The 119,389-nt window shown below is 44.3% G+C and overlaps 7 protein-coding genes across 16 annotated transcripts; 1 reads left to right on the forward strand and 6 right to left on the reverse strand.

Moving 5' to 3' along the window:
* Positions 1-2,925: 2,925 nt before the first annotated feature.
* On the reverse strand, positions 2,926-23,279 carry LOC115150552 (eukaryotic elongation factor, selenocysteine-tRNA-specific). The gene is made up of 7 exons (XM_029693972.1): positions 22,533-23,279; positions 21,055-21,262; positions 19,387-19,483; positions 18,420-18,584; positions 15,634-16,305; positions 12,321-12,477; positions 2,926-3,206 (listed from the first exon to the last, which is right to left on the reverse strand). Exons 1-7 carry the CDS (start codon positions 22,834-22,836, stop codon positions 3,025-3,027), a joined length of 1,785 nt encoding a protein of 594 aa, XP_029549832.1. The 5' UTR covers positions 22,837-23,279; the 3' UTR covers positions 2,926-3,024.
* A 389-nt stretch (positions 23,280-23,668) lies between these two features.
* On the forward strand, positions 23,669-37,230 carry ruvbl1 (RuvB-like AAA ATPase 1). Its single transcript, XM_029693973.1, has 11 exons — positions 23,669-23,809; positions 23,951-24,037; positions 24,195-24,327; positions 28,167-28,318; positions 28,404-28,493; positions 30,899-31,048; positions 31,203-31,266; positions 31,479-31,677; positions 31,875-31,977; positions 32,115-32,206; positions 36,741-37,230. The coding sequence occupies exons 1-11, from the start codon at positions 23,669-23,671 to the stop codon at positions 36,898-36,900; spliced, it is 1,371 nt and encodes a 456-aa protein (XP_029549833.1). The 3' UTR covers positions 36,901-37,230.
* Positions 37,231-37,815: 585 nt separating this feature from the next.
* Positions 37,816-39,584, reverse strand: mustn1a (musculoskeletal, embryonic nuclear protein 1a). The gene is made up of 3 exons (XM_029693974.1): positions 39,337-39,584; positions 39,045-39,174; positions 37,816-38,034 (listed from the first exon to the last, which is right to left on the reverse strand). Exons 1-3 carry the CDS (start codon positions 39,343-39,345, stop codon positions 37,937-37,939), a joined length of 237 nt encoding a protein of 78 aa, XP_029549834.1. The 5' UTR covers positions 39,346-39,584; the 3' UTR covers positions 37,816-37,936.
* A 5,247-nt stretch (positions 39,585-44,831) lies between these two features.
* On the reverse strand, positions 44,832-67,736 carry LOC115150555 (scm-like with four MBT domains protein 1). 9 transcript variants are annotated; one of them, XM_029693982.1, is made up of 22 exons: positions 67,079-67,154; positions 66,172-66,311; positions 65,895-65,990; positions 65,720-65,811; positions 65,349-65,592; positions 65,094-65,182; positions 64,694-64,937; positions 64,377-64,471; positions 64,194-64,295; positions 63,879-64,038; positions 63,705-63,787; positions 63,301-63,442; positions 60,032-60,145; positions 59,875-59,917; positions 59,666-59,730; positions 59,436-59,578; positions 59,143-59,252; positions 47,595-47,770; positions 46,023-46,198; positions 45,551-45,784; positions 45,310-45,438; positions 44,832-45,213 (listed from the first exon to the last, which is right to left on the reverse strand). In XM_029693982.1, exons 3-22 carry the CDS (start codon positions 65,917-65,919, stop codon positions 45,073-45,075), a joined length of 2,607 nt encoding a protein of 868 aa, XP_029549842.1. In that variant the 5' UTR covers positions 65,920-65,990; positions 66,172-66,311; positions 67,079-67,154; the 3' UTR covers positions 44,832-45,072. The 9 variants fall into 9 exon arrangements, with proteins under 9 accessions (XP_029549842.1, XP_029549837.1, XP_029549843.1 ...); XM_029693977.1 differs by lacking the exons at positions 65,895-65,990; positions 66,172-66,311 and adding an exon at positions 67,473-67,736 and having other exon boundaries at positions 67,079-67,231; XM_029693983.1 differs by lacking the exon at positions 66,172-66,311 and having other exon boundaries at positions 65,720-65,808; positions 67,079-67,155.
* Positions 67,737-67,877: 141 nt separating this feature from the next.
* On the reverse strand, positions 67,878-76,836 carry rft1 (RFT1 homolog). Of its 2 annotated transcripts, none has more exons than XM_029693986.1 (10): positions 76,547-76,836; positions 72,584-72,669; positions 72,025-72,141; positions 71,611-71,902; positions 71,111-71,245; positions 70,652-70,912; positions 70,368-70,512; positions 70,082-70,187; positions 69,752-70,001; positions 67,878-68,359 (listed from the first exon to the last, which is right to left on the reverse strand). In XM_029693986.1, exons 1-10 carry the CDS (start codon positions 76,607-76,609, stop codon positions 68,300-68,302), a joined length of 1,515 nt encoding a protein of 504 aa, XP_029549846.1. In that variant the 5' UTR covers positions 76,610-76,836; the 3' UTR covers positions 67,878-68,299. The 2 variants fall into 2 exon arrangements, with proteins under 2 accessions (XP_029549846.1, XP_029549845.1); XM_029693985.1 differs by having other exon boundaries at positions 67,878-69,288.
* Positions 72,680-75,319, reverse strand: LOC115150558 (uncharacterized). Its single transcript, XM_029693987.1, has 2 exons — positions 74,086-75,319; positions 72,680-73,215 (listed from the first exon to the last, which is right to left on the reverse strand). Exons 1-2 carry the CDS (start codon positions 74,406-74,408, stop codon positions 72,837-72,839), a joined length of 702 nt encoding a protein of 233 aa, XP_029549847.1. The 5' UTR covers positions 74,409-75,319; the 3' UTR covers positions 72,680-72,836.
* A 350-nt stretch (positions 76,837-77,186) lies between the features above and the next one.
* Positions 77,187-104,903, reverse strand: LOC115150559 (protein kinase C delta type). The gene is made up of 18 exons (XM_029693988.1): positions 104,416-104,903; positions 92,307-92,442; positions 89,597-89,796; positions 89,451-89,520; positions 88,173-88,332; positions 87,596-87,627; positions 87,309-87,394; positions 86,469-86,598; positions 86,282-86,382; positions 85,424-85,523; positions 85,111-85,241; positions 84,705-84,878; positions 84,383-84,474; positions 81,302-81,364; positions 80,879-81,017; positions 79,816-80,004; positions 79,575-79,703; positions 77,187-79,315 (listed from the first exon to the last, which is right to left on the reverse strand). The coding sequence occupies exons 2-18, from the start codon at positions 92,419-92,421 to the stop codon at positions 79,157-79,159; spliced, it is 2,070 nt and encodes a 689-aa protein (XP_029549848.1). The 5' UTR covers positions 92,422-92,442; positions 104,416-104,903; the 3' UTR covers positions 77,187-79,156.
* Positions 104,904-119,389: the final 14,486 nt, after the last annotated feature.

The raw sequence follows: 119,389 nt of genomic DNA on the forward strand, positions 1-119,389 counted from the left end.
GAGAAAAAAAGCGAAATAGATATGGAAGAAAGAGCGCAAGAGCGAGAGACAGCCAGGATATTCAATTCAATTGAGTTTAAGGCTTAACTGAAATAACAACAGACACAAAATGCAATATGAAAGGTTATTAAAATAGTTTGGAGAGTGGCCTCGTCTCAGAGGGAAGACTCCCGGAGCTAAATGCTTTGATAGCACGTAGCCCTATTCGGAGCAGATGGCATCGAAACCCCCCCACTGGGAGAAAGGATTTCCAATGACGGGCCTCAGCTGGTAGGGGTGGGGAGGTGCAGCGTTGTCTGTAACTTTTGCTGTAACACAGCAAGTAAGAGAACATGGGTAAGTTTGACATAAATACATCCCGAGATGTACGCCCATTGGTTGAGAGAAAGGTGAAAATTGCAAGAGCCATAAAGTTGAAGTCGGAAGTTTACAAACACTTATGTTGGGTCATTAAAACTCGTTTTTCAACCACTCCACAAATTTCTTGTTAAACAAACTATAGTTTTGGCAAGTCGGTTAGGACATCTACTTTGTGGATGATACAAGTCATTTTTCCAACAATTGTTTACAGACAGATTATTTCACGTATCACAGTGGGTCAGAAGTTTACATACACTAAGTTGACTGTGCCTTTAAACAACTTGGAAAATGTCAGAAAATTATGTAATGGCTTTAGAAGCTTCTGATAGGCTAATTGACATCATTTGAGTCCATTGGAGATGTACGTGTGGATGTATTTCAAGGCCTACCTTCAAACTCAGTGCATCTTTGCTTGACATCATGGGAAAATCAAAATAAATCAGCCAAGACCTCAGAAAAAAAATTGTACATCTCCACAAGTCTGGTTCATCCTTGGGAGCAATTCCCAAGTGCCTAAAGGTACCACGTTCATCTGTACAAACAATAGTACGCAAGTATAAACATCATGGGACCACACAGCCGTCATACCGCTCAGGAAGGAGACATGTTCTGTCTCCTAGAGATGAACGTACTTTGGTGCGAAAAGTGCAAATCAATCCCAGAACAAGAGCAAAGGACATTGTGAAGATGCTGGAGGAAACAGGTACAAAAGTATCTATATCCACAGTAAAACGAGTCCTATATCGACATAACCTGAAAGGCCGCTCAGCAAGGAAGAAGAGACTGCTCCAAAACCGCCATAAAAAAGCTGGATTATGGTTTGCAACTGCACATGGGGACACAGATCATACTATTTGGAGAAATGTCCTCTGGTCTGATGAAACAATAATAGAACTGTTTGGCCATAATGACCATCGTTATGTTTGGAGGAAAAAGGGGGAGGCTTGCAAGCCGAAGAACACCATCCCAACCGTGAAGCACGGGGGTGGCAGCATCATTTTGTGGGGGTGTTTTGCTGCAGGAGGGACTGATGCACTTCACAAAATAGATAGCATCACGAGGGAGGAAAATTATGTGGATATATTTTAGCAACATCTCAAGACATCAGTCAGGAAGTTAAAGCTTGGTCGCAAGTGGGTCTTCCAAATGGACAATGACCCCAAGCATACTTCCAAAGTTGTGGCAAAATGGCTTAAGGACAACAAAGTCAAGGTATTGGAGTGGCCATCACCTCAATCCCATAGAACATGTGTGGGCAGAACTGAAAAAGTGTGTGCGAACAAGGAGGCCTACAGCAGCTCTGTCAGGAGGAATGGGCCAAAATTCACCCAACTTATTGTGGGAAGCTTGTGGAAGGCTACCCAAAACTTTGATTCAAGTTAAACAATTTAAAGGCAACGCTACCAAATACTAATTGAGTGTATGTAAACTTCTGACCAACTGGAAATGTGATGAAAGAAATAAAAGCTGAAATAAATAATTCTCTCTACTATTATTCTGACATTTCACATTCTTAAAATAAAGTGGTGATCCTAACTGACCTAAGACAGGGAATTGTTACTAGGATTAAATGTCAGGAATTGTGAAAAACTGAGTTTAAATGTATTTGGCTAAGGTGTATGTAAACTTCCGACTTCAACTGTAGGTAAAACAGTAAGTGTGATGAAGGGGCATTATTGTGCTTATAGGCTATAAGATAAATAGGTGAATGAGATTCTGCACGTGGCTAATAGAAAAGAGGAGAGACATGACGCTATACTGATAAAGATACTCTTTTATACATTCCCACCACGCCGTAGAATAGGAAACGATGTGAATTATATTATGCTTATTTTATAAAGTTAAAGAGAGCTAACTATTAAGACCAGCTTTACTGACTGAACCATTGTAAACTACATGACATTTGCCACATCATACATGAGCAACTTTCAGGTCAGCCAACAAAACAACGAGGGGGTGGCGTCTGCGATAACTGGGGAGTAACATGAGACAAAAAAGATAGGCTGTCACTACTGTCACTGGGAAAATGTGGTTGAAACAAAGAAGCACAAATATTTCCTGCTTTTCACTCAGGCTTCTCAGCAGACCACAATGATGGGAATTCAGGTGAGATCTTTAGGTCCTCAGTCTGTGTGTAAGAGAAGATGGAAGCATCTGTTCCCAAGATATAGAGGCCAGGCTCTACATGGTCTCTGAACCACTGTGCTCTCTCTCCTCTATCCATCATCACTGTAACATGGTCTTATCCAGTGGTATAGCGAAGGGAAAAACGCACACAAACGACGCTCACGCAACTTTTTTGTTTACATTTTTATTTTTTTAAATTGAACCTTTATTTAACTAGGCAAGTCAGTTAAGAACAAATTCTTATTTACAATGACAGCCTACCCCGGCCAAATTCTGACGACACTGGGTCAATTGTGAGCCGCCCTATGGTACTCCCAATCACGTCCGGATGTGATACAGCCTGTAATCGAACCTTGGGACTGTAGTGACGCTTCTTGCACTGAGATGCAGTGCCTTACACCGCTGCGACGATCTCAGAAAAATGCATTGAAAATATAGTGAGCAATACTTTCCCCGTGAACGGAGATCAGCTTTTACGCACCATTTATTTTTTTACACTACATCAAAGGTCTCATCCTATAGCTGCTGCTGCAGAGGTCAGATCTGAACCATCTTCTTGTGGGGGTCAAAGACGTATCTCTTGAATCTGAGGTTGATGCAGATTGGCTGAGAGTCTGTCTTGGCATCATCCTCTTTGGCTGGTTCCCCCTTAGCCCCACCCTTAACTCGCTTCTTGACAGAGGAGGAGAGGAGCTGCTTAGTCTCTAGACTGAGACCCTCTGAAGAGAAGAGAGAGGGAATAGGGAAGAGAGAGAGGGAGAGATATAGAGAGAGATAATTCATATTAGCATTAGAATTGCTGTTAGTTTATACAAGTCATATTTCCCCCCTTGAAAAAAAAGTCTTCCAATATCGTTTGTTTATTGGATAGGACAGAGGAATTAAATATGTATACATTACCAGTCAAATGTTTGAACACCTAATTCAAGGGTTTTAATTTATTTTTACTATTTTCTGCATTGTAGGATAATAGTGAAGACATCAAAACTATGAAATAACACATATGGAATCATGTAGTAACCAAAAACGTGTTAAACAAATAAAAATATGTTCGATTTTAGATTCTTCAAAGAGGCCACCCTTTGCCTTGATGACATCTTTACACACACTTGGAATTCTCTCAACCAGCTTCACCTGGAATGCTTTTCCAACAGTCTCGAAGGAGTTCCCACACATGCTGAGCAATTGTTGGCTGCTTTTCCACTCTAAGGTCCAATTTATCCCAAACCATATCAATTGGGTTGAGGTCAGGTCATTTGATGCAGCACTCCATCACTCTCCTTATTGGTCAAATAGCCCTTACACAGCCTGGAGGTGTGTTGGGTCATTGTCCTGTTGAAAAACAAATGATAGTTCTACTAGCCGCAAACCAGATGGGATGGTGTATTACTACAGAATGCTTTGGTAGACATGCTGGTTAAGTGTGCCTTGAATTCTAAATAAAATCACAGACAGCGTCACTAGCAAAGCACCCCCACATCATCACACCTCCTCCTCCATGCCTCACGGTGGGTACCACACATGCGGAGATCATCCGTTCACCTACTCTGCGTCTCATAAAGACACGGCGGTTAGAACCAAAAATCACAAAGTTGGAATCATCAGACCAAAGGACAGATTTCCACCGGTCTAATGTCCATTGCTTTTGTTTCTTGGCCCAAGCAAGTCTCTTCTTCTTATTGGTGTCCTTTAGTAGTGGTTTCTTTGCAGCAGTTTGAACATGAAGGCCTGATTCACACAGTCTCCTGTGAACAGTTGATGTTGATGTGTCTGTTACTTGAACTCTTTGAAGCATTTATTTGGGCTGCAATTTCTGAGGCTGGTAACTAATGAACTTATGCTCTGCAGCAGAGGTAACTCTGGGTCTTCCTTTCCTGTGGTGGTCCTCATGAGAGCGAGTTTCATCATAGCGCTTAATGGTTTTTGCAACTGCACTTGAAGAAACTTTCAAAGTTCTTGACATTTTCCGTATTGAATGACCTTCATGTCTTAAAGTAATGGTGGTCTGTCATTTCTCTTTGCTTATTTGAGCTATTCTTGCCATAATATAGACTTGGTCTTTGACCAAATAGGGATATCTTCTGTATATTCCCCCACCTTGTCACAACACAACTGATTGTCTCAAACGCATTAAGGAAAGAAATTCCACAAATTGACTTTTAAGAAGGCACACCCGTTAAATTGAAATGCATTCCAGGGGACTACCTCATGAAGCTGGTTGTGAGAATGCCAAGAGTGGGCAAAGCTGTCATGAAGGCAAAGGGTGGCTACTTTGAAGAATCTGAAATATGTTGTTTTGTTTAACACCTTTTTGGTTACTACATGATTCCATGTGTTATTTCATAGTTTCATAGTCTTCAATATTATTCTACAATGAAGAAAATAGTAAAAATAAAGAAAAATCCTGGAATGAGGTAGTATGTACGTGAATGTATAGTTAAAGTAACTATGCATATATATTTTATTCACTGCTTAAGCACACTCCGCCAACCCTGATGTTCTAGCCGTATCTGAAACCTGGCTTCGGAAGGCCACCAAAAATTCAGAAATTGCCATCCCCAACTACAACATTTTCCGTCAAGATAGAACTGTCAAAGGGGGCGGAGTTGCAATCTACTGCAGAGATAGCCTGCAGAGTTCTGTCATACTATCCAGGTCTGTGCCCAAACAATTCGAGCTTCTACTTTTAAAAATCCACCTTTCCAGAAATAAGTCTCTCACTGTTGCCGCTTGTTATAGACCCCCCTCAGCCCCCAGCTGTGCCCTGGACACCATATGTGAATTGATTGCTCCCCAGCCATCTTCAGAGTTCGTACTGTTAGGTGACCTAAACTGGGATATGTTTAGCACCTCGGACGTCCTACAATCTAAGCTAAATGCCCTCAATCTCACACAAATGATCATGGAACCTACCAGGTACAACCCTAAATCAGTAAACATGGGCACCCTCATAGATATCATCCTGACCAACTTGCCCTCTAAACGCACCTCTGCTGTCTTCAACCAGGATCTCTGCGATCACTGCCTCATTGCCTGCATCCGTCAAGACCACCCCTCATCACTGTCAAAAGCTCCCTAAAACACTTCAGAGAGCAGGCCTTTCTAATCGACCTGGCCCGGGTATCCTGGAAGGATATTGACCTCATCCCGTCAGTAGAGAATGCCTGGTTGTTCTTTAAAAGTGCTTTCCTCACCATCTTAAATAAGCATGCCCCATTCAAAAAATGTAGAACTAAGAACAGATATAGCCCTTGGTTCACTCCAAACTTGACTGCCCTTGACGAGCAGAAAACATCCTGTGGCGTACTGCATTAGCATCGAATAGCCCCCGCGATATGCAACTTTTCAGGGAAGTCAGGAACCAATATACACAGTCAGTTAGCTTTCCTAAGGCCAGCTTTTTCCAAACACAAATGTGCATCCTGTAGCACTAATTCCAAAACGTTTTGGGACACCGTAAAGTCCATGGAGAATAAGACCACATCCTCTCAGCTGCCCACAGGCTAGGAAATACTGTCACCACCGATAAATCTACAATAATTTCAATAACAATTTTTCCCCTACCAACAGCTCTGCACCCCCTGCAGCAACTTGCCAAAGTCCCACCCCCCCTTCTCCTTCACCCAAATCCAGATACCTGATGTTCTGAAAGAGCTGCAAAATCTGGATCCCTACAAATCAGCTGGGCTAGATAATCTGGACCCTCTCTTCTAAAATGATCCGCCAAAATTGTTGCAACCCCTATTACTAGCCTGTTCAACCTTTCTTTCGTATCGTCTGAGATCCCCAAAGATTGGAAAGCTGCCGCGGTCATCCCCCTCTTCAAAGGGGGAGACACTCTAGACCCAAACTGTTACAGACCTATATCCATCCTGCCCTGCCTTTCTAAAGTCTTCGAAAGCCAAGTTAACAAACAGATCACCGACCATTTAGAATGCCACCATACCTTCTCTACTATAAAATCTGGTTTCAGAGCTGGTCATGGGTGCACCTTAGCCACTCTCAAGGTTCTAAACGATACCATAACCGCAATAGATAAAACAAAGTACTGTGCAGCCGTTTTCGTCGACCTGGCCAAGGCTTTCGACTCTGTCAATCACCACATTCTTATCGGCAGACTCAACAGCCTTGGTTTCTCAAATGACTGCTTCACCTGATTCACCAACTACTTCTCAGATAGAGTTCAGTGTGTCTAATCAGAGGGCCTGTTGTCCGGACCTCTGGCAGTCTCTATGGGGGTGCCACAGGGTTCAATTCTTGGGCCTACTCTTTTCTCTGTATATATCAATGATATCGCTCTTGCTGCTGGTGATTCTCTGATCCACCTCTACGCAGACGACACCATTCTGTATACATCTGGCCCTTCCTTGGACACTGTGTTAACAAACCTCCAAACGAGTTTCAATGCCATACAACACTCTTTCCCTGGACTCCAACTGCTCTTAAATGCTAGTAAAACTAAATGCATGCTCTTCAACCGATTGCTGCCCGCACCTGCCCGCCCGCCTAGCATCACTACTCTGGACGGTTCTGACTTGTGGACAACTACAAATGCCTAGATGTCTGGTTAGACTGTAAACTCTCCTTCCAGACTCACATTAAGCATCTCCAATCCAAAATTAAATCTAGAATCGGCTTCCTATTTCGCAACAAAGCCTCCTTCACTCATGCTGCCAAACATACCCTCGTAAAACTGACTATCCTAATGATCCTTGACTTCGGCGATGTAATTTACAAAATAGCCTTCAACTCTCTGCCATCCGTTTTGTCACCAAAGCCCCATAAACTACACACCACTGTGACCTGTATGCTCTCGTTGGCTGGCCCTCGCTACATATTCGGCGCCAAACCCACTGGCTCCAGGTCATCTATCAGTCTTTGTTACTTAAAGCTCGGCCTTATCTCAGCTCATTGGTCTCCATAGCAACACCCACCCGTAGCACGCGCTCCAGCAGGTATATTTCACTGGTCATCCTCAAAACCAACACGTCCTTTTGCCGCCTTTCCTTCCAGTTCTCTGCCGCCAGTGACTGGAACGAATTGCAAAAATTACTGAAGCTGGAGACTTATATCTCCCTCACTAACTTTAAGCATCAGCTGTCAGAGCAGTTTACTGATCACTGTACACAGCCCATCTGTAAATAGCACACCCAACTACCTCATCCCCATATTGTTATTTATTTTTGCTCTTTTGCACCCCAGTATCTCTACTTGCACATCATCATCTGCACGTCCATCACTCCAGTGTTAATGCTAAATTGTAATTATTTTGCCACTATGGCCTATTTATTGCCTTACCTCCCTAACCTTACTATATTTGCACACACTGTACATATATTTTTCTATTTTGTTTTTGACTGTACATTTGTTTATCCTATGTGTAACTCTGTTGTTAGTGTCACACTGCTTTGCTTTATCTTGGTCAGGTCTCAGTTGTAAATGAGAACTTTTTCTCAACTGGCCTACCTGGTTAAATAAAAGGTAAAATAAAAATTATATATATAAAAAAAAACATCTGTGGCATTGTGTTGTGTGAGAAGTGCACATTTTAGGGTGGCCTTATGGTCCCCAGCACAAGGTGCACCTGTGTAATGATTATGCTGTTTAATCAGTTTCTTGATAATCCATCCACCTGACAGGTGTGGCATATCTTGGCTAAGGAGAAATTCTCACCAACAGGGATGTAAACAAATTTGTGCACAAAAATGACAGAAATAAGCATTCTATGTGTATGGAATATTTCTGGAACCTTTTATTTCAGCTCATGACACATGGGACTAACACTTTACATGTTGCGTTTATATTTTTGTTCAGTGTAGGAAGGTGTTCCTAATATTTGGTATACTCGGTGTATGTGATCTGGAGGCAGCAGCTTAGACCGCTAGATCACTCTAGGGCACACAAGTCACTTTTAAAAACCTCCACACCACTAGTCCCATTCTTACTGCTCTATAGTGGTGACTCAGGGTCAACAGTACACCTGCCCTTTACACTGACGATGACAAAGATAGGAGATGAGAGAGAGAACAGATAGTTATACTCTCTCTGCTCTACTTAAAGAGTGACAATGCTGGAGCCACTGTGGTCTGCTGAACCTGAACAGGATGGCCAACCTCAGCCTCCTGATCCTGCTGCTGATAGAGCGGAGACAAGGGTCATAGTCCTGCCTCACGGTCCTATTCCATGGTCATGTTTCATATGACATTTACACTCCATATTGGGCATCCAATCACACATGCAACCATGTCCCACCAGTCATTGTCTCCTTAACTAATTAAGCAGTTGTGGTCTTGTCTCACGGTTCCCGTTTCACACTCAAGGTCGTGAAAGAACCTTGACTCTGTCTCTCTGTCAGGGTTCTGTGTGGCGGTTCTGTTCTGGCTGACATTTATGCTGATGTCTGACAGTCCTCAGGCGACTGGGCACGTGCTGTGGATTCCTCTGGGGCATCTCTTCCTGTGTGTGTGTGTGTGTGTGTGTGTGCGTTTGACATGTTTGTTTGCTTGTTGTTCCACTCACGTAGAGGTGAGAAATGTTCCCTGAGCAAACCGTCGCACTGGCTGACCTCATCTACCCGCATCACATGGCGCCACCGAGGAGGTTGTTATGGTTACAGGCCAGGCAGAATGAATCTCTGATCTACAGAACTCACTTGGCCTTAGCTCACACCTCTCACACACACAAATTAATCAGTGTGATGTAATTTCAAATAAAATCCTTTATTTTTTGTTGTAAATGGAGTCAGCACACACACACACCCACACACACCCTTATTCAGCATAATTACAACAGACACTGAATTATCCTCCTAAAGCTGTCACCACAAACATAGAACAAGTTGTTTTTTGCATTAAACAAGATAATGAACATGTATTTTATCGTCTTAATTACAGGCTGACATATCACATAGACAAAGTAGAGGTCCGATGTATATATGAACTCACTACTGTAAGTCGCTCTGAATAAGACCGTCTGCTAAATGACTCAAATGTAAAATGTGACCTGAATACCCGAGAGGGTCTGGATTCATAAATCAAACTTTTCCCTCGGGTCCAGGTTGGGTCCTGTTTGATTGTCCTTGGGTCTATGCAACTACAGCTGATAGAGTCGAGAGGACCCATAGCCAACATATACTGCTCAAAAAAATAAAGGGAACACTTAAACAACACATCCTAGATCTGAATGAAAGAAATAATCTTATTAAATACTTTTTTCTTTACATAGTTGAATGTGCTGACAACAAAATCACACAAAAATAATCAATGGAAATCCAATTTATCAACCCATGGAGGTCTGGATTTGGAGTCACACTCAAAATTAAAGTGGAAAACCACACTACAGGCTGATCCAACTTTGATGTAATGTCCTTAAAACAAGTCAAAATGAGGCTCAGTAGTGTGTGTGGCCTCCACGTGCCTGTATGACCTCCCTACAACGCCTGGGCATGCTCCTGATGAGGTGGCGGATGGTCTCCTGAGGGATCTCCTCCCAGACCTGGACTAAAGCATCCGCCAACTCCTGGACAGTCTGTGGTGCAACGTGGCGTTGGTGGATGGAGCGAGACATGATGTCCCAGATGTGCTCAATTGGATTCAGGTCTGGGGAACGGGCAGGCCAGTCCATAGCATCAATGCCTTCCTCTTGCAGGAACTGCTGACACACTCCAGCCACATGAGGTCTAGCATTGTCTTGCATTAGGATGAACCCAGGGCCAACAACACCAGCATATGGTCTCACAAGGGGTCTGAGGATCTCATCTCTGTACCTAATGGCAGTCAGGCTACCTCTGGCGAGCACATGGACGGCTGTGCGGCCCCCCAAAGAAATGCCACCCCACACCATGACTGACCCACCGCCAAACCGGTCATGCTGGAGGATGTTGCAGGCAGCAGAACGTTCTCCACGGCGTCTCCAGACTCTGTCACGTCTGTCACGTGCTCAGTGTGAACCTGCTTTCATCTGTGAAGAGCACAGGGCGCCAGTGGCGAATTTGCCAATCTTGGTGTTCTCTGGCAAATGCCAAACGTCCTGCATGGGGTTGGGCTGTAAGCACAACCCCCACCTGTGGACGTCGGGCCCTCATACCACCCTCATGGAGTCTGTTTCTGACCGTTTGAGCAGACACATGCACATTTGTGGCTTGCTGGAGGTCATTTTGCAGGGCTCTGGCAGTGCTCCTTCTGCTCCTCCTTGCACAAAGGCGGAGGTAGCGGTCCTGCTGCTGGGTTGTTGCCCTCCTACGGCCCCCTCCACGTCTCCTGATGTACTGGCCTGTCTCCTGGTAGTGCCTCCATGCTCTGGACACTACGCTGACAGACACAGCAAACCTTCTTGCCACAGCTCGCATTGATGTGCCATCCTGGATGAGCTGCACTACCTGAGCCACTTGTGTGGGTTGTAGACGCCGTCTCATGCTACCACTAGAGTGAAAGCACCGCCAGCATTCAAAAGTGACCAAAACATCAGCCAGGAAGCATAGGAGAAGTGGTCTGTGGTCCCCACCTGCAGAACCACTCCTTTATTGGGGGTGTCTTGCTAATTGCCTATAATTTCGACCTGTTGTCTATTCCATTTGCACAACAGCATGTGAAATGTATTGTCAATCAGTGTTGCTTCCTAAGTGGACAGTTTGATTTCACAGAAGTGTGATTGACTTGGAGTTACATTGTGTTGTTTAAGTGTTCCCTTTATTTTTTTGAGCAGTGTATAAAGACCTATTTGTTAACCAGAAGATCAACTTGGTTGATAAACATATTTTTATCATCACTCGGTCCAATCGGGTACAGGCCGGATCTAGGTCTGGATGTCATCAGACCTGAACCCGAAAGGACCCGATGGTCCGTTCAGGTACCTCCTTTCTTTTTAAATCGGGTCCGATGGTCCTCGGGTCCAACTTTTTAGACCGGAGAAGACCTATACTTCAAAGCCTAAATGACAGCTGTCCCCCTCCTCTGCTCCATTCCCTCAATCTCTCCTCCTCTATAATAGCCATCTAGTGCCAGGCTGGTGGCCCTAAGGGGCTTGCAGGGGATAAGTTTGGGGTCAGGGCAGGTTGCGGTGGGGAATTGGACAGTAGTGTGTGTGAAGGGGGAGGTTGTGAGGGGTCTGGAGGGCCTTCAAAGACTCACTCAAATCTAACTAGCCCTCTTTTCCTTTCTCTCCCTCACTTTCTCCATTTTGAATCATGTGCCCTGAAGGGGCGAAAAACAATGAGAGAAAGGGAGCACACAGAAGCACACCCAGAGTAGCGAGAGGTCAGAAGAACACACAGAGGGCAAACTATGAGAGTGAATGATCAATGAGCATGCTGAATGTCTTAAGTGACTAGCCAGGTATGTCAGTGTATATATATAAGAGCATGTTTGTGAGTGTGTACGCCCGTGTGAGTGAGTTGAGAGGAAGTAGGTATGGTTCTCTTTCTAAATGTTTTTGTTTTCTCTTCCCACCAGGCCCAGTGTGGAGCCTATCTGTGGGTCGGAGGTGAGTGGAGCGACAGAAGGTAAAATAAACAGGGTGCAGACTACCCCGGAACCAGAGCTACCCCCAGAGGAATCCTGGAGAGGGATTCCCAGCACACCACATCCTGATCCTGACAACGAACGGACCACGGACAACCCCGGGAAGGAAAGACAGAGCATAATGAACGGAGGCCATGTGCAGTACTGCTGAGTGTCAACGAAGGGTGGTGGTGTTTCAACATGTACAAACAGCAGGAGATTCATAGAAAATGGCTGATATCGGTTGGTCAGATGTGATCATACGCTGCTTTAAACCGATCAGCGGCGAGGTCTGTTTAATCATTAACACATTCATACAGGCCCATCCCTACGTACCTGGCACCCGAATCTTAAACTTCCCGCTCTGTCCGAAGCCGCCCTCGATGACCCCCGCCTCGCCGGTCGACAGCGTGACCTTTAACCCCACAAACAACTGCAGGTTGGTCTCCTTCTTGAACAGGTTTCGGCCAATCACAGTGTAGTCGTCTGTCACCTGACCAGAAGAAGGAGGAGACTTGAGAGGCACCAATGACAGATACAACAAAATATAATTGTAATATTATCATTAAATGAGCAGCTTCCTGTAACAAATACAAGCAAATACCCTACAAATAATACCATTATTAACTAACGTTCCAGCATATCCCTTAATGATTTGAGGCAGACAGTATAAGAGAGGTCAGTGTGTTTGTTTTTCATGTTCCGCTCTGATCTAACACACACACACACACACTGCTGCATGATCTCGTGTGTTGCCATGCTGCCACTCTGTCGCCATAGTGACTGGTGGGGGGGTGGCTGACCCCACCATGACACTGTTTTGTCCCGTCCCAACCCAACGCTGGCATGAGCCACATTCCCCTAGGACTGCCGTCTGTCTGTCCTCTCATTCCTCTTCGCATTTTTCTTCTGTTTTGTATCTGTCCATCACGGAGACTCTCTCACCCGTCACTGATCCGATAAAGGGAGGGCACCGCTCCTTCCCTCGCTCACTCTGACGTTCGGTTCTGACTGTTGCGTCACCGCTGATAAGCTACAGATTTTTAAAATTATACTCTTATTTTAAATGCATGTTCTGTTCTTGAGCTGTTCTGTTTATTTTTGTTCTGTATTAGGTCATGTTTTGTGTGGACCCAGGAAGAGTAGCTGCTGCATTTACAACTGCTAACGGGGATCCTAATAAAATAACTCTAACTCAGTGACTAAGGGATGACAAAGTCATATCTCAAACGCAGATATTTGTCCTCTTAGAAAACATTCTAACAATTAGGACTTCCTCATTCTGGGAGGGGAACCCACGTCACAAGACCTGAGTCTGACCTCACAGGGAGAGGATCAACGACCTATGTGTAACAGCCTAACAGCAGTAAAACTTGTCCACACACTTGACCTCTGAACTGTGAGTGATCCTGAGAGAGGGTGTACACACAGACACGCTGCTGGCTGCAGACAACACTGAAACAGACAGACAGGCAGGAGCAACGAGGCAGATAAGACTCTTATGAGTCAAAAGGGGAAGACAAACTGAGGAACAACAGAAGAGCCAGAGAAAATGTGATGAATTAAATGACAAAATAAGTAATTGAAGATATTACAAGAGCGAGATGGAGCCAGGGAGAAAGACAGTAAAGGTGAGAGATGGAAAAGCATAATGGATTGAGGACTCAGAGAGAAAGAGAGATGAGAGCGAGAGAGCAGGGGCCAGAGTGAGGGCTGGGGGGAATGCAGAGAGCCATGTGGATGTAGGTATATTCCTGTGCCACTCAGGTACAAACAGCACCAGTCTGGCTGTTGCCGCTGGCGTCAGGGGGACACACGCCTGTGTCACAGCCCAGCACACGCAAAGTCCCTGCATTCTTCTCCACGTCACATCGCCGGGACTCTGTGTGTGTGTGTGTGTGTGTGTGTGTCTCCACAATGAGAAACAGCCAAACAAGGACCAGAAGACAGGAAGGAGAGGGGGTTAGAGGAACAAGGACCAGAAGACAGGAAGGAGAGGGGGTTAGAGGAACAAGGACCAGAAGACAGGAAGGAGAGGGGGTTAGAGGAACAAGGACCAGAAGACAGGAAGGAGAGGGGGTTAGAGGAACAAGGACCAGAAGACAGGAAGGAGAGGGGGAGGGGGGGGGGCAGAGGAACAAGGACAGAGAGCCAATAGGGCTGGGCGATATATCGATATAAAAAATATATCGATATATATTTTAAATGTGATATGAAATTAGACCATTTCGCATATATCGATATAGTTCAAATTTGCGCTTTGATCCTCGCTCCAAGCAAGCTGCAGACCCGGAGCTCTCTGCGCTGCTCCCCGCGCCTCCTCTTTCATGCACAGAGGGCGGAGGGGCAGGAACAGACACTTCAACAAACATGGAGGAAGCAACAGCGTCTGCGGAGCGTTTTGAGGAGGAATTGGTTAGTAAAAGAAAAAGCATTGGCTCAGTAATTTGGAGATGGTTCGGATTCAAAGTATCAGATGAGCAACAAAATCACGTTATATGTAGGCAGTGCCATAAAAAAGTTCCAGCCAGGGGTGGAAGCACTACAAATCTTTTTCACCACCTAAAACAGTGGCACAAACTGCAATACGAAGAGTGTGTGAAACTGCGCGTTGCAGAAGCCCCAGCCGCAAGCCGTCGACAACCCGACAAAGCTCCAGTCCCGAAACAAAGCTCACTGCAAACTTCATTTTCCCGCAGTGTGCCTAATGTCTACCTCAAGACAGCATTACTGTTTATCAAAGTAAAAAAAGAGGGGGAAATGTTTATTGAGTTGATAGTCTTCTTGTGCAACTGGTTGAGGCTGTTCAGATAAGAAATGTAGTTAACAAAAAGCAAATGGTAATCTAAGGCTGATCTTTAAAAAACATTTTCTCAAACTGAGCACTTTATTTTGTTCTTTATTTATATATAATTGCTGCCCTTACTAGGGTTTGTCATATTTTATTATTTTGTAATGTTCGTTATTTGCATCTGTGGATTTGTTAGAAAGGAGAAGAAATCTGTAATTTGATTTTAATAAGCCATTTAAAGTTGTCAAACTAAAAAAAAGTTTACTTTTCTCATAAATATATAATATTTATTTCAGAAAAAGATAGGCCTATTTTATTTTATAGGCTATTTTTGTTTAAGATATTTTTTATTTATTTAAATGTGCACCTTATGGAGCTGATTTCAGAAAAGGTACTCCTGTTGTTATACAGTGTTTATGTTTACATGTTTAAATGTGCACCTTATGGAGCTTTGATTTCAGAAAAGGTACTCCTGTTGTTATACAGTGTTTATGTTTACATGTTATTGTTATGTGAACAGCTGAGCATTTAATCTGAACCAGGTGAAGAGCCCTGTTTATTATTTATTCATTTGATTTTTCAACTGTTCACTGAAATAGCCGGTTTCAATAAAACTACTTGAGACATGTCATATCTGGCTTTGACTGAACATTTGCTCTCACTTTGCGGAAAAAATACCGGGATATATATCTTATATCGATATTAAGCCTAAATATATCGGGATATGACTTTTGGTCCATATCGCCCAGCCCTAAGAGCCAAGCAGGAAGACTGATGGGAGTCGGGTGTGTGTGTTCAGACTATTAGAGGAGTGAGGGGGTGGAAGATGTGTCTGTGTGTGGCAGTGGGTCCACTCACCCTCTCCACCTGTCCCTCCTTGTGTTTGGTCTTGTAGATACGTAGTCTGGGTAGTGTAGTCTCAGAGTAGCTCTTCTCTTCAAAACCCTCCAGCAGACGCCCCTGGAACGCCAGTCGGCAAGCGTTGGCGTGAATGTCTGTGTCCAGCTTGGAGCCAATCACCAGGCAGAGAGTGGGACATGTGACTGGACGCTCAAACTCCAGCAGCGCCCACTGCTCCGGGTCTTGCCCCGCCCCTCCGGCCTGCCGTTGGCCAATCACATACTCATCCTGGTGGAAGTACTCCCGGTCAAAGGAGAAGGGTGTGTCCAGGGGTCTACAGTCTGGCTCAGAGGCGTGGGGGTCTAAGGTGGGTAGCTGGGGGTCCGTGGTGGAGGTCTGGTGGATCTCTCCAGGCGGCAGACCGAAGAAGGTGACCCTGGCCATGACAGTCTCATGTCCCACGGTGATGTGGAACTTGGCGCGGGTGGCCAGGGAACCCTTGAAGTAGCCAATCTTTCTGACAGAGATGAGGGCTGCGTGGAGGGTGTGTAGGGAACCAGGGGTACACACCACCCCCCTTTCTAGCAGTTTAGGGTCAAATTGGGTCACACACACGCCCACCCGGTCACCCTGCATGGCCCCGGCCACCGGCCGCCGGAACATCTGAACTGACTTCACTTTCTTGGTCACCTAGGGGTTAAAAGACAAACAAAGAGAGACTATCAAACTAACTCATCAGCTCTATTGATTGTTTGTGCAAGGTTAGGTATGCAATTGACAGATTATGAAGTATGAACATGTACAATATTACACTGAACAAAAATATAAAATGCAACAATTTCAATGATTTTACTGAGTTACAGATCATATAAGGAGTTCAGTCAATTGAAATACATTTATTAGGCCCTAATCTATGGATTTCACATGACTGGGAATACAGATATACATCTGTTGGTCAAAGATACCTAAAAAAGGTAGGGGGGTGGATCAGAAAACCAGTCAGTATCTGGTGTCACCACCATTTACCTCACGCAGTGTGACATCTCCTAAGCATATAGTCTTCAATGGCTGTGCGAAGTTGATGGATATTGGCGGGAACTGGGACACATACACGTTGATCCAGAGCATCCCAAACATTTTACATTTACATTTTAGTCATTTAGCAGACGCTCTTATCCAGAGCGACTTACAGTAGTGAATGCATACATTTCATACAATTTCATACATTTTTTTTTTTTTTTCCTGTGCTGGCCCCCCGTGGGAATCGAACCCACAACCCTGGTGTTGCAAACACCATGCTCTACCAACTGAGCTACAGGGAAGGCTCAATGGGTGACATGTCTGGTGAGTATGCAGGCCATGGAAGAACGAGAACATTTTCAGCTTCCTGGAATTGTGTACAGATCCTTACGACATGGGGTCGTGCATTGTCATGCTGAAACATGAGGTGATGGCAGTGGATGAATGTCACAACAATGGGCCTCAGGATCTCGTCACGGTATCTCTGTGAATTCAAATGGCCATCGATAAAATGCAATTAGATTTGTTGCCCATACCCCCACCATGGTGCTCTCTGTACACAAAGCTGACATCAGCAAAACGCTCGCCCACACAAGCCTACACGCTGTCTGCCATCTGCCCAGTAAAGTGGAGCTTCCCTGAGATGGATTCTGACAGTTTGTGTAGAAATGATTTGGTTGTGCAAACCCACAGTTTCACCAGCTGTCCGGGTGGCTGATCTCAGATCTTCCCACAGGTGAAGAAGCCGGATGTGGAGGTCCTGGGCTGGCGTGGTTACACATGGTAGGCTTATGGTAGAGAAATTAACATTACATTTTCTGGCAACAGCTCTGGTGGCCATTCCTGCAGTCAGCATGCCAATTGCACGCTCCCTCAAAACTTGAGACATCTGTTGCATTGTGTGACAAAACTGCACATTTTAGAGTGGCCTTTTATTGTCCCAACACAAGGTGCACCTGTGTAATGACCGTGCTGTTTAATCAGCTTATTGATATGCCACACCTATTTTGGCAACAGAGAATGACAGAAATAAGCTTCCTGTGCGTATGGAATATTTCTGGGATCTTTTATTTCAGCTCATGACACATGGGACTAACACTTTACATGTTGCGTTTATATTTTTTGTTCAGTGTAGAACAGAATCATCTTTGAGTGTCGTTTTTATGTTGTGAGTGGGTGAGTATGGTCGGTGTGGCCTAACCACCATTTTTCTCTGACACTGAACGCTGAGACTACCTGCTGGTTTATCCAGGGTTCTGCCGCCACCCGGTGGAGGAGGTTATGATGACACCAGTTGATAGCAAGGTTTAATAAACTGGGCTGGTCTACAAGTGTGAGTGACTGCATCTGGTCTAAATTAGCCAGCTCCTGTACTGCCAATACCCCACCCCTCCTCCCCAGTCTACCCAAAAACACACAGACACATCCTCAGCCCCCATCCCTCCCTCTCTCCCCTTGCAGTCAACTTCTGAACTTCCCAAAAAATCTCTGTAGCTTTTATCTTCTACTCCAGCCATCCAGGTCATCTGAATCAGGGCTCTTCTACTACATCAATGATTCTCAATCTTTCTGGAAGCAGGGACTACCATCATGCTATAGTCTCTTTATAGGACCACATCAACTAAAATTACAACTAATTAAATTGGCTAATGCACTCTAATGTTCTGCAATGTCACAAAGAATGGTTTCTGGCCTATAGACATGGGGGATTGAGGTTGAGAACCACTGATCAAGACTTCTTTTAGTGGTCATGTACATCAGTGTTCTGTGGTAAGTGACCATACCTTGAGCGCAGGGATCTCCACAGTGTCGTTGACAGCCAGCGCCCCCTGTAGGATGGTTCCGGTCATGACAGTGCCCTGACCACGGATGGAGAAGCAGTGGTCCACAGCCATCAGCAGAGCTCCCCCCGGATCTCTGTGAGGGAGGTACGTCTGGCTCTTCAACAACTAGGACACACACACACATACACCAAAGTCAAAACTGCTCTCAACACATTGTAACGTCCTTGTAGGCATGAGTGTGATTCAGAGTCATACACACAGAGAGCCATATAGTAGTGTTGAGTGTGTATCCTGTGGTTTAATCAACACTTCCTGACAGTGTCTCTTGTGATTTAATTATAGGGCAGAACCCCTGACCTGACAGGGTCTGTCATACGTCTTTGTTCTGTAAGAGTGACCTTTTACTGAATCATACTGTATGTACCATTGAAGGCTTCTACACATCAGTCAGAATATTAAGCCAAACTGCTAAAAGCGCAGGCACGTCCTGGGGCACCAGTGTCTTTACCTCTAATAACTCAGGCACGTCCTGGGGCACCAGTGTGTCCAGGGTCTTTACCTCTAATAACTCAGGCACTTCCTGGGGCACCAGTGTGTCCAGGGTCTTTACCTCTAATAACTCAGGCACTTCCTGGGGCACCAGTGTGTCCAGGGTCTTTACCTCTATTAACTCAGGCACGTCCTGGGGCACCAGTGTGTCCAGGGTCTTTACCTCTATTAACTCAGGCACGTCCTGGGGCACCAGTGTGTCCAGGGTCTTTACCTCTATTAACTCAGGCACGTCCTGGGACACCAGTGTGTCCAGGGTCTTTACCTCTATTAACTCAGGCACTTCCTGGGACACCAGTGTGTCCAGGGTCTTTACCTCTATTAACTCAGGCACTTCCTGGGACACCAGTGTGTCCAGGGTCTTTACCTCTATTAACTCAGGCACTTCCTGGGGCACCAGTGTGTCCAGGGTCTTTACCTCTATTAACTCAGGCACTCCATGGGGCTCCTCTGTTTCAGGGGCCTCAGGACCCCCAGGCTTTGCTGACAAGGCAATCACAGGACAGTCTTTAAATCTATCCAACAGGAGATGAAACGAGGGTTAGAATTATTGTGTGTGTGTGTGTGTGTGTGTGTCATAGACATTAAAACCAAAAGACAGTGATAGCATTGATGTCATCCATGTATTCCTTTGGAAAACTCGCAATGGCGCATGAAGTTGGTAGTATTTGAATTTGAAGCACACCATTATTGCTGAATGGGGCTGAATGGCACCCCAGAAAATAGCTAAGGATCATAGTGAAAGTGGCAATAAGTAGCCATTTTCATCCTGCCTTAATGTCTATGGAACCTCCTAATAGCCTGCAGGCCATGATTGGTCTGTGTCAGCACCTGATCCTGTGTGACGACAAATGTAGTAGTCAGAATGGATCACTATTTAATTCAATTCACATTTTAGAGCATAACCAGCTGCCTAAACAAAATGTGTTTGGCAATACTGCCGATCGTAATTTACAGGCTTTCTAGGTCAGACCTGGGCCCATATCCACAAAGCATCCCAGAAACATTCTTAGAATCCTGTTAAAACCTGTTTAAAGACCCCAACTCAGAGTAGGTTTTAGGATAAGACAGTGCCCAGACAAAATCAACTCATAAAAGTTTCTTAGCTGGTAATCACAACAGTTGAGGTACCACAAAGGAAAGATGGTGATGACGCCCATTGACATGTTACAAATTGGGGAATAACCAATCCTGATGAGGCGTCGCCAGCTGTGAACTCTATAGCACGTGTTTCTTCAGACAACCACAGTGAATGTTCAAACGTTTCAATGGTAAAATGTTTTATATAAATGTTTTATACCATCACTTTGCCTACTCTTAATGATTGCTTAATATGTTGGCATGCATAAACTTTTTTAACCAATTCTGATGGTTGTTAAAAGCGGAATTTTGACAATTACCATTATATCAACACACTCGTCACTCCTGTTTAACATATCTAAATCGATTTGGCACAGTAGGCTTCAATGTCACTTGCTGATAATGTTGCATACAATGTTTGAAAGGTCTATCATTTTCATCAAACAATCAAAGTTAACATAAGCCCTAGATTCCTTCAATTTCCCAACTTATAGACATGCCCAATTAGACATATTTATTAGCCTAGTGGTTCTAATTATTTAGGCATATCATGTGTAATAGGCCTCATGTGAAATCATTGTGAAAGACGAGCATGAAGGTCTACATTATTTATAGATTTATCATATAGAAATATCAAAACATTCTTTCAACAACTCCAAAGCAGTTGCATGTGGTGCAGGAACCACTGACTCGCTGCACTTTTCTATTATCAAGACATCTGCTGGTAACTATTAACCGGTTAGGACAGCTTATGAGGTGTCCTAATCTGTCGACTTGGTATCTCTGTTGACTAAAGCCTTTCCTGCATAGCTTTTATTTTTACCCATAAGAGTAGGAGTAAAATGTCTCTATTCTCAGCACTTAGGACAAATGTTGTCCTCTGAAATGCATTGTGGATACAGGCCCAGAGCTTTTGGCACCGCTAGGTTGCTACATAGTAGCCGACCAGCAGAACTGGTGACTTCACGCTCCAGAAAGGACACTGGGGGCCTGGTGTGTGTGTTACCTGGTGTTCTCCAGTGTCTTGTGCAGTCTCTTGGTCATCTTGTCGATGGCGGTCTGTCTCTTGTTGGGTGGCAGCAGGTCAGTCTTGTTGAGAATGACCACCATGCAGGGGCAGGTCAGCTCTCCTATCAGCAGACACTCTGCTGTCTGGGTCTGGATCCCCTTCACCACATCTACCACCAGCATCATCAAGTCTATGATCTGAGCCCCTGAAACACACACACACACACACACACACACACACACACACACACACACACACATATGCTACATGGCTTGTCTATAATAAACACCCCAGTCCAAAACTACTTCAGTGAAATGATTGTGACCACTCAGCACTGCATGGTTACAGCTTATCTACACAGGGCCCATATGACCTGTCATAAGTTGAGCAACCAATGGAGAAACAGCAACAGACAACCAAGAATAATAACGAAGAGGGTGAGAGATGACGGAGGGTACAAAGGGTAAAGATGTAGATAAGGGAGAAGGGCTAGAGGGCTGAAATTAGAGCCCCAGCTCACTTGGTTGTCTTTCCTCTCCCTCTTTTCTTTCCTTCACTTTGGCAGTCTTTCTTTCCTGTGCTCCCCTATTTTCTCTGCCTCTCTTTGGCTTTCCTTCTATCCTGTGCTCTCCCCATTGGGGACAGGAGAGGAAGTTGATTACATACCCTGATCCCCACACCTTCCTTCCGCCCTAATCCACAGCATGTGCCATCCACAGGGACACACTGGATTTATATAGCCAACTACCAGCCATATACACTGACTCAGGCCACACTCCCACTGTGTGTGTGCTCTCCTTATCCTGCTTTCCTTCAGCTCCAATCTTCTTCTCCCACCAATGCACCTTCGCCTCTCAGCCCTGTCAAAGCAGTCTCCACTTACGGCATACATAGTAAATTCCTTACCTAGAAATAATAAAACAAAAATAATAAAAATGTGGATAAAGCCTACAAACACTCCTCAGGAGTGGAGAGAGAGAGAGGTCGTAGCAAGAAAGAGAGGGGGAATGACTAAGCAGGATTTAGCTGGGGCGTAAGGAAGTCACTTGTCCTCCTGGAGACTTCTACCCATTCCTCCTCTCTCTCTTCCTTGCCAAGCCACAGGCTAGTGGAGGGGCCAGTCAATCAGTGTGGGTTAACCATGTAATGGCTGCATTAAATGGTTGAGTCAAGAAATAATGTATATTTGTATCAGGTGTATGTGTACTCTTTATTCTGCAGTCCCAGTATGTTCCCATTTGCCATTATTGAAGCTGGCTGTCAAACTCATGGCTAGAGTACCAGGAGCTGTCAGACAGCTGACTGGACAGTTGAAATATGTCACTACATGTCATGTACAGTCATTTAGTGTGAGTGATGGGATCTCCACCGTTACACAGGTGTCAACACCTGAGCATTTGCTGTCTTGCTACTATGGTTAGGGTATCGATTTCTCTCTGCAGTAATATGATATTCTCCTCATTCACTTCTCTCACCCCCAATGATGGTGCGAATGAGGGACGCGTGTCCAGGACAGTCCACCAGCGTGAACTGCAGTTTGTCGTAGCCGTGGCCCCCGGGGTCCTCCCGCAGCTGCTCGGGGAGGTCCACGGTGAAGGAGGAGAAGCCGAGATCCAGGGTGATGCCTCTCTCTCGGGACTGGGGGTTCTTGTCAAAGGCAGCCGTCGACGCTGTGCTGCTGAGCACCCTGGCAAGCGACGTCTTTCCGCTGTCGACATGCCCAAGTACCCCCACATTAAAATTGAGAGTCTTCGGGTGGTTGTTGCTCGAGTCTGCCATGACTGGTAGCTAGTTATCTGCTCCTGTCGCAACCTCAGCAGCTAGCGTTACTGGCTGGGCCTTGAACTCTAGTTACGTTCAGTAAGTTAATGACACAACACAATTGACAACATTTACGATAAACTAATATTCAATAACCTCATTCATTAAACTCCTTGCGTTACAATTAATTAATATGTTTGATGAAATATAGGTAGCTAAACACAAATGTTAGCTGTCGAGCTACACAAAACTTTTCTTTCAACTTTTCTTCCTGCGTATCAGTAAAAACAGTCCTCTGGAAATAATGCCAGTGAGTAACGTTTTATTCCCTCTTGCAAGTAGAGGCTACAAAATCATGAGGTGGGAAGAAAATATCCGTCTAGAACTCAAAACTAATTACATTTATTAAGCAAACTTTTTGATAAGAGAGTGTTGGCGATGGAATGCGATCACAAAGGCAGGAATCAATCTCAAATGATGTACCAGTTTCCGTAAAGTCAAAGTGACGTGAACACAAGCGGAAATAAAAGCCAAAAAGAGGCGTGGTGGTTTTTGTATGAGTGAGATTGACAGTGCTTCTATCCAATCGCTTTATAACAGAAGAGCATAATTGTCCAATAGTGTATCTCTTAGAGCTAAAAAAAAAAAAAGAACTTTCGGGTGGTATTTCCTTCAACTTCCTTGGTAACCCACATGGAAACAGTTCTTATCATACCTCACTGAAAAAGATCGCATCTGTTTGTTTTGTTTTACCGCGCCAATTCTAAAGGTGAATAAATAACTATCACGAAGGGGGCATTTTTGTTTGCGTTTGTTGCTTTCTTATAAGACGTTCATAAAATACACAAACATGAAGATCGAGGAAGTCAAAAGCACCACGAAAACCCAGCGCATCGCGTCTCACAGCCATGTAAAAGGACTCGGGCTAGACGATGCCGGGAATGCAAAGCAAAATGCGTCAGGTCTTGTTGGACAGGAGACCGCAAGAGAGGTAGGTAAATTTGTATTGCATTTTTCTTAGATGTATTACTTATTATTCTATTCCTCATTTTTAATTAAACTACCAACAGGGCTTGGCAAAGCCAAGTGTATTTTTTTATGGATGTTCTTTACCGTTGTTTTCTGTCAACAGGCTTGTGGTATCATTGTGGAACTGATCCGCTCAAAGAAGATGTCGGGAAGGGCTGTTTTACTTGCTGGACCTCCTGGTACAGGAAAGGTAGACAAGATGTTACTGCATTACTTCAATGATACCCCAAAGTCGTAATTCTGAAATGTCTGATATGCTTACTGTGTCTCCTGGCCTCCACAGTAATAGAAAGAATACAACTTTAGAGACTTTGACCAACCCTACTTTGCGCCATCTCATTCTGCAGACCGCCCTGGCGTTGGCAATGGCACAGGAGCTCGGCAACAAAGTGCCCTTCTGCCCCATGGTGGGCAGTGAGGTCTACTCTTCTGAGATCAAGAAAACAGAGGTGCTGATGGAGAACTTCAGGAGGGCCATAGGTGAGGGGCCACACACAAACACAGGGCCACTGGGAATGGATCACACAGGCTAGTGCTGAGCGAGTTGTGCTTTTTGAGGTAGTTTCAGTTAGATTACGTAAAAAATTATCCCGGTTTTTGATTTCAGTTTCAAATTTTTTGGGGGACTTTAAAGCTCCAGTATGTAACTTTTTGGGCGACCTGATTAAATTCACATAGAAATGTGAGTTATAGTCCTATCTTTCTCATTGAAAGCAAGTCTAAGAAGCGGTAGATCAGTTCAATATGCGCTATTTCTATGCTTCACGTTCTTAATTTGTGTCTTTTACTTTCGGTTTTGTACACCAGCTTCAAACAGCTGAAAATACAACATTTTTGGTTAGTGAAAATATAAACTCAGCAGAAAAAAAACGTCCTCTCACTGTCAACTGCGTTTATTTTCAGCAAACTTAACATGTGTAAATATTTGTATGAACATAACAAGATTCAACAACTGAGACATAAACTGAGCAAGTTCCACAGACATGTGACTAACAGAAATGGAATAATGTGTCCCTGAACAAAGGGGGGGTCAAAATCAAAAGTAGCTGTCAGTATCTGGTGTGGCCACCAGCTGCATTAAGTACTGCAGTGCATCTCCTCCTCATTGACTGCACCTGATTTGCCAGTTCTTGCTGTGAGATGTTACCCCACTCTTCCACCAAGGCACCAGCAAGTTCCCGGATATTTCTGGTGGGAATGGCCCTCACCCTCACTCTCCGATCCAACAGGTCCCAGACGTGCTCAATGGGATTGAGATCCGGGCTGTTCGCTGGCCATGGCAGAACACTGACATTCCTGTCTTGCAGGAAATCACGCACAGAACGAGCAGTATGGATGGAGACATTGTCATGCTGGAGTGTCATGTCAGGATGAGCCTGCAGGAAGGGTACCACATGAGGGAGGAGGATGTGTTCCCTGTAACGCACAGCGTTGAGATTGCCTGCAATGACAACAAGCTCAGTCTGATGAGGCTGTTACACACCGCCCCAGACCATGAAGGACACTCCACCTCCAAATCGATCTCGCTCCATCCACCAGTACAGGCCTCGGTGTAACGCTCATTCCTTCGATGATAAACACGAATCCAACTATCACCCCGGTGAGACAAAACCGCGACTTGTCAGTGAAGAGCACTTTTTGCCAGTCCTGTCTGGTCCAGCGACGGTGGGTTTGTGCCCATAGGCGACGTTGTTGCCGGTGATGTCTGGTGAGGACCTGCCTTACAACAGGCCCACAAGCCCTCAGTCCAGCCTCTCTCAGCCTATTGTGGACAGTCTGAGCACTGATGGAGGGATTGTGCTTTCCTGGTGTAATTTGGGCAGTTGTTGTTGCCATCCTGTACCTGTCCTGCAGGTGTGATGTTCGGATTTACCGGTCCTGTGCAGGTGTTGTTACATGTGGTCTGCCACTGCGAGGATGATCAGATGTCCGTCCTGTCTCCCTGTAGCGCTGTCTTAGGCGTCTCACAGTACGGACATTGCAATTCATTGCCCTGGCCACATCTGCAGTCCTCATGCGTCCTCGCAGCATGCCTAAGGCACGTTCACGCAGATGAGCAGGGACCCTGGGCATCTTTCTTTTGGTGTTTTTCAGAGTCAGTAGAAAGGCCTCTTTAGTATCCTAAGTTTTCATAACTGTGACCTTAAATGCCTACCGTCTGTAAGCTGTTAGTGTCTTAACGACCTTTCCACAGGTGCATGTTCATTAATTGTTTATGGAACATTGAACAAGCATGGGAACAGTGTTTAAACCCTTTACAATGAAGATCTGTGAAGTTAACCCGTAAAAATTCAAATATCTTTGAAAAAGGGACGTTTCTTTTTTTGCTGAGTTTATTTCACAGCGGTTTAGATGGTACAATGATTCTGTAAACATTGCTTGTTTTCTCACATAAAGGCGGACTATTATAATTTTAGCAACCAGGAAATGGCAGAGCGATTTCTGCATATTGCACCTTTAAATGCATTATGTGGGTTGAATGCTGTAACAACACAGAATAAAACAATGAATAAAAGTACCATGATGGTAGTGACTGTTCATTACTGCTTATCACTTATTAACCATCATTTATTCACATTACCTCACTTTAATAAAATATTTCAGTTGTGATTACATTTGTTTTGTTTGACTTTATTATTTAATTTCAAGTAATCTTATCTCTATAGAACTGCTGTCTGACAAAATCACTATTTTAGTAGTTCTTCAAAGTAAATAAGGCATACTTTTGATTGCTGAATACCAACTAACAATGACTTTGATAATGTATTTTGAGGCAGAGATACCTTGAAGCAACTGCTCTCTATCCCTCTCCATTATGCATTCTTCTCTCCTTTACGTAGCAGGCGTAAAAGAAACACAGACCGGACAAGTACACGCGCAATGGATTATGGTGATTGTAGTTAATTACCACGTTTTAATGTGTGAAACTATACTGAACAAAATATAAACTCAACATACAACAATTTCAAGATTTTAGTTACAGTTCATATAAGGAAATCAGTGAATTGGAATAAATTAATTAGGCCCAAATCTATGGATTTCACATGACTGGGCAGGGGCGCAGCAGTGGGTGGGCCTGGGCAGGCATAGGCCCACCCACTTGTGTGCCAGGCCCACCCACTGGGCCTGAGTGAGTGTTTCCCGACAAAGGGCTTCATTACAGACAGAAATGCTCTTCAGTTTCGTCAGCTGTCCGGATGAAATCTCGCAGGTGAAGAAGCCGGATGTGAAGGTCCTGGCTGGCGTGGTTACACGTAATTTGGCAGTACGTCCAACCAGACTCTCTAAAATGACGTTGGAGGTGGATTATGATAGAGAAATGAACATTCAATTCTCTGGCAACAGCTCTGGTGGACATTTCTGCAGAGAGTATGTCAATTGCACTCTCCCTCAACGTGAGACGTCTGTGGCGTTGTGTGACAAAACTGCACATTTTAGTGTGGCTTTTTATTGTCCCGAGCACAACGTGCACCTGTGTAATGATCATGCTGTTTAATCAACTTCTTGATATGCCACATCTGTCAGGTGGATGGATTATCTTGGCAAAGGTGAAATGCTCACTAACAGGCATGTAAACTAATTTGTGCACAAAATTTGAGAAAAAATAAGCTTTCTGTGCGTATGGAACATTTCTGGGATCTTTAATTTCAGCTCATGACACATGGGACCAACACTTTACATGTTGCTTATATTTTTGTTCAGTATATGTAGAATATTGGCCTGTTGAAAATTACAACTGCCTACTAAATTGCACAGTTTGGATAAAGCTGCACCCTTCATTCACCTGCTGCACCACCATCAGAATAGACTCCAGAGCCAGGCGTTCTCCTGCTGGACAGAAGCAGGACTAGGGGAGGGTATCAGTGTGGCTGACACTGGGGAGGATGGCCTTGGAGAGGGATTGTTGGAGTGTTGACATTACCTGTCACAGAGAAGGAAATGGAGCGTGGGTTGAGAGCGGAGTGGTGGTCAGCACCCAAACCCCACAGAACACACAAGTTTTACGATGGAGGAAAATGGCGGGGTACATTCTGAGCCTGTCGACACCCCCCTGATAAGAGCCCTCTGACAGATGGTCTCTCCCTCAGAAGTGTCTCCCCTCCTGCCACTCACACCGGGAGGCTGTATGCAGGAGGAACAAGGGCTACAGTGTGATCACATTACGAAGAGAGAGGACCATGCACTGTGCACACACTGTCTCACATTCTCCAATAAATTATCCACCAAGTAGACCAAAGGATGTGGCGTTTTTATTGATTCAGAGAGAGTAAGGCTTTAGAGTCTTCATTCACTGTGTGACCCTGTCCTCCCTCCTCCAGGGCTGCGTATTAAGGAGACCAAGGAGGTGTATGAGGGGGAGGTTACAGAGCTGACCCCCTGTGAGACAGAGAACCCCATGGGTGGTTACGGGAAGACCATCAGCCACGTCATCATCGGACTGAAGACCGGCAAGGGCACCAAGCAGCTCAAGGTCAGGCACGAGTCCGAGGCTAGACCAGTCCGTATAGAAGTTGCCCATGTGTCTCACTGTCTGTGTCTCTGTGTTGTTTTTGTAGCTGGACCCCAGTATTTATGAGAGCCTGCAGAAGGAGCGTGTGGAAGCGGGAGACGTCATCTACATTGAGGCAAACAGTGGCGCCGTCAAGGTATCAGTACACTTCCACTTATTACAGTACACTTCTATACAAACACTCGCTTTGGAAAGGCTCCCATACACAAATTACACATTTGCAATGGCTCAAACATTTAAGTCCAGAGTAATTGTAAACGGAGTAAGTAGATAAACTAACAAACAAGTACACAAACTAAGAATACCCCCCCCCCCCTAAAATAAAACAACACTAAAAGAACAGTGCGCAATCCTCCTGGGCCAGCTCTGTTTCATCTCTCTACTGTAGGCATTCCTCCAGCTCCATGCTGGAGGAATGCTCTGTTTCATCTCTCTACTGTAGGCATTCCTCCGGCTCTGTTTCATCTCTCTACTGTAGGCATTCCTCCGGCTCTGTTTCATCTCTCTACTGTAGGCATTCCTCCAGCTCTGTTTCATCTCTCTACTGTAGGCATTCCTCCGGCTCTGTTTCATCTCTCTACTGTAGGCATTCCTCCGGCTCTGTTTCATCTCTCTACTGTAGGCATTCCTCCGGCTCTGTTTCATCTCTCTACTGTAGGCATTCCTCCGGCTCTGTTTCATCTCTCTACTGTAGGCATTCCTCCGGCTCTGTTTCATCTCTCTACTGTAGGCATTCCTCCGGCTCTGTTTCATCTCTCTACTGTAGGCATTCCTCCGGCTCTGTTTCATCTCTCTACTGTAGGCATTCCTCCGGCTCTTTTTCATCTCTCTACTGTAGGCATTCCTCCGGCTCTGTTTCATCTCTCTACTGTAGGCATTCCTCCGGCTCTGTTTCATCTCTCTACTGTAGGCATTCCTCCGGCTCTGTTTCATCTCTCTACTGTAGGCATTCCTCCGGCTCTGTTTCATCTCTCTACTGTAGGCATTCCTCCAGCTCTGTTTCATCTCTCTACTGTAGGCATTCCTCCGGCTCTGTTTCATCTCTCTACTGTAGGCATTCCTCCAGCTCTGTTTCATCTCTCTACTGTAGGCATTCCTCCAGCTCTGTTTCATCTCTCTACTGTAGGCATTCCTCCAGCTCTGTTTCATCTCTCTACTGTAGGCATTCCTCCAGCTCTGTTTCATCTCTCTACTGTAGGCATTCCTCCAGCTCTCTGTTTCATCTCTCTACTGTAGGCATTCCTCCAGCTCTGTTTCATCTCTCTACTGTAGGCATTCCTCCAGCTCTGTTTCATCTCTCTACTGTAGGCATTCCTCCAGCTCTGTTTCATCTCTCTACTGTAGGCATTCCTCCAGCTCTGTTTCATCTCTCTACTGTAGGCATTCCTCCAGCTCTGTTTCATCTCTCTACTGTAGGCATTCCTCCAGCTCTGTTTCATCTCTCTACTGTAGGCATTCCTCCAGCTCTGTTTCATCTCTCTACTGTAGGCATTCCTCCAGCTCTGTTTCATCTCTCTACTGTAGGCATTCCTCCAGCTCTTCATCGCCCCTGGGTTTTATTCTCCCTATCTCTCCATCTCTCCTCCGCTTCCTCTGTTCTAGTGGACAGCCTCATGGCATAGTTTGACGCTTGTGTTGACGGCTTCTTTAATCGGTGCAGGTGGGCCGAGGGTGTAGGTGGGACGGGGGGACAGGTGGGCTGGGGGCCTTACATTTGTTGCTGTTGACAGCCCCCAGAGGACCCTCCCTGACTCTCTTTCATCCCCCCGCCTCTTTCATGCCTTCCTTGAGATGGCATGGAGTCCAATCATATACCTGCTCTCACTCCTCCCATCCCTTCTTTTTGTTACCCTATGAAGTGATTGGTCTAGTTTCAGCCACCTGACCACCTCTGAATGGGATTGGTCTAGTTTCAGCCACCTGACCACCTCTGAATGGGATTGGCCTAGTTTCAGCCACCTGACCACCTCTGATGGGATTGGCCTAGTTTCAGCCACCTGACCACCTCTGAATGGGATTGGCCTAGTTTCAGCCACCTGACCACCTCTGATGGGATTGGCCTAGTTTCAGCCACCTGACCACCTCTGATGGGATTGGCCTAGTTTCAGCCACCTGACCACCTCTGATGGGATTGGCCTAGTTTCAGCCACCTGACCACCTCTGATGGGATTGGCCTAGTTTCAGCCACCTGACCACCTCTGATGGGATTGGCCTAGTTTCAGCCACCTGACCACCTCTGATGGGATTGGTCTAGTTTCAGCCACCTGACCACCTCTGATGGGATTGGTCTAGTTTCAGCCACCTGACCACCTCTGATGGGATTGGTCTAGTTTCAGCCACCTGACCACCTCTGATGGGATTGGCCTAGTTTCAGCCACCTGACCACCTCTGATGGGATTGGCCTAGTTTCAGCCACCTGACCACCTCTGATGGGATTGGTCTAGTTTCAGCCACCTGACCACCTCTGATGGGATTGGGTTAATATTTGATGCCTGTGTTCTGTGTTGAACCATTTCTTCCATGTGTGTGGGGTGTGTGCAGAGACAAGGTCGGTGTGACACATTTGCCACAGAGTTTGACCTGGAGGCTGAGGAGTATGTGCCGCTGCCTAAGGGGGACGTCCACAAGAAGAAAGAGATTATCCAAGACGTCACGCTACACGACCTGGATATTGCCAACGCTAGACCACAGGTACACACACAGTCTCCCCGAGACCCTGATTCAAGTCAATATGAGACTGCACTGCAGATATACATTTAGAAAATAACTATTGATTGAAAAAGAATTATGCACAAACAGACACACTTGATCTTTGGTTGTTAAAGTGAGGTTCCTGTCCTCTCAGGGAGGTCAAGATATCCTGTCTATGATGGGACAACTGATGAAGCCCAAGAAGACAGAGATCACAGGTAAGACCTGAAGCACGTAACCTAACTTTTTAAAACCCACAACCTTAGTTCTATCCTTGTAGTAATAGCAGCTTGTACTTTCAAAACACCAACCCCTCCCCCCAATAAGCATCATTCAAAAGAACCCCACCCTTTCTGCTCTGTCCTTGCCTTTTGATTGGCTCCCTTGCTTGATCCCTGGCTCTTCATTGGCTCTTCATGCTGTCCATTAGACAAGCTGCGAGCTGAGATCAACAAGGTGGTAAACCGCTACATTGACCAGGGTGTGGCTGAGCTGGTCCCTGGGGTGCTGTTTGTGGACGAGGTGCACATGCTGGACATCGAGTGTTTCACCTACCTGCACCGAGCTCTGGAGAGCACCATCGCACCCATCGTAGTGTTCGCCTCTAACAGGGGCAACTGTCTCATCAGGTGGGTGGATGTGTGCTAATGTGCATGCATGTCATTTCCTCTCCCAGTCAGTTTGAATGTGAGTTACTGTGACAGTTTTGTTTTGGAAGTTATAAAAATAAATAAAGTTGCACACTAATTATGCTCCCAAACATGTAAGGGTTATAGCAACCTATTACCCTGTTTCCTAACCTTTCTGTTGTGTGGTTGGTTATCAGGGGGACAGAGGACATCAGCTCTCCCCATGGCATTCCCCTGGACCTGCTGGACAGGGTCATGATCATCCGCACCATGCTCTACACACCGCAGGAGATGAAGCAGGTGTGTGTGTGTTATCATGTCTGAGATGGCATTCCTACATATGAAGTGTGTGTGAGTGATGGTATGTTGGTATGTTAATATATGAAGTATGTGGTCACTGTTGCGTGATGCTGACAGCGTGTGTGTGTTCTCTGTAGATCATTAAGATTCGTGCTCAGACTGAGGGGATCAACATCAGTGAGGAGGCCCTCAGTCACCTAGGAGAGATTGGAACCAAGACCACACTCCGGTAACACTCAACATTCAGTTACTCTGTGCATGTGTGTTCATTCCACTGTCTCTAGTGCAGGGGTCTCCAACAGGTCGATCACAAGGTATGAGTAGCTCACAGCCCAGCTATGAGGAGCTCGCAGCCCAGCTATGAGGAGCTCGCAGCCCAGCTATGAGGAGCTCGCAGCCCAGCTATGAGGAGCTCGCAGCCCAGCTATGAGGAGCTCGCAGCCCAGCTATGAGGAGCTCGCAGCCCAGCTATGAGGAGCTCGCCTAATAATTCACTTTCAGAATTGTTTAAAGAAATAGTCGTGTGTGATAATTTCAGCACCGTTTTGATAAGGACAGCGCCATCGCGTGGATTTGCGACTAGCGTGGTGTACTCTTGATAAATCACTCAATGTCAGATTTTTTTTTCATTGAATCTCAGTTTGGATATTTGGTAACAATTAGGCTGGGAAAATGTTAGCTATGTTGAGATGAGTCCTAATGATTATCTTTATTATATATTGTTTGCTCACATTTTAGCTGATCAAAACATTTTGCTAGCATGTTATGTGGCTTAAAAGAAAATTCCATCCCAAAACTTGCCCAGCCAGAGATCAATTAACCAAATGTACAGATGGAGATTAATTGAAACAAAATCACATTGATTGATAATCAGACATGTCACAGGCAGTTGGTCGGGAGAAGGACGGGCTACTACATGAGTGAAGAGCAAAATCCACTTGTTAAAGGAAAACTCCACCCAAAAACCATCTTTTGGTGTTGGTTTCATTAGTCTATTTTTGGCATAGTCACAAACTGTTTTGCTTGTCAGCAATCAAGTTTTCAAGATGGGTAACTCTCAAAATACAGAAAGCATCCCCGTATGGAGATGATTCTTTTTAAAGTTGCATACAGTATCTTGAAAACGAATCTAAAAAGTAAAAGAATGGAATTAAGAAATATAGAAATGTTAGAACGAGCAATGTCAGAGTCTGGTGTATAAATATATGTGATGGAATGTGTACTATATATTCTATCCAGCCTGTCTATATCTGAAGAATACATAGAATAGTATATGTACAGCAATAGTTGAATAGGATGGACTTGACTAGAATACATTATATACAGTGCATTCGGAAAGTATTCAGACCCCTTGACTTTTTCCATATTTTGTTACGTTACAGCCTTATTCTAAAATTTATTTAAAAAAAATTTCCTGCATCAGTTTCCACACAATACCCCATAATGACAAAGCAAAAACAGATTTCTAGACATGTTTGCAAATATATATATATATATATATAAATAAATTCAACAGATAACTTATGTAAATAGGGTTTCAGACCATTTGCTATGAAACTCGAAATTGATCTCAGGTGCATCCTGTTTCCATTGATGTTTCTACAACTTGATTGGAGTCCACCTGTGGTAAATTCAGTTTATTGGACATGATTTGGAAAGAAACACACCTGTCTATATAAGGTACCACAGTTGACGGTGCATTTCACAGCAAAAACCAAGCCATGAGGTTGAAGGAATTGTCCCTAGAGCTCCGAGACAGGCTTGTGTACCAAAACATTTCTGCAGCATTGAAGGTCCCCAAGAACACAGTGGCCTCCATCATTCTTAAATGGAAGATGTTTGGAACCACCAATACTCTTTCTAGAGCTGGCGGCCCAGCCAAACTGAGCAATCTGGGGAGAAGAGCCTTAGTCAGGGAGGTGACCAAGAATCCAGTGGTCACTCTTACAGAGCTCCAGAGTTCCTCTGTGGAGATGGGAGAACCTTCCAAAAGGACAACGATCTCTGCAGCACTCCGCCACTTCTCAGTAAAAGGCACATGACCGCCCGCTTGGAGTTTGCCAAAAGGCACCTAAAGACTGACCATGAGAAACCAGATTCTCTGGTCTGATGAAACTAAGGCTGAACTCTTTGGCCGGAATACCAATGGTCACATCTGGAGGAAACCTGGCACCATCCCTACGGTGAAGCATGGTGGTGGCAGCATCGTGCTGTGGGGATGTTTTTCAGCGGCAGAGACTGGGAGACTAGTCAGGATCGATGGAAAGATGAATGGAGCAAAGTACAGAGAGATCCTTGCGCGCTCAGGACCTCAGACGGGGGCGAAGGTTCGCCTTCCAACAGGACAACGACCCTAAACACACAGCCAAGACAATGCAGGAGTGGCTTCGGGACAAGTCTCTGAATGTCTTTGAGTGGCCCAGCCAGAGCCCAGACTTGAACCCGATCGAACAGCTCTAGAGAGACCTGAAAATAGCTGTGCAGCGACGCTCCCCATCCAACCTGACAGAGCTTGAGAGGATCTGCAGAGAAGAATGGGAGAAACTCCCCAACTACAGGTGTGCCAAGCTTGTAGCGTCATACTCAAGGCTGTAAACACTGCCAAAGGTGCTTCAACAAAGTACTGAGTAAAAGGTTTGAATACTTATGTAAATATGATATCTGTTTATTTATTTTTTATACATTTGCAAAAATTACTACAAACCTGTTTTTGCTTAGTCATTGTGGGGTATTGTGTGTAGATTGAGGGGGGGTTTAATACATTTTAGGATAAGGTTGTAACGAAAATACATTTGGAATAAGTCAAGGGGTCTGAATACTTTCCGAATGCACTGTACATATGAAATGGCTAAAACAGTATGTAAACATTAGACATGGAACACTGGTCACTTTAATATGTACATAGGACAGCAGCCTCTACAGTGCAGGGTTGAGTAACCGGGTGGTAGCCGGCGAGTGACTGAAGTTCAGGACGGTACTGGGCGGAGGCCGGTTAGTGGTGATTATTTAACAGTCTGACGGCCTTGAGATGGAAGCTGTTTTCCAGTCTTTCTGTGTCAGTTTTGATGCACCTGTACTGACCTCGCCTTCTGGATGATAGCAGGGTGAACAGGCCGTGGCTCGGGTGCTTGATGTCCTTGATGATCTTTTTGGCCTTCCTGTGAGAGCGCGTCCTGTTTTCTGTCTAAACGTAACTTCAATATAATCATTCATTCATTCATGCCATTACACAGCATCCAAGTCATTCATGCTGTTAAATGCAATCAAGCATGTTACTATTATGTATAAGACCAGCATGGGTGGTCGGCCTCTACCGCAAACTGTCCAGTATCAGACACCTCAAGCTCCTGGCTTCTATCAAATCAAATCCACATTGACATTATCCCTAGTTATCACAATTGGCTTAAAAAAAACAAACGTAACACTGTCTGTCGATTAATTTCCAGCCATATTGCCCCTGTATGTGTCACAGGAGGTTGGTGCACCTTCATTTGGGAGGACGGGCTCATGGTAATGGCTGGAGTGGAATAGTTGGAATGGTATCAAATACATGGTTTGTATGTTTTTGATGCCATTCCATTTGCTCTGTTCCAGACATTATGAGACGCCCTCCCCTCCACAGCTTCCACTGATGTTTGTCTGTCATTCACTTCGTGTAGCCAGTTAGCTACTTCTGGGTAGACAGAAATACTTTCCCCAAAACCTTCTCATTTAAATGTTAAGTGCAAGGTAGGCTTTCCTGGCATAATTACGCTGAGTATACCAAACAATAAGAACACCTTCCTAATATTGAGTTGCACCCCCCCCTCCCTTTTACCCCCTCAATTCACCGGGGCATGGACTCTACAAGGTGTCCAAAGCGTTCCACAGGGATGCTGGCCCATGTTGACTCCAATGCTTCACACAGTTGTGTCAAGTTGGCTGGATGTCCTTTGGGTGGTGGACCATTCCTGATATACACAGAAACTGTTGTGTGAAAAACTCAGCAGAGTTGCAGTTCTTGACACAAACTGGTGCACCTGTCACCTACTACCATACCCCGTTCAAAGGCACTTACATTTTTTGTCTTGCCCATTCACGCTCTGAATGGCACACATACACAATCCATGTCTCAATGCTTAAAAATGTTCTTTAACCTGTCTCCTCCCCTTCATCTACACTGATTGAAGTGGATTTAACAAGTGACATCAATAAGGGATCATAGCTTTCACCTGGATTCACTTGGTAGTCTGTCATGTTTTGTATACTCAGTGTATATCATGATTATTTGTATAAATCGGGTAGGCTTTTGTTTTGCAAGCTGTGTCATGGCATATGCAGCAGCAAAAACATCACTAGACCAGCAAATTCCTCTCTTGCAAAATACCCAATTAAAGGGGTATTAATACACAAATCTGAATTTAAAAAAAAATCAGCACGCAAAAATGGTATTCTCATGTGATTTAAGCATTGATATGGACTCCAAACATCCAATTTCATTGTTTCTCTATGAATAGTTGTGATTTTGAGTGAAAATCCCCCCCCAAAATACCCAAACCAGGAAAAATAACTGAGAGAACGGAATTTGGGAAATACAAAGAGTGCCTATTTGAATGCTAGGGGGAAAATTGAGTAGCTCTTGACATATTTCATAATTCTAAAGTAGCTCTCATGCTAGAAAAGGTTGGAGAGACCCATGCTCGTGTGTGTGTGTGTGTATGTATGTATGTATGTATGTGTGTAAGCGCGCGCGTATTGACTCACCCACCCCTCTCCTCTGTCAGGTATGCGGCTCAGCTGCTGACCCCAGCCAGTCTGTTAGGCAGAGTCCAGGGGAAGGAGGGAGTAGAGAGGGAGCAGGTGGAGGAGATCAACGAACTCTTCTACGATGCCAAGTCCTCCGCTAAGATCCTCCAGGACCAGCAGCACAAGTTCATGAAATAAAGAACTATCCTTCTCTACCTCCCTCCATCCTCACTTTCTACCACAAGGCTAGCATCAAATGTTTGTAAACCCTGACAGTCTCTTTTTCTCTCCTCGTTCTCCTTCATGTAAAGTTCATCCTGCTCTTTCTTGTTTCTCTTTCCAGTCTTCCTCTCATCCTTTTGTTCAGAACCTCAAGCTGTTCAGAACCTCAAGCTGTTCAGAACCTCAAGCTGCCCCATCTGTGCCTCATCCACTGTAGTAGTTTGTTACGTTCAGATAAATACATTGTTTTAAAGGATCTTTGCTTGTTAATAAAATTAGATTTTTTCAATAAAAAGGAAAACTTGATGTTTGTCATTGTTGCTTTCAGACTTATCAGATACACTAGCTAGAGTTAACTGATACAGTACAGGACTGGGAATGGCAAAGAGATGCTCCTTAGCATAATGATGAGAACATCCACTTCTAAATGAGCACAGCTGAACAGCTCAAATATATATTTTGGGTATTTAAAAAAAAAATGTTTACCCCTTTTTAGTGATATCCAACTGGTAGTTAGTCTTGTCCCATCGCTGCAACTCCCATACGGACTCTGGAGAGGCGAAGGTCGAGAGCCATGTGTCCTCAAACTGAAGTCAGCGTGTGTCCGCCCGGCCGCCACAAGAGCGCGATGGGACAAGGACATCCTAGCCAGCCAAACCCTCCCCTAACCTGGACCACGCTTGGCCAATTTTGTGTCGCCTCATGGGTCTCCCGGTCGCGACAGCCCGGGATCGAACCCGGATCTGTAGTGACGCCTCTAGCACTGCGATGCTGCGCCATTTGGGAGGCCCAACTCAAATATATTCACACACAACCAATACAGCCTACTCAACTGACATCCAGTTAATGTCCACTTAAACTCCTTTCTTAACAATCAGACTCCTGACAGAATGAGGGTTCAAGCTTTTTATTAAAAAGTTAAGAACTACTTGACCATAAGGCCCATTCAGTCACAAGTGTGGTTTTAAATATAGGCCAGGCTGGAGTATAAGAAGTAGCTTTGCTGCCTCTGCTACTTCTTGATTTGTCGAGCCTGGGGCTTGTTGAAGGCGGTCTCTCTCCCTGAACGCACTCCACTGAACACAGAAGGGGCGACTTTACCCGCACGCTCTGTGAACACAACACAGATCCATCCATCATGGAGCTATGTAATACAGTAGATATGTATAAACATCCATAGTTCATGCAGCAAGGAGACGGGCAGTGTGTTTGACAGTCTTGACCATCCTCAACTGTGCTGTATATGGAGTGGAAACTTCATCATGGTAAGGAACGCCCCCTCTACACACTAACTCCCTCTCTTGTTCAATAACACTCTGGCTTTGCTTAGAAAGGAAGCCCAATTCTGATATTTTTTCTCTCACTAATTGGTCTTTTGACCGATTAGATCTGATGTGAAAATATCTGATGTGATTGGTTAAAAGAACAGTTAGTGGAAAAAAATGCCTGTCTAAACGCAGCCCAGGTTCTCTACATGTACACTTATTTCCAATCTTAAAGGGGCAATCAGCAGTTGCTACATCCATTCTTGGACTTAATATTTACCCATTGATTCTTGAAGAATATAACTTAGAAATGCCTCACAAGCTTAATTCAACTGTCATAACCCATAATAAGTTTTATTAATATGTTTGTAAACAAATAAATGCAAACACTATATAGCCTCAACAATATTCAAACTCTAATTTCGATATGTATAGCCAGTCCTTGCATCCATAGCTCTGTATATGAATTGAGATGTTACATTTCTTTAGCCCCACCCCTCAACCTTTTTACGGAAACGGGTGGGGAGTATATTTTGTTATAGTTTCAACTGTTGATTGCCGCTTTAAATCCGCAACAAAAACGACAAACAGATTTCAGAGGTTTTTAAATATATACTCCTACCCCGAGGACTTACCCCTTAACCCAGGGTTTCCCAAACTCCGTCCTCAGGATCCCAAAGGGTGCACATTTTGCTTTTTGCCCTAGCACTACACAACTGATGAAAATAATCAGCTAATATTCATTCTTTGATCATTTTAATCAGTTGTGTTAGGGCAAAAAACAAAATTGCACCAAGTTTGGGAAACGCTGCCCTAATCCCATTGTCATGCCAATAAAAACAGCACTCTGCTCACCACACTCATCCATCACTTCTATGGTCTTGCCCTTCAGCTTTCCTTTGGAACTCAGCTTATCCTTCGCTCCGATCAGATCCTCCTCGCTCACCTCAGGACGCTTCAGCTGTCCCTCCTCCCCCTCTTCAGGCTGGAGAAGAGGGAAGAAATGGAATGCCGAAGAAAGACAGCTGAAGAAAAGTTCCCATGTAGAGTTCTCCAGTAGGTTTACTAAGCAGGAACTTTCTAGGCAAGTTTCAGTGAGATCATGTCATAACTCATGTCCCTCCCTAGTCCAGCACTGTAGTCTTACCTGAGACATGGTGACTGACTGAAGTAGTGGATGATCCTCCTGGATAAAGACTGTTGTGGTCAGAATGACTGCTGCGCTCTTTCTCCCTCTCTGCAGTGCAGGCCAACACACACACTAACTCTCCAGTGAGCTATAAGTCTGTCCGCAGGCCCAGTAGATGACTCAGTGGACTCCTCCCCTCCTTCTTCTCTCTCACGTTCTCTGGGTCTGTTTGTTCTCAGGGTGGTGTATCATTAGGGAGTGAATGACGTGATCTGCTCTACAGTTGGAACGATCTTGCCTTCTTTTAAAGCAACTCCTCAAGGACAAATAAAAGATCACAAATCAAAGTCTAAAACTCAACTCCTCCTCCACTATGACAACATTCTGTCATGGCCCTCCTTTTCTCCTGTCACTAGGCCAACATTGAAATGAGATCAAGACTTCTTTCTGTCCTCAATAATAACAACCTAAGGAACCAATCTAACCCTTACACTCATCAATGGATAGGAGAGACCCTACAGTCAAACAGAGCAACACTTTACCATGCATATGTCCATATCTCAATCATTCAACGGACAAACAAATAACATTGGCAGAGAAACAACTTACATGGCAACAGAGGTATGTCATTCCCTCCCCTTCCTTCCTCTGTTCTGTCATTAAGTCATTATTCTGTTCCTCTTCAGAAAAAAGGGGGGGGCTGACAGAAGTCCCATATAAAACCTAGTAGGATTTTTAATTAACATTGTGAATCATGGAGAGAACAGCTGGAGCTACAGAAGGCTGTTTCCACCTTACATCTCCCTCTAGACATTTGAGAGCCAATACAACATACTCATGTTATCATTCTCAGTGCTGCTAGGCAATAGTTTTCAAAGGTGGACCCTAGCTTCACTAAATATGAATGAGATCATTCAGTGAAGATAGCTTCCTGGGATTAAACAAATGACACAATACAGGAAATATAAGAAAATCAGTTTATCATTTTGAGTTTCAAAAGCAATAACTTTAATAACAATCATTCTGTAAACATATTCACATTGGAAACATCCACAAACCAATAATAACCATTTACATTTTTGATTGTTTCATGAGAAATCCCTTTAGTTTACATTAACGACCAACACTTATTTCCAATACGAGCAACAGGGATGTAAAATCAAGTGTAATCGATATAGTGAATGAGAATGACAGCCCTGAATGAAACCAAGCTGATGTGGAATGTGAAAACGGATACATAAATAACAGGGAATGTCTCAAACATGGCACAACATTTTGTTTTTCAACAAAACCAACCTGAACCATATACAGAACTAATAAAAATGTAATATTACATTTAACAAAACTTCTTCAGCTTTGCCTTCAGTACCGTTCGTTTTTTAGATATAGCATTAGTGTATCATATTATCCTCAAAACATTACTTTAAAAAAAAACCAATAAAGACATGTTTTAGCTTACTCAAAGCCATCTGCAGAAAGCTTCCGAGCATAGTTTATATTCAATCTTTAGAAATACCTGTAAAAACATAACTTTATACTTTGATCAAGCTGCAATATACAAGAGGTAAAATGAGGACAGACAGGTCCAACAATCTATAAAAAATATTTGTATGAACCGCGATGTCAATAATTGTCAGGACCATCTTATAACGCTGTCGTACACCCCATGGCCACAGAACGAGTGACTTACTATACTACACACAACTAAAGTGACAATCATCATAGTCATCATAAAGACAAAAGGTTAAGAACAGCCTAACCCCTTGAGAATCTAATAGGATGCATTTAAAATGCAATTAATCACAATCCAATGGCCGATTTCACAGAGATTAAGACTAGTCCTGGACTAAGAACAACTTTCAATGGAGAATCTTCATTGAACTTGCTTTTTAGTCTAGGACTAGGCTTAATCTGTGTGTTTGAAACCGGACCTAAACGTCTGAGCTGCTATTTATATTCAAGTCAGTCAAATTGATAACATACCCCTATAGACCAATGTAAAAACCTAGCTGTGATAGTGCAAATGTGTCTCCCCACATTACGTGCTGTTGGTTATTCACTTAATTCCGATTTTCACTGTTTCACAATGAGGGGTGAACTAGTACCTAAACAGGAATCCAGATGTATTTTGTTGACATACTTTACCTTGGGTGTTCATTATACCCTGAATAGCTCAGTCATGGATGGATGAAAAAGAATTCCATCATGACTCCATACAATTATCTTGTGCTTTTCAATTCCCCTCCACGATGTATCTGATCGTACACAAACAAATGGTAAACAAACACACACAGTGCCTTCAGAAAGTATTCACACCACCCCTTGACTTGGTAGAGCATGGTGCATGGTGCTCAGTTGGTAGAGCATGGTGCATGGTGCTCAGTTGGTAGAGCATGGTGCATGGTGCTCAGTTGGTAGAGCATGGTGCATGGTGCTCAGTTGGTAGAGCATGGTGCATGGTGCTCAGTTGGTAGAGCATGGTGCATGGTGCTCAGTTGGTAGAGCATGGTGCTCAGTTGGTAGAGCATGGTGCTCAGTTGGTAGAGCATGGTGCTCAGTTGGTAGAGCATGGTGCTTACACCGCCAGGGTTGTGGGTTCGTAAAATGTATGCATGACTAAGTCTGCTAAATGTCATATATTACTATGGTTGTGTTACAGCCTAAAATGAAAATGGATTCAATTTAGATGTGTCACTGGCCTACACACAATACCACATAATGTCAGAGTGGAATTATGTTTGAATAATATATATATATATATATATATATATATATATATATATATATATATATATATATATATATAACATTCTAAGCTGAAATGTCTCGAGCCATTACGTTTTCAACCCCTTTGTTATGGCAAGCCTCAATAAGTTCAGGAGTAAACATTTGCTTAACAAGTCACATAATAAGTTGCATTGACTCACACTGTGTGCAATTAAGTGTTTAACATCATATTTGAAAGACTACCTCATCTCTGTACACCACACATACAGATAATTGTAAGGTCCCTCAGTTGAGCAGTGAATTTTAAACATATTCAACCAGGGAGGTTTTCCAATGCCTCACAAAGAAGGACACCTATTGGTAGATGGGTAAAAAAAAAGAGCAGACATTGAATATCCCTTTGAGCATGGTGAAGTTATTACACTTTGGATGGTGTATCAATACACCCAGTCACTACAAAAATACAGGTGTGCTTCCTAACTCAATTGCCAGAGAGGAAGGAAACCGTTTAGGGATTTCACCATGGGCCAATGGTGACTTTAAAACAGTTACAGAGTTTAATGGCTGTGATAGGAGAAAACAGAGGCTGGATAAACAACATTGTATTTACTCCACAATACTAACCTAAATGACAGTGTGAAACAAAGAAAGCCTGTACAGAAAAAATTAAAAGACTCCAAAACATGCACCCTGTCTGCAATAAGGCACTAAAGTAAAACTGCAAAAATAATTGGCAAAGAAATTAACTTTATGTCCTGAATACAAAGCGTTATGCTTGGGTCAAATCCAACACAACACATCACTGAGTACCACTCTTCATATTTTCAAGCATGTTGGTGGCTGCATCATGTCATGGGTATGCTTGTCATCGGCAAGGACTAGGACATTTTTTTAGGGATACAAATAAATGGAATCGAGCTAAGCACAGGCAAAAACCTAGAGCAAAACCTGGATAAGTCTGCTATCCAACAGACACTGGGAGACAAATTCACCTTTCAGCAGGACAATAACCTAAAACACAACGCCATATACAGTTGAAGTCGGACATTTACATACACTTAGGTTGGAGTCATTAAAACTTGTTTTTCAACCACTCCACAGATTTTTTGTTAACAAACTATAGTTTTGGCAAGTCGGTTAGGACATGTACTTTGTGCATGACACAATACATTTTTCCAACAAGACCTCAGAAAAAGAATTGTAGATCTCCACAAGTCTGGTTCATCCTTGGGAGAATTTCCAAAGCGCCTTAAGGTACCACGTTCATCTGTACAAACAATAGTACGCAAGTATAAACATCATGGGACCACGCAGCCACCATACCGCTCAGGAAGGAGACACCTTCTGCCTCCTAGAGATGAACGTACTTTGGTGCGAAAAGTGCAAATCAATCCCAGAACAACAGCAAAGGACCTTGTGAAGATGCTGGAGGAAACAGGTACAAAAGTATTTATATCCACAGTAAAATGAGTCCTATATCGACATAACCTGAAAGGCCACTCAGCAAGGAAGAAGCCACTGCTCCAAAACCGCCATAAAAAAGCCAGACTACGGTTTGCAACTGCACATGGGGACAAAGATCGCACTTTTTGGAGAAATGTCCTTGGTCTGATCAAACAAAAATAGAACTGTTTGGCTGTAATGACCACCGTTATGTTTGGAGGAAAAAGGGGGAGGCTTGCAAGCCGAAGAACACCATCCCAACCATGAAGCACAGGGGTGGCAGCATCATGCCATCTATTTTGTGGGGGTGCACCAGTCCCTCCTGCAGCAAAGCACCCCCACAAAATAGATGGCATCATGAGGGAGGAAAATTGTGTGGATATATTGAAGCAACATCTCAAGACATCAGTCAGGAAGTTAAAGCTTGGTCACAAATGGGTCTTCCAAATGGACAATGACCCCAAGCATACTTCCAAAGTTGTGGCAAAATGGCTTAAGGACAACAAAGTCAAGGTATTGGAGTGGCCATCACAAAGCCCTGACCTCAATCCCATAGAACATTTGTGGGCAGAACTGAAAAAGCATGTGCGAGCAAGAAGGCCTACAAACCTGACTCAGTTACACCAGCTCTGTCAGGAGGAATGGGCCAAAATTCACCCAACTTATTGTGGGAAGCTTGTGGAAGACTACCCGAAACGTTTGATTCAAGTTAAACAATTTAAAGGCAATGCTACCAAATACTAATTGAGTGTATGTAAACTTCTGACCCCCTGAGAATGTGATGAAAGAAATAAAAGCTGAAATAAATAATTCTCTCTACTATTATTCTGACATTTCACATTCTTAAAATAAAGTGGTGATCCTAACTGACCTAAGACAGGGAATTTTTACTAGGATTAAATGTCAGGAATTGTGAAAAACTGGGTTTAAATGTATTTGGCTAAGGTGTATGTAAACTTCCGACTTCAACTGTATACACTGGAGTTGCTTACCAAGATGACATTAAATGTTCTTGAGTGGCCTAGTTACAGTTTTGACTTAAATGGGCCTGAAAATCTATGGCAAGACTTGAAAATGGCTGTCTAGCAATGATCAACAACTAACTTGACAGAGCTCAAAGAATAAATAAAAATATTATGTACAAATATTGAACAATCCAGGTGTGGAAAACTCTTAAGAGACTTACCCAGAAATACTCACAGCTGTAATCGCTGCCAAAGGTGATTCTAACATGTATTGACTAAGGGGTGTGAATACTTATGTAAATTAGATATAAAACTTGTTTTCACTTTGTCATTATGGAGTATTGTGTGTAAATGGGTGAGAAAATAAATCAATTTAATCCATTAGGAATTCATCCTGTAACAACAAAATGTATAGTCAGTCAAGGGGTGTGAATATCTTCTGAAGGCACTGTAAACATGAAATCCCTGAAAGATACAGAATCCAGTCACATTCCAGGGTGAACAGCTGAGGCTATAAGCTGTGCCCATCCTGGAGCAGCACATACTGTACATTACAACAACGCTGGATGTGATATGGCTTAGTAATGAGCTTGAGACCAAACACACACACACATACTCTTCAGCTGGCAAAGTGCTGGTAAAAGGTCAGTTTGACCCTCTCTATAAGGTGGCACAGTTTGATGGCAGGGCCCAGCTTCAGCCCCATACACTCCTGTACTGTGGGCAGGCTCAGCAACAGCAGGGCCTGGCCGTCTATCTCCTGTCAACACGCACAACAACATGGCTCAGAAAATTTGCACACTGTGCGTGTGTGTATGTGAGTGTGTGTTTTTCCTGGTGTGTGCGTCACTCCTACCTGGTCCCTGAATATGCGTGCTAGCGGGGCACAGTCAGTAGTTCTGATGAAACGGGTCACATCAGTAATGCTCCAGCCCAGAGGACTGCTGTCCAGATGCAGCTTCTCCTGCACCTCCACCCGCCCACTCTGAGACAGAACGCACACAAAGGGGAGGGGGGGGGGGTTACACATATATAGTTCCAGGATCAGTGTGTGTGTGTGTGTATATTTGTCTGCATAATTATGTAACCATCACTACCTTAGGTAAGGTGGGCCCGTTCTCATCGTCTGAGTAGGAGGGTGAGCGGGCGGGTTTCCTGCGCTGGCGACGGGGTCTGTCCCGGGGGCGAGGTTCTGTAGGGGTGGGACAGGGGGAGGGAGAGGGGGGCTGGGACTTCCTCTCTGATACCTCATAGTCATCCTGCTGCTCTGAACCCGAGTCCTCCTCACTCAGATAGTAGTCCTCATCCAGGTCCTCCTCTTCTCCACTAGCCTGTGGAAGAAATGTGGACAGTTATGATTAGTTTGATTACTGGCTCCTTCCATATAAAAGTTCCCCGAAAAATCTGATCTAGAATTAGATTTCTCTGCAACCTACCCCAAATCCTAACCTTAACCGTTAGATAACATCTGACCCTTGACCAATGGTTAGGGGCAACTCTTCCGGCTTCTCTGTGATGACTAAGTTAATGGCAGTTGAAGGAGATGAATGATGTAAGAATGTGCAGTACCAGTGGGGAGCCAGCAGGGGTGCTGTCTACAGAGGTAGACAGGTGTTTCTTCTTGTGGACAAACAGGGGCTTTCTCTTCTTCCTCCTGCTCCCCTGCTTGGTGCTGCTCTCCAGGTTGGTGTAACCGCCATGGGGAAGGCTGATTCGCTTGGTCTTCTGCTTACCATAGTAATGAGCTATAGAGCACATAGACATACACCAAGGAAACTATTTAGTAACCAAAAAAAGTGTTAAACAAATCAAAATATATTTTAGATTTTAGATTCTTCAAAGTAGTCACCCTTTGCCTTGATGACAGCTTTTCACACTCTTGGCATTCTCTCAAACAGCTTCGTGAGGTAGTCACCTGCAATGCGTTTCAATTAGCAGGTGTGCCTTGGTAAAAGTTAATTTGTGGAATTTCTTTCCTTCTTAATGCGTTTGAGCCAATCAGTTGCATTGTGACAAAGTAGGGGTGATTTACAGAAGATAGCTCTATTTGGTCAAAGACCAAGTTCATATTATGGCAAGAATAGCTCAAATAAGCAAAGAGAAACGACAGTCCATCATTACTTTAAGACATGAAGGTCAGTCAATACGCAAAATTTCAAGAACTTTAAAAGTTTCTTCAAGTGCAGTCGCAAAAACCATCAAGCGCTATGATGAAACTGGCTCTCATGAGGACCGCCACAGGAAAGGAAGACGCAGAGTTACCTCTGCTGCAGAGGATAAGTTCATTATAGTTAACTGCACCTCAGAAATTGCAGCCCAAATAAATGCTTCACAGAGTTCAAGTAACAGACACATCTCAACATCAACTGTTCACAGGAGACTGTGTGAATCAGGCCTTCATGGTCAAACTGCTGCAAAAAAAACACTACTAGAGGACACCAATAATAAGAATAGACTTTCTTGGGCCAAGAAACACAAGCAATGGACATTAGACCTGTGGAAATCTTTGTGAGACAGACGCAGAGTAGGTGAACAGATGATCTCTGCATGTGTGGTTCTCACCATGAAGCATGGAGGAGGAGGTGTGATGGTGCTTTGCTGGTGACACTGTCACTGATTTATTTAGAATTCAAGGCACAATTAACAAGCATGGCTACCACAGCATTCTGCAGCGATACACCATCCCACCTGGTTTGCGCTTAGTGGGACAATGACCCAACACACCTCCAGGCTATTTGACCAAGAAGGAGAGTGATGGAGTGCTGCATCAGATGACCTGGTTTGGGAAGAGTTGGACTGCAGAGTGAAGGAAAAGCAGCCAACAAGTGCTCAGCATATGTGGGAACTCCTTCAAGACTGGAAAAGCATTCCAGGTGAAGCTAGTTGACAGAATGCCAAGCGTGTCCAAAGCTGCCATCAAGGCAAAGGGTAGCTACTTTGAAGAACCTAAAAAATATATTTTGATTTGTTTAACACTTTTTTGGTTACTACATGATTCCATATGTGTTATTTCATAGTTTTGATGTCTTCACTATTATTCTACAATGTAGAAAATAGTAAAAATAAAGAAAAACCCTAGGTGTGTCCAAACTTTTGACTGGTACTGTATGTATGCGTGTGTGCGTGTTTGGTATCACATACTGTATCTGGTCTTGGTGAGAAGGGAGCAGTTCTCCGAGCAGTGTTCCAGCACCATGTGAGGTGCGATCAGGTTGGGGCAGCACTCCAGCCTCACACACGTCTTCCTGCAGAACTCAGCCACCTGGTCAGCCGTACGGGCAATCCCCACAGTGGCCCGGTAACTCTTCCCTTTGTACCTTCACACCACAACATGGTCCAGAGCAGAATCTGATTCATTACTGTCTGTCAGAGACCAATGTGGAGGGGAGCGTCTCTTCCAGTATGATGTTTATGCAGTAGAGAGAGTGTATATCCTCAGTGTCACTCGACTACTACCATACAGTGGCTTGCGAAAGTATTCAACCCCCTTGGCATTTTTCCTATGTTGTTGCCTTACAACCTGGAATTAAAATAGATTTTTGGGGGGTTTGTATCATTTGATATAAACAACATTCCTACCACTTTGAAGATGCAAAATATTTTTTATTGTGAAACAAACAAGAAATAAGACAAAAAAATACGGAAAACTTGAGCGTGCATAATTGCCACCTTTTGCAGCAATTACAGCTGCAAGTCTCTTGGGGTATATCTCTATAAGCTTGGCACATCTAGCCACTGGGATTTTTGCCCAATCTTCAAGGAAAAACAGCTCCTTCAAGTTGGATGGGTTCCGCTGGTGTACAGCAATCTTCAAGTCATACCACAGATTCTCAATTGGATTGAGGTCTGGGCTTTGACTAGGCCATTCCAAGACATTTAAATGTTTCCCCTTAAACCACTCGAGTGTTGCTTTAGCAGTATGCTTAGGGTCATTGTCCTGCTGGAAGGTGAACCTCCGTCCCAGTCTCAAATCTCTGGAAGACTGAAAACAGGTTTCCCTCAAGAATATCCTTATATTTAGTGCCATCCATCGTTCCTTCAATTCTGACGAGTTTCGCAGCCCCTGCCGATGAAAAACATCCCCACAGCATGATGCTGCCACCACCATGCTTCACTGTGGGGATGGTTTTCTCGGGGTGATGAGAGGTGTTGGGTTTGCCCCAGACATAGCATTTTCATTGATGGCCAAAAAGCACAATTTTTGTTTCATCTGACCAGAGTACCTTCTTCCATATGTTTGGGGAGTCTCCCACATGCCTTTTGGCGAACACCAAATGTGTTTGCGTATTTTTTTCTTTAAGCAATAGATTTTTTCTGGACACTCTTCCGTAAAGCCCAGCTCTGTGAAGTGTATGGTTTAAAGTGGTCCTATGGACAAATACGCCAATCTACGCTGTGGAGCTTTGCAGCTCCTTCAGGGTTATCTTTGGTCTCTTTGTTGCCTCTCTGATTAATGCCCTCCTTGCCTGGTCCATGAGTTTTGGTGGGCGGCCCTCTCTTGGCAGGTTTGTTGTGGTGCCATATTCTTAAAAAAAAAAATTAGAATGGATTTAATGGTGCTCCGTGGGATGTTCAAAGTTTCGGGTATTTTTTAAAAACCCAACCCTGATCTGTACTTCTCCACAACTTTGTCCCTGACCTGTTTGGAGAGCTCCTTGGTCTTCATGGTGCCGCTTGCTTGGTGGTGCCCCTTGCTTAGTGGTGTTGCAGACTCTCGGGCCTTTCAGAACAGGTGTATATAATCTGAGATCATGTGACAGATCATGTGACACTTAGATTGCACACAGGTGGACTTTATTTAACCTTTCTAGGGTTGGCGGGACGAAATCGTCCCACCTACGTAACAGCCAGTGGAATCCTGTGGCGCGTTATTCAAATACCTTAGAAATGCTATTACTTCAATTTCTCAAACATATGACTATTTTACAGCATTTTAAAGACAAGACTCTCGTTAATCTAACCACACTGTCCGATTTCAAAAAGGCTTTACAACGAAAGCAAAACATTAGATTATGTCAGCAGAGTACCCAGCCAGAAATAATCAGACACCCATTTTTCAAGCTAGCATATAATGTCACAAAAACCCAGAAGACAGCTAAATGCAGCACTAACCTTTGATGACCTTCATCAGATGACACACCTAGGACATTATGTTATACAATACATGCATGTTTTGTTCAATCAAGTTCATATTTATATCAAAAACCAGCTTTTTACATTAGCATGTGACGTTCAGAACTAGCATACCCCCCGCAAACTTCCGGTGAATTTACTAAAAATTTACAAAATTACTCACGATAAACGTTCACAAAAAGCATAACAATTATTTTAAGAATTATAGATACAGAACTCCTCTATGCACTCGATATGTCCGATTTTACAATAGCTTTTTGGTGAAAGCACATTTTGCAATATTCTAAGTAGATAGCCCGGCATCACAGGGCTAGCTATTTAGACACCCAGCAAGTTTAGCCTTCACCAAACTCCGATTTACTATTAGAAAAGTTTGATTACCTTTGGTGTTCTTCGTCAGAATGCACTCCCAGGACTTCTACTTCAATAACAAATGTTGGTTTGGTCCCAAATAATCCATAGTTATATCCAAACAGCGGCGTTTTGTTTGTGCGTTCAAGACACTATCCGAAAGGGTAAAGAAGGGTGACGAGCACGACGCATTTCGTGACAAAAAAATTCTAAATATTCCATTACCGTACTTCGAAGCATGTCAACCGCTGTTTAAAATCAATTTTTATGCCATTTTTCTCGTAAAAAAGCGATAATATTCCGACCGGGAATCTGCGTTTAGGTAAAAAGACGAAAGAAAATAAAGCATGGGGTCGACTCGTGCACGCGCCTAAGCCCATTGTCCTCTGATCGGCCACTTGCCAAAAGCGCAAATGTGTTTCAGCCTGGGGCTGGAATGACATCATTCAGCTTTTTCCCGCCTTCTGAGAGCCTATGGGAGCCGTAGGAAGTGTCACGTTACAGCAAAGATCCTCAGTCTTCAATAAACAGAGGCAAGAAGCTCAAGGAATGGTCAGACAGGCCACTTCCTGTAAGGAATCTTCTCAGGTTTTTGCCTGCCATATGAGTTCTGTTATACTCACAGACACCATTCAAACAGTTTTAGAAACTTTAGGGTGTTTTCTATCCAAAGCCAATAATTATATGCATATTCTAGTTTCTGGGCAGTAGTAATAACCAGATTAAATCGGGTACGTTTTTTATCCGGCCGTGTAAATACTGCCCCCTACCCCCAACAGGTTAACCTTTCTTAGGTTGGGGGCAGTATTTTGAATTTTGGATGAATGAGGTGCCCAATGTAAACTGCCTGTTACTCAGGCCCAGAAGCTAGAATATGCATATGCATGGTAGTATTGGATAGAAAACACTCTAAAGTTTCCGAAACTGTTAAAATGATGTCTGTGAGTATAACAGAACTGATATGGCAGGCAAAAACCTGAGGAAAATCAATCCAGGAAGTGGGATATTTTTGATGTGGGTACTTTTCTATTGAATGCCTATATATTATCTAAATGGTTAGTACCCAGATTGCAGTCCCTATGGCTTCCACTTGATGTAAACAGTCTTTAGACATTGTTTCAGGCTTGTATTCTGAAAAATGAGGAAGAATGAGACCATTTTTGTAAGTGGCATGCAGAATGAAGCAGAGCTCGTTTACGCACATGACCGCTGTTCGTTGTTTTTCCTTTCTATTGAATGTGCTATTGTCCGGTTGAAATATTATTGATTATTTAGACAATAGACAACCTGAGGATTAATTATAAATATCGTTTGACATGTTTCGACTAACTTTACTGGTACTATTAGGATGTATTCGTCTGCATGTCGTGACCGCCTTTGAGTCAGTGGATTACTGAACAAAATGCGCCAACAAAACTGAGTTTTTGGGACATAAAGAGGGACTTTATCGAACAAAACGAACATTTATTGTGTAACATGGATTCTTGTGACTACAACGATATGAACATCATCAAAGGTAAGTGATTAGTTATATCTCTACTTCTGACTTTCGTGACTCCTCTACTTGGCTTGAAAATGTTTGTATGCTTTTGTAAGTGGGGCGCTGTCCTCAGATAATCGCATGGTATGCTTTCACCGTAAAGCCTTTTTAAAATCTGACACAGCGGCTGGATTAACAAGAAGTTAATCTTTAAACCGATGTATAACGCTTGTATTTTTATGAATGTTTAATTTGACTATTTCTGTATTTTGAATTTGGCGCTCTGCAATTTCACCGGATGTCGGGCAGGTGGGACGCTAGAGAAGTTAACTAATTATGTGACTTCTGAAGGTAATTGGTTGCAACAGATCTTATTTAGGGGCCTCATAGCAAAGGGGGTGAATACATATGTACGCACCACTTTTCCATAAAATTATATTTTTATAATTATATATATTTTTTCTCACCAATTTGGACTATTTTGTGTATGTCCATTACATGTAATCCAAATAAAAATCAATGTAAATTACAGGTTGTAATGCAACAAAATAGGAAAAACGACAAAGGGGATGAATACTTTGCCATGCACTGTATATAGTGGTGTTATGGTGCATACATAGTGACCTAGAACAGACCAAATCTACAGCACACAGAAATAAATTGTGTATGGTTTCTCATTTTATCACAATACTGTACAATAAATAGTATAATCTAAACTGTAATTATACAACGGGTAGGTCTAATCCTGACTAGTTAAAAGCGCATTCCAGCAGGTGTCTATTCCACAAGTTAACACCGCCTAAATCTATGATGTTAAAATACCTATTTACTCTGTTCCATCTGACTGCGCAATCCACTGTCGCATCAGCCCAGCCAGGCAATTTATAATTGATCTCCACTATAAAAAGCATCTAGACATTATCTCACATTTCTTTTAGACTAACATTTAGTTTTCAACAGCGTAGATTTGTACAACATTTTACATTTTAGTCATTTAGCAGACGCTCTTATCCAGAGCGACTTACAGTAGTGAATGCATACATTTCATACATTTTTTCTCCGTACTGGTCCCCCATCGGAATCGAACCCACAACCCTGGCGTTGTGGGTACAGCAACTGCTCTACCAACTGAGCCAAAAACCTTGCTGTTTGTCTATCCGACATTTGCAACATTGTTTCAATATTCATATTCAATCTCCAGCAGTCCCAAAGTAATGAACGTGTCGGGACGAGACAGACAGACAGGCAGGCAGCGTTTCTCAGCCAGTTGAAATCATGAATCAGCTGGCATCATTTTTATGGATATATACAAAGGAATGTCAGTTGAAAAATGGTAAAACAAAACCAATTGCTGCTAGTTTGCAGTCTTTCCAGCTTCAATTTGAAGAAATTGTGTGAGCTGTGTTGTTGGCAAGGTCCTCTGAACAACAGTGTCAAGACAAATGAGCACATTTTCTAAGCCAGGCGAAATCAGCCTCATCAACTCATTGTTATGGATGTATCCAAATAAATGTCACTAGAAAACAGCTTAAACAAATGCAAATGCAGCTACTTTGCTGTTATTCTGGCTGTACTTTTTGACGTGACCTAGCCGTAGTTTGCTAGCTAGCAAGGAAGGGAAAATAAAGTTGCCAGCCAGTATGGCAATGGAACATTTAGAACGAACGACTGGGTCGCGTCCATAGATACAGAACAAAAAGACTGAACGACTGGGTCGCATCTCTGGCAACCGAACCGATAGAACGAACGACCAGCCGGCTTGGGTAGCAACCCTAGATTTGCCTTGGAACTAGATCTTGTGGAAGGATGAAATAGTATGAATAAATTCATCAAAATAAAGTTTTTAATTAAAATATGTCAATCATTATTTGAATATGTTAGTGACCCGTTATCCTCTCCTGTCCTGTGGTCCAGGTGTTGACTCTGCTTATCAGCTCGGCCTACAAGCCCAGCCAGGTGCTGAGGGAGCTGCAGCAGGACGCAGAGCTTAGGGGTACCGCCAGGGAGGGACTCTGAAGGCCAAGTCAGTCTACCCACCACACTATAACACCATAATAACGCTAATTAAGTGATAATGCCCTCGAAGCCGGTGTTTGTAGGATTTATTGGGACGGTTTGCAGGCCCTCGCCTTTGTCTCGGGCCCAACAATACCCATGCCAATATATCCTCCAAACACCGGCTTCTCGGACGTTATCACTAGAGGTCGACCGATTATGATTTTTCAACGCCGATACCGATTATTGGAGGGCCAGAAAAAGCCAATACCGATTAATCAGCGTTTTTATTTTATTTATTTGTAATAATGACAATTACAACAATACTGAATGAACACTTATTTTAACTTAATATAGTACATAAAAACTATCAATTTAGCCTCAAATAAATAATGAAACATGTTCAATTTGGTTTAAATAATGCAAAAACAAAGTGTTGGAGAAGAAAGTAAAAGTGCAATATGTGCCATGTAAAAAAGCTAACGTTTAAGTTCCTTGCTCAGAACATATGAAAGCTGGTGGTTCCTTTTAACATGAGTCTTTAATATTCCCAGGTAAGAAGTTTTAGGTTGTAGTTATTATAGGAATTATAGGACTATTTCTCTCTATACGATTTGTATTTCATATACCTTTGACTATTGGATGTTCTTATAGGCACTTTAGTATTGCCAGTGTAACAGTATAGCTTCCGTCCCTCTCCTCGCTCCTACCTGGGCTCGAACCAGGAACACATCGACAACAGCCACCCTCGAAGCAGCGTTACCCATGCAGAGCAAGGGGAACAACTACTCCAAGTCTCAGAGCGAGTGACGTTTGAAACACTATAAGCGCGCACCCGCTAACTAGCTAGCCATTTCACATCGGTTACACCAGCCTAATCTTGGGAGTTGATAGGCTTGAAGTCATAAACAGTGCAATGCTTGAAGAATTGCGAAGAGCTGCTGGCAAAACGCACGAAAGTGCTGTTTGAATGAATGCTTACGAGCCTGCCGGTGCCTACCACCGCTTAGTCAGACTGCTCTATCAAATCATAGACTTAATTATAATATAATAAACACACAGAAATACGAGCCTTAGGTCATTAATATGGTCGAATCCGGAAACTCTCGAAAACAAAACGTTTATTTTTTCTGTGAAATACGGAACCATTCCGTATTTATTCTAACGGGTGGCATCCCTAAGTCTAAATATTCCTGTTACATTGCACAACCTTCAATGTTATGTCATAATTACGTAAAATTATGGCAAATTAGTTCGCAACGAGCCAGGCGGCCCAAACTGTTGCATATACCCTGACTCTGCGTGTACTGAACGCAAGAGAACTGACACAATTTCACCTGGTTAATATTGCCTGCTAACCTGGATTTCTTTTAGCTAAATATGCAGGTTTAAAAATATATACTTCTGTGTATTGATTTAAAAAAAGGCGTTGATGTTTATGGTTAGGTACAGTCGTGCAACCATTGCGCTTTTTTCGCAAATGCGCTTTTGTTAAATCATCCCCCGTTTGGCGAAGTTGGCTGTCTTTGTTAGGAAGAAATAGTATTCACACAGTTCGCAACGAGCCAGGCGGCCCAAACTGCTGCATATACCCTGACTCTGTTGCAGAGATGACACATTTTCCCTATTTAAAAGAAATTCATGTTAGCAGGCAATATTAACTAAATATGCAGGTTTAAAAATATATACTTGTGTATTGATTTTAAGAAAGACACTGATGTTTATGTTTAGGTACAGGTTGGAGCAACGACAGTCCTTTTCGCGAATGTGCACCTCATCGATTATATGCAACGCAGGACAGGCTAGATAAACTAGTAATATCAACCATGTGTAGTTAACTAGTGATTATGATTGATTGATTGTTTTTTATAAGATAAGTTTAATGCTAGCTAGCAACTTACCTTGGCTTCTTACTGCATTCGTGTAATAGGCAGGCTCCTCGTGGAGTGCAATGTAAAGCAGGTGGTTAGAGCGTTGGACTAGTTAACCCTAAGGTTGCAAGATTGAATCCCCAAGCTGACAAGGTAAAAATCTGTCGTTCTGCCCCTGAACAAGGCAGTTAACCCACCGTTCCTAGGCCGTCATTGAAAATAAGAATGTGTTCTTAACTGACTTGCCTAGTTAAAAAATATTATTAAAAATAAATAAATAATAATAATACAAATTTAAATTTAAAAAAAATAAATAAATAATAATAATAATTTTTTAAAAATTCGGCAAATCGGTGGCAAAAAAAATACCGATTACCGATTGTTATGAAAACTTGAAATCGGCCCTAATTAAATCGGCCATTCTGATTAATCGGTCGACCTCTAGTTATCACTTAATTGTATTACTGTATTACTTTGGTGGGTGTCACGTCCTGACCAGTAGAGGGAGTATTTGTATTGTAGTTTGGTCAGGACGTGGCAGAAGGGTATTTGTTTCATATGGTTCGGGTTTTGTGTGTGTAGTATTTAAGGGGTGTTTGGTTTATGTATTCCGGGGTTTTAGTGTATGTTCTGGTTTTGGTTTTCTATGGTTTTCTGGTTTGTCTATTTCTTTGTTGTCTGTGTGGCTCCCGATCAGGAACAGCTGTACGTCGTTGTTCCTGATTGGGAGTCATATATTAGGAGCTTGTTTTCACCTGGGGTTTTTGTGGGTAGTTGTATTTTGCACTGCTACGTATAGCCTGTAAAACTGTCGTCTGCCGTTCTTTGTTTTGTTGTTTTTTCGTGTTCTCTTTATTTAATAAATATACAGATGAGCATCCACATTCCTGCTGCGTTTTGGTCATCTCTACACAACGACAACCGTGACAGTGGGGAATGGCAAGATGGTGCCGACAGATATGGCAGCTCTGCTTCTAGCTCCTAAGCAACTTTGCAGTATTTTGTTTTTTTGTGTGTTATTTCTTTCATTATTAGCCCCCCCCAAAATAATTGTTATTACATACAGCCCGGAAATAACTTTTAGTTATCAGGGCGGCGGTAATTCACCAGCATTACGACCATGAATACGACTTTCACGAATTGGATCCTTCGTTCGTACCCCCCACGGCAATTTAACTTATTCCAGAGGCTGCTCCAAAACACCACCGGCGTAGAAAACGTATTCGGAGTGGACTTCTCGTCTGACTCAGAAGGCATTCACACCATCCCCCGCTTCCGAATATGTTACTCGGTGATGTTCAGTCTCTGGATAATAAAGTAGACAAGCTAGGGGCGAGGATCTCCTTCCAGAGAGACATCAGGGATTGTAACATACTGTTTCACGGAAACATGGCTCCGTCCATACAGCCAGCTTGGTTCTCAGTATAACGCACAGACAGGAATAAAGAATTCTCCGGGAAGAAGAAAGTCGGGGGTGTATGTTTCATGATTAACTACTCATGGTGTGATTGTGATAACAAAGCAACTTAAGTCCTTTTGTTCACCCGACCTAGAATACCTCACAATCAAATGCAGACTGCATTATCTCCCAAGAGAATTCTCTTTGGTTACAGTCACAGGCGTGTGTATATTCCCCCTCAAGCCGATACAACGACGGCCCTCAAAGAACTACACTGGACTTTATGCAAACTGGAAACCACATATCCTGAGGACGCATTTATTGTAGCTGTGGATTTTAACAAATCAAATTTGAGGACAACGCTACTGAAGTTCTACCAACACATTGACTGTAGTGTTCGCTCTGGAAAACCATTGGACCACTATTACTCAACTTTTTGAAATGCCTACAAGGCCCTCCCCAACTCAATTTTGCTCCTCCCTTCCTATAGGAAGAAACTCAAATAGGAAGTACCCTAAGGTCTATTCAACGCTGGTCTGACCAATCGGAATCCATGCTTGAAGATTTTTTGATCACGCAGACTTGGATATGTTCAGGGTAGACTCTGAGAATATCGAAAAATACACAGATACGGTGGCTGAGTTCATCAGGAAGTGTACAGGATATGTTGTACCCACTGTGACTATTAAAACCTACGCAAACCAGATACCGTGGATAGATGGCAGCATTCGAGCAAAACTGAAAGAGCGAACCACCGCATTTAACCATGGCAAGGTGACTGGGAATATGGCCGAATACAAACAGTGTAGTTATTCAATTCGTAAAACAATCAAACACGCAAAACGTCAGTACAGAAACAAAGTGGAGTCGCAATTCAACGGCTCAGACACGAGACGTATGTTGCAGGGTCTACAGACAATCACGGACTACAAAGGCAAAACCAGCCACGTCGCGGACACGGACGTCTTGCTTCCGGACAAGCTAAACAACTTCTTTGTCCGCTTTGAGGATAACATAGTGCCACCAATGCGGTCCGCCACCAAGGACTGTGGGCTCTCCTCCTCCTCGGCCAATGTGAGTAAGACATTTAAGCGTGTTAACCCTCGCAAGGCTGCCGGCTCAGACGGCAAACCTAGCCGCATCCTCAGAGCATGCGCAGATCAGCAGGTTGGAGTGTTTACGGACAGATTCAATCTCTCCCTATCCCAGTCTGCTGTCCCCACTTGCTTCAAGATGACCACCATTGTTCCTGTACCCAAGAAAGCAAAGGTAACTAAATGACTATCGCCCGTAGCACTCACGTCTGTCATCATGAAGTGCTAGTTAAGGATCATATCACCTCTACCTCACATGTCACCCTAGACGCACTTCGATTTGCTTACAGCCCCAATAGATCCACAGACGACGCAATCGCCATCGCATTGCACACTGCCCTATGCCATCTGGACAAGAGGAATACCGATGTAAGAATGCTTTTCATTGACTATAGCTCAGTATTCAACACCATACATAGTACACTTCAAGCTCATCATTAAGCTCGGGGCCCTGGGTCTGATCCCCGCCTTGTGCAACTGGGTCCTGGACTTCCTGATGGGCCGCCCACAGGTGATGAAGGTAGGAAACAACACCTCCACTTCGCTGATCCTCAACACAGGGGCCCCACAAGGGTGCGTGATCAGACCCCCTCCTGTATTCCCTGTTCACACATGACTGCGTGGCCAGAAACAAATAACTTTATTCTGAAACTCATCAGTCTATTCTTGTTCTGAGAAATGAAGGCTATTCCATGCGAGAAATTGCCAAGAAACTGAAGATCTCGTACAACGCTGTGTACTACTCCCTTCACAGAACAGGGCAAACTGGCGCTAACCAGAATAGAAAGAAGAGTGGGAGGCCCCGGTGCACAACTGAGCAAGAGGACAAGTACATTAGAGTGTCTAGTTTGATAAACAGACGCCTCACAAGTCCTCAACTGGCAGCTTCATTAAATAGTACCCACAAAACACCAGCTTCAACGTCAACAGTAAAGAGGCGACTCCGGAATGCTGGACTTCTAGGCAGAGTTCCTCTATGCAGTGTCTGTGTTCTTTTGCCCATCTTAATCTTTTATTTTTATTGGCCAGTCTGAGATACGGCTTTTTCTTTGCAACTCTGCCTAGAAGGCCAGCATCCTGGAGTCGCCTCCAGGATGTTGTGAATTGTTAGATACTACTGCACTGTCTGAGCTAGGAACACAAGCATTTCACTACACCAGCAATAACATCTGCTAACATCTGATTTGTTGTTATGGTGTATACTCTGTAATGTCCACTGACTTAGCCTAAGTCATCATTCCCTGCTCTGCATATAGTTAATGATCCCTATGAAGCAGTGCGAGTGTATCTCATCCATATCATCATATAAGGTGAGTGTTATTAACGTAGCATTATTATGGTGTTATAGTGTGGTGGGTAGACTGACTTGGCCTTCAGAGTCTCTCCCTGGCCGTGCCCCCTGAGCTCTGGGTCCTGCTGCAGCTCCCTCAGCACCTGGCTGGGCTTGTAGGCCGAGCTGATCAGCAGAGTCAACACCTGGACAACAGGACAGGAGAGGATACAGGGGGGTTAGAAAGCCATAGAAGATGACATGGTAGGATACACCACAGAATTAAATAAAATATGTATCTCTATGGGAATAACAATGGGTTGTCATCTACAGTTGTGCCTGTGTAAGATAGAGAGGAGCTGGTAGAGGTGTGCTGCTCTCTCGTTCACCTCTTTCAGCACCAGGACACAGTTGCCGGGGCCAATGCTCTGGGGCAGCTCAGCGATACGGCCCTTGTTCAGGTAGGGGCCAGAGAAACAGCGGTGGTTGAAATAGATCTTTGGGCAGCTGTACTTCCCGTTACCCTGAGCTGCTGACATAGACAGTCACACACACACGTAAGATTTTCTTATACGCATTATTTTTGCACCAATTATTTTACACAAGGAATTACACTCACCGTTCTCCGATTGGTTCAGGTCCTGCTGCCTCGCTGCATCAGGGGCCGTGGCTCTAAGTGGAGATCTGCAATCGGATCAAACCAAAATAAACATACAGTTAAAAATAAAATAACACACGTTACAAAGTTGGGTAACAGTAGAGGTAAGTATCGCTTTTTTTATTTCTAATCCCTCGCTCTCTGTAATAATCAAGGTCTGCAAAGCTCACTGCTTCTCTGGTTGCACCACGGCCACACGGCTCTTCCTCGGAGCTGCAACAGAACAGGAACAAAAGTCAACATCTACACCTGCCAGTAACCTTCAGATAAAACACTGATATAGACCAATCACCAAAATGGTCAGGAGGTTCTTGTTTGGAGCCTGACCTCTAGGTTTGTAGGGGTGTTGGAGGGGATAGCCATTACTCTCACACCAGCTGACTGGAAAGATGTCCAGGGAGTCCACATGAGTGATGATGTCAGGGAGAGGCTGCTTCAACCCTGAGGAGAACACACAGAGCAGAGGGGAGTTTATGAGTGGCTGAACATGTGGCTGAATAGAATATGTAAAGTACCAGTAAAACAGGTTTGGACACGCCAACTCATTCAAGGGTTTTTCTTAATTTTTATTCTTTTCTATACTGTAGAATAATAGTGAAGACATCAAAACAATGAAATAACACATATGGAATCATGTAGTAACCAAAAAAGTGTTAAACAAATCAAAATATATTTTAGATTCTTCAAAGTAGCCACTCTTTGCCTTGATGACAGCTTTGCACACTCTTGGCATTCTCTCAACCAGCTTCATGAGGTAGTCACCTGGAATGCATTTCAATTAACAGGTGTGCCTTGGTAAAAGTTAATTTGTGGAATTTCTTTCCTTCTTAATGCGTTTGAGCCAATCAGTTGTGTTGTAGGGGTGTTATACAGAAGATAGCCCTATTTGGTCAAAGACCAAGTTCATATTATGTCAAGAACAGCTCAAATAAGCAAAGAGAAACGACAGACCATCATTACTTTAAGACATGAAGGTCAGTCAATACGCAACATTTCAAGAACTTTCAAAGTTTCTTCAAGTGCAGTCGCAAAAACCATCAAGCGCTATGATGAAACTGGCTCTCATGAGGACCGCCACAGGAAAGGAAGACCCAGAGTTACCTCTGCTGCAGAGGATAAGTTCATTCGAGTTAACTGTACCTCAGAACTTGCAGCCCAAATAAATGCTTCAGAGTTCAAGTAACAGACACATCTCAACATCAACTGTTCACAGGAGACTGTGTGAATCAGGCCTTCATGGTCAAACTGCTGCAAAGAAACCACTACTAGAGGACACCAATAATAAGAATAGACTTGCTTGGGCCAAGAAACAAAAGCAATGGACATAAGACCGGTGGAAATCTGTCCTTTGGTCTGATGAGTCTGAATTTGAGATTTTTGGTTGCAACCGCCATGTCTTTGTGAGACGCAGAGTAGGTGAACGGATGATCTCCGCATGTGTGGTTCCCAATGTGAAGCATGGAGGAGGAGATGTGATGGTGCTTTGCTGGTGACACTGTCTGTGATTTATTTAGAATTCAAGGCACACTTAACCAGCATGGCTACCACAGAATTCTGCAGCCATACGCTATCCCATCTTGTTTGAGCTTAGTGGGACTGTCATTTGTTTTTCAACAGGATAATGATCCAAAACACACCTCCAGGCTGTGTGACGGCTATTTGACCAATAAGGAGAGTGATGGAGTGCTGCATCAGATGACCTGGCCTCCACAATCACCTGACCTCAACCCAATTGAGATGGTTTGGGATGAGTTGGACTGCAGAGTGAAGGAAAAGCAGCCAACAGGTGCTCAGCATATGTGGGAACTCCTTCAAGACTGTTGGAAAAGCATTCCTCATGAAGTTGGTTGAGAGAATGCCAAGAGTGTGCAAAGCTGTCATCAAGGCAAAGGGTGGCTACTTTGAAGAACCTAAAATATAAACTCAGCAAAAAAAGAAACGGACCTTTTTCAGGACCCTGTCTTTCAAAGATAATTCGTAAAAATCCAAAGAACTACATAGATCATCATTGTAAAGGGTTTAAACACTGTTTCCCATGCTTGTTCAATGAACCATAAACAATTCATGAACATGCACCTGTGGAATGGTCGTTAAGACACTAACAGCTTACAGACGGTAGGCAAGTAAGGTCAAAGTTATGAAAACTTAGGACACTAAAGAGGCCTTTCTACTGACTCTGAAAAACACCAAAAGAAAGATGCCCAGGGTCCCATGCGGCAAGGAGGCATGAGGACTGCAGATGTGGCCAGGGCAATAAATTGCAATGTCCATACTGTGAGACGCCTAAGACAGCGCTACAGGAAGACAGGACGGACAGCTGATCGTCCTCGCAGTGGCAGACCACGTGTAACAACACCGGCACAGGATCGGTACATCCGAACATCATACCTGCGGGACAGGTACAGGATGGCAACAAAAACTGCCCAAATTACACCAGGAAAGCACAATCCCTCCATCAGTGCTCAGACTGTCCGCAATAGACTGAGAGGCTGGACTGAGGGCTTGTAGGCCTGTTGTAAGGCAGGTCCTCACCAGACATCACCTGCAACAACGTCGCCTATGGGCACAAACCCACTGTCGCTGGACCAGACAGGACTGGCAAAAAGTGCTCTTCACTGACGAGTCGCGGTTTTGTCTCACCAGGGATGATGGTCGGATTTGCGTTTATCGTCGAAGGAATGAGCGTTACACCGAGGCCTGTACTCTGGAGCGGGATCGATTTAGAGGTGGAGGGTCCGTCATGGTCTGGGGCGGTGTGTCACAGTATCATCGGACTGAGCTTGTTGTCATTGCAGGCAATCTCAACGCTGTGCCGTACCCTTCCTGCAGGCTCATCCTGACATGACCCTCCAGCATGACAATGCCACCAGCCATACTGCTCGTTCTGTGCGTGATTTCCTGCAAGACAAGAATGTCAGTGTCCTGCCATGGCCAGCGAAGAGCCCGGATCTCAATCCCATTGAGCACGTCTGAGACCTGTTGGATCGGAGGGTGAGGGCTAGGGCCATTCCCCCCAGAAATGTCCGGGAACTTGCAGGTGCCTTGGTGGAAGAGTGGGGTAACATCTCACAGCAAGAACTGGCAAATCTGGTGCAGTCCATGAGGAGGAGACGCACTGCAGTACTTAATGCAGCTGGTGGCCACACCAGATACTGACTGTCACTTTTGACCCACCCCCCTTTGTTCAGGGACACATTATTCAATTTCTGTTAGTCACATGTCTGTGGAACTTGTTCAGTTTATGTCTCAGTTGTTGAATCTTGTTATGTTCATACAAATATTTACACGTCAAGTTTGCTGAAAATAAACACAGTCGACAGTGAGAGAACGTTTCTTTTTTTGCTGAGTTTATTTTGATTTGTTTAACACTTTTCTGGTTACTACATGATTCCATATGTTATTTCAAAAATATAAAATAAAGGAAAACCCTTGATTGAGTAGGTGTGTCCAAACTTTTGACTGGTACTGTATATATAATAGGACTGAGTATTCAGGTAGGTGAAATTGACACCCAACAACATTATTGTCCCTCCCCCAAAACCTTACATCCTTCCAACCCAGCCCTTTTCTCTCTCCTCTAGCTGTTCTGTTCTCACCTTCCAGATGCAACCAGATGTGCTGACCTCTGACCCTGGTTATGGTTGCCACGTGAACTTGCTCAGGAGAGACAGGATTCACCGCCTCCAGCCTCATGGACTCAACAAAGTCATGATCACTCTGCCCCTGGGGAGAAAACACCTGTCATCATATCAGTTGGAGTGGTGTGTGTTTTTGGTTTTACTATCCTTGTGGGGACAAGGAAAATTCGGACAAGTGGGGACATTTGACTGGTCCCGACAAGAAAAAAGGCTATTTTAGGCTCAGGGTTAGTTTTACAGTTAGGGTTAGAATTAGGGGTTAGGATAAGGGTTAAGGAAAAATAGGATTTTGAATGGGAATCAACTGTTTGGTCCCAAAAAGGATAGTAAAACAAACGTGTGTGTGGTTGTGTGTGTCTCACCACGGGGAAACAGCTCTCTGGCGCTCCTTCTGCTCCACACTGTGTCAGGTAATCCACCCAGTCAAAGTTCTGGCCCTGGTAACCTACACACCCACATACCCAGGGACACAGTAAACTCTGTGATCCATTTCACTGGACCAGTAGAATGCCTGAGGTGAGTGTATTCTGCCCTACCTGGAGGGGGACTGAGGGGTACCCCATTTTTAAGGCTCCATTGGGCAGGGAAGATTCCGGTGCTCCCATAGTGACAGAGTAAGGATAAGCCAGGCCTCGCCCCTTCACTGTCTACCTGCAGGCTGTCCATCTGCACCCTGAAGTACTGGTCGCTCAGCACCTGGGGAACACAATGATGACATCACAGCTAAAGCCCCATACAACTAGGGGAAACCTACCACATGATAATTGTGTCATTGGTAAACACTTATCAGGAGAAGACGGATGCTGTGTGGATGAGGTGAGGGTGTTACTATGGTGAAATGTGAGCGTTACCTTGGTGACAGTAGCTGGGCGGGTGTTGAAGGGGGCAGCAGGGTCCACTGCCTCTAACTTCATCCCCTCAGAGAAGCAGTGAGGCGAGAGGACAGGCCTGTCCTACAAACACACACACAGAAGATATGCCAGAGGGAGACGGACACAGAAAGAGGGTGGGGGAGAGAGAGAGAGAAAGAATACCTTAAAGAAGTCTTCATTGATGGCTTCTTCTTTAGGCTGTCTAATGTTCTTTCTCACCTCCTCCCACTCTGTCTCGCTGCGCAAACCACGAAGCACTGCAACACAACGACATTATCACTAACTTTCACTAATACTTAAACACACACACACACACACACAACAACAGTGGTCACCAGGCAACCAGCCCAGCATTAACACATCTTATTCAACAAGATCTTGATGATTCATTGATTGAGGTGTATTTGTGTTTCTGTAGTATTCCAAAACCAGGGTTGGTCAACAGCGCCACAAGGTGCAAAGGCAGTTCTGTTCCTTACCAGCAGGTGGGGTGAGAGAGAAGCTGTTCTCCTCAGCCCAGCCAGGTGGGTGTAAGAGGGGGTCCAGGTAAAATACCCAGCGCCTGGTCTGTGACTGGGTGAGCCCCTCCGTCCCAGTGTAGCGCAGACACAGCCGGCCCCCTACGTTGTCCTCCACCTGGGCCCCCCAGGCCACCCCCGGGTCTACACTGTCCTGCAGCTCCACACAACACCCCAGGGGGAACAGGTCTCCCCCTGTCTGGGCCTGGACACAGACAGAGAAGGTTTTTAAAAAAATTTACATTTATTGATACTAAACAATCAACCTGTTCTGAAATTATTAGTAATGTTGAATAGGTCCCAACTATAGTTATGGTCCTAGTGTCCCCACCCTCCCCGCTCCTCCCTCCCCCAGACTCACCCCCTCCAGTAGGTGTGCTGGTGCACTCCCTCCCTGAGCCAGAGCCTCCTCTAGGACAGCTTCCCAGTCAGCATGTTTCTCACGGACACCTGGACACACATCATATTTATACATTTTGTACATCTATATCCTGTTCATTCCTGTATGAAAAGCTTTAACAGAGTTTTCCAATGCATTTATCTGAGCACAGGGCCAAACCGGTCTACAGCAACACAAACGTCTATTTCCATCAAACCCTATGTCCCCCCCGCTCACCCTCAGGCGGTCTCATTGGTTGCCTGTGCTGCCTGCTCCAGCCCAGAGGGTGGAGGTCAGAGGTCATGATGTCACACCAGAAGTCTGCTCGTCGGTCGTCGTGGTAACCCTCGTAGCGCAGCAGCAGCAGTTGGCCACAGGTGGTGATGATGGTGGCTACCCAGTAGGGTTGGTCAGGCTCCGAACGTACACACACCTCCAAACTCATCCCTGGAGCCAGCCCTGTCTGCAGGCTACGGTCCACCTGAGAGGGAGGGAAGGGTGTGTATGTGGATGTACAATAAATAACACCATGACCACGAAAAGCTCTGAGCCCTAAATATAAGTACCATATCTGCAAATGGGCCCTGATGCAGTGTGATAAGACATACATGTTTGAAGGCGTGATGTGGAACCGCCAATACTCCATTCTCCTCCAGATATTCATCCCAGTTGAAGTCAGACTCCAGTTCAGAGCCGCCTTCTGAAAGACACACACAAACTTACTTACAAAGACAGAAATATAATCTGAATACACCTCCGCCATTCAACAATTGTGAGACTCACCAGATTCCTGTGTCTCGGGGTTCATGATGCCCCCACTGTGTTCCCAACCCCACACAGGAGACTGTATTAGCAGTAGCTAAAACCACTTTGATCCAACTGAAAAAGATACAAAGACAGGATGTTAATATTTAACATCCTGTCTTTGTAGAAGTACATCTGTTTAGGGCCTGGTACTCAGTGGCCTTTAGATCTCACATACTACACACTTATACAGTTCCAAGTCCACCATCTCCCTCTTTCTCCATCTCATATTATACACCCATTCCCCCTCACTCACGCTGAAAAACCCCTTCCTGTCAAAGCAGTAATATCAACCTGTCATGGGATGTGATCGCAATGCGTGTGGAGTCTGCACTATTGAGGTTATAAATTGCACCCTGGCAGCCTCTGCCTCGCGACAGGTGTTCCAGCCAGTATCTGAAAGAGATATTCCTATCTCAGAAAAGGTGTTGGTTGACCATGACAAACTCAGCACAAAAATGCTAATGCCAGCCTATACATAATATCTTCATATTTGGTTGCGAAAGGGGCTGAAAGAAACATTCAATATAGTATTGGTCACATACAAGGATTTCATTGGTCACATATAGCCAGCCATAGACTACAGTGAAACACTGTAATAGGCTGTACTGTGTAATAACTACGATGTTAAAATGTTTACGATGTTACTACATCAGGCCGCTTGCAATGACACATCGCAAGCTAAACAAACATCAGATAAAACACTCATCTCGAACAAGCTAGTCTGACTTTTCAGGGATAGTTTATGTCAGCATCAGCAATATTGCAATCTACTGTTGACACAATCTAGCAGGAAAAGGCGTAATGCGCCACCCCAACTTTCAATGTTATGTTGTGTTCAAGTAAAATTTTATTGACAACATTGAAAAGAGAAAAGGAGAATAACAAAAGCTGGCTTGCCTATGACGGGTTTACAATGTTGATCGTGGATATTAAAGTCAGTGCGAGGAAATTGATCGGGCGCGCGAAGCTGGTGCAGTTTCCACTGACCACGAGCAAGTTAACAACTGAAATGTCAAGTATGGGTATGGCGCTGCCTACTCAGTCGAGCACAATACAGCTTATTTGACACCAGGAAAAAACACACGGGAGCCACCAAGGCAGCTGAAAATAGTACATAATAAATAATAGGTAAGTATTTCGTCCACGTACGTGAATCTCACCTTTTCCTAGTGCTTCCAAGTAAATTGAAAACGTTACCCCCGTCTTTCTCCTGTCCTCTGCCTCGTTCCAATATGGCACGAACCTCAACTGCGCATGCTCGATCATTCACTTTCTCAACCTGGTGCTGTCAGGAGGCGTCCCGCACTGATGGACTTGTTCATGTATTTCAGCGATTAGAGGGGAAATATTGACATACTCTGCCCAAGGCATTGTGTTCTCTTTGTTTAAATTACAAATGCATATCTAAATTAATTCAACTTATATCCTGCCACAAACAACGACGTGCGGACCGAACAAGGATAAAGCATAAGAAAACAAGCATACACAGCCAGTCGTCGTGAACCACGCAATAAAGCACTAGTTAATACAAAAAAAATGCAATTCACTACAGACCTATCTCGAGATCATTTTTCTGCATCAATTCTCTATCCTAAATGCTACTTTTCGTTTGTATCCCCCCATGTTCTTTTAAATCAAAGTCTACTTTTGTAGGCCAAAGACCAGGTTGGACTTTTTTGATTCCATAGCCTTCTTTCCTCTCGCAGGGTGGGGACTCGTGCAGTAGGTCTGACTGCTCCGTTTCCATGGCAACAACATCACGAGAAGCACAAAAGGATGGATGTGGAATGGCGGGAAACTCGACGCAATTACTTCCATTGAATTTCAATGATTGATTGATACTAGACAATATTCGCTGCCATGCAGAGTAAATTAGTAATGGTTTTTTATACAATGATATGGGACAAATTTCCCTAATACACTGCATCTAATCTGGCATAGGCTACAAATAACAATTAGTCAAAATCCACCTGTTTTTATTTATCAAAACCTAATTTGGTTACAAAATAGCCTACCTCTCAAGCAGTTTACATAAAAAAAACTCAACAATGTGCAGGTGAAACAGTGTTTTCAGTGCTTGCTCATACTGTACACACAAAAAGAGCTCTATTTTCATGTCATCCAATAAATGTAAACGCATGGAGTTTGCTAAATGCATTTGGACTGGAACCAGTGCTATGGTCAGATGAGATGAAAATAGAGTTCTTTAGCCATGCACACCAGTGGTGGGTTTGGTGTCAAAAGACAGATGCATATGCCGATAAGAACCCCATATTTACTGTAAAATATGGTGGTGGATCATTGATGTTATGGGGCTATTTTGCTTCCACTGGTCCTGGGGCCCCAAAGGCATCATGAACTTTACCCAGTACCAGGACAATTTAGCCAAAACCCTGGTTGCGTCTGCCAGGAAGCTGAAACTTGGCTGCAAGTGGATTTTCCTGCAAGACAATAACCCCAAGCACATATTAAAATCCACCTTTTTTTTTGTTAATTGACCACAAAAATCTATATATTGAAATGACCATCTCAGTCTCCAGACTTGAACCCCATTGTAAACCTGTGGTTGAATTGAAGAGGGCAGTCCATAACAGCAGATGAAGGATATCAAGGATCTGGAAAGATTCTATATGGAAGAATGGTCTGATTCCTCCCAATGTGTTCTCCAATCTCATAAAACATTTTAGGAAAAGGCTCAGTGCCATTATCCTCGCAAGGGGTACTGGAGTATTGACCACTATCTTTTTGAGAAAAAACAAACATTACTTGTTAAACAAAATCTCTTTCTCTGAGCAATTGTATTAGTATATAATAAAGTATATAATAATATAATTTCCCCAAAATTTGAGCATACAATATAGCTCAGTATTTGCATTTATTTATTTTATAGTCTTTTTTGCTCATCTTTATCAATGTTGCCAATATTTTTAGACCTGACTGTACACACCACACACACACACACACACACACACACACACGCGCACGAACACGCACACACACACACACACAAACATTTTTGGCCAGTGAGCTGCTCATTCCAACTTCACCCTCAGTCCATGACAGGGTTACTTAGGATTGCAGCTGTTTCCACATTCCCCTCCAAGTCACTGTGTTCAGATCTATCTATCCTTCTGCCATTCGGTTTATCCTGTCTCTCTCTCTCTCTCTCATTATAGCTGGCAGGTTACTCCTCTGCTGGGCAGGTTTAGGTGTGTTTCTTCCCATAGCGAGGTAAGAGCTGAGTCCGAACAAACTGAACAAGTTTTGTCTCTGTGAGAAGGACAGTGACAAGTACACCCAGTAGACACCCGGCCCCCACGGCGATGTGAACCAGCCTTAGTAGCCATCCTCCGTCACAACAGAACACACCCTGAAACAGCACAGTACAGACAGATGGGAAATCGGATTCTATGGTAAATAAATAAGATAAGACAATCTGTCTCACTATTAGCTCTGATTATTTGACAAGAATAAATATATAGTTTGTATACTAACTCCCATTTCTATGATTGTAAGGTAGAAACAATAACTGTTTTATTAAACGTCAGAGACAGACTTAAGTGTGATTGGCTGATATGTGATTGGATGGTGTATACAGTATATCAGAGGAGGCTGGTGGGAGGAGCTATAGGAGGATGGGCTCATTGTAATGGCTGGAATGTAATTAATGGAACGGTGTCAACCACATCAACCATATGGAAACCACATGTTTGACTACGTTCCATTTATTCCATTACAGCCATTACAATGAGCCCATCCTCCTATAGCTCCTCTCACCAGCCTCCTCTGGCGTGTCCAGTAAAGCAGTGAGGAGAACAGTTATAGTGTGGTACCTCAGAGAGAGCAGTGAGGACTGCACTGAGAGCCAGAGCCAGCAGCAGAAGAGGGGAGGGCCTCAGGCCACGCAGAGGCGTCCACTGGCTGTACAGGAAGTAGCGGTGGATGTAGAACAGGCTGTGAAGGATACGCAGGCCCATGTTGAGACAGTTAGCCAGGATGAAGCCAATGCCCCCTGCCCACCACGTCAGCATGTAAGACAGGAGCAGGAAGGAGATAGACAACGCCAACATCACCAGGTTATACCTGGGGACAGACGAGAGGACAACGTAAGCAACATGATACACACTGTGTGTGTGTGTCTGTGTGTGCCTGCCTTCTCTCACCTGTCAACCTCTTCCTTGCTCATGGCAGCAAAGACAAAGCACTCAGTAATTCCATTAATGGCCAGTAGGAGCACATAGGAGCTGTAGCATCGCAACAGACTGGGCCCTTCAATATAACACAAATATCATTACACACAACCACTCACATACAACCAGCAGCTTGAGGAATTACATTATTCCTATCATTGCTGAATAAGTTCCTTTATCTCTCTATAACTCCAGTGATTCAGTTGACTATGGTGGTTGACTTACTTAATTCATCGATTCATTTGGTTAGTTGACCCACCTGCACCACTACTCAGTAGAGATCCCCCATAGATGTCCAGAGCCAGGTGAGAGTAGGCGTAACCAAACACTGTGATGATCAGACCAATCACAAGCACCAGCTTCAGCAGACACTCTAGAACTTCAGCTGCTATGGCAACCTCCTCCTGCAGACCAATCAGCAAGCGGCATCAATGCACCTGCATGAGCTATGATGTGTGTGTCAGACAACTTTATTTATCATTGGCTACTGACAAATGGTGAAATGAGTGACAGGTATTTGATTGGCTGACTCTGCCCTCTGACCTGTTTCTGCTGCCTGACGTCCCACCCCCTCTCCAGGACTTTGGCAAAGAAGACGTAGAAGCTCTCTTCGATGGGCAGGAAGATGAAACGGGCAACCATTGAGCCCAGGTTGTTGACGATGTCGTACACGCCCTGCTCGCCGAAGCTCAGCACATTGAGGAAGGTCATGACATAACGCTCGCCCTCCGTCAGGATCTGCTTCAGAAAGGACTGCTTGAAGAAGCTCCACGTCAGCCTGGCCAACGTCCAGTCAATCACAGGCTACAGACACACACACAACGGGATGACATAGCACACACAGTTGTGACCTGACATAGTATATGAATGAATGAACCAAACAATCAATTTATCATTGATTTGTCAGTTAATACAACCAATTGCTTTCGGGTATACTGTATACTAGCTCAGTGAGGAGTGTATGTGGTGAGTGACGGTTAGTGCTGTTGGGGTGAATGTTACCTCTCCTTCAACTCTGGAGGGCAGCAGGTCTGCCACACGCTGCAGGGGGAAGTACTTCCTGTTGGCCTCCCCAGAGCCCAGGAAACGCAGGAAGTAGACAAAGTAGCACAGCACCAGGAACCCTGTGTACACCAGCTATGAAGTACAGGCCAGTATAACAGTTAGCTAAGTAGACACTCGTCCGCAGTGATTTATGAGTGTTGCATGCAATACAATCTCCCACCATTATATATTCATATTTACTAACACAACCTTACTCCATGGCCACTTCATCTTTTTGACAATACCTTCTATGCACACAACCCTCTAACCATACTCCCTTGTAACTAGTGATGTAGTGGTAAAAAAAAAAACAAGTGGGTAAACGCTGATTGCTGTGAATTAAGCAGTGCTGCCTATACTTTCAATGCATTTTTTCTGCAAAAGGTGGGTAAACGCTTGCGCTAAATAGACAAACATAAGATCATTTGTATAAGGGATGGGGCTGCGTACGTATGTACCTGAGCAGCAGAGAATATGTAGAGCCCCCACTGAGGAGCAGAGACCACCAGCACCACTGTCAGAACACACTTAGCCACCATGGCGAGGCTCTCAGCAACCACCTTCAGCCTGACAAACATGTGGGCCTGAGCCAGGACCCAGAGAGGCTCAGCCAGCAGCTCCTGCAGTGCGGCCAGGGCAAAGAGCCCCACAGCGGGGCCGTAGTGAGGGATAGTCAGGGGATCCGGAACCTCCAGGAGCCACAGCCACACACACACCAGGAGAGATGCCCAAAGTACACCCAGCGGCAACCTGGGAGGATGACACACACACAATCATTTGTTTTGCAGATAGTGCCAATAAAAGACCCAACTGTGTATGTTCTGACCAGAGCCAACACTGTGGAGCAGCAGCTCCCCTATAGTCCCACTCACGTCAGCCATAGCAGGTTGATGACTTGTCTCCAGTGGTGATCTGTTCTGCCACTCAAACAGGCTCTCCTGAAGGCCTCTCTGGACAAGAAGACCAGCGTGGAGTACAGCAGTGTCAACCTGCGCACACGCACGCACGCACACACACACACACACACACACACACACACACAGTATGTAGTGGTGTTAGTTTTTGTTTAACTGCAGGTTTGGACAGATCATATTGCAGCAGGTGTAATGTTATACAGAAGGCAATTCCACAGTAACAGACTGATGCTGAGACACTTTCCACTTTAAAATGTACGTCAAACCGAAACCAATGATTGCAAAGTTAAACAAACCACACAACTCCCTAAACTTTGCTTCTGCACTGTTCTTCAAGTAAATGTTTTTGTAAAATATTCTGTGGAAATTGCTCAAAGTCATCCTTGTGCATAGAGTTGTACAGTTTGTTTAACTTTGCTATCATTGGTTTTTGTTTGGCATTCATTTTAAAGTGAAAAATCTGAATCCCAGCATCACTCTGTTACCATGGAATTGCCACAGAGTAAAACAATCTTACCTGACGTTGACCACGCCAATCAGCTCTTTGGACACAAAGCGCAGCGTGAATGCGTTCAGAAAAAAGGTGAGCACACGAAACATGACCTAAAAATAACCAGGAACATATTCAGGAGGCACATAGATAGATATGCAATAGAAATGTCATCATTATCATTATGATTATCTCACGTGGAATAGAGATTGCTCTGTAACTTAGATGTCTTTCTGCCACTTGAATATTTTATGCCTTAGGACAACAAACACACACTTGCTTATGGTAGCCCATCGTATCCGATGACGACTTCCACTTCTGAGTTAACGGTGAATTTTTGGTGACTGTAGAGTTCAATCCCAGATCCACAAACTGTATTGCAGGTGGGGCATATGCAGTCTGTGTTGGCGGGGCAGGCATGGTTGTATGTCTCCTGAGCTGTTTTTGCTGTGACTTTGTGCTCCTCTCCTCCTCCCACCTCTGTACACCGCTCTGGCAGAACTGCCACCAGGTGGAACGGTTGGCTGCAGCATCCTCTAGGTCTGTGGGTTTGATGTTGCATTTCTTCAGCAACGTTTTCAGCTGGTCCATGTAGAGCTTCATCTGCCCCCTGCAGACCACCGGCCAGAATGTTCCGCGACAAGCGCTCCTGAAACATTCTAATGACATGCCCAAGCGAGCGCAGTTGGTATTGGATGACCATGACCTCTATACTCTTACAGTTGGTGCTGGGTGACCATGACCTCTATACTCTTACAGTTGGTGCTGGGTGACCATGACCTCTATACTCTTACAGTTGGTGCTGGGTGACCATGACCTCTATACTCTTACAGTTGGTGCTGGGTGACCATGGCCTCTATACTCTTACAGTTGGTGCTGGGTGACCATGGCCTCTATACTCTTACAGTTGGTGTTGGGTGACCATGGCCTCTATACTCTTACAGTTGGTGCTGGATGACCATGACCTCTATACTCTTACAGTTGGTGCTGGGTGACCATGGCCTCCATACTCTTACAGTTGGTGCTGGGTGACCATGGCCTCTATACTCTTACAGTTGGTGCTGGATGACCATGGCCTCTATACTCTTACAGTTGGTGCTGGGTGACCATGGCCTCTATACTCTTACAGTTGGTGCTGGGTGACCATGGCCTCTATACTCTTACAGTTGGTGCTGGGTGACCATGACCTCTATACTCTTACAGTTGGTGCTGGGTGACCATGACCTCTATACTCTTACAGTTGGTGCTGGGTGACTATGGCCTCTATACTCTTACAGTTGGTGCTGGGTGACCATGGCCTCTATACTCTTACAGTTGGTCTTAGTATATCTGTATGGGCCACACGGTTGCACCAGATGATTCCCAGGATGCGCTTCAGGCATCTTATGTGGAATCGCTTGAGCTGCTTGTTGTGGCGACTGTAGGTGACCCAGGCTTCACAGCTGTAAAGAAGTGTGGTGATGCAGACGGCTTAATAGACGGTAACTTTGGTGTAAAGGTGGAGAACCCTGTTTTGGAAGAGCCTGCACCTGAGTTTCCCGAAGGCAGCTGATGCTTGCTTGGTCCTATTTTGAATTTCGAGGTCGATGCTGCAGTCCTCCGAAAGGATGCTGCCCAGGTATTTGAAGGACGGGACTATTGCCAGTGATTTGTGTTCAATGGTGAAGACAGGCATGGTGGGTGGAGGGCTGGATCTCCACTGGCAGACGACCTCTGTCTTGGTGGTGTTGATAGACAGTCCCATCCTACTATAGACCCTCACAGCCGCTACAAGGACGGACTGAAGGTCTTCCGGAGTGTGGGCCACAAGAGCACAGTCATCAGCACACTGCAGCTCAAGAAACTGCTCCATCAAAACCTTGGTGGTTGCTTGGAGCCTCCTGAAACTGCTCCATCCAGCCTGAAGTCCACCGCAACCCGCTGCTGTCCTCAAGCTCCTTGTGGAGAAGCTGGGTGACACATAGGAGGAAGATGTTAAAGAATATCGGTGTCAGCACACACTCCAACCAAAGCGCACTGACTCCTGCCCTCCTATGGCCACCCGAGCCATCATCCCATCATGGAACTGGCAAAGGATGTTGACAAATATGTCTGGACAGCCAAATTTGAGTAGAATGCCCCATAGTAGTTCCCTGCTCACAGTGTCGAAGGCCTTGGAGAGGTCGACAAAGGCCATGAAAAGGTCCTAATGAAAGGCCATGAAAAGGTCCTAACTTCTCCTGGAGTTACCGTGCCGTGAATATCATGTCGACCGTACTCCTGTTCTTTCTAAAGCCACATTGTGACTCTGACAGCAGTTCCTCTGTGATGTTGTTCGCCAGCCTGTGTAGCATCACCTTAGCCAGGACCTTGCCGGCAACAGCCAGAAGGGATATCCCCCGGCTGTTGCCGCAGATGGACTTGTCACCCTTGTTCTTATAGATAGTGACAATGTTTGCATCCCGCCACTGTTGGGGGACGATCTCACAGTCCCAAACCTCTGTGATGTACTGGTGGAGCATTCTGGTGCAGAAGTAACCTCCCTTCTTAAGTAGCTCTGTCGGGATGCTGTCAGCGCCAGGAGTCTTGTTGTTCTTGAGGGAACGGATAGCTGATAACACCTCTTGGAAGGTCTGTAGGAGAGTGCTGATTGAGTAGTGTGTCAAAGTGGTCAGCCCACTTCATCAGGATCTAGTTTTAGTCCTTCAAGAGAGTCAGACCATCAGCTGTTTTCATGGGAGTGATGGAGCAACTTCTAGGGCCATAGATGGAGCGACTTCTAGGGCCCGGCTCCCGAGTGGCGCAGCGGTCTAAGTCACTGCATCTCAGTGTCAGAGGCGTCACTACAGACCCTGGTTCGATTCCAGGCTGTATCACAACTGGCCGTGATTGGGAGTGCCATAGGGTGGCGCACAATTGGCCCAGCATCGTCTGGGTTAGGGTTTGGCCGGGGTAGGCCATCATTGTAAATAAGAATTCTTAACTGACTTGCCTAGTTAAATAATGGTTAAATAAAACATTTCAAAATAAATATGCTTTAGTTGATTGGTAGAAATATGGATTTCCTGTGACTTATCGTCCACCATTTGTTCTGCAGGGCACGCAAGGTTGTTTGCACTTCCTTGCGCGATGCACGCCATTGCTTGTGAATGGTAGCAGATGTGGGGCTGTTGAGAGTAGCCCTGTGCGCTTTGTGCATATTGTCCAGTAAGGTTGTGATGGTGTCAGAGTTCTCATTGAACCAGTCCTGATGTTTCCTACCTTTGTAGCCAATGGAGTGGGACGCAGCCTGATAGAGCACTGAGCTAATAGATGCCCACTTCTGGTCCTCTGCGCTCAGAAGAGGCTCAGTCTCACTCAGCCTTTCAGCGAGAGAGCGACCGATGTACATATCACCTCAAATATGTCGACTAACCGGTGCCCCTGCACATTGACTCTGTACTGATACCCACCTCACTATTGTTATTTTACTGCTGCTCTTTTATTTTTTGTTACTTTTATGTCACTTATTTTTTTCTCTTAAAACTGCATTGTTGGTTAAGGGCATGTAAGCAAGCATTTCACTGTATTCGGCGCATGTAACAAATACAATTTGTAGCATAACGCATCTTGGCTAGGGGGATACGGAGAGACATGAGTCTTTCACTTATGCAGACAGGTGTTTCGGTGAGGCTGGGTAGAAGGCTGTTCTTAATTGCCAGTCACACACCATGCTGATGTTGCCCACCCGGAGGGTAACCTTACAAGAAGAAGGTGTAATCTTCTCCCTTCTCTCACAAGGAATCTGGTCTCACTCAGGGCACACACTAATCGCATCAACAACTGCTACAAAATCTTGGCATTCATAAAAAATTACTACATAAAAGGATATTTTACTACAACTAACATAAAAGTATGTCCTCCACATGCTACTCTGAGGGAGTGGATATAAGGAATTTTAGCAAGGACACTATTGTCATCATGTGCAAAAAGGAGTTTGGCATAGCTAATTATAATAGCTAGCTACTTTACCTGAAGCAAGACATTGTATGACGCGAGAGTGGAGGCATTCTTCAACATATCTTGGGAACTCATCGTACAGCTAGCTAGCTAGCCCTCTTCCTTTGAGGCTTATGACAAGGCTTCTCCAGAAACCAGAAACTGCACCGTGAAAAGAAGCAGACTCACAGATACGGACAGTAAGTGCGTTATGAAGTATGAATCTGTATTAATTGTTGTGCCATTTGTCTTTTCTGGTGGATCGTATGACCAGACCTGACTACATACAGCTTTAGAGATTTCATGCTATCAACTTCCGTACACATGGAAAGTCACTATCACGTCACCAGAACGATTTGTGTACATTATACCACGCCCCGCTAGGCGGCGTGGTCACCCCAACGTTGAGTTTTTGATGCAGGAACAACTGTAAATAAGAAATGAAAGTCTCATGGGAATACTGCTATGTTACATTCAACATCGCATACCAAAAAAATATATTTGATTTTAGAATGGACATAACATTTACTTATGACAATTGTGTGCGTTTGTGTGTCTGGTCACAATTTGCAGAAAGCAAAGGCCATTTCTTCTTGAGTGCAGTGATAGCGTGGTTTATAAAACGTCACCCTGCTATCTAAAGTGCTTTATATGGTAGAATGACTGAAGACACTAGAAGTTGATGATTTTTTATTAAGATGTAAAAGATGAAGACAGTAAAAAAAAGCACATCCTTAGCACACCAATAATATAAATTTTACAACAATATACATATAGATATATAGATCTATATACAGCATCTCAATAAGTTCAATTCAAATAAAGACATTCACGTAGCATCATACACAATAAGCACAATAATCATACACCAAATCTTTCCCTGTCCCATATGAGGCTACATGTAACGGCAGCAATACCTGTAGTTGCTCAGTCAGAACTTGGTCTTCTTAACACTACATGGCACACAGTCCAAATGACCACACAATAGAGGCAAAGGCTCCCCATGCAGTGACGAACTGGACATTTGGATTAAGTCAATCTTTCAAGAATATGTGACACATTTTGAGGTTGTTGTGATTGAGAGGTGGTTGGTGTTGGTATGAGGTCTTTAAACATTTCCTTTCACAGCCACAAACACACACACACATACACCTTCCAACCCTAATACAAGTCAGGTCATTAAAATATAAGGCCCCCAGTGTAAATCTGGACACCCTAGCATGCACACAAAACAGTAACACCTACAGTATATCTGTACAGCAGAGGCCCATTCCTGTATAAGTTTAAATCCTATAATTTCTCTAAGTACCAAAGACTGCTTGTGCTTCTATTGCAGTCACAAATACTAAACATACAACAGCTCACTCAAGTTGAGGGTTTGATCACATGAATGAGGACACCTTGACACCCTGACCCTGACCCTAGGGTCGTTTCACGAAATGGGTGCCTTTTGCGTCCCTTTGATATTTTAAGTAGAAACGATGCACCAATATTGAATTTTAAAAGCCTGTAAATGAAGTACACTATCATTTAAACCACATCAAAAATTCAATAAATCTGATTTTTTACATGAATAAAGGCCAATATTCTGCATTTTGACATGTCCCTCCATCAACCCTGTGTCACTTCTAGGAACATTTCATCCCACTTAATCCCAAAATATCTCAAGGTTTCACCATCATTGTAAAGGCCTAGTTATTGTGCTGCTACGACAGTCATTTCTGAAGATGATTATTTATATTCATGTGATTAGTGATGCATTCACGTCTGTCCCTCATTTTTATGGCCAACCCTTATGCAAACAAATTGTCCCTTTTAAATAATGGACCATTCCCACCAATTTAAATGATTCACAGCAGTGGACATCAATTGGGTCTTCTGAACAGCATGGTGGAAAGGGAAGGAAGTCTCTCTTTTTGGTCTATTTATAATTGTTTTATCATCTTTGACTGAGGTGGTCGATCTCAACACATTAACCCTGTTAGCTCAATTAAAGTTAGGAATATTTTTATTTGATTAAACTTTCATTATGTGTGGAACATAAATATAGTTCCTAATTTCATGAGCACCATGTGGTCCCATGCTCTTCACCACATGAGGAGTAATGGATGATCTTCACCTAAATCCTTAACCCTGTTATCGTCAACCCTGTTAGAGGCCCAACGGTAACTTTATCAGTTTGATATTATATGTGAGTGATTTGTTCAAGGAATATTTAATCAATGAGAAAATGCTGGATTTATTTCAAACATGCTTTTAAATAATAGTTAGGCAGTTACATAAGTGTCTTAGGTAACAGGGTTGACAATGTGGTACAAGTAAAAATAAAATGCTCTTAGTTCATAGGATTTTTATGTCTGAGATGTAAAAATGTGTTTTTCCGTAGGAGACTGCTTGTGTTTCTATTACAGTCACAAATACTGAACATTGAACAGCTCACTCAAGTTGAGGGTTTGATCACATTGAATGCAATTGAATGTTGAAAGAAAATATATTTGTATATTCATTTCTTAAAAGTTTGCATGTCCAAAAGGCAACCATTTCATGGAACGACCCATTAGTAATGTATCCCTGGCTTCCCCTATGACCCCAGTAATGTCACTGAGAACTAACAGCATGAGGATTGGTTGACAGGCCCCTCCCTCACTTTTCCAGGAGAAGCTCCATCTCTGGGTTGATGAAGGAGAACCCAGCGAAAGCTGATTGGTCCATGGAATCCATGAAGTTCTTGTCACCATGGGAAAGGCAGGGTTTCTCACTGAGGAACTCCCGGTCAAAGTTGCTGCAGTCGTTGGGGGCTTTCTGTTATTGGCAGGAGAGATGTCAATCAGTAGGGAGGACAAGTGATACATGGAGACAATCGGTGATGAATCAAATTATGCCTAATTTCTACTGAGCATTCAGTAGTTTAATTATTGTAGATCTTTGTTTAGATACATGAATGGCTGTCAGTGACAGCCTCTTCTCCCCTTTGAAACGACCCCAAATACTGTGAGTTATATTATGGTAGGCCTATATATTACAACTGTTTTATCATTACTATAAAACCTCATGTCTATACCACTTTGGGTCTGAAGGGGGGTTCCACCTCCCTCCTCTCCAGGGCGGGCCAGCTGATGGTCTTGAAGAAGGGGTGGACACGAATGTTATCAACGATGCCTAGCCTGCGAGTCGAGTCTCTCTCAAACAGCTGCAGCGGCGGAGGAGAGAAACAGTGAGTAAAAACACACAAAGGAGGAGAGAAATAGACTCCGAGGCAGAATAGGACACTGTATGGGAGGAGGGAATGGTGGTGAGCAGACCTTCTCCATCAGGTCCTTGGCCTCCTTGGTGATCCAGCGAGGGTAGTGTGGCGTGTCCATGCGGATAGACTCAAAAAGCTCGTCCTCGTCATCACCATGGAAGGGTGACTGACCAATCAGCATCTCGTACAGCAGCACCCCAAATGACCACCAGTCCACGGAGAAGGAGTACTTCTGACCCAGCAGTATCTAAAAGTGATGTCATTAGATAGAAAGGCAGGGTCAGTGACATCATCATAGTGAGACACTCGCAAAGGTATATTCGCAGTGATTGCTTCTCAAATAATACCCTATTCCCTATAGACAGGTTGGTTGTTTAGCAACAAAACCGGAGAAGAGAAACAGTGAACAAGGGATTAAAACACACAAAGGAGGAGAGAAACAGACTCAACTATGGGGCAAAACAGACAGGGTTGGCTTAGATTGTTGAGAACATGTAAACTGTACTTAGTCTCCAATTTTTATTGAAAACATAAAGACATTTGCACAATGAACACTTGTTGTCTCTCAAATACATCATTACAGTTGTTGGTTAGCTAGCTTCAAAATTGTTGCCATATTAGCATAAACTTGACATCAGTGAAAAAACCTCAAAACAGCCACCTATGATTTCCCACATGGCAGCTTCTTGTCATTGTTGCTAGCTATCTGGCCATCCAGAATCACAACAACACATGGACGCAGACTTCTGCCCCATTGAAGCGTGTGCATCGATTTTGTGATGTTGTCACCTAACCCATCTCTCAGTGCACTACTTTGGCTCTGGTCAAAAGTAGGGTACTAAATAGGGAATAGGGTGTCATGAGATGCAGCCATGTATACAGTACCTCATAGGATAACCCTTTAAATAACCCTTTTGGGTTCCAGGTAGAACCCTTTAATAAATAACCCTTTTTGGTTCCAGGTAGAACCCTTTCGAGTTCCATGTAGAACCCTTTCCACAGAGGGTTCTACATGGAACCAAAAAGAGTTCTACCTGGAACCAAAAAGGGTTCTCCTATGTAGACAGCCAAAGAACCCTTTGGAACCCTTTTTTCTGAGAGTGTATGTCTGTGTTCCATACCTCTGGAGCGATGTAGTCAGGAGTCCCACAGAAGGTTGTGGCTAGGCTCTCTCCAAACACGTTCTCCTTACACATGCCAAAGTCTGCTATCTTTACGTGGCCGCTATGATCTAACATCACGTTGTCCAACTTCAGGTCTCTGAGGGCAGAAAAACAAAACAAGTGAGGAAGAGTTGGAGGGAAGACAGGGTGGGAAGAAATGTGTGGTGTAGAAAGGTCGAGAGGGTGACTAGAGTTGTGACAGTATAGAAAAGCACAGCTAATAATCACATACTTACTGTCCCACAACGTGATACTATCACTATATCAATCCTTGGTGGAAGGGCTCTGGCCATTTTCTTTTATCTGTATGGTAATGTGATTGAGTGAGTAAGAAGTTAGTGAGTGTACATTAGAGTGCTGATGATGGCATTTGCGATTTACCTGTAAATGATCCCTTTGGAGTGCAGAAACTGAAGGCCACAGATGATCTCAGCAGAGTAGAACCTGGAGGGAGGGAGAGAAGAAAGGAGGGAGGAAAAAGAGAGATAAATATCACTACACAGTCTAGAGATCCAGCTGGCTGGCAGCAGAGCACTGCTGTCTGTCGCTGAGGACTCCAGTCCAGTGTGTAGCTAGCTGCATTATTGAAGAGGCCATTTGTATAGAGTGGTGCTCAGAGAGCAGAGCTGAACAATGGCCTCATACTGTAGGGTGAAACCTGAGAGGTGCTCCTGGCCCAGCGGCCCCAGCCTAGCCACAGCTGAAGGATTAGCCTACAGTATCTCTGACCTGCTTCTCTTTTCAACTCTGGCATGGGGAAACTGATTGGGCCTTGACATAGGTGGATAGAGACTCTGTATGCTCTTGTCGCTGGTGATTGATTGGGATTGAGAGACTGAATGATTGACTTGAAGTAAGCTTTGTCCCGACAGGTTTCTCCTCTGACTCTCACTCAACACACAAGTAGATACCGTCACACACATCAGCCGTATCTAAGATGTCCTGGTATCAACCGGCTACACACACACACATCATCATATGGGTAGTTTGTTCAACGAACAGAGTGCTTTTGATAAGTAGAAATAGTGCACCAATATTGAATTTTAAAAGCCTGTTATATTAAATTATGTGCCCTTTAATATGAACAACATGGAAAATTCAATAAATCAGATTTTTAAAATGAATAAAGACTTGTTAACCTGTTTGGGATAGGGGGCAGAATTTTCAAGGCCGGATAAAAAACGTACCCGATTTAATCTGGTTATTACTCCTGCCCAGAAACTAGAATATGCATATAATTAGTAGATTTGGATAAAAAACACTCTAAAATTTCTAAAACTATTTGAATGGTGTCTGTGAGTATAACAGAACTCATATGGCAGTCCAAAACCTGAGAATATTCTATATAGGAAGTGCCCTGTCTGACCATTTCTTGTCCTTCTATAGCCTCTCTGTCGAAAATACAGTCTCTGTGCTGTAATGTGACATTTTCTAAGGCTTTCATTGGCTCTAGGAAGGCGCCAGAACGTGGAATGATAGCTCTGCAGTCTCTGGGCGAAAAACAGCAGGGGTTTTGGTGAGTGGTCCTTCTGAGGACAATGACACTGAGGCGCTCGTGCACGTGACGACTCCATTTTTTTCTTTCAGTGTTTGAACGGATACAACGTCTCCCGGTTGGAATATTATCGCTATTTTACGAGAAAAATCGCATAAAAATTGATTTTAAACAGCGTTTGACATGCTTCGAAGTATGGTAATGGAATATTTAGACATTTTTTGTCACGAAACGCGCCGGCGCGTCACCCTTCGGATAGTGACTTGAACGTACGAACAAAACGGAGCTATTTGGATATAACTATGGATTATTTTGAACCAAAACAACATTGGTTGTTGAAGTAGAAGTCCTGGGAGTGCATTCTGACGAAGAACAGCAAAAGTAATCCAATTTTTCTTATAGTAAATCTGAGTTTGGTGAGTGCCAAACTTGGTGGGTGTCAAAATAGCTAGCCGTGATGGTCGGGCTATGTACTCAGAATATTGCAAAATGTGCTTTCACCGAAAAGCTATTTTAAAATCGGACACAGCGATTGCATAAAGGAGTTCTGTATCTATAATTCTTAAAATAATTGTTATGTTTTTTGTCAACATTTATCATGAGTAATTTAGTAAATTAAACGTTCTCGGTGGGTATGCTAGTTCTGAACAAAACATGCTAATGTAAAAAGCTGGTTTTTGATATAAATATGAACTTGATTTAACAAAACATGCATGTATTGTATAACATAATGTCCTAGGTGTGTCATCTGATGAAGATCATCAAAGGTTAGTGCTGCATTTATCTGTGGTTTTGGTTTTTGTGACATATATGCTAGCTTGAAAAATGGGTGTCTGATTATTTCTGGCTGGGTACTCTCCTGACATAATCTAATGTTTTGCTTTCGCTGTAAAGCCTTTTTGAAATCGGACAATGTGGTTAGATAAAGGAGAGTCTAACGGACAATGTGGTTAGATAAAGGAATGTGGTTAGATAAATGGTGTAAAATAGTCATATGTTTGAGAAATTGAAATTATAGCATTTTTAAGGTTTTTCGTATTTCGCGCCAGGCGCTACCATTGGATATTGGCTTAGGGTCAGTTAGTGGATACAGGTTTATTGTTCTGTGATAGTGGGACTCATTTGAAACTCAACAGTTCACCAAACTACCCAGGGAAACATATTACATAACCAGGAAACCAAACCCACAAGACTTTCCATTCTGCACTGCCAGCTTGTGTTCTGCGCAAACGCACACACGCACACACACACACACACACAGACACAGACACAGACACACACACACACACATATACACAATTAGTTAATGATTAATACAGTGAGAGCAGAGAGGTGAACATCTCTCTCCCTTTCTGAAACTGTCCTTGAGGACCCGGGGAGTGTGTGTGAGGACAATAGGAGCAATGCTGGATCAGTTATAGCTGGCAACAGTGTAGAAGTGAATGTCTCCTGTCATCTCACCTGTCCTGAGCATAGAGGGGATAGAGGCACCTAACGACTGAAAAACGTTAACACCACTAAAACTAAGCACCAGTTAGTTTAACATCACATTTCAGATCCACACTCAGAAGGGCTCAACAGCCATGCGACTCTGTACCTTCTCTGTGTTTGACCTCATTCAAACTATCTGAATCTAGTCTTTCTCTTGTGGGACTTCTGCAAAAACAAATACAGTCACACTGACAGAGAGAGAGACACACACACTCCTTTGCATGGTGAACAGCTACCCATAGACGGTGACCAACCCAAAATCCACCAATACATCATTTCCCTGTATGTAGAAGGGAAACCCCATAACCCCATAACACACAGCTACAGTCTCACACTGTGTAAACACCGTCTTTGCTTTATAGCTGTCTGGTTTCCATCAAAGTATTGGTGGTGAGTGTCTGTATGTCTCTATGAGTGAGTAATAGTGACATTTGGGGTGTGTGTTTATCTCTGTGTGTGTGACTGGGGAAACTCACGTTGCTCTGTAGAGGTCAAAGCGTCCCTTCTCCTGAATATGGAACATCAGGTCTCCTCCATTCAGATATTCCATGACAAAGAACAGATGTTCCTGTGGACAACACGGTCAAGGTCAGGCATCATAACACATACTGTAAAGCTACCTAGCACAGTAAGCTATGATAGCGAGTTTGTGTTTACATCACTTCTTATTGGAGACAGCTTTTGTAGACACTTATTGTTATTAGTAATGTCAATCAGGAAAAAAATGGTGTTGCTATAATAACCAGAATGACACACAAAAAGGGGAGCGAGGAGTGTGTGTAGGGTTACAGTCCGTACCTTGGACTGGAAGGTGGAGTAGAGGTGTGTGAGGAAAGGGTTGTCCCAGGCCAAGGCCAGGACTCTCTTCTCCACCATGGTACACTCCACATCATCATCCATCAGAACTACGTCTTTCTTCAGAGCCTTCACCGCAAACCACTCCCCCTGACCTTTCAACTCTGCCAGCAGAACCTGGGGAGAGAAGGGGTGGGGGGGGGGTTGGAGAGAGGAGGGACAGAATAAAGGAAAGAAGAGAAGAAAATAAGAGAAAACAAAAGAAGAGAGGAGAGCCTGATTAAATTTTATATTGGTGGTAATATTAAAGTCTGTTGTCCCTACTGCTTCATTGTATGTGAACTGTACTGTGGTGAGCTTTACTGCTTTACTGCTCTGGCATCCTGAATGTCTGCTGTACCAGGCTTACCTTGCCAAAGCTGCCCTTGCCTAGGACCTTGTGAAAGACAAAGTTGTCTACGTTGATGAGTGTCAGGTGGGTGAGGCGAGATGGGGGGTGCAGGCTGGAGCCCTTCCACAGCCTGCCATAAGGGTGGCCGTCTGGGGAAGACACAGCTTATAAGGTCATCACCACAATTGTCATCATAATCATCATTATTATAATTAACGTTATATATAAAAACATATTTTACTCCAAACCATTCACACAAACTTGATTTCAGTGAATGTAAAATAACACATCATCATAAAATATGTTCATTAAATCTAACACACAGACTGACCATTGACATCCAGACCACTAGTGGAATTTCTATTGACTTCCTGATAGACCCCTATATCTGGGTCAGCTAGGGTTGGGTCCAAGCGCCGAGTGGAGGATTTCTGAAAGACATACAGGAGATATAGGGAGAGATAATACATATATAGAAGGGTGATGAGAGGGAGAAGCAAATAACACCTTCGTTGTCACCTTTGACAGATATCCATAAACAAAGATGCATTACACTGTATGGGGACAGGGCTGTAAAATACTGTTGTTGAACAGTTATACAGCATTTCACTTGACCCCATTGTTATACGGCCTACATAATGCTGACTTAAGAATGACATAGCAGCTTATTCAGTCAGACCATAGTCATAACATGATATATAAACATAGTGTCCAGGGGAAGGTAGGTATTAATTGCTATTGGCTAGACAGGGCCATGATAAGGAGCATTAGGGTTGTTGGAAGCCTCAGCACGACAAAAAGTCTTCCTGTCCATAAACATACCAGGGCCCAGTTTTCCAGAAGTTATCTATCTGGATTTCACCCATCGGATAGGATAAAATGCATAGAAATAGAATGAATAGAACAGACAAATCATTGACTTCAATTGGGACTACCGTCCTATTAATTCTTTTTCTATGCATTTTATCCTACCCGATAGCCGAAATCCAGAACTTTTGAAAAACTGGGTCCAGGACAAGAAGCTCAGGTTCCCATAACCATACAGATAGAGTGGATCTGGGTCAGGTGTCACACACACATTCAGTAACATATTGCAACGCACACACACCCACACGTGCACTTGCAAGAACACACATCCACACACATGCCCGAACGCTTGCACATGCACACAATCAGCTCATTCACTCACCTGGCTGACTTGTGTAAGTGCTTCAGCCAGTAGTTTCTGGTTGATTCCACAAAGGTTGGCCACTTTATCCTGACACTTATGATGCACATTCATGGCACAATCTACGAGAGCATAGAAGAGTTACAGTATACAGTTAAATACAATGACAATGCAGACACAACACACACACACACATACGGCTCCTTACCTTCACACTTGAGGCCCTGTCTGACAAGGCCCCACAGCAGACTGCCACAGTGGTCACAGAAGGTGGGACTCATGTAGTTGTGGTTCTTGAAGCGGTGTGGCATGTCTATCTTAAAGCGCTCCTTCTGGAACTGTGATGGACACACACACACACAACTCATCAACACCCAGATCCATCGGTATGGGGGGGGGGGGGCAAAATACCCACCTGGGAGGGTACCTCATGGCCCGCGCATCTCTCTCTCTCTCTCTCTCTCTCTCTCTCTCTCCTTCCTTCCTTGTTCTCTCCCCATCTTCTTTTGTTTTGCGTGCCCTGGTGTTATTCTTCCTGAGCCTAGGTCCTGTCTGTAGTAGTTTCAGTGGGGTCCTGTAGACTGCCATAGACAGGCACACTTTCTCTTGTCTCCTCTCCTGCTCTCTCTCCAGTCTAGAGAGGGCCTTATATACGCCCCTTTCTAACTCAGAACACACCCCTTCTCACCACCCCTTACGTATGAGTGAAGGGAGATTCCCTCATGTTTGAATGTAACCTCTAAGCTCAGTTACCTGTGCTCTTTGGTCCTTTCTATTGATGAATATTGATGGGGATGTGAGGGGACCTCATCCTTGGTCGAGGTTACATGTCTGATTGATGCCTGCTAGTTTGGACTCTGACCCTGTAACACCTTGACAGCTAATGGCATCACAGCTGTTGTTCACATTATTAATGGAGGAAAAACTCCTGACCAGTTTAATCAATGGAACAGAAAACTCATAGGGAGTAAACTCCACATCGGATTGACACAAATAAGTAAATTAATAAATCATCTAATTAATGAATGAATTAGTAGTCCCAACGTACCACAGTGTCCCGGCTGTTGGCTGCCGTGCCCGTACACCTGCCGATGATCTTGTCGATGCATTTCTTGTGAATAGCTGCATTGCATTCTGGGAGAGAAGAGATATGGAGTACATTGATGACAAGTGAGCACCATTCATACAGGCAGATATCGAAGTCACTGGTAGGGCTGTACAATCTGCTCTGCATTGAGGTAGTGTTCATAACTACAGTGTTTATAGATGTGTAGCTATGATGTTGTGTGTATGTGGTTGTATAGCAGTAGGTTGTCCACATTATTGTACACTTACGTCTGCACTTGTAGCCTTGCTTGTTGAGCCCCCTGTAGAATACAAAGGTATAAGAGTGAGAGATTGTGGAGGGCCAGTGAGGATGAATGGAGACAAAGTGAGAATGGGGTATATAGATGACAGGTCCGTTTATACAGCAGCACACAGAGACTCATCCACCGTCTCCAGAGACACAACCTATTCTACCAGAACACAACTCACTCCAGTTTAATAATACAGGACTAGTAGTGGAAGCTGTGCTGATTTTGCGAATACATTGCTAAATGTTGATAAGTCTTGTGTGGGTATTTCCAGACAATGCAAGACTTCTGACCCGCTCCCGGAAACACAACCCCTAAAGTTAGATAGATAGGAGGAGATCATAGGCCGTACTAAGACATCGCCTTATCTTATCCCTCCACTCAGTCTCTCAGTATAAAGTAGACCGACCAAAACGTTGCCACTTAAATTGGATGAATGGAACTGATAATAAAACTTGTACATAGGGAATGACTTCTGTTAGCATGAAGCTAACAGAAAGTAGAGCTAGGAGTAAAGAGCCATGAGGACAGGCCGCTGGACAAAATGAATAACTGACCAGACAAACTCTCTGCAGACGGAGCAGAAGGTGGGCTGTCTGAAGAAGGTGGCGATGAACTCGTGACATTTGACCTCGTGGATCTTGGCCTGTTTGATGGCTCCTCGTCTGCGGTTTATGGTGGGACCCCCTACCTCCTCCTTTGTGGGAGGCTTGCCCTCTATAGGTGACAGGCAGAGAGTCAGGCTAACAGCAGAGTGTTATGGTTAAGAAACATTAATGTAGCGTTAGGAACAGTAGTGACAACATTTGGAGTCCTTGGTCCACTGTTGGTTTGAGAAAACAGGCAAAACCTTATAGAGCCGGTAAGAGAACTATGTTTAAAAAACTAACAGACAGGTATTCATACACAAAACCTATACATGACTGCAAGAATGTGTGTGTGTGTGTGTGTGTGTGTGTGTGTGTGTGTGTGTGTGTGTGTGTGTGTGTGTGTGTGTGTGTGTGTGTGTGTGTGTGTGTGCGTTTGAGTGAGACAGATGAGAGCGGAATAGATAGCACGTACACACAGTAGAGTGGGTCTTTGTGTAAAAGGATTAAGACTTTAGAACAGGGACCAGGGACTCTGAGGCTTATACTGTAGATATGATTCAATGCAGTGGACATATACTCCCAATCTCTCCAAGTCCTCTCTGTCCATGCTGACACCCACCCACCCACACACACACACACACACACACACACACACACACACACACACACACACACACACACACACACACACACACACACACACACACACACACACACACACACACAGTCTTGTACTGCTAACCTTGTGGGGACACACAATTCAGTCCCATTCAAAATACTATTTTTCCTAATCCCTAACCCTAACTCTAACCCTAACCAGTACTCTTACCCTAAACCTAACCTTAACCCTAACCTTAACCCAAAGACCTAATCTTAACCCTAAACATAACCCTTGCTCCTAACCTTAAAACTAATCCTAGCTCCTAACCCTTAACGTAATTCTAACCCTAACACTAATTCTAACCTTAACCCTAAACCTCCTAGAAATAGCATTTGACCTCGTTTGTGGGGACTTTTGGTCCCCACAAACACAAACACAAACACAAACAAACAGTTTGCTCTGTTCCCTCTTACTCCGTCTGTACTCCAAAAGTGAGCATTGAACAGATGAGAACCAAGGCAACAGACAGACAGCTTCAGAGTGACAAACATGACATATAAAATATAGATCAAAAACAGACCAGATAGGAGGGGAACAGAGGAGGATGAGAAGAGTAAAGCTGGGCTTCATCTCCTGAGTCTCACCTGTATCAGTTGCTCCCTCCAAGAAGTACTGCACTGAGATCATCACCTTCCCTGAGGGCTGCAGGTCAACCTGAACACACACACAATCATCTGCAAGTTAGACACACAATTCATGCAGGACAGTAGAGAATCAAAGTCCATCTTACCCAGAATTCAGCGTGGCCGTTGGCCTTTTTGCAGCGCTCGGCAAGGACAGACATGCCCACTGTGACCTCGGCCAATGGCTCCTCTGCAGTCTTCATCAGCAGCACCTGCAGGACACGCCCCTCGTAGATGTGGGCGTCGAAGCTGGCCTTCCAGGCTGGAAACATGGTAGGCTTCTTCTGAACCAGCGTCTTACCACGCTCTGGAGAGAAGGAGGGTGAGAGGGAAGGAGGGGGAGGGAGAGAGAGGTTAGATAGAGATTGATTTCTGTAACGCCCTGGCCATAGAGAGGGGTTTTTGTCCTTTATTTTGGTTAGGCCAGGGTGTTACATTGGGTGGGCGTTCTATGTTCCTTTTTCTATGTTTTTGTATTTCTTTGTTTTGGGCCGTGAGTGTGGCTCCCAATCAGGCACAGCTGAAGCTCGTTGCTGCTGATTGGGAGTCACACATAAGGAGCATGTTTTTTCCTTTGGGTTTGTGGGTAATTGTTTCTGTCAGTGTTTTGTTCCAGACAGGACTGTTTGCTGTCGGTTTGCTCATTTTCTTGTTTTGTATAGTGTTCACGTTGTTTACATTAAATTCTAATAATGAACACTAACTCCGCTGCACCTTGGTCCACTTCTTCAGACGACAGGCGTTACAGAATTACCCACCACCAAAGGACCAAGCAGCAGGAGAACAGCATGGATGGATGGACATGGGCGGATTTAAGGAGGTTCGTGTCCAGGGCTATGGAAGAGTTAAGGGAACCCGAGAGGCAGCCCCAAGAAATTTTTGGGGGGGGGCACAAGGGCTGTGAAGAGGGGCAAGGATGGAGCCCCAGGCCAGCTCCCCGCACTAGCCCTGAGGTACGTGTCTCCAATCTGGTACGCCCAGTACCAGCACCCCGCACCAAGCCCAAGGTGCGTGTCCCCAGCCCCGCCAGTCAACAGTCGTCGGAGCTGCCCGCCAGTCAACAGTCGTCGGAGCTGCCCGCCAGTCAACAGTCGTCGGAGCTGCCCGCCAGTCAACAGTATTCGGAGCTGCCCGCCAGTCAACAGTATTCGGAGCTGCCCGTCAGTCAACAGTCGTCGGAGCTGCCCGTCAGTCAACAGTCGTCGGAGCTGCCCGTCAGTCAACAGTCGTCGGAGCTGCCCGTCAGTCAACAGTCGTCGGAGCTGCCCGTCAGTCAACAGTCGTCGGAGCTGCCCGTCAGTCAACAGTCGTCGGAGCTGCCCGCCAGTCAACAGTCGCCGGAGTGGTCAGACTGCGCTGAACTGCCGGAGTGGTCAGACTGCGCTGAACTGCCGGAGTGGTCAGACTGCGCTGAACTGCCGGAGTGGCCAGACTGCGCTGAACTGCCGGAGTGGCCAGACTGCGCTGAACTGCCGGAGTGGCCAGACTGCGCTGAACTGCCGGAGTGGCCAGACTGCGCTGAACTGCCGGAGTGGCCAGACTGCGCTGAACTGCCGGAGTGGCCAGACTGCGCTGAACTGCCGGAGTGGCCAGACTGCGCTGAACTGCCGGAGTGGCCAGACTGCGCTGAACTGCCGGAGTGGCCAGACTGCGCTGACCTGCCGGAGTGGCCAGACTGCGCTGACCTGCCGGAGTGGCCAGACTGCCCTGACCTGCCGGAGTGGCCAGACTGCCCTGACCTGCCGGAGTGGCCAGACTGCCCTGACCTGCCGGAGTGGCCAGGGACGCCCGCCAGCCCGGTGAGTCCGGTGCCTACGCCTAGGGACAGGCCTCTGTCATGTTTCCCCAGCCTGGTGAATCCTGGGTCAGTGCCGTCAGAGCAGCCAGGGTCGCCCGCCAGCCAGGCGCAACCATCGCCGCCCGCCAGCCGGGCGCAACCATCGCCGCCCGCCAGCCGGGCGCAACCATCGCCGCCCGCCAGCCGGGCGCAACCATCGCCGCCCGCCAGCCGGGCGCAACCATCGCCGCCCGCCAGCCGGGCGCAACCATCGCCGGCCGCCAGCCGGGCGCAGTCAGTGTCGCCCACCAGACCTTCGGCGCGGCCAGGTGCGCCACCGAAGAGGGCGACGTCAAGGGTGGAGCAGAGGCCACGTCCCGCACCTGAGCCGCCGCCGTAAGAGGGCCCACCCGGACCCTCCCCTTCAGAGTCAGGTTTTGCGGCCGGAGTCCGCACCTTTGGGGGGGGGTACTGTAACGCCCTGGCCATAGAGAGGGGTTTTTGTCCTTTATTTTGGTTAGGCCAGGGTGTTACATTGGGTGGGCGTTCTATGTTCCTTTTTCTATGTTTTTGTATTTCTTTGTTTTGGGCCGTGAGTGTGGCTCCCAATCAGGCACAGCTGAAGCTCGTTGCTGCTGATTGGGAGTCACACATAAGGAGCATGTTTTTTCCTTTGGGTTTGTGGGTAATTGTTTCTGTCAGTGTTTTGTTCCAGACAGGACTGTTTGCTGTCGGTTTGCTCATTTTCTTGTTTTGTATAGTGTTCACGTTGTTTACATTAAATTCTAATAATGAACACTAACTCCGCTGCACCTTGGTCCACTTCTTCAGACGACAGCCGTTACAATTTCTTTCATACTCTTGTCTAACAATCTAAAAACCTGCATATCTGTACCACACTGGTCCTCGTGTATGACTTTCATAGGACATACAGTATACAGTATTTAATGACAGGATTATAATGTGACTGTGTGGGACAATGGGACTAATATATTTCTACTATAACACACTAGAAACTATAGTAATAGTCAGATTCTCACCGGTGGTGAGGGCCTCCTTCATCTTGACGGCACAGAAGGGGGTATCAGAAGGGGCCAGGGGGGACAGAACACCCAGATCGTAAGAGTTGAAGGCGATCCGCAAGAAGGGTGCCATGTTGACGTGTCACTGGGCCACCTGTTCAAAGACATGGCCAAGCAGAATGTAACCACAGCAACATATTTCTAGTAACAGTCCATCACTCAGCCTTCTGTTCATACGCACATGACAGCCGTGATTCAGTTACGGATGTAGGATATTAATTTGAGCCAGTTTGCTACAGCAGGAAAACAATCCTGCAGCAACAGGAAATGTCAATTGTTATGTGGATTATAATTACTGGACATTTTTTGTAGCGGTTGATACATTTTTAATTAGGGCAAATCAAGTCTGACATTTTTGAGTGGAAATTACAAACTTTAGAAGCCTTTTTAAACCTTGAATACACCACTTAAAAATGTTCCTGCAACAACGGGATGATCAAATTAAGATATGGCATCTGAACATCCCCAGCAGTGTTGAGAGCTATACATACACATACACACACCCTGCATCATCAGTCACATGCTCCTGATATGGATATTTGTTTAATTCATTGTTTGATCATTGTAAAAGTATAAGCAAAGCCTAAAGTGTGATATGTATCCACTCAAGATGACAAGCAAAATGGATAAGGTAGAGGGAAATGAGGAGAGACAGAGAGAAAGGCAGAAGAGATTTGATATCAGTCCCATTATCCAGTCATATGACAGAAAGAGATTGTGTGTGTGTGTGTGTGCGTGCGTGCATGTGTGCGTGCGCGTGCATATGTGTGTGTGTATGTGTGTGTGAGAGTGTGAGAGTGAGAGAGGCGTGTGTGAGAAAGAAAGAGATTATATGAGTCACCTAAACAAACAGAAACTCTCTCCGTGAAATAGGCCTGAGATCCATCACTGAACTAAAAAATTATTAAAATCTGAGAAACAATGCCCTTCTCACATACTGCAACAAGTAGACTCTGCCTTTAATGACACTGTGAACTACCGATTAAACTTAAACTGAAGGTTCAATATCACATTAGGAGAATCCTAATTCAAAGCAACACACTCATAGGCTACAGTAGGAACACAGAAAGGCAAAGCACTTCTGTTAATGACAGTCCGTGAGAACGTATGTCTGGTGTGAAATTATAGTAGCAGGTGTTGAAGAATGTGCATGTGTGTGTGTGTGTGTGTGTGTGTGTGTGTGTGTGTGTGTGTGTGTGTGTGTGTGTGTGTGTGTGTGTGTGTATGTGTGTATGTGTGTGTGTGTGTGTGTGTTGACGTGTTTAACTATTCTCGTGAGGACCAGAAGTCCCCACAAGAATAGTAAACAAACAAAAATTTGACCAACTGGGGACATACACTGCTCAAAAAAATAAAGGGAACACTAAAATAACACATCCTAGATCTGAATGAATGAAATAATCTTATTAAATACTTTTTCCTTTACATAGTTGAATGTGCTGACAACAAAATCACACCAAAATAATCAATGGAAATCCAATTTATCAACCCATGGAGGTCTGGATTTGGAGTCACACTCAAAATTAAAGTGGAAAACCACACTACAGGCTGATCCAACTTTGATGTAATGTCCTTAAAACAAGTCAAAATGAGGCTCAGTAGTGTGTGTGGCCTCCACGTGCCTGTATGACCTCCCTACAACGCCTGGGCATGCTCCTGATGAGGTGGCGGATGGTCTCCTGAGGGATCTCCTCCCAGACCTGGACTAAAGCATCCACCAACTCCTGGACAGTCTGTGGTGCAACGTGGCGTTGGTGGATGGAGCGAGACATGATGTCTCAGATGTGCTCAATTGGATTCAGGTCTGGGGAACGGGTGGGCCAGTCCATAGCATCAATGCCTTCCTCTTGCAGGAACTGCTGACACACTCCAGCCACATGAGGTCTAGCATTGTCTTGCATTAGGAGGAACCCAGGGCCAACCGCACCAGCATATGGTCTCATAAGGGGTCTGAGGATCTCATCTCGGTACCTAATGGCAGTCAGGCTACCTCTGGCAAGCACATGGAGGGCTGTGCGGCCCCCCAAAGAAATGCCACCCCACACCATGACTGACCTACCGCCCAACCGGTCATGCTGGAGGATGTTGCAGGCAGCAGAATGTTCTCCACGGCATCTCCAGACTCTGTCACGTCTGTCACATGTGCTCAGTGTGAACCTGCTTTCATCTGTGAAGAGCACAGGGCGCCAGTGGCGAATTTGCCAATCTTGGTGTTCTCTGGCAAATGCCAAACGTCCTGCACGGTGTTGGGCTGTAAGCGCAACCCCCACCTGGGGATGTCGGGCCCTCATACCACCCTCATGGAGTCTGTTTCTGACCGTTTGAGCAGACACATGCACATTTGTGGCCTGCTGGAGGTCATTTTGCAGGGCTCTGGCAGTGCTCCTCCTGCTCCTCCTTGCACAAAGGCGGAGGTAGCGGTACTGCTGCTGGGTTGTTGCCCTCCTACGGCCTCCTCCACGTCTCCTGATGTACTGGCCTGTCTCCTGGTAGCTCCTCCATGCTCTGGACACTACGCTGACAGACACAGCAAACCTTCTTGCCACAGTTCGCATTGATGTGCCATCCTGGATGAGCTGCACTACCTGAGCCACTTGTGTGGGTTGTAGACTCCGTCTCATTCTACCACTAGAGTGAAAGCACCGCCAGCATTCAAAAGTGACCAAAACATCAGCCAGGAAGCATAGGAACTGAGAAGTGGTCTGTGGTCCCCACCTGCAGAACCACTCCTTTATTGGGGGTGTCTTGCTAATTGCCTATAATTTCCACCTGTTGTCTATTCAATTTGCACAACAGCATGTGAAATTTATTGTCAATCAGTGTTGCTTCCTAAGTGGACAGTTTGATTTGACAGAAGTGTGATTGACTTGGAGTTACATTGTGTTGTTTAAGTGTTCCCGTTATTTTTTTGAGCAGTGTATTATTGGTCCCCACGAGGTCAAATGCTATTTCTAGGAGGTTTAGGGTTAAGGTTAGAATTAGTGTTAGGGTTAGAATTATGATAAGGGTTAGGAGCTAGGGTTAGTTTTAGGGCTAGGGTAAGGAGCTATGGTTAGGTTAGGTTTAGGGTTAAGGTTAGGGTTAGAGTAAGGGTATGAGTTAGGGTTAGGGAAAATAGGATTTTGAATGGGACTGAATTGTGTCCCCCCACAAGGTTAGCTGTACAAGACTGATTCTCTCTGAGTGTAGCTCTGGGAGTGAAGGTATTTCCCTGCATTCCTGGGAGGGAGCAGGTCTCAATATGTCCAAAGTCCTGTGTTTCTGTTCACCAGCTCTACACCACCACCCATACACATCAATAAGTCAGGAGACAAGGAAATGGTGGCAAAAACAAGGAAAGAAAAAAAAGAAAACGTAAGAGGACAGAAAATAGGCGGAAGAGAGACAGAGAGAGGAATGTCATGCAGTGTGTACTAAAGGAGGTGTCCATGTGTTCAAGCCTTGAGCTGTGCTGCTTTCAGGTGTTGATCAAAAATAAACTCTGTGCGTGCGTGCCTGTGTTTGTGTGACTGCGTGCGTGCCTGTGTTTGTGTGACTGCGTGCATGCCTGTGTTTGTGTGACTGCGTGCATGCCTGTGTTTGTGTGACTGCGTGCATGCCTGTGTTTGTGTGACTGCGTGCCTGTGCGTGTGTTTGTGTGACTGTGTGCATGCCTGTGTTTGTGTGACTGCGTGCCTGTGCGTGTGTTTGTGTGACTGCGTGCATGCCTGTGTTTGTGTGACTGCGTGCCTGTGCGTGTGTTACCAGGGAATCACAGAGATCGATATTGATTACCTATCAGATCATAGCCGGGTTGACAAGGACAAGGGACTCTTTCTATGTTCAAGGTCAATTGTTAACTAATCTTGTCCACCAGTTAGTTCTCTCTCTGTACAGTATATGTGGTAGGAATTGAACCTAATAATAACACATTTATGTAGTGGTCACAATCTTGGAAATGAGTGGACCAAGGCGCAACGTGAATTGAGTTCCACATCTTTAATTACAAAGTGAAACTATAAACAAAATAACAAAACTTACAAAGATCGTGACGACGTAGTGCTCAAACACACTAACACAAACAATTTCCCACAAAACACAGGTGGTGAAAAGGCTACCTAAATATGATCCCCAATTAGAGGCAACGATTACCAGCTGCCTCTAATTGGGAACCATACAACTCACCAACATAGACATACAATGACTAGAACACCCCCCTAGTCACGCGCTGACCTAAACACCATAGAGAACCAAGGGCTCTCTATGGTCAGGGCATGAAAGTAGCGCTTTTCAAGGACCCAATGTTGCTGTGAGCTCATAATCTCTTCCTTTTCATCTCTCTCTCTCTCTCTCTCTCTCTCTCTTTTATTTTATTGTTTTGTCCCATGCAGACATGCATTCACACATCTTCCCCTTATGACTCACAGACAGCTGACTGATAGCACCTCAGACAATGACATCACACACACTGGGCTCTATTTGAACAAACCTAACACAATGGTAAATCAACCACGGGCGGTAGCTTATATATTCAGGGGTGTGTCAGAAATAGTTTTGCTATTTTCACTATCACAATTATTGGCGAACTTGCTGGCGTTGGCTCGAAAGAGCTGGGTTTTGATGAATAAACAAGTTGTGGGTGTGTCGAGGCTTGGCCCCTCACTGGCCAATCAGAGCGTGTTCAAAGGCAAAATATGTGGTTGCTTCAATTTGTGTATTTACAGTCTTTAATGTATTGCGTATAATCAACTCCAATTCCAATCTTAGTCTGCTATAGTTTGTTAAATGGCTTACAGAAAAAAATACAAAATGTAGACCTATCTTTTCTAAATACGTTAAGTAATTGCTTGGTTTTAAAGTGAAAATATATACATAGAATTAGCACTGATATAGGGCCTAGGATTACTGTAAATTGCATTATGGCTGAGCATGGACATGCTAAACGTTGTCAATAAGCAATATTAAATGAATGATTGATAAAGCCTAAGAAGAGAACGAATAATTGTAATCAAAACGAAACAACAACTTGTTTTAAATCGGCTATGCCACACTTACAGGCACCATAATTTCTCCCCATGGGCATTTAATATTAAAAAAACGCAGACAATGGAGGGTTTACGTACATCCAAACGTTTTACAGTTGCTGGACAAAGATCCAATATAAATAGAAAGGGAGAATATCCACGCAGCGTTATACTGCTCCCAATAGGCCTATGTTTTATGGAAATAATCGGAACAATCTTGCAGATAGATCGCATTCACACATCTCCAGAAGTTGCAAGCACGCCACGGACCTTGTCACCATAATACCAGGAAGGTGAATCATTCTAATAAGTTTGGTTGTAATAAAATGTAAAGGAAAACAAGCCACCAGTTTTTTTTTTTTAAACAACAATAAATACATGTAAAATGTAATGATATAAAATCTCCATGATAAAAAAAGACAGGCATTGCTGTTGAACCAGCCTTCGTTATAGTAGGCCTATGGGAGGGCTTGGGTTTTGAACATATGAAACGGAAAATAAGCTATTTTTACTGGTTACATATGACTTCTAAATACGAGGTTCACCAGTATTCACCAAGGTTATCATCTCTCGTTTCATGATGGGCATGGAAACGTAGCCTACATCATGGAGGGGGTTTTACGCACGTCCAAAACGGGACCTGCATAACTAAAATACTCTGAGCCTGCCTACATTCCCTAAAAAGGAATGTCAGCTCACTGTTTTACTCCTCTCAAACTTGATATTATAATAAAGCTTTTAATGATTAAGATTTATTTTCAAGCGGTTTCAGGAGCCAAACCCTTTATCGACAGTCTTGACTACTTTGTGATTGCATTGGGCAGACAAAAAAAGCCTTAATTGAGAGGAGGGGAGGCTATATTTGGTTTTTAATCAAATAAAATGGGAAAAAAATATGAGTTTTTATATTTCTAAATACAGGCACCAAAAGCACATTGGGCTACTTTTGTTACATGTGCATATGGGCATTAAAATGAATGCCATAACCAACTGTTAGCGCTAAAACCAGCTTTTGGTTGGTCTTAAATATCCCTACCAGCACTGCCTGAAATCAACACTTTGGGTCATGTTTTTAACGACACGCCGAAAATATTTCCACCTTTCCCATCTGAGCGCAAGCGTCCTGGTGTTAGACAGGTACATTGCCGAACCTGGCGTTAGAGCTGGAAAATGCCAGTGCACCAGTTTATACATGACGAAATTTTAACTAACGTGCGTTTGACACGAAAATAGAGCCCACTCTCTTTCAGAGAGCTCTTTACACTGCGTGTCTGTGATCTGTCAAACTATGGAAGGGATTCTTACAGGCTTTTTTTAATCGCTTCGGTACAATTTTCACAAGTATGTGGTAAATTTTCACAACTCTTAGTACAACTCAAAATAGATCATCAAAAAGGCAGTTGTTTCACAACTCTAAGCACACTTTTTATTGACTTAAGTACATCACACAAAATCATATAGTCACTTTTTCACCAAACCTATTTTATATATATATATATATATATATATATATATATATATATTTATTTCTCCTTTATTTAACCAGGTAGGCTAGTTGAGAAAAAGTTATCATTTACAACTGCGACCTGGCCAAGATAAAGCAAAGCAGTGCGACACAAACAACAACACAGTTACACATGGAATAAACAAACATACAGTCAATAACACAATAGAAAAAAGTCTATAAACACCTAATCAGTGTTTCATCTAGAAATACATGTTTCACATTGCAATACATGTTCATATAAAGTAATTGCCTTTCACAATGCAATGCGCACATTACTTTTGACATGATTATCTTCTCTTTTGTTAAAATATATTTTACTATTACTTAATCCGACTGCTCTTAATTGATGATCACTTAAACATTTGGTAAACCTTTAGATTTGACATGTAATCTGGTTTGTATACTACAGATTAGCAGATGTTACAGCAGGTGCAGCGAAATGCTGTGTTTCTAGCCCTTACAGTGCAGTTATACAATATCAATACAATACCAATACGCAAATAATCCAGAATGTCCAAAACAAGAAAGGGTTCATACTGCTTTACTAAAATTGCGTTGGCCAATACAGTGCTGTAATACTGTAATATAAATGCCATTTATGTAGCAGACACTTTAATCCAAAGTGACAATAGTCCACACATTTTGGTATGTGACCCCAGTGGAAGATGTTTGCTTGTCATCCCCACGAGCGTACCACCCTCCTTCAGGCCATGGATGAGGCATGCAATGACTTCAGTCCAGACCTAAATCAGGCTTGGATTCGCCATGCCAAAAGGTTTTTTCCCAGGTGCATGAACAATGAGGATATTCACTGCGATTTCGATGGGAACCTATGGCCAAATGCTCAAGACAGGTTTGATGCAAACTAGTGCCTGCTAAACATTGTTTAGTTCATTTCTTCAGTGATCACACATGGTATAGAAATGATGGAAATTTGATGTTTAGTCAATTTTAATGGGTAGTGCAAGTGTATTGCCTAATGTGAAAACAGTGTAATGTACTGTAGCATACTACATTCAAAGGGCAATTTGTATGTATCGTACATTTTTTTGCTATTGGATAACTGGTTGTTAAAATAACAAAATTGAGAGAAGAGATAGAGAAGAGATAGATTAGAGATAGAGAAGAGATAGAACGAGGATCGGAAACGGAACGAAAAGCTCCACTCTCTTGCAAGTTACGTAAAGTCTATGGGCCAAATATTCCCTCCTGAAATTCGAAGGATGCTAACAGCTGCGAAATTGTGATTTATCCAAATAACCAGTGATAAAAAAGCCACCGGAAGTAATGCGGCTTGTTATCTCTCACATCCCGCTGTATCATGACAGATCTACCGTACCATTTATGTTTACGTAGTTTGTCCATGAGAGATTAGAGCCAGTCGTGTGTTGTACTATATATAGTGCAATTTAAGGTTGGAGTCTGTTACCAAACCGACGGGCAAGAACAAATACTTATGATCTAACAGAGAGAGGGAGATGAAGGGAGAGTGGGATGAACGGAGAGAGAGCGGTAATGACTACAAGATTTCTAACACAGACTCATAACTTAAATGTAATGGGCCATTCAATGTGATCATTATTCAGCTGTTACTCTATGACAAACAGATCCAATGCAGACAGCTGAAGCCATGCAGCTAGTGAGCTGAACAATGTTACAGTGTAGGCATGATCTTCGGACCGTTGAGCTGTGCAATTACAAACACTGTAATTGGCTTAAAAATGCTAAAATTGCAACAACAAAAAACACCACCAAGATGGGGGTCTCTAAAATGTTCTCTAAAATTCAGTCCGCCAGCCGTGCCCATTGCCATTCCCCTTGTCACGCTCACCACCTAAACCCTTTTTAATCCAGAACAAAAAGCCAGGTAGTATATGGATAAAGATTAATACCCTGTGATGGAGGATGCAGCACAATGCACAGTCCAGTATTTATAGTGGGACACAATGGAATAGGAAGTTAAATGATATCTTTACTCCATGAACCTGTACACACTTCCACACACACACACACACACACACACACACACACACACACACACACACACACACACACACACACACAACATCATCAGATCAGTACAAGTTGGTTAACGGGTGGGTGTGCAGAAATCATGTCTTGTTCTTGCTTCATCTGTGCACTGTTTGTCAAATGTGGATGTGGTTCACAAAATTCAGTTGGCATTATGATAAGACACAGTGGTGACTCATCAAATGCAATGCAACTTAAGGGGCTTCTTTTAGCAAGTAAAGTTGCATATAACAGTTTGACAGTAAATGTATAGAAACTACCTTTGTTTTCAACCTAGTTATTAGTGAACAACAAACATGCATAAGTGGTCATGACATGTCCAGTAATTGGGAAATAGACTGAACAGTGTGGATAAGTGGAAGTCTTTAAAACTGCTTCTACATCATTGGCAATGCCTTGCATCATGCATGTCACAATGAACCCACAGAATGTCATGATCTTGAGAAACCCCAGAGTGCTTTGAAAGTAAGGTATTACAAATGAAAAAGAATGGTTTCTCTCATTGTCTCATAACCGAGTATGGTCTGGCTTTATGTATTTAAACATGTTGACAGTCTGCCCACAATAAGACCCGTGTGTTTACAGTTGAGAATAATTTGAAGTATTGAAGACCACGGTTGGTTGTCTCATGGATTGATTGTCACTGCTTATTATTGCTGTGTAATCATTTCAAGATAAACATGTGTGTCCTCTATAGGAAAGGTCATCCATGTGGTCAACTCAGGACAGGATCACAAAACATTGAGGTGAGAGGAATATTAGAATGTTTCATGGTTGAAAGTAAACATTTGTCTGCTTGTTATTTCTTTAATAAATAGTTGATGGAAGTATCCATAAAATATATTTATTGGAACGTGGAACGGGATAGCTTTATTTCAAGCCTATTTGTGAGTTCCTAGGTCAAGCAATGTGGTAACTAGCATGTTAATTAGCATTGGGGTGGTTGGCCATGGTTGTTAAATTGATGTTGGGGTTGCTTGTCACAATCTGACAACCATCCCCATTGTAACAATGTACCCAGTAAGCTAAATGACGTCGAAAAGATGCCAAGAATACTTATTTTCACAAGTTTGGACAGCACAGTACAGCACAGTACAGCACAGTACAGTACAGCACAGTACAGCACAGTACAATACAGTACAGCACAGTACAATACAGTACAGCACAGTACAGCACAGTACAGTACAATACAGCACAGTACAGCACAGTACAGTACAGTACAGCACAGCACAGTACAATACAGCACAGTACAATACAGCACAGTACAGCACAGTACAGTACAGTACAGCACAGTACAATACAGCACAGTACAATACAGCACAGTACAGTACAATACAGCACAGTACAGTACAGTACAGTACAGTACAGCACAGCACAGCACAGTACAATACAGCACAGTACAGCACAGTACAGCACAGTACAGTACAGCACAGTACAATACAGCACAGTACAATACAGCACAGTACAGTACAATACAGCACAGTACAGTACAGTACAGTACAGTACAGTACAGCACAGTACAGCACAGCACAGTACAATACAGCACAGCACAGCACAGCACAGCACAGTACAGTACAGCACAGTACAGTACAGTACAGCACACAGTACAGTACAGTACAGCACAGCACAGTACAGCACAATACAGTACAGCACAGTACAGTACAGTACAGTACAGTACAGCACAGCACAGCACAGCACAGCTCAGTACAGTACAGTACAGTACAGTACAGTACAGTACAGTACAGTACAGTACAGTACAATACAGCACAGTTCAGTACAGCACAGTAGAGTACAGTACAGTGCAAAACAGTTTAATTTGGTAGAGTACAGTTTAGTTTAATTCAGTAAATTATAGTACACCACAGTACAGTTGAGTACAGTAGGATACAATACAGTACATTATACTGTAATTTACCCTACTGTGCTGTACTCTACTGTACTGAACTATACTCTATTTTACCTTACTGTACTGTACCCTATGGTATTCTACACTACTCAACTGTACTGCACTGAGTACATTATACTTTTATTTACTTTACTGTACTGTACTCTACTATGCTCTACTGTATACTGTGCTGTCCAAACTTGTGAAACACTGGCATCTCTGATTGGTTCAGATTTGGTCCAGTCCGGACATGCTTGTCAAAACTGTGAGTCATGTGACTCCGACTGAGAGTCAGCAACATTCACACACACACACACACACACACACACACACACACACACACACACACACACACACACACACACACAATTTTCATTTTCAAATATCTGATGGTTACTGTTTATTTTATTAAGCGTTGATATGACAATTTGAATGGAGTAAGAACTACATTGTCAAAGCAAATATTCAACTATGTTGAATACATTTTTACTTATTTATTTGTATTATGTTAGATAGAAATACTGTTAAATAAATAAAGACCCTACTTTTTTCAGATAACGGCTTAACTTGTTTATTTTATTGTAAATTAGTTCAATTGTTGCTAGAAAAAAAGGCAAACACTGCAACAATTGTCAAATACACCAGATAGGTGCAATGAAATGTGTTATTTTACAGTGTCAGCCATAGTAGTATAACTGCCTTGCTCAAGGGCACTTCAACACATTTTTCACCTTGTTTGCTCGGGTGTACTTGGCTCTGCCCACCTCCTTACTTGTGCTGCCCACTATGATTCATTTGCTCCATTGGAAACGACAGGCTGTGGTCTATCTTGGGTTAGATATAAACATCTTTGCCCATACTGTGTGACAACCAACCCTGGATGCAGCTGTTTGTCACAAGTGGTGTGTTTAATGGCTTGTAACTCTATGTTGGAATAAGATATGGGGATACAAAGGTTCCCCATTTCAACCCAAGACCTTGGTATTTCTCCTAATATTGAAAATAGTCTCGTAAGATATAGCCTAATGGTGGGGCTCCCGAGTGGGGCAGTGCTTGTGTCACTACAGGCCCTGGTTCGATTCCAGGCTGTATCACAACCGGCCGTGATTAGGAGTCCCATAGGGCGGCGCACAATTTGCCCAGCGTCGTCCGGGGTAGGCCGTTATTGTAAATAAGGATTGATCTTAACTGACTTGCCTAGTTAAATAAATGGTGTTGAGAAATACACAAATTAGTAAAAAGTATGAAAACCAACCACGGTTTCCCCCGTATTCGACAATGCCAAGTTTCTATTGAATAATTAATTTGCCCCTTGCACATGAAATTGTACTGTACCATTTTTTTACCCGGAATGTAGCGGATGTCAGTGCACGCCAATATCAATATATAACATTACAGTTGACAACGCTTTCTTCATTTTCTGGGGTTACGGAAATACTAGCTACCTAGTATTCTCTCAAGATTTCGTAAAGTTTCCAGTGCACAGTATGTAGCCTAATGTTTTCTTCAATAAAGGCTATTTAAATAATCAACCCAAAAAAAGGTATTAAACTACATTGCAAAACGTAACAACAGCGAAGTTACCAACGTATATGCGTCTTTATTGTTCAAATGACCGAAAGTATTTCCCCATTGACTTACCTCGTCTTGCAAATGTGCGGATTATTTATTGTTCTGTGACTTTTCTTTTTCTTGTCTTCCTTCCCGTTGCTCGTTCTGTGATTCCGTTGATCGAGGAAGTAGCTGCTCGTTCGCTCGCTCTGTAGACCGTGGCAATGTGACGTCGACCAGGTAGCTACATACACACTGCACTGTGGACTCAGCAGTCTGAGTTATTATGCACGTGTCCTCGTTTGGTTTCACAGATTCTTGGTCATCTCCTGTGTAACATTGAATGATCTTACTATTGTACACACATCATGAAACATTTATACCAATGGGAGATGATGATTGATTTCCCTCTTCAACCTTTGGTTTTACAATAGTGCAACTGCTTAGTCAAAACTGCCTCCACTCCCTCACTGAATTTCACTGACTTGTTGTAGTCTCCTAAACAGGCTAGAGTGTAGTATATGTGCAGTACTGTGAGTATGTCTGTCCTAAAACTCTCAATGTGGGAGAAGACTTGTGCTGAGTTTTACGTAAAGTCCTGATGTGTGTGGGTTTGGATCACACGGGTAGGCTGTGGGTGTAGTCTGGGTTTGGGCAGAACTCTGCGGGTGTGGAGGTGGTAGAGTTGGCTGCTGCTGCTAGCACTGTCCCTGAGGCTAAACTGGCACCAGAACTGTAAATTACTCAACATCATCCAATGTTTCGGCATCATGTGCAAATATATCCACCACACACGCAGGCACACACATCAGCAAACACGCATTCACAGACACACACACCATCACTACTAAAGAGCTCATCACAGAGTTAAGTTAAGTGCACATAGAAATTTGTCTATAGCCATATAGAGGCTTAATTATACATTAATTAAACTGTGTGTGTGTATGCAGGTGTATGCATGCATGTGTGTACGCCCTGCTGTAAGGTAAGACATCTGTGGGACAGGTAGGTACAGGTGTGTGTCACTGCTCTACTCCAGTCATGGTTACATAACAGGTAGATCCTGACTCATGACAGAACTGGGGAAGTCCTTATCCTGCCGGATGCCACTCTGCACACCTGTGGTGTGGAACTCAGCTTCTGACTCTGCACTTTTGATTTAGTACTACTACCCCCCCCCCCCCCCCCACACACACACACACACACGAAGTTGATAGTTGCCCCAAAACTATCCTACCAACCACTGACAGTGGGGCCAGGACCCCAAAACCTCTGGCTCCATCAATCCACTGCTTCCATCTCTGTGGGCGTATGACTCTGCAATATGGCTCTGTTTGCTCGCCTGCTGGGGTGCAGAACATGGAGGGGAGGTACGTTTAGCATGTTTAGATTACATTGAGCGCTGGTTTCCTATTGGATCTGGCTCCACACAGCTGACTCTCCCAGCTCTGCACTGACATACATGGCTCTAATGCTCTAATAGGCCACGGCTACAGTAGCAAGAGATCACAGCAGCCGGAGGAAGATAGTGCACGACTATGTCTCAAATGGGACCACATAGAGCTCTGGTCGTGCACTATATATGGAATATGGTGCTCTTTGGGACACATACACGGTTAATGACAACATGCTCACCCAGAGGGTCCATGATGTACATGTTCCACTGATACTTTCTGACTCCTCTGCCTAGTAGTACTACTATCTATCTCTACTACTGAGTCTCTACACTGAGTCTCTACACTGAGTCTCTACACTGAGTCTCTCTGGTAAGTTAATGAGAACCGCTCAGTGTAATGTGGTAATGTAATCATTGTTTGATTAAATTGAAAGGAAGCCCTGTAGTGCTGGTGAGCATAATGGAACTACAGACACCCTGGTTCAAATCCAGGCTGCATCACAACCGGCTATGATTGGGAGTATCATAGGGTGGTGCACAATTAGCCCAGCGTCGTCTGAGTTTGGCTGATGTAGGCCGTCATTGTAAATAAGAATTTGTTCTTAACTGACTTGCCTAGTTAAGCATAAATTTAAAAAGTGCTGCTCGCATGTTTAATTCCACCTCTGCAGACTGACACTGATGACACAGAATATGGAAACCATGAAACACTCTCCATGTATAGATAACACAGGGCCGGGAGGTCATTCTCCATGTATAGATAACACAGGGCCGGGAGGTCACTCTCCATGTATAGATAACACAGGGCCGGGAGGTCACTCTCCATGTATAGATAACACAGGGCCGGGGGGGGTCACTCTCCATGTATAGATAACACAGGGCCGGGAGGTCACTCTCCATGTATAGATAACACAGGGCCGGGGGGGTCACTCTCCATGTATAGATAACACAGGGCCGGGAGGTCACTCTCCATGTATAGATAACACAGGGCCGGGAGGTCACTCTCCATGTATAGATAACACAGGGTCGGGGGGTCACTCTCCATGTATAGATAACACAGGGCCGGGAGGTCATTCTCCATGTATAGATAACACAGGGCCGGGAGGTCATTCTCCATGTATAGATAACACAGGGCCGGGAGGTCACTCTCCATGTATAGATAACACAGGGCCGGGAGGTCACTCTCCATGTATAGATAACACAGGGCCGGGAGGTCACTCTCCATGTATAGATAACACAGGGCCGGGGGTCACTCTCCATGTATAGATAACACAGGGCCGGGAGGTCACTCTCCATGTATAGATAACACAGGGCCGGGAGGTCACTCTCCATGTATAGATAACACAGGGCCGGGAGATCACTCTCCATGTATAGATAACACAGGGCCGGGGGGGGTCACTCTCCATGTATAGATAACACAGGGCCGGGAGGTCACTCTCCATGTATAGATAACACAGGGCCGGGAGGTCACTCTCCATGTATAGATAACACAGGGCCGGGAGGTCACTCTCCATGTATAGATAACACAGGGCCGGGAGGTCACTCTCCATGTATAGATAACACAGGGCCGGGGGGGTCACTCTCCATGTATAGATAACACAGGGCCGGGAGGTCACTCTCCATGTATAGATAACACAGGGCCGGGAGGTTACTCTCCATGTATAGATAACACAGGGCCAAGGGGTCACTCTCCATGTATAGATAACACAGGGCCGGGAGGTCACTCTCCATGTATAGATAACACAGGGCCGGGAGGTTACTCTCCATGTATAGATAACACAGGGCCGGGAGGTCACTCTCCATGTATAGATAACACAGGGCCGGGAGGTCACTCTCCATGTATAGATAACACAGGGCCGGGGGGTCACTCTCCATGTATAGATAACACAGGGCCGGGAGGTTACTCTCCATGTATAGATAACACAGGGCCGGGAGGTCACTCTCCATGTATAGATAACACAGGGCCGGGAGGTCACTCTCCATGTATAGATAACACAGGGCCGGGAGGTCACTCTCCATGTATAGATAACACAGGGCCGGGGGGGGTCACTCTCCATGTATAGATAACACAGGGCCGGGAGGTCACTCTCCATGTATAGATAACACAGGGCCGGGAGGTCACTCTCCATGTATAGATAACACAGGGCCGGGAGGTCACTCTCCATGTATAGATAACACAGGGCCGGGGGGTCACTCTCCATGTATAGATAACACAGGGCCGGGAGGTCACTCTCCATGTATAGATAACACAGGGCCGGGAGGTCACTCTCCATGTATAGATAACACAGGGCCGGGGGGTCACTCTCCATGTATAGATAACACAGGGCCGGGAGGTCACTCTCCATGTATAGATAACACAGGGCCTGGGGGTCACTCTCCATGTATAGATAACACAGGGCCGGGGGGGGTCACTCTCCATGTATAGATAACACAGGGCCAGGGGGTCACTCTCCATGTATAGATAACACAGGGCCGGGGGGGGTCACTCTCCATGTATAGATAACACAGGGCCGGGAGGTCACTCTCCATGTATAGATAACACAGGGCCGGGGGGTCACTCTCCATGTATAGATAACACAGGGCCGGGAGGTCACTCTCCATGTATAGATAACACAGGGCCGGGAGGTCACTCTCCATGTATAGATAACACAGGGCCGGGAGGTCACTCTCCATGTATAGATAACACAGGGCCGGGAGGTCACTCTCCATGTATAGATAACACAGGGTCAGGGGGTCACTCTCCATGTATAGATAACACAGGGCCGGGAGGTCACTCTCCATGTATAGATAACACAGGGCCGGGAGGTCACTCTCCATGTATAGATAACACAGGGCCGGGAGGTCACTCTCCATGTATAGATAACACAGGGCCGGGGGGTCACTCTCCATGTATAGATAACACAGGGCCGGGAGCTCACTCTCCATGTATAGATAACACAGGGCCGGGAGGTCACTCTCCATGTATAGATAACACAGGGCCGGGGGGGTCACTCTCCATGTATAGATAACACAGGGCCGGGAGGTCACTCTCCATGTATAGATAACACAGGGCCGGGAGGTCACTCTCCATGTATAGATAACACAGGGTCGGGGGGTCACTCTCCATGTATAGATAACACAGGGCCGGGAGGTCACTCTCCATGTATAGATAACACAGGGTCGGGGGGTCACTCTCCATGTATAGATAACACAGGGCCGGGGGGTCACTCTCCATGTATAGATAACACAGGGTCGGGGGGTCACTCTCCATGTATAGATAACACAGGGCCGGGGGGTCACTCTCCATGTATAGATAACACAGGGCCGGGGGTCACTCTCCATGTATAGATAACACAGGGCCGGGAGGTCACTCTCCATGTATAGATAACACAGGGCCGGGGGGTCACTCTCCATGTATAGATAACACAGGGCCGGGAGGTCACTCTCCATGTATAGATAACACAGGGCCGGGGGGTCACTCTCCATGTATAGATAACACAGGGCCGGGAGGTCACTCTCCATGTATAGATAACACAGGGCCGGGAGGTCACTCTCCATGTATAGATAACACTGGGCCGGGAGGTCACTCTCCATGTATAGATAACACAGGGCCGGGAGGTCACTCTCCATGTATAGATAACACAGGGCCGGGGGGTTGAGGGACTTTATGTTTTGTTCAGGGAGGGAGAGCGGGAGGATTCTAAACCTGGACTGGTGGAGGGACGGAGGTATGGAGGAAGGGGGAAGAGGTGTAACAGTGACTTGTCAGTGTGAGCGGCATGTAGAGTCGCAAAAAATGGGACATAACAGCTTGTCCCTCTCTTCTTCCACCCTCCTCTACCTCTCCCTTTCTCTTCTCCCCTCTCCTGTTCTCCTCTCTCTCTCCACTGCATTGCGAGACAAGGTGCAGTCCCAGAAATGTCAACCCAATGTCATGAGAAAGTATTTTGTCCTCTTTTTTCTCAATCTCTTTTCTTTTTTTCTCAATCTCTTTCTTTCCTCTCTTTCTCTGTCACATATCCAGTTTAATGACTTTTTAAGTCTCTTTATGGGTTAAACCACCTCCTACATCCCTATTGATAATGCTTTCCGTTTTTGAACATAAAGCAGCAGAAAAACCCTGTTTGTGGGTGATGCTTTACGCACAAGAAGATGAGGGTGTATATGGTAACCAATGGCAATAACATTTTCAGAACTGAGAGCAAAACTAATACACACGCCTTTTTCACCTCTCTGGTGAGTGGGTCAGATAGCTTATCCTTGTCATTTTTTACCTTCATTTAACTAGGCAAGTCAGTTAAGAACACATTCTTATTTACAATGACGGGCTAGGAACAGTGGGTTAACTGCCTTGTTCAGGGACAGAATGAAAGATGTTTACCTTGTCAGCTCAGGGATTCAATCTTGCGGTTACAAGTCCAACGCTCTAACCATTAGGCTACCTGCCGCCCAATAAATGATGTGTGTGTCAGTGTGAATTTGGCCGTGGGAGTAAGCATAGTTCAGACAATACAGCTCTCACTTTGTCATTCTCTAAGGTCAGAAGGAATAGTTGAATAAGTTTACTTCATTATAGATATTTGAGCAGTCTTTAATAGTTTGATGTGCATTTGAGAGACAATAGCCTGAGAGACAATTAGAGCCCAGGGCAGCTGACCTTATTAAGCAGTTCTGTTCTTTGTGATTGATAAACAGCATGCTTTGCTCTCTGTGCCTCATGCCCGGGGTGTGTGTGTGTTAGGGTTATGATACTGTTACAGTACCATCTCACTAAAACAGCATATCCTCCCACCTTCGACCTCCATCCTAAAGCAAGGAGTGCAATCAACACTCAGTCAGTGTCAGTAATGAGCACACAGGGAAGAAGTAACAGGAAGAGAAGAACTGACCTCCCTCCTCTCTCTTTTTAGTTCTCACTTCTCCTTCTCACTACTTCTTACTTGTACAGACACCACTATTTTTCTAATATCTCACTCTATCTCCCTGTTTCATACTGTCCCGTCCTGTCCTGTTCTGTTTCTAATATCTCACTCTATCTCCCTGTTTCATACTGTCCCGTTCTGTTCTGTTTCTAATATCTCACTCTATCTCCCTGTTTCATACTGTCCCGTCCTGTCCTGTTCTGTTTCTAATATCTCACTCTATCTCCCTGTTTCATACTGTCCCGTTCTGTTCTGTTTCTAATATCTCACTCTATCTCCCTGTTTCATACTGTCCCGTCCCGTCCTGTTCTGTTTCTAATATCTCACTCTATCTCCCTGTTTCATACTGTCCCGTCCCGTCCTGTTCTGTTTCTAATATCTCACTCTATCTCCCTGTTTCATACTGTCCCGTCCTGTCCTGTTCTGTTTCTAATATCTCACTCTATCTCCCTGTTTCATACTGTCCCATTCTGTTCTGTTTCTAATATCTCACTCTATCTCCCTGTTTCATACTGTCCCGTCCTGTCCTGTTCTGTTTCTAATATCTCACTCTATCTCCCTGTTTCATACTGTCCCGTTCTGTTCTGTTTCTAATATCTCACTCTATCTCCCTGTTTCATACTGTCCCGTCCCGTCCTGTTCTGTTTCTAATATCTCACTCTATCTCCCTGTTTCATACTGTCCCGTCCCGTCCTGTTCTGTTTCTAATATCTCACTCTATCTCCCTGTTTCATACTGTCCTGTCCTGTTCTGTTCTGTTTCTAATATCTCACTCTATCTCCCTGTTTCATACTGTCCCGTCCCGTTCTGTTCTGTTTCTAATATCTCACTCTATCTCCCTGTTTCATACTGTCCTGTCCTGTTCTGTTTCTAATATCTCACTCTATCTCCCTGTTTCATACTGTCCCGTCCTGTTCTGTTTCTAATATCTCACTCTATCTCCCTGTTTCATACTGTCCTGTCCTGTTCTGTTTCTAATATCTCACTCTATCTCCCTGTTTCATACTGTCCCGTCCTGTTCTGTTTCTAATATCTCACTCTATCTCCCTGTTTCATACTGTCCTGTCCTGTTCTGTTTCTAATATCTCACTCTATCTCCCTGTTTCATACTGTCCCGTCCCGTCCTGTTCTGTTTCTAATATCTCACTCTATCTCCCTGTTTCATACTGTCCCGTTCTGTTCTGTTTCTAATATCTCACTCTATCTCCCTGTTTCATACTGTCCCGTCCCGTCCTGTTCTGTTTCTAATATCTCACTCTATCTCCCTGTTTCATACTGTCCCGTCCCGACCTGTTCTGTTTCTAATATCTCACTCTATCTCCCTGTTTCATACTGTCCCGTCCCGACCTGTTCTGTTTCTAATATCTCACTCTATCTCCCTGTTTCATTCTATCCCGTCATGTTCTGTTTCTAATATCTCACTCTATCCCCCTGTTTCATACTGTCCCGTCCTGTTCTGTTTCTAATATCTCACTCTATCTCCCTGTTTCATACTGTCCCGTCCCGTCCTGTTCTGTTTCTAATATCTCACTCTATCTCCCTGTTTCATACTGTCCTGTCCTGTTCTGTTCTGTTTCTAATATCTCACTCTATCTCCCTGTTTCATACTGTCCCGTCCCGTTCTGTTCTGTTTCTAATATCTCACTCTATCTCCCTGTTTCATACTGTCCTGTCCTGTTCTGTTTCTAATATCTCACTCTATCTCCCTGTTTCATACTGTCCCGTCCTGTTCTGTTTCTAATATCTCACTCTATCTCCCTGTTTCATACTGTCCTGTCCTGTTCTGTTTCTAATATCTCACTCTATCTCCCTGTTTCATACTGTCCCGTCCTGTTCTGTTTCTAATATCTCACTCTATCTCCCTGTTTCATACTGTCCTGTCCTGTTCTGTTTCTAATATCTCACTCTATCTCCCTGTTTCATACTGTCCCGTCCCGTCCTGTTCTGTTTCTAATATCTCACTCTATCTCCCTGTTTCATACTGTCCCGTCCTGTTCTGTTTCTAATATCTCACTCTATCTCCCTGTTTCATACTGTCCCGTCCCGTCCTGTTCTGTTTCTAATATCTCACTCTATCTCCCTGTTTCATACTGTCCCGTCCCGTCCTGTTCTGTTTCTAATATCTCACTCTATCTCCCTGTTTCATACTGTCCTGTCCTGTTCTGTTCTGTTTCTAATATGTCACTCTATCTCCCTGTTTCATACTGTCCCGTCCCGTTCTGTTCTGTTTCTAATATCTCACTCTATCTCCCTGTTTCATACTGTCCTGTCCTGTTCTGTTTCTAATATCTCACTCTATCTCCCTGTTTCATACTGTCCCGTCCTGTTCTGTTTCTAATATCTCACTCTATCTCCCTGTTTCATACTGTCCTGTCCTGTTCTGTTTCTAATATCTCACTCTATCTCCCTGTTTCATACTGTCCCGTCCTGTTCTGTTTCTAATATCTCACTCTATCTCCCTGTTTCATACTGTCCTGTCCTGTTCTGTTTCTAATATCTCACTCTATCTCCCTGTTTCATACTGTCCCGTCCCGTCCTGTTCTGTTTCTAATATCTCACTCTATCTCCCTGTTTCATACTGTCCCGTTCTGTTCTGTTTCTAATATCTCACTCTATCTCCCTGTTTCATACTGTCCCGTCCCGTCCTGTTCTGTTTCTAATATCTCACTCTATCTCCCTGTTTCATACTGTCCCGTCCCGACCTGTTCTGTTTCTAATATCTCACTCTATCTCCCTGTTTCATACTGTCCCGTCCCGACCTGTTCTGTTTCTAATATCTCACTCTATCTCCCTGTTTCATTCTATCCCGTCATGTTCTGTTTCTAATATCTTACTCTATCCCCCTGTTTCATACTGTCCCGTCCTGTTCTGTTTCTAATATCTCACTCTATCTCCCTGTTTCATACTGTCCCGTCCCGTCCTGTTCTGTTTCTAATATCTCACTCTATCTCCCTGTTTCATACTGTCCTGTCCTGTTCTGTTCTGTTTCTAATATCTCACTCTATCTCCCTGTTTCATACTGTCCCGTCCCGTTCTGTTCTGTTTCTAATATCTCACTCTATCTCCCTGTTTCATACTGTCCTGTCCTGTTCTGTTTCTAATATCTCACTCTATCTCCCTGTTTCATACTGTCCCGTCCTGTTCTGTTTCTAATATCTCACTCTATCTCCCTGTTTCATACTGTCCTGTCCTGTTCTGTTTCTAATATCTCACTCTATCTCCCTGTTTCATACTGTCCCGTCCTGTTCTGTTTCTAATATCTCACTCTATCTCCCTGTTTCATACTGTCCTGTCCTGTTCTGTTTCTAATATCTCACTCTATCTCCCTGTTTCATACTGTCCCGTCCCGTCCTGTTCTGTTTCTAATATCTCACTCTATCTCCCTGTTTCATACTGTCCCGTTCTGTTCTGTTTCTAATATCTCACTCTATCTCCCTGTTTCATACTGTCCCGTCCCGTCCTGTTCTGTTTCTAATATCTCACTCTATCTCCCTGTTTCATACTGTCCCGTCCCGACCTGTTCTGTTTCTAATATCTCACTCTATCTCCCTGTTTCATACTGTCCCGTCCCGACCTGTTCTGTTTCTAATATCTCACTCTATCTCCCTGTTTCATACTGTCCCGTCCCGACCTGTTCTGTTTCTAATATCTCACTCTATCTCCCTGTTTCATACTGTCCCGTCCCGACCTGTTCTGTTTCTAATATCTCACTCTATCTCCCTGTTTCATTCTATCCCGTCATGTTCTGTTTCTAATATCTTACTCTATCCCCCTGTTTCATACTGTCCCGTCCTGTTCTGTTTCTAATATCTCACTCTATCTCCCTGTTTCATACTGTCCCGTCCCGTCCTGTTCTGTTTCTAATATCTCACTCTATCTCCCTGTTTCATACTGTCCCGTCCCGACCTGTTCTGTTTCTAATATCTCACTCTATCTCCCTGTTTCATAATGTCCCGTCCCGACCTGTTCTGTTTCTAATATCTCACTCTATCTCCCTGTTTCATACTGTCCTGTCCTGTTCTGTTTCTAATATCTCACTCTATCTCCCTGTTTCATACTGTCCCGTCCCGTTCTGTTCTGTTTCTAATATCTCACTCTATCTCCCTGTTTCATACTGTCCTGTCCTGTTCTGTTTCTAATATCTCACTCTATCTCCCTGTTTCATACTGTCCCGTCCTGTTCTGTTTCTAATATCTCACTCTATCTCCCTGTTTCATACTGTCCTGTCCTGTTCTGTTTCTAATATCTCACTCTATCTCCCTGTTTCATACTGTCCCGTCCTGTTCTGTTTCTAATATCTCACTCTATCTCCCTGTTTCATACTGTCCTGTCCTGTTCTGTTTCTAATATCTCACTCTATCTCCCTGTTTCATACTGTCCCGTCCCGTCCTGTTCTGTTTCTAATATCTCACTCTATCTCCCTGTTTCATACTGTCCCGTTCTGTTCTGTTTCTAATATCTCACTCTATCTCCCTGTTTCATACTGTCCCGTCCCGTCCTGTTCTGTTTCTAATATCTCACTCTATCTCCCTGTTTCATACTGTCCCGTCCCGACCTGTTCTGTTTCTAATATCTCACTCTATCTCCCTGTTTCATACTGTCCCGTCCCGACCTGTTCTGTTTCTAATATCTCACTCTATCTCCCTGTTTCATTCTATCCCGTCATGTTCTGTTTCTAATATCTTACTCTATCCCCCTGTTTCATACTGTCCCGTCCTGTTCTGTTTCTAATATCTCACTCTATGTCCCTGTTTCATACTGTCCCGTCCCGTCCTGTTCTGTTTCTAATATCTCACTCTATCTCCCTGTTTCATACTGTCCTGTCCTGTTCTGTTCTGTTTCTAATATCTCACTCTATCTCCCTGTTTCATACTGTCCCGTCCCGTTCTGTTCTGTTTCTAATATCTCACTCTATCTCCCTGTTTCATACTGTCCTGTCCTGTTCTGTTTCTAATATCTCACTCTATCTCCCTGTTTCATACTGTCCCGTCCTGTTCTGTTTCTAATATCTCACTCTATCTCCCTGTTTCATACTGTCCTGTCCTGTTCTGTTTCTAATATCTCACTCTATCTCCCTGTTTCATACTGTCCCGTTCTGTTCTGTTTCTAATATCTCACTCTATCTCCCTGTTTCATACTGTCCCGTCCCGTCCTGTTTCTAATATCTCACTCTATCTCCCTGTTTCATACTGTCCCGTCCCGACCTGTTCTGTTTCTAATATCTCACTCTATCTCCCTGTTTCATACTGTCCCGTCCCGACCTGTTCTGTTTCTAATATCTCACTCTATCTCCCTGTTTCATACTGTCCCGTCCCGACCTGTTCTGTTTCTAATATCTCACTCTATCTCCCTGTTTCATACTGTCCCGTCCCGACCTGTTCTGTTTCTAATATCTCACTCTATCTCCCTGTTTCATACTGTCCCGTCCCGACCTGTTCTGTTTCTAATATCTCACTCTATCTCCCTGTTTCATACTGTCCCGTCCCGACCTGTTCTGTTTCTAATATCTCACTCTATCTCCCTGTTTCATTCTATCCCGTCATGTTCTGTTTCTAATATCTTACTCTATCCCCCTGTTTCATACTGTCCCGTCCTGTTCTGTTTCTAATATCTCACTCTATCTCCCTGTTTCATACTGTCCCGTCCTGTTCTGTTTCTAATATCTCACTCTATCTCCCTGTTTCATACTGTCCCGTCCCGTCCTGTTCTGTTTCTAATATCTCACTCTATCTCCCTGTTTCATACTGTCCCGTCCCGACCTGTTCTGTTTCTAATATCTCACTCTATCTCCCTGTTTCATACTGTCCCGTCCCGACCTGTTCTGTTTCTAATATCTCACTCTATCTCCCTGTTTCATACTGTCCTGTCCTGTTCTGTTTCTAATATCTCACTCTATCTCCCTGTTTCATACTGTCCCGTCCCGTTCTGTTCTGTTTCTAATATCTCACTCTATCTCCCTGTTTCATACTGTCCTGTCCTGTTCTGTTTCTAATATCTCACTCTATCTCCCTGTTTCATACTGTCCCGTCCTGTTCTGTTTCTAATATCTCACTCTATCTCCCTGTTTCATACTGTCCTGTCCTGTTCTGTTTCTAATATCTCACTCTATCTCCCTGTTTCATACTGTCCCGTCCTGTTCTGTTTCTAATATCTCACTCTATCTCCCTGTTTCATACTGTCCTGTCCTGTTCTGTTTCTAATATCTCACTCTATCTCCCTGTTTCATACTGTCCCGTCCCGTCCTGTTCTGTTTCTAATATCTCACTCTATCTCCCTGTTTCATACTGTCCCGTTCTGTTCTGTTTCTAATATCTCACTCTATCTCCCTGTTTCATACTGTCCCGTCCCGTCCTGTTCTGTTTCTAATATCTCACTCTATCTCCCTGTTTCATACTGTCCCGTCCCGACCTGTTCTGTTTCTAATATCTCACTCTATCTCCCTGTTTCATACTGTCCCGTCCCGACCTGTTCTGTTTCTAATATCTCACTCTATCTCCCTGTTTCATTCTATCCCGTCATGTTCTGTTTCTAATATCTTACTCTATCCCCCTGTTTCATACTGTCCCGTCCTGTTCTGTTTCTAATATCTCACTCTATCTCCCTGTTTCATACTGTCCCGTCCCGTCCTGTTCTGTTTCTAATATCTCACTCTATCTCCCTGTTTCATACTGTCCTGTCCTGTTCTGTTCTGTTTCTAATATCTCACTCTATCTCCCTGTTTCATACTGTCCCGTCCCGTCCTGTTCTGTTTCTAATATCTCACTCTATCTCCCTGTTTCATACTGTCCCGTCCCGACCTGTTCTGTTTCTAATATCTCACTCTATCTCCCTGTTTCATACTGTCCCGTCCCGACCTGTTCTGTTTCTAATATCTCACTCTATCTCCCTGTTTCATACTGTCCTGTCCTGTTCTGTTTCTAATATCTCACTCTATCTCCCTGTTTCATACTGTCCCGTCCCGTTCTGTTCTGTTTCTAATATCTCACTCTATCTCCCTGTTTCATACTGTCCTGTCCTGTTCTGTTTCTAATATCTCACTCTATCTCCCTGTTTCATACTGTCCCGTCCTGTTCTGTTTCTAATATCTCACTCTATCTCCCTGTTTCATACTGTCCTGTCCTGTTCTGTTTCTAATATCTCACTCTATCTCCCTGTTTCATACTGTCCCGTCCTGTTCTGTTTCTAATATCTCACTCTATCTCCCTGTTTCATACTGTCCTGTCCTGTTCTGTTTCTAATATCTCACTCTATCTCCCTGTTTCATACTGTCCCGTCCCGTCCTGTTCTGTTTCTAATATCTCACTCTATCTCCCTGTTTCATACTGTCCCGTTCTGTTCTGTTTCTAATATCTCACTCTATCTCCCTGTTTCATACTGTCCCGTCCCGTCCTGTTCTGTTTCTAATATCTCACTCTATCTCCCTGTTTCATACTGTCCCGTCCCGACCTGTTCTGTTTCTAATATCTCACTCTATCTCCCTGTTTCATACTGTCCCGTCCCGACCTGTTCTGTTTCTAATATCTCACTCTATCTCCCTGTTTCATTCTATCCCGTCATGTTCTGTTTCTAATATCTTACTCTATCCCCCTGTTTCATACTGTCCCGTCCTGTTCTGTTTCTAATATCTCACTCTATCTCCCTGTTTCATACTGTCCCGTCCCGTCCTGTTCTGTTTCTAATATCTTACTCTATCTCCCTGTTTCATACTGTCCTGTCCTGTTCTGTTCTGTTTCTAATATCTCACTCTATCTCCCTGTTTCATACTGTCCCGTCCCGTTCTGTTCTGTTTCTAATATCTCACTCTATCTCCCTGTTTCATACTGTCCTGTCCTGTTCTGTTTCTAATATCTCACTCTATCTCCCTGTTTCATACTGTCCCGTCCTGTTCTGTTTCTAATATCTCACTCTATCTCCCTGTTTCATACTGTCCTGTCCTGTTCTGTTTCTAATATCTCACTCTATCTCCCTGTTTCATACTGTCCCGTCCTGTTCTGTTTCTAATATCTCACTCTATCTCCCTGTTTCATACTGTCCTGTCCTGTTCTGTTTCTAATATCTCACTCTATCTCCCTGTTTCATACTGTCCCGTCCCGTCCTGTTCTGTTTCTAATATCTCACTCTATCTCCCTGTTTCATACTGTCCCGTTCTGTTCTGTTTCTAATATCTCACTCTATCTCCCTGTTTCATACTGTCCCGTCCCGTCCTGTTTCTAATATCTCACTCTATCTCCCTGTTTCATACTGTCCCGTCCCGACCTGTTCTGTTTCTAATATCTCACTCTATCTCCCTGTTTCATACTGTCCCGTCCCGACCTGTTCTGTTTCTAATATCTCACTCTATCTCCCTGTTTCATTCTATCCCGTCATGTTCTGTTTCTAATATCTTACTCTATCCCCCTGTTTCATACTGTCCCGTCCTGTTCTGTTTCTAATATCTCACTCTATCTCCCTGTTTCATACTGTCCCGTCCTGTTCTGTTTCTAATATCTCACTCTATCTCCCTGTTTCATACTGTCCCGTCCCGTCCTGTTCTGTTTCTAATATCTCACTCTATCTCCCTGTTTCATACTGTCCCGTCCCGACCTGTTCTGTTTCTAATATCTCACTCTATCTCCCTGTTTCATACTGTCCCGTCCCGACCTGTTCTGTTTCTAATATCTCACTCTATCTCCCTGTTTCATACTGTCCCGTCCCGACCTGTTCTGTTTCTAATATCTCACTCTATCTCCCTGTTTCATACTGTCCCGTCCCGACCTGTTCTGTTTCT

This window comes from Salmo trutta, chromosome 16 (assembly GCF_901001165.1).
Source record: "Salmo trutta chromosome 16, fSalTru1.1, whole genome shotgun sequence".
NCBI classification, from domain to species: Eukaryota; Metazoa; Chordata; class Actinopteri; order Salmoniformes; family Salmonidae; genus Salmo; species Salmo trutta.

Bases quoted from the DNA above. Each gene is read 5' to 3' on its own strand.
- rft1 (XM_029693985.1), bottom strand. From the start codon at position 76,609: ATGAGTTCCCAAGATATGTTGAAGAATGCCTCCACTCTCGCGTCATAC. The intron at 71,903-72,024 runs GTGAGTGGGACT...TCATCCTCCCAG, and splicing joins ATCAACCTGCTATGGCTGAC to GTTGCCGCTGGGTGTACTTT. The intron at 70,002-70,081 runs GTGAGAGAAGGC...GTCTGTCCCCAG, and splicing joins AGCAAGGAAGAGGTTGACAG to GTATAACCTGGTGATGTTGG.
- LOC115150558 (XM_029693987.1), bottom strand. From the start codon at position 74,408: ATGGAGCAGTTTCTTGAGCTGCAGTGTGCTGATGACTGTGCTCTTGTG. The intron at 73,216-74,085 runs GTGCAGGCTCTT...GCATGTCATTAG, and splicing joins GCTGCCTTCGGGAAACTCAG to AATGTTTCAGGAGCGCTTGT.
- LOC115150552 (XM_029693972.1), bottom strand. From the start codon at position 22,836: ATGGCAGACTCGAGCAACAACCACCCGAAGACTCTCAATTTTAATGTG. The intron at 19,484-21,054 runs GTAACACACACA...CCTGTTGGATAG, and splicing joins AAGACACTGGAGAACACCAG to ATTTAAAGACTGTCCTGTGA. The intron at 18,585-19,386 runs GTAAAGACCCTG...TGTGTGTCCTAG, and splicing joins GAGTGCCTGAGTTAATAGAG to TTGTTGAAGAGCCAGACGTA.
- mustn1a (XM_029693974.1), bottom strand. The intron at 38,035-39,044 runs GTGAGCAGAGTG...TTGTGTTCACAG, and splicing joins AGAAGTGATGGATGAGTGTG to AGCGTGCGGGTAAAGTCGCC.
- ruvbl1 (XM_029693973.1), top strand. From the start codon at position 23,669: ATGAAGATCGAGGAAGTCAAAAGCACCACGAAAACCCAGCGCATCGCG. The intron at 24,038-24,194 runs GTAGACAAGATG...CTCATTCTGCAG, and splicing joins GACCTCCTGGTACAGGAAAG to ACCGCCCTGGCGTTGGCAAT. The intron at 32,207-36,740 runs GTAACACTCAAC...CTCCTCTGTCAG, and splicing joins GGAACCAAGACCACACTCCG to GTATGCGGCTCAGCTGCTGA.
- LOC115150559 (XM_029693988.1), bottom strand. From the start codon at position 92,421: ATGGCACCCTTCTTGCGGATCGCCTTCAACTCTTACGATCTGGGTGTT. The intron at 87,628-88,172 runs GTCAGTTATTCA...TGTATTCTACAG, and splicing joins GTCTGCAGAGAGTTTGTCTG to GGGGCTCAACAAGCAAGGCT. The intron at 85,524-86,281 runs GTGAGTGAATGA...TATGTCTTTCAG, and splicing joins CACTTACACAAGTCAGCCAG to AAATCCTCCACTCGGCGCTT.
- LOC115150555 (XM_029693977.1), bottom strand. From the start codon at position 67,184: ATGATCGAGCATGCGCAGTTGAGGTTCGTGCCATATTGGAACGAGGCA. The intron at 64,296-64,376 runs GTATTCTTTCTC...GTGTGTTTGTAG, and splicing joins TCAATGAAGACTTCTTTAAG to GACAGGCCTGTCCTCTCGCC. The intron at 59,579-59,665 runs GTGAGTGTAATT...TGTCTATGTCAG, and splicing joins CCTGAACCAATCGGAGAACG to CAGCTCAGGGTAACGGGAAG.